At 54.7% G+C, this 134,444-nt stretch overlaps 10 protein-coding genes, 1 long non-coding RNA gene and 1 pseudogene across 23 annotated transcripts in view; 6 read left to right on the forward strand and 6 right to left on the reverse strand.

Annotated features, from left to right (window-relative positions):
- ZNF132 (zinc finger protein 132) overlaps positions 1-7,983 on the reverse strand; it is an 8,521-nt gene extending 538 nt beyond the window's left edge. The window contains exons 1-4 of the mRNA XM_005693035.2: positions 7,594-7,983; positions 5,071-5,151; positions 4,746-4,914; positions 1-2,277 (exon numbers count right to left, since the gene is read on the reverse strand). The exon at positions 1-2,277 is cut by the window's left edge and continues 538 nt beyond it. Of these exons, the coding sequence (XP_005693092.1) occupies positions 353-2,277; positions 4,746-4,914; positions 5,071-5,151; positions 7,594-7,608 (2,190 nt within the window). The 5' untranslated portion in view covers positions 7,609-7,983 and the 3' untranslated portion in view covers positions 1-352. The remainder of the gene's footprint in view (positions 2,278-4,745; positions 4,915-5,070; positions 5,152-7,593) is intronic.
- On the forward strand, positions 8,456-18,141 carry LOC106503175. Its single transcript, XR_001296818.2, has 2 exons — positions 8,456-8,769; positions 15,856-18,141. It is a non-coding gene; the product is annotated as an uncharacterized LOC106503175 (long non-coding RNA).
- On the forward strand, positions 18,770-26,039 carry LOC102172294 (zinc finger protein 324A). 2 transcript variants are annotated; one of them, XR_001919606.1, is made up of 5 exons: positions 18,770-19,447; positions 20,955-21,081; positions 21,377-21,493; positions 22,094-23,682; positions 25,893-26,039. XR_001919606.1 is itself a non-coding variant. In XM_018063540.1 (4 exons), the coding sequence occupies exons 1-4, from the start codon at positions 19,415-19,417 to the stop codon at positions 23,467-23,469; spliced, it is 1,653 nt and encodes a 550-aa protein (XP_017919029.1). In that variant the 5' UTR covers positions 18,770-19,414; the 3' UTR covers positions 23,470-24,802. The 2 variants fall into 2 exon arrangements, 1 of the variants encoding a protein (XP_017919029.1); XM_018063540.1 differs by lacking the exon at positions 25,893-26,039 and having other exon boundaries at positions 22,094-24,802.
- ZNF446 (zinc finger protein 446) lies at positions 27,527-37,110 on the forward strand. Of its 6 annotated transcripts, none has more exons than XM_018063549.1 (7): positions 27,527-28,639; positions 29,877-30,244; positions 30,320-30,521; positions 30,794-30,924; positions 32,000-32,081; positions 32,203-32,298; positions 32,453-37,110. In XM_018063549.1, exons 2-7 carry the CDS (start codon positions 29,903-29,905, stop codon positions 32,830-32,832), a joined length of 1,233 nt encoding a protein of 410 aa, XP_017919038.1. In that variant the 5' UTR covers positions 27,527-28,639; positions 29,877-29,902; the 3' UTR covers positions 32,833-37,110. The 6 variants fall into 6 exon arrangements, 4 of the variants coding, with proteins under 4 accessions (XP_017919038.1, XP_017919037.1, XP_017919036.1 ...); XR_001919607.1 differs by lacking the exon at positions 27,527-28,639 and having other exon boundaries at positions 29,013-30,244; positions 32,453-32,909; positions 33,138-37,110; XR_001919608.1 differs by lacking the exon at positions 27,527-28,639 and having other exon boundaries at positions 29,013-30,244; positions 32,453-32,909; positions 33,251-37,110.
- Positions 38,426-47,273, reverse strand: SLC27A5 (solute carrier family 27 member 5). 2 transcript variants are annotated; one of them, XM_018063528.1, is made up of 10 exons: positions 45,650-47,250; positions 45,097-45,306; positions 44,615-44,773; positions 41,808-41,932; positions 40,589-40,783; positions 40,418-40,508; positions 39,645-39,843; positions 39,092-39,189; positions 38,858-38,988; positions 38,426-38,777 (listed from the first exon to the last, which is right to left on the reverse strand). In XM_018063528.1, the coding sequence occupies exons 1-10, from the start codon at positions 46,335-46,337 to the stop codon at positions 38,601-38,603; spliced, it is 2,073 nt and encodes a 690-aa protein (XP_017919017.1). In that variant the 5' UTR covers positions 46,338-47,250; the 3' UTR covers positions 38,426-38,600. The 2 variants fall into 2 exon arrangements, with proteins under 2 accessions (XP_017919017.1, XP_017919018.1); XM_018063529.1 differs by lacking the exons at positions 38,426-38,777; positions 38,858-38,988; positions 39,092-39,189 and having other exon boundaries at positions 39,750-40,257; positions 45,650-47,273.
- ZBTB45 (zinc finger and BTB domain containing 45) lies at positions 47,544-52,582 on the reverse strand. Of its 3 annotated transcripts, none has more exons than XM_018063537.1 (3): positions 52,325-52,582; positions 48,912-50,181; positions 47,544-48,307 (listed from the first exon to the last, which is right to left on the reverse strand). In XM_018063537.1, exons 2-3 carry the CDS (start codon positions 50,179-50,181, stop codon positions 48,051-48,053), a joined length of 1,527 nt encoding a protein of 508 aa, XP_017919026.1. In that variant the 5' UTR covers positions 52,325-52,582; the 3' UTR covers positions 47,544-48,050. The 3 variants fall into 3 exon arrangements, with proteins under 3 accessions (XP_017919026.1, XP_017919024.1, XP_017919025.1); XM_018063535.1 differs by lacking the exon at positions 52,325-52,582 and adding an exon at positions 51,997-52,278; XM_018063536.1 differs by lacking the exon at positions 52,325-52,582 and adding an exon at positions 51,997-52,159 and having other exon boundaries at positions 48,912-50,239.
- Positions 69,619-75,913, forward strand: TRIM28 (tripartite motif containing 28). The gene is made up of 17 exons (XM_005693071.3): positions 69,619-70,256; positions 70,588-70,700; positions 70,911-71,043; positions 72,684-72,819; positions 72,897-73,013; positions 73,098-73,212; positions 73,372-73,518; positions 73,622-73,736; positions 73,813-73,919; positions 74,008-74,044; positions 74,126-74,171; positions 74,254-74,506; positions 74,593-74,912; positions 74,990-75,113; positions 75,191-75,277; positions 75,356-75,493; positions 75,581-75,913. The coding sequence occupies exons 1-17, from the start codon at positions 69,908-69,910 to the stop codon at positions 75,755-75,757; spliced, it is 2,514 nt and encodes an 837-aa protein (XP_005693128.3). The 5' UTR covers positions 69,619-69,907; the 3' UTR covers positions 75,758-75,913.
- CHMP2A (charged multivesicular body protein 2A) lies at positions 76,440-79,447 on the reverse strand. The gene is made up of 6 exons (XM_018063554.1): positions 79,044-79,447; positions 78,138-78,351; positions 77,133-77,312; positions 76,902-77,032; positions 76,759-76,820; positions 76,440-76,645 (listed from the first exon to the last, which is right to left on the reverse strand). The coding sequence occupies exons 2-6, from the start codon at positions 78,303-78,305 to the stop codon at positions 76,518-76,520; spliced, it is 669 nt and encodes a 222-aa protein (XP_017919043.1). The 5' UTR covers positions 78,306-78,351; positions 79,044-79,447; the 3' UTR covers positions 76,440-76,517.
- Positions 79,749-82,999, reverse strand: UBE2M (ubiquitin conjugating enzyme E2 M). Its single transcript, XM_018063555.1, has 6 exons — positions 82,326-82,999; positions 81,107-81,201; positions 80,951-80,989; positions 80,735-80,838; positions 80,365-80,428; positions 79,749-80,270 (listed from the first exon to the last, which is right to left on the reverse strand). The coding sequence occupies exons 1-6, from the start codon at positions 82,432-82,434 to the stop codon at positions 80,130-80,132; spliced, it is 552 nt and encodes a 183-aa protein (XP_017919044.1). The 5' UTR covers positions 82,435-82,999; the 3' UTR covers positions 79,749-80,129.
- Positions 83,560-113,848, forward strand: LOC102173964. Of its 4 annotated transcripts, none has more exons than XM_018063521.1 (4): positions 83,560-83,658; positions 103,281-104,784; positions 111,467-111,546; positions 111,918-113,847. In XM_018063521.1, the coding sequence occupies exons 2-4, from the start codon at positions 103,287-103,289 to the stop codon at positions 113,742-113,744; spliced, it is 3,405 nt and encodes a 1,134-aa protein (XP_017919010.1). In that variant the 5' UTR covers positions 83,560-83,658; positions 103,281-103,286; the 3' UTR covers positions 113,745-113,847. The 4 variants fall into 4 exon arrangements, with proteins under 4 accessions (XP_017919010.1, XP_017919007.1, XP_017919008.1 ...); XM_018063518.1 differs by lacking the exon at positions 83,560-83,658 and adding an exon at positions 100,633-101,014 and having other exon boundaries at positions 111,918-113,848; XM_018063519.1 differs by lacking the exon at positions 83,560-83,658 and adding an exon at positions 100,634-101,014 and having other exon boundaries at positions 111,933-113,848.
- MZF1 (myeloid zinc finger 1) lies at positions 85,539-96,795 on the reverse strand. The gene is made up of 5 exons (XM_013971753.2): positions 94,789-96,795; positions 94,259-94,442; positions 93,722-93,792; positions 93,492-93,612; positions 85,539-88,731 (listed from the first exon to the last, which is right to left on the reverse strand). Exons 1-5 carry the CDS (start codon positions 95,182-95,184, stop codon positions 87,296-87,298), a joined length of 2,208 nt encoding a protein of 735 aa, XP_013827207.2. The 5' UTR covers positions 95,185-96,795; the 3' UTR covers positions 85,539-87,295.
- LOC102173684 lies at positions 97,772-98,914 on the forward strand (annotated as a pseudogene).

Below are 134,444 nucleotides of genomic sequence, written 5' to 3' on the forward strand. Positions count from 1 at the left end.
GTGAATTTGTCTATTGCTCCTTGCAGTTCTATCAGTTTTTGCTTCATGTACCCTGAAGCACTGTTAGGTACGTTAATGTGTAGGATGTCATGTGTCTTTATTAATGAATCTCTCAACCAGCATGGGGTCAGTTCATTCCCTGACCCTCTCAGAGGCAACAGGCAGCTAGAAAGAGGTTTACACTCCAGAGGGGAGACAGTGCTATGTAGGTTCCTAGGCCGCTCAGAAAGGGCCGGGTAGCTTCTGAAGGCATTTCCACATCAGTGACACATTAGGGAATTTCTCTGTAGTCTGCTGCCTGAAGCTTGATGTGACTGAAGATCTCCCAAAGACCGTCTCCATAAGGCTCCACTCAGCTGTGGATCCTTCTATGCTGTGCAAGGTTGCAGAGGCGGCTGAAGATTTTCCCACAGTGGCCACACTCGTAAGTCCTTTCTCTGGTGTGAACTATCTGGTGTCGAACAAGTGTGGACCTTTCACTAAAGGCTTTCCCACACTGGCTGCATTCGTAGGGCCTTTCCTGTGTGTGCACTCTCTGGTGACGAATGAGGTGAGAGTTACTGCTGAAGGCTCTTCCGCATGCACTGCACTCGTAAGGCCTTTCCCCAGTGTGAACTCTCCAGTGATAGATAAGGCTGGATTTACGGCTAAAGAACTTGCCACATTTAGTGCACTCATAAGGCCTTTCCCCAGTGTGAACTTTCTGATGCTTCGTAAGAATAGACTTTTGGCTAAAGAACTTCCCACATTCATTACACTCATAAGGCCTTTCTCTGGTGTGAACTCTCCAGTGCTCAATGAGACTGGAACTGTGAGCAAAGGCTTTCCCACATTCACTGCACTCGTAAGGCTTTTCCCCAGTGTGAGTTCTCCAGTGCTGAACCAGGCTGGAGTTGCGACTGAAGGCTTTTCTGCACTCACTGCACCTGTAAGGCCTTTGTCCAGTATGTACTTTCTGGTGTTGAATGAGGGTGGAGCTATTGCTGAAGGTTTTCCCACATTCACCACATGCGAAAGGCCGTTCTCCGGTGTGGACTTTCTGATGGCGAAGGAGGTGAGAACTTTGGCTAAAGTCTCTTCCACATTCATTGCATCCGAAAGGCCGTTCTCCGGTGTGAACCTTCTGGTGCTGAGCAAGGTTGGAGTTGTTGTTAAAAGCTCTCCCACACTCACTGCACTCAAATGGCCGTTCTCCAGTGTGAACTCTCCAGTGCTGCATGAGCGCAGAGCTGCGACTGAAGGCTTTGCCACACTGACTGCACTCATAAGGTTTTATGTGGGTGTGGACTTTCTGGTGCCGAAGGAAATTGGAGCTTTGGCTGAAGGCTCTTCCACATTTGCTGCACTTGAAAGGCCTTTCTCCTGTGTGAACTTTCTCATGCCGAGCGAGGTGTGACCTGTTATTGAAGGCTTTCCCACATTCACTGCATTCGTAAGGCCTTTCTCCTGTGTGGATTCTCTGGTGATGAATAAGGGTGAGTTTGTGGCTGAAAGTTTTCCCACAGTCGCTGCATGCATAATCTTTTACTCCTGTGTGGAATTTCTGATGCTTCCTCAGTTTATATGGGTGACTGAAAGCCTTGCCACACTCTTTACATACATGAGATGTTTCTCCAGTGTGAAACCATTGGTCACTAGTAAGGGCTGATTTCTCCTCTAAGGAATTTTCAACTCTTGGGCATCTAAATGGTGTCTCTTCAGAGTGAGCACTCAGCTGGCTGAGGAGGACAGAAGTCTTCTGGAAAGCTTTCCCACTGTCACTGCAGTTGAAGGGCTTCTGTGAGGACTGGACCTCTGGGAGCTGCCCAGAATTGAAAGGGTGCAGTGAGGCCTCCCTGCCCTTTGTGCTGCTATGTGGCTCCCCACTGCCATCCAAGCTTGGGGGCTGGAGCAGGTCATGGCCATCTGAGACATCCTGGCCACCTAACCCACATGTAATGGGTTTCTCTGACAGAGAGTCTGTTGAGCTCTTCACAAACAAGTCCCTGTCTCTGTTCCATTGGAAGGGCTTTTCTCCATTGTACTCTGGATGCTGGTGAAGATTTCCACCAAACCAGAACTCTCTTCCATGTGCTAAACATGTGCAGGGAGTCTCTCCAGTATGTCTTTGATGGTTGTCCAGCTGCAAAATGTCTTTCAAGAGTGGCTCACACGTGTCACAGCTGTCAGCCTTCTGCATGGAAGGAGGTACACTGGGAGTTCTGACCTGTGACACCACCTCTCCAGAAGCATTCCTCTCAGAAGGCACCTCCTCATCTTCCACCACAGGCCAACAGCCTGAAAGCCGAGAAATTTCTGGTTAACATGAGTGTTCCACTCAGTGAAAAGGGTGACTTCCTTAGAAATGTGTCACTGACACATACAGGAATGGGCCAAGGGTTTGCCGATAGGCCAGGTGGGGCAGAGTTAGAGTGAAAGGCTCACTGGTGGGACTGGGCCCTCACCAGAGGCAAGAACTCAGAGGCAAAGGACCTGAAAAGACATTTTTCAAAAAAAGATATATATACACAAATGGGCAAAAAGTGAATGAAAAGAAGCTCAACATCATTAGTCATTGTGGGTACAGTGTGTGCTCAGTCGTGTCCAACTCTGTGAATAATTTTTTATTATTCAGCCATAAAAATGAAAGAAGTATTACTGATATGTTCCATAACATGGATGAACCTCAACAACATTATGCCAAGTAAAAGCCAGTCACAGAAAACACATATGGTATAATTCCATTTGTATAAAATATCTATTAATAGAATAAGCAAATCTGTACAGTCAGAAAGTAGATTAGTGGTTGCCTAGGACTCAGGACAGGATGAGGGAGGATGAAGAGTGCCCGCTAAAGGGTACAGAGTTTCTTTTCAGGTAATGAAAATGTTCTAAAATTAGAGTATGCTGATACTAGTTTATTGAAAAAGTGAAAGTGAAGTTGCTCAGTTGTGTCGGACTCTTTGCGACCCCATGGACTGTAGCCTACCAGGCTCCTCCATCCATGGGATTTTCCAGGCAAGAATACTGGAGTGGGTTGCCATTTCCTTCTCCAGGAGATCTTCCTGACCCAGGGAATGAACCCAGGTCTCCCACGTTGTAGGCAGACACTATACCATCTGAGCCACCAGGAAAGTCCATTTGTTTATGATTATCCTTAATTTTAAAAAATTTTATTGTTTAGTTCTGCCGTAAAGCAAACTGCCTCAGTTATACATATGTTCTTTTTCATATTCTTTCCTATTATAGTTCGCTGTGCTATGCAGTAGGACCTAATGTTTATCCATTCTATATATAATAGGTTGTATTTCCTAATTCCAGTCCATCCCTCTCCCAACCCCCAGTGCTGGCAACCACAAGTCTGTGCTTTGTATCTGTGAGACTTTCTCTGCTTTACAGATCTGTTCCTTTGTGTTGTATTTTAGACTCCACATGTAAGAGATATCATGTGGTACTTGTCTTTTCTCCTTATGACTTACGTCACTTCGTATGATAATCTCTAGGTTCACCCACGTTACTGCAAGTGGCATTTTTCTTTTTGATGGCTGAGTAGCATTCCGTCGTATACTTGCCCCACCTCTTTTCCATTCATCTGTCAATAGAATTTATGTGGCTTCCATGTCCTGGCTGTTGTAAATAGTGCTACAGTGAACACTGCAGTAACCTTATCCTTTCGAATTGCTGTTTTCTCTCCAGATATATGCCCAGGAGTGAGACTGCTGGATCATATGGCAGCTCTGGTTTTCATTTTGTCAGGAACTTCCACACCGTTTTCCATAGTGGCTGCACCAATTTACATTCCCATCAACAGTGTAGGAGGGTTCCTTTTTCCACGTGCTGTCTAGCATTTGTTATTTGTAGACTTTTTAATGATGGCTATTCTGACTGGTGTGAGATGACACCTCATTTTAGTTTTCATTTGAATTTTTCTAATAATAAGCAGTGTTGAGCATCTTTTTACATGCTTTCTGGCCATCTGTATGTCTTCTTTGGAGAAATGTCTATTTAGGTCTTCTGCCCATTTTTCAATGGGGTTATTTTCTTGTTATTGAGTTGTATGAGCTGTTTGTATATTTTGGAAATTAAAACCCTTGTCAATCATACCATTTACAAATATTTTCTCCCAGTTTCTAAGTTGTATTTTCATTTTGCTTATGAAAATGAAAGTTTTATTAGGTTGCATTTGTTTGTTTTTATTTCTGTTGCTTTGGGAGACTGACTTAAGAAAACACTGTTATGATTTATGTAAAAGAATATTTTGCCTATGTTCTCTTCAAGGAATTCTATGGAGTATGGTGACATTTATACACTGAAAACATGAAAACCCACTAAACAGTACACTTTAGAAGGGTGAACGTTAAAATTGACTTTTGTAAAACAAAAATAAATAAAAGGGTGAATGTTATGATATATATCAGTAAAGCCATTAAAAAAAAAGTCTCTGGGGAAGGGGCAGAACCTTGGCATGGCCCCACACTAGATCAGCCAGTCAGGCACTGGTCAAGTTGAGCAGGACCCTTCAGGCCAGAATGCCCGACCCCCAACCTCTGCTCCCGCAAGGCCCCTGTGGGACCTAATAGCTGTTAGGGCTCCTCATGAGGCTGCCCAGGGAGAAATGGGGGTGCACACAGCCCAGGCCCAGCACTCACAGCAGCTACAGCAGGAAACCTGGGTAGGAAGCAGTGTCCCTGGTCCAGCTTGGGGATGGGGAGAAGACAAAAGGCAGATGCTGGCCCCCAGGCCAGGGCAGGGCATGAGGGCCTTACCAAGTGAGGTCACGAGCTCCAAGGTCTCCAGCATCACAGTGTGGTACAGCTGCCTCTGGGCCTCATCGAGGAGCTCCCACTCCTCCCTGGAGAAGTGCATGGCCACCTCCTCAAAGGCCACCAGGCTCCCCCATGAGGAGACAGCAAGGCCAGGTGGCCAACAGGTAGGCTGGAAAACAAACAAAACGGTCCAGCGGGCACATTCAGGCCCTTGATGTGTGACTCAGAGTTCTGCCCCGTGTCCCACCGGCATCTCCTCTCCTCATGACCCCTGTCCATCCTCCCTCCACCCGCCTGCAGCTCACCCCCTTCACCAGGCCCTCACCTCCGAGAAGACCACAGGTGCTGGCCCCACTGGTGTCCTGCTCTCCTCACAGTCCCACTGGCCACTGTTTCCAGACCAATCCTAATGAGAGAGACAAAAGGAAGGTGGGTAGATGGATGCTGTTTGAGCTCTAAGTTGTCACATGACACCCCTCTCCCTACTAACCAACTTCCCTTGTGTCCTTCAGGTCACACCTTCCAAATCTAAGAAAATCTGGGCTCTCTTTTCTTCCTTAAGCCTCTGTATAAGGCCTCATTCCCTTACCATGTACACATCAATCCTCATACCTCTACTTCCCACATCCTACAATACCACTGTCCCTCTCCCTGGCCACACCACAGGCACGTTCTGCTGTATTCATTTACCAGTATGCACTTAGCTTGCAGAGGCAAGCAGGATCCGATGCTAACCTTGGACTGTCCTTGACTGCAAAAACTTCCCACTAACAGAGAGAGCCATCACCTCTCTAGATAAAGCCTCCCTTCTTGGCTCTGTTGCTCCAACCTTGTACCCCAGAACCAAGAGTAATAATCTCAAACACCCTTTTTCTCTTCCAGCTCTAACCTTATGCATGCTGTCCCTTCACCAGTCATAGCTGTCCTTGCCTTTCCTAATACACAAATCCCTGACCTGCTGTCCCCACTCTTGGCGTGGCAACTCTTAGCTTGGGCTGAGCCTTTTTGTCCCTGATACTACAGCAGCTTAATAAACCCCCCTGGACGTAAGGAGGATGGCCACAAATCCCTGTGAGCTGTAGAAAGGTAAAACAATCTAAACTCAGGCCCCACTGTCATCCTACCTTACTTCTGTGCTTTTTCTTTTTTTTTTTATTTGGCTGTGCTGTGTCTTAGTTGCATTGTGTGGGATCTTAGTTGTGGCAGGTGGAATCTAGTTCCCTGACCAGGGACTGAACCCAGGTCCCCTGCATTGAGAGCATGGAGTCTTGGCCACTGGACCACCAAGGAAGACCCCGTGCTTCATTTTTTCATCCCAGGTCTACACTCTACTCAGAGGCTTGTTCATCATCCTGAACCCAGCTCACAGCTGCAGACAGTGTACAAGCACAAGCCTCTAGCTGGCGGACATCTCTAGTCTCGACCTGGCATGAAATACACTTGACATCTCAATTTGGCAGTCTCAATGACATTCCAAATACAATATGGCCAAAACAGTTATTTTCCCTCTGAAATCTACTCCTCGAACCATCTTCCACATCTGAAAAAATATTCAGGGTCAACCATATTTCCCTGCCACACATCAGGAAATCTCAGTTCAGTTCAGTTGCTCAGTCGTGTCCGACTCTTTGCAACCCCATGAACCACAGCACGGCAGGCCTCCTGGTCCATCACCAACTCCTGGAGTTTACCCAAATCCATGTCCATCAAGTCAGTAATGCCATCTAACCATCTCATCCTCTGTTGTCCCCTTCTCCCCATGCCCCCAATCCCTCTCAGCATCAGGGTCTTTTCAAATGAGTCAGCTCTTTGCATCAGGTGGCCAAAGTATTGGAGTTTCAGCTTCAACATCAGTCCTTCCAATGAACACCCAGGACCGATCTCCTTTAGGATGGACTGGTTGGATCTCCTTGCAGTCCAAGGGACTCTCAAGAGTCTTCTCCAACACCACAGTTCAAAAGCATCAATTCTTCAGTGCTCAGCTTTCTTTATAGTCCAACTCTCACATCCACACAGGACTACCGGAAAAATCATAGTCTTGACTAGACGGACCTTTGTTGGGAAAATAATGTCTCTGCTTTTGAATATGCTATCTAGGTTGGTCATAACTTTCCTTTCAAGGAGTAAGCGTTTTTTAATTTCATGGCTGCAATCACCATCTGCAGTAATTTTGGAGCCCAGAAAAATAAAGTCAGCGACTATTTGCACTGTTTCCCCATCTATTTGTCATGAAGTGATGAGGAAATCTAGTCCACCCTAAAAATTACATCCAGGAGCCAACCACTTCTCCTACCTCACAGGCACCTCCCTGCTCTAGCCACCAAAACCACACACAGGGACTACTTGCAGTCACCTCCTCCGTGATCTTCGGGCCTCCAACCTCACCCCATCTTCCAGTCTCTTCACCCAGCATCCACAGGCTTGTTAAGATCTGATTCAGATCACCTCCTCCTCTGCTGTAAACTTCCCGTGACTTGCACCACACTGAGAATAGAGGCCCAGCACCCCAGCCTCCCTTTCCTGGCCTGTCTCCAGTCCCCCTGCTCTCTATCTGCACCAGAAGAAACGGAGATCTGTCGTTTCCCTCAACACTGTCACCTTATGCCCACCTCCAAGCAACTGGCACATGCTGGTCTCTGCCACGGGCACCTTTCCAGATCTTATCCCATGTGATCCGCCCCACATAACTTCTGGCCTAGGTTCAGGATGCCTGGGGAAAGTGACTCTCAGGGGCCCAGATTCATGTGCAGGCCGAGTTGGGGACGCCACCATTCCCTAACAGACCCCGGGGTCACAAGGGCGGGGATCTCAGCAGGTGAGGACCTGTGTCCTCTCACCTGGCACTCACCTGCCCCGGGTCCATCAGCGACTCTGCAGGACCGGTCACAGCCTGTGGGCTGGGCGGGGCCGTGTCAGGCGGCGGCCGTGACGAGCCTGCGGGCTCACCCGAACCCCCCCACAAACACTGGGAGGGGTGACGCAGGTTGATGGTCGCACTCAGTGCTTCGACCGTCCCCAGTATGAAACGGAAGCTGCCTCCCTGGAACTTGGGACGAAGGCGGGGCGCGGAGAAACCGAGGCTTAGGAAGGAGGGGCGGTGAGCCGAGGGTAAAAGGGAGTGCCAACGTGCGAAGAGGGTCCCAGGACGTCCCCCAGGGGGCCTTCGCCTCACGTCCCAGGGTGCGTCTCCTGCAGCCCCGCCAGGCACAAAACTAAGACTGCAATGGCGACGCCGGAAGTCCCGCCCCACCCTCTGAGGCCAGGCGAAAACGCCCAAATCCTGACCCTCACTGGCTCCAGGCTCATGGACGTCCATGACGCTTTTTCCTGAGCCTATCGCGGTGCCGCTGAGTCGTTGCCTAGGTGATTAGGCAGGACGCACCGCCGAAGAATTGATGCGTTTGAACTGTGGTGTTGGAGAAGACTCTTGAGAGTCCCTTGGACTGCAAGGAGATCCAACCAGGCCATTCTGAAAGAGATCAGCCCTGGGATTTCTTTGGAAGGAATGATGCTAAAGCTGAAACTCCAGTACTTTGGCCACCTCATGCGAAGAGTTGACGCATTGGAAAAGACTCTGATGCTGGGAGGGATTGGGAGCAGGAGGAGAAGGGGACGACCGAGGATGGATGGCTGGATGGCATCACTGACTCGATGGACGTGAGTCTGAGTGAGCTCCGGGAGTTGGTGATGGACAGGGAGGCCTGGCGTGCTGCCATTCATGGGGTCGCAAAGAGTCGGACACGACTGAGCGACTGAACTGCACTGAACGGAACCGCATCACGGCTCACGCGACATGAACTACACTACCCAGAAGTACCCTCTCCGCGCGTTTACACCAGTATTGACCATTGATAGCCAGGGAGATAGGCGTTTCCGGGACGGCCACGCCTTGGAGGGCGGGACTTCCGGGTTCAGATGGTTGGTTTTCTGTCTTGCTTCTTCGTTGGCCGCGGGCGGATGGACCTGGTTGTTGGACTGTGGCTGGTGTCTAGGGGGCTCCTCCGGCCCGCGGAAACGGGAGTGGGTAGGTTCGACATCCTAGGTGGTCCCACTTGTGCCCTGTATGTCCCGTGACCTCAGCAAACGTCCCCTCTCCCAGGGCTCTTGTGTCCTCGGCTGTCGGGGGACCGCCCGGCGCGGGGTTGTCCTGCGGGTCGTCCGTCGAGGCGCGTCTGTGCCCTTGGCCGACCCGGAGTCGTCGCCCTGTGCGTCATGTCCGCTTTACGGAGAAGGGCCCCAGGCTTCAAAGCCACCCGTTCCGAGGTCATGACCCAGCATGTAGCTGGACTGCGGGCATGATAAGCGAGCCGGGTGAAGTAGGGTCTCCTGGCCTCCACCTGGGTGGACTCCGAACCCCAGTGCCGCAAGTCCCCGACTGAACCCCAGGCCTCGGTGCTCAGGACGCTGGGGCGTTCATAGGTGGAAGTCTGCATTTCAGAGTCCAGTGCAATAAAATGTGCAGGGTGCAGGCGGAGGGATGTGCATGTGCGAAGACTCGGAGGTGAGACTGGATGGGAGCATTCGGGAAAGTTCTGCAGTCTCCACGGCAGGGAACCTACAGCGTGAGCGTGGGAGTCCTACCTCTGTTGACGGGCTTTGGATTCTGGGAGCCACAGATTTTCATTAGAATATGGATGGCCATGATCTGAGTTAGGATTTTGAAACTGCGTGAACACAGCGTTGTGGTGGGGGCTGAAAGCAGGCAGCTTCAGGAAGATGCTGCTGCAAATGTTTCTCCGGTGACCTCTCGAGAATAGAAGTATGAGAGGTGGGAGAAATAATCAGATTCCCGATACGTTTTTCAGAGTGGAGTCGATGGGATTTCCATTTACAAGTGCAGAGTGAATGTAGTGGAGGATAAAGGACTATCCCAAGTGTTACAGGTAAAGAATGAGATGGAGAGCGGAGGTTGGCAGGAGTATGTTTGGCAGAGGAATAGCAGTTGGATTATGTGGGAGTAGAGTCTGAGTTGAATGGAGAGCTCTAGGTGGAGCTGACCCGCGTGCCCGTGAACAAACAAATTTCCATTTGTCTTCCTGATGTCTAGACTGTCCTGCCCTGGTGGCCTGGACCAGGGACTGTCCTGAGATGGGATTTTGGAAGCGAAATCTCAGCTTGTGGTTCCAGATGGGCCCTGAGATGAGTGTTGGATGTCCAGATGAAGGACCAGTAGCTGAGTGGAGGAGGTGGGAAAGAGAAACTGTCCAAACTCCGGTGGATGTGGGGACAGTGCACACCCAGGAGGAGGGCCCACACCCTCAGAGATGAAAGGGTGAGCAGGGGTGTCAGGGGATGGGGTTTTGGAGACGTAAGGGGAGATGTGGGCAGGACAGAGACTGGGGGCACGGGTCCAGTGCCCAGTGCTTAGATCACATTCTTGTGCCCCTTGCCTGGTGTTGCAGGACTTTTGAGGACAAGAGCATGTGCCTTTTTTGGGGGGAAGAAGTAGGTCTCCTTAGTGAGGCCAGTGAGGCCTCTGCTGGGATGTGGTGATGTCTTCACCGTCAGGCTGTCATCTTCCCCAGGAGAGGCGCTGGGCCCTCGTGCTGGCTGTGTCCGGCTGCTCCTCCTCCCAGACCACTGTGTAAACAACCGCAGCGCTGTTTGCCTTGGGACCTTGATAGCCCTGGTCCAAGATCAAAAGCATCACAGCCTGAGTAGCCGCAGATCATTCGCCTTGGTTGTTTCCTGATGGGGTGGCCCGGCCCCGGCCTGTGACGTTTCCCTCGCTCTGTCTCCTGTCCTGGCAGCACGTGGGGGTCCTGCTTCATTGTCATGTCCAGGCTTCTCGTCGAGGTGGCTTCTGTGGTTGCAGACCACGGGCTGTAGAGAGTGGGGCCTTTAGCAGTTGTGGTGCACGGGTTTAGTTGCCCCGAGAAATAGAAGATCCTCCTGGACCAGGGATCGAACCCATGCCTCCTGCATTGGCAGGCAGGCTCTCGACCACTGGACCAGCAGGGAGGCCTGGCAAGTTTATGTTTAACTCCTTGGAAGCTCCCAAACCATTTTCCAAAGAGTCTGTGCGTTTTTATATTCCCAGCAGCACTGTAGGGCTGTTCCAGTTTTTCCACCTTGCCAACACCAAGACAACTTGGTGCTGTCATCCTAGTGGGTATGAAATGGTATCTCAATGGCTTTTTAAAAAATCATGGCAAAATATACACAAAACTTACCATTTTAACCATTTTAAGTGTATGGTTCATTAAGTAAATTCAGTTGTGCCACTTTAACCCGTATACTTCTTCAGAACATTTTTATTATCTTGAACTGAAACCCTTTACCCTTGAAGTGGTCATCTCATTGGGCTTTTGATCTACATTTTTCTCATGAACAATGGTATTTTCATGTGCGTGTTAACAGTCTGTTTTCTGTGATGAAACATCTATTCAGATCTTTTCCTTATTTCTAATTGGGTTGTCTTTTTATCTTTGAGCCATAAAGTTCTTCATAGATTCTGTGTTTAGAATCCATACGTAAGTATTTTCTAAGTATTTTTTCTCAGTCTGTGGCTCATTTTTTTTTAACTTTTATTTTATTTATTTGTGTTTTTATTTAAAAAAAAACAAACTTTTAATTTTGTATTGGGGTGTAGCCAGTTAACAAACATTGTTGTGATAGTTTCAGGTGAACTGTGAAGGGACTCAGCCATGCATATACATATCTCCCTTATCACCGCCGCCAAACTCCCCTCCAATCCAGGCTGTGTGTTGATCTTTTAATTTTCTGAATGGTGTCTTTTTAGAAAAAGATTTGTTTATCTGGCTGTGCCGGGTGTTCATTGTGGCATGTGGGATCTAGTTCCCTGACCAGAGGTCAAATGCAGGCCCCCTGCATGGGGAGCGCAGAGTCTTAGCCACTGGGCCAGCAGGAAAGTCTCTTAATGATGTGTTTTGAAGAGCAAAATTTTACATTTTGATGTTAAATTTTACACTCATTGTCTAATATATTAGTTTTTCTATTTATATATTGTCTTTGTGTCATACCTAAAAAATTATTTGCCTAGCCAAAAGTCAAAACGTTCTCCTTTGTTTTCTTCTATAAATTTTATAGGCTTAGCTCTTACATTTATGATCTTTTTCATGGTAACTTTTATGTATAGTTGAGATAAGGGTTTGAATTTATTTTTTTTCATGTGAATGTCTAGTTTTCCTAGAACCATTTGCTGAAAAGGCCATCTTTCCACATTATACTTCTGTTGGAAATCAGTTAAGGGTATTTTGGTCTCTTAAATCTATTGATCTATATGTCTGTCCTTACGACAGGACCACACTGTCTTGATTACCTTGGCTTTATAGAAATTTTGAAGTTTAATAAGGAAAGTGCAACTTTGTTTCCTGGCACAGTTGTTTTCCCTGTTGTGTTCTGCATGTCTATGAATTTAGGGTCAGCCTGTTAGTTTCTGCTCAGAATGTCGGCTGTGGCTTTGATAGGGATTGCACACTCAGACCCAGTGGACCTGGATTTGTTCTGGCACCACCAGTGAAATATGGGTGTTCCATGAAGTGCACAGAGCCTGAGTGGGGAGGGTAACAGGCAGGGGAAAGGCTTCTCCCAGGCGTGGGAGGCAGTGCCATGAGGCCTCGCTGACCACAGCTGACCGCTCTGGTACAGGGAGCTGAGCCCACCCTTTGCTCAGAAGCCTGAGGCCCCAAGGCACACCTGACTGCAGCTCTGATCGCAAGCCCCCCTGTCAGCGGAAGGGAAGGTCTGAGTTCAGGGGACGCACTGACGCCTCCGAACGCTGGGGAGAGCTCAGGCAGACAGGCCCCGAGCTTGGCTCACCACAGGCCTGCAGGAGTGTCAGCTTCAGGTCGATGACAGGGAGGGAGCGGAGAGGCGTCCTGAGAGCGGCTGCAGCATGCTCTGCAGCGAACCCTGGGCCCCGTGCCTTCCTGTCTGGGGACCCCTGGGCTCCTGGTTTGCCTTTTGTCCTGAGTCACAAATGATAGCCCAGAAACCAGCTTTATATATAGCTCTCTCTCTATATATAGAAAGAGTGGAGCTCTTACATAAACCTTGAAGTTTGGGGGGGAATAGTCTTGAACCTTTATAAAATCCAAAAGCTCCATGTAAAACATGGATCTCTCACTCCTCTTGGAAAAGCAGTGAATGGGACCACCAAATGTGGACCCCACCATCCCTGCCCCTGTTCTGGGCCCCGCCTCAGTGGAAACCAGCAGATGACGAGGGCAGGTGCCCCCAGGCTCACCTGCAGTGCGCCTGGGCCCCTGAGATCCTGGCTGCAGACCTCTCAGCCCCAGGGCTCCTGCCTTGTGATGGCCTTGCCAGAAGCAAGCCCAGGGAGGCCGAGGAGGCCGCCTGCCTACAGACTGTCGTCCGGCCGTGAGCAGCATGCCGCGGCTCACACCTGTTCTCAGGTGGCCTCTGCACCCATTCTCAGGACAAGGTGAGCCTGTGCGGCACCTCCCTGCCAAGCTGAGCCCCCCTTCACCCAGGGCTCTGCCAGCAAGTGTGGCAAGCGTGACACACCACAGCCCTCCTGAGCTCAAGCCTAGTGTGTCCACACTCGTGTGGGATCTTAGTTGGCACAACCAGGGCTGGAACCTGTGTCCCCTGCATGGAAGCACGGAGTATTAACTTCTGGGGTGTGTGTGTGTGTGTGTGTGTGTGTGCGCACGTGTCACGCTATGTCATATCCAGTTCTTTGTGACCTCAAGGACTGTAGCCTGAGGCTTCTCTGTGGGTTGCCATTTCCTTCTCCAGGGGATCTTCCTGGGCTAGGGATCGAGCCCGCGTCTCCTGCATTGGAGGCGGATTCTTTACCATCTGAGCCACCGGGGAAGCATTAGCTGCTGGACCACCAGAGTAAGTGTGTGTGTATGTGTGTACACGCTGGACCACCAGAGTAAGTGTGTGTGTATGCGTGTACACACCAATCGAACCCATATCTCTTACCTCTCTTGCATTGGCAGGTGGATTCTTTACCACTGGCGCCGCCTGGGAAGCATTAACTGCTGGAACACCAGGGAAATCCCTAAACTTTATTTTTCTTAACATGGACATTCTTTATTTCTGGCCAGTGCACCCTGTTCTTTCCTCTACTATTTTCGATTTAACTCTGAATTGGCAATAAGGAATTTAAATCTGAATTTTGCAATAAGGAGTTCATGATCTGAACCACAGTCAGTTCTCAGTCTTGTTTTTGCTGACTGAATAGAACTCCATCTTCAGCTGCAAAGAATATAATCAATTAGATTTCAGTGTTGACCATCTGGTGATGTCCATGTGTAGAGGCCTCTCTCTTGTGTTGTTGTGTAATGACCAATGTGTTCTCTTGGCAAAACTCTGTTAGCCTTTGCCCTGCTTTATTCTATTCTCCAAGGCCAGACTTGCCTGCTACTCTGGGTATTTCTTGACTTCCTATTTTGACATCCGTCTGTGCTATCTTTTTTAGTTAGCATAGAAATCAAGTTAAATCATATATAAGCAAGAATGACTTCCCTAGCCCTCAGTATGTGAACGTTTCTTCCTTTAACATCTACCAGAATAAAAAATGCACGCATTCTTGATGTAACAAGTAGCCAAGTAGGCAATGCTTAACTTTTGTGTAAGTACACTTAGGGTAAGCGGGGCTTCCCAGGTGGCTCAGCGGGTCAAGAATCTGTGTGCAATGCAGGAGATGCTGGTTTGATCCCTGGGTCAGGACGATCCCCTGGAGGAGGATATGGCAGTCCACTCCAGTATTCTTGCCTGGAGAATCCCGTGGACGGAGGAGCCTGGCGGGCCACAGTCCATAGGGTCGCAAAGAGTCCGACAGGACTGAAGCGACTGAGCATGCGTGGTAAGCAGACTGAAGCGCCATTCCTGCCGACGATGTGGAGGACTTAGCACCCAGAACATGTTGTTACAGGCAAGTGGAAGTGAAGCCGCTCAGCCGTGTCCGACTCTTTGCGACCCCATGGACTGTAGCCTCCCAGGCTCCTCAGTCCATGGAATTTTCCAGGCAAGAGTACTGGAGGGGGTTGCCATTTCCTTCTCCAGGGGATCTTCCCAACCCAGGGATCGAACCCGGGTCTCCCGCGTTCCAGGCAACGCTTTACCCTCTGAGCCCCCAGGGAAGCCCTACGTTTAGATGGTAGGTGGGAATAAGGTTGATGATCAGATGACTTTGGGACATGGAGATCATTCTGGATTGTCTGGGGTTGGCAGGGTGGGAGGAAACCTCATAATAACAAGGGTCCTTATAGGGGAAGAGGGAGGCATAGAGATGGAGAGAGACCAAGTCAGAGTGATGTCATGTGAGAAAAACTCAAGTTGCCGTTGCTGGCTTTGAAGACAGAAAAAGCCAGGAACCAAGGAATGCTGGCGGACCCTGGAGTCTGGAACAGGCAAGGAAACCCCTTTCCCCCCAGAAGCCATGCAGCCCTGCTGAGGCCTTGGTTTTAGAGCAGCTGACATGAGTGTCAGACCTAGGACATTCTTAGATTTAAAATATCTTGTTGTGTTTTTCTGCTTTCAAGGGCTTATGTGGTTGTACTAGACAAATATTCCCATCTGTGGGCCACGTCAGGTAGCATGCTAACAGGTTCCAGGCAGTAGGGTGTGGGCATTCTTGGAGAGCCGCGGTTCTGCTGACCACACTGAACTCACTGGCTATTGCGCGTGCTCAGTCACTCATTCGTGTCTGACTCTTGCGACCCCACGGACTGCAGCCCTCCAGTCTCCTCTGTCCAGGGACTCTCCAGGTAAGAATACTGGGGTGGGCTGCCACCTGCTCCTCCCGGCTGTCTTCCTGATGCAGCGGTTGAGCCCACATGCACCTGCAGGCGGATTCTTTACTTTGCGCCGTTGCGGAAGCTTTCTAGGTTCTCATGGCGTTAGATGCTGTAAAATAAGCGCTGCGCCTCCCCTGGCAGTCCAGTGGTTAGAACTCTGCACTTCCCACCGCAGGGGTCTGGGTTCCATCCCTGGTTAGGGAGATAAGATTCCCTCCTGCCGTGCAAGGCAGCCAAACAATAAAACAGATGCAAAAATTACAAACGCAGAAGTTTCCACAAAGAAATCCGAAGGTCTAGCTCCTCCAGGAAGTGCACACCCAACAGAAGACCCTGAAGCTGTGTTCACCTTTCCCGCTTTCCTTTCTTCTCAGCTGTGCCTCTGTGTCCTGAGGCTGGACAGCCGTGAAGGCCGTGACTGCTGAGGCCACCAGGAACCCAGCCTGGGCAACAGGAGCCTCCCTGCTTTTGCTGGCGGGGTGACAGCTCTCAGGAATATGGCTCAGAAGACTGCAGGCTTCAGGACAACTTAGCTGCTCAGTGACCTTGAGCGTGGTGTTAACAGATAAGAGTTTGGCCCCTCTAGGTCTCACAGCCTTTGCCCTTGCATACTGGGCTCTGGCATCCCTTGTTGGCTGTTCCCTGTGCCCCACCATTCCCCATCTACGTAGAGGGGACCTGCCCTGTCTGCCTGGAGTGGTGATTACAGGGATCTGGTTTTTCTGGCCTGGCAGAGAAAGATGGCTCATCTCCAGCTGGTGGCCACGCTAAGATGCGCCTGGTTTGAGGGACCTGCTTCCTCATTCTCAGGACCGCTGTACCCCTCAAATCCAGTGATTACACCTCAGGTAAGCTCTGGGCACACAGGTGACTGAGATCCTGGCACAGTGCTTTCCCTGGAGGGCTTGAAGTCACCAGACCCTTTGGACCACAAGAGGACAGAGTGCCTCCCCTGCCCTCCCACTCTGTCCCCAGAGGCACGTGGACATTGCTGTCACCACTGAGAATCTGACCCCTCAGCACCCTGGCCATGACCCATTTCTCTTCTGGCTCCTGGGCCACAGCCCTGGCTCCAAGGTGATGTAACCCTTTCGGCTTTATTGTCACAGAGTCTGGAGGAGTTGGGAGGGAGTTGCCCCCGGGACACTCCCGTTGCCCCCAGCAGAGTGAGTCTGTTCAAGAAGCAGGGACGCTCCCCCGGCGCTGCCAGGAGACCTCCGTGGGGCCCTCGGCCAGAGAGGGTCAGTTCCCAGCTCCTGTGCACTTAGGGCCTAACAAGTTCCCACTCTTTGCCACCCCATGTCCATGGAATTTTTCAGACAATACTAGAGTGGGTTGCCATTTCCTTCTCCAGGGGATCTTCGTAACCCAGGGATCGAAACAGTGCCTCCTGCTTTGGCAGGCGGATTCTTTACCACTGAGTCACCTGGGAAGCCCCATGTCGTGTCCCATAGCTCTGTCTTTCTTTTAAAGGTTCTGTTTAAAAGAACCCCTCTGTCCAGTTTCAGAGGGATCAGCATGTGCAAAGGCTTGGAGGAGGGTATGCAGGACACCTGCAGTCCTTTACCATAAAGTCCCAAGGGAGAAAGATTCATGTTCAGCCTTTATCCTAGGGGGGATGGGGGTGGGGCACGGGTTGGGGAGACATGATTGGAGGAGTGACTCGATCTGACAAGAATCCCTTTGAGGACTTCCCCAGTGGTCCAGTGGTTAAGCGCCCACCTTGTAGTGTAGGGGATGCAAGTTTGATCCCTGGATAGGAAAATAGGATCCTTCATGCCGAGATGCAAATAAGCCCGAGTGCCCACCTGCTCTGGAGCCCGCCAGCCACAGGGAAGATCCCGTATGCCTCAAATAAGACCTGGCACAGCAAAATTAATACATTTTGAAAAAGAACATCCATTTGACATCCACGCAGAGAAGGGAGGGGGACTGGGTGAAGGTGGGGGGATGGGCCCTCGAGCCCTCACATGTGACACATTTGGGCCAGGCCCTTCGGTTCAGCTGCCCCTTCCTGGTCAGCAGAATCATGTCCCCCACCAATGATGTCTGCAGACTCCTAACCTGCCCAAGGGCCACCACGAGGCCTGGAGTGGAGGAGGGTTGCCATCTGTACCAGTGGGGTCAATCTCACAGTCCAGGACCACCACACGGACCCAGAAAGCTGGAGAGCCCACCCCAGTGACACCTGTGTACACATCTTCAAAGACATCTGGTTGTAGGTGGAAGCCATGTACCCGGAGACGTGGTGGGGAGGCTCCCGGTTCAGCCCTAGCCTCTACCAACACCAAAGGCAGCTGAAGTGGGGGTACATGTAGAGCCCCTCCCCAGCGCAGAGAAGCCCCAGGGAAGCCTCATGACACGTCCACCAGCAACTGACAGTGCTGAGGCTGATGGTAAAAGGTCAAAGAGTGGGCAGTGGCCCAGTTCCTGAGAATCTTCACCTCTTTACGCAAATAGTTGGAAAAGCCCTTCCACTCATTAAGTCTATGAAGTTACCCAGCCCATAAAAAAGTCACCCCATGTTTTGGGGCCTCCCTTTCTGAGATGGCCCACGCTGTGGAGTGTTTCTCCCATGGTCGTTCTGGCCTTTTGAGGCTGACTGCATTCTATTTAAGGAATGTGTTTCTAAATAAATCTTCTTACCTATCATTTTTGTATCTCACTGAATTCTTTCTGCGATGAGACATAAAGAACCTGAACTTCATTGAATCCGGAGACCCGGTGTGTGATCTCAATTGAATGACCATGGGTTGGGACTTACTTGGCAGTCCAGTGGTTAAGACTCCGTGCTTTCATTGCAGGGGGTGCAGGTTTGATCCCTGGTTGAAGGGATCCCTTGTGCTATGCCATGAAGCCAGGAAAATAGAAAAAGACCTTGTGATTGAGTCCCAATATATGGGTTTAGGCTGGGTTTGTAGTCCAGACGTGGGTTCAAGGTGCACCCCAAATGGGACTTAAATATTTTTTGTGTACAAGAATGGCAGGAAACAAGTCCTACCCAGATATACGTTAGATTTTCTTCAGTATCAAGGTGAGCAAAATTTAAGCCCAAATACTAATTGTATTGAGGAAATCAGTCCTGAATATTCATTGGAAGGACTGATTCTGAAGCTGAAGCTCCAATACTTTGGCCATATGATGCGAAGAACTGACTCATTGGAAAAGCCCCTGATGCTGGGAAAGACTGAAGGCAGGAGAAGGGGACGACAGAGGATGAGATGGTTGGATGGCATCACTAACTAGATGGACATGAGTTTGAGCAAGTTCCGGGAGATGGTGATAGACAGGGAAGCCTGGTGTGCTGCAGTCCATGGAGTCTTAAAGAGTCGGACACAAACTGAGCGACTGGACACAAACTGAACTGAACGCCAAAATGGATGCTATCTCTTACAATACAAGGATTTACAAACAGCATCAATAATACAGACAGCTGGACGGCCGGCTACTCCACTTCCCAGCGTCCCTCGCGGTGACGCTTTGCCGTTGCCGTGGAGACAGGAGGGCCCCGCCCGCCGTGCCTGCAGGCAGGCGGAAGCCACGCCTCCCCGAAGTCTCTGCGCGTGCGTCCGCAACGCGCCACGGGCCAATGAGAGCTCACGAGATTGGACTTCGGGCGCCTGGGACTGTCACTTGGCTACCGGTGTCGGGCCACGCCGGTGACGGCCGGAGAGCGCAGGGTCGCGGCCGGCTTGGCTGGAGGGTCTTGTGACCCGAGGCGCAGGCAGCGAGGACGCGCGGGAGGAGACCCGAGGCGCGGGCGGCGGAGCCAGGAGGCCCACGACTCGTAGCCAGTCTCAGTTTCCCCGGGTTCCGCGTGGGCTGCCGCCGAGCCGCGCGCTCTCTGGTTTCCACGCAGCCCCGACGCGGCGCCCTTGACGGACGGGGAGAGTGAGGCCCGCGTCTGGGCGCCCGCCCTTTCTGCAGGTTCCAATGGCGGCGGCGGCGCAGCCCGACCAGGAGCAGGTGAGTAGCGAGAGCCCGGGAGCCCCACCCCACTTTGCCTCTTCCAGGGACCAGAGCCCCTAGCCGGGGAGGCACTTCACGTGATGTCTTCCCCTCGCGCTTCGCCCTAGGCCCTGGTGTTCTGGCCGGTTGGGCGTGCACTCGTGGGATCCCCACCTCTTGCAGCTAAGGGGGTGAGGAGTGAGTAGAACTTCCGAGGGGACGTTGCCCCGTGTACAAAAGCTAGGAGGGAAGCCTGAGTGTAGGCGCTTCCGAAACCGAAACTGCGGGACCAGGAGAGGATATGTCCGAAAGGACAGGCCGAGGAGTTAAGACTGTCCCAGGGCACTGGGAGACTGGACATGCTTTAAGTCATGAGTTTTTCGGTTTCCCATCGTTTTCTGGATGGAGGGCAGCAGAGAGAGTGGCGCTGTGCAAGGAGCAGGCTGTGGCAGAGTCCGGGCATTGGAGAGGAGAATTCTGTGTAGATAGGCTGGTGTAGCAAATGGGATGTGCGTGAGTGCCCAATGGAAGGGCCATTCTAAGGTTTTCCGCGGAGCACCCCACAGGATGCAGGTGTGGGGCCAGGATTTGGGAGCTTGCCCTGAAATGGAAAACCCTTGATTACGTCCTTGCCTTGGGACTGTGTCAGTGACAACTGTCACTCAGTGGGACAGAGTGGGGGAGGGGGGAAGAGGGCTGTAGACAAAATTAGGCATTTGAAGGGAAAGTAGGTTTAAGGGGAAATTGGGAAGAGTCTGTGGTATCTTAGAGTGGAGGTGTCACATGGACTTGGAATTGTAGCTGTTCAACGACAGTGTCCAGGTGTCCTGAGCGAGGCCGAGCCTGGGAATCAAACGTAGGAGGAGGGGATCTCATGGAGTCAGCCAGGGACAGGCATGGATGCTTTGGGCTCTAGGGAGATGGAAATGGCTGGCAGTCCTGGGGCTCTTGGGGGAAGTCTGGCAGGTGGCTGAGGGAAAGGAGGCGGCAGCTGAGTGAGGAGGAAATAGAGGAGCTCTGACTGTGGCGGGAGGAGGGAAGTGGCTTCTGTGTGCCCGCCAGGTCCTTGGGATCTTGCCTATGGCGACTGCAGGGGATCAGCCAGTCCTCCGGTTCAAAGAGCAGCCTCGAAATGTTTCAGCAGGAGAGGGCATCCCTGCGGGGATGGGCAGGTCCTGGGGGCTCTGCTGCCGTCACTTGCAGTTACTTGTACAGGAGCAGCGGGGGCACCTTTGGGGTGGGTCAGCATTTACAAAGGCTGGAGAATGGGTGGGCACCAGGGGCTTCCCTTGGGGCTTCCTCTGGCTTCCTCATGTAGATGACCAGGCAGGGTTAAAGAGGCATCTATGGCCTGGATAAGAAAGGTGGAGGGGCTCAGCCAGGTGAGGGGTGTTCCACCTGCAGAGCCTTGTGGGGGGGGGGGTAGCAGCTGAGAGACGTGTGCAGAGGTAGCCTTCGGGGCAGAGAGCTGGGTCTTGGGTCACACAGCCATAGCTTCATTGTGTCCTCCTTCGGGCTCTGGCAGGGCCTGATTGCCTTTGAGGATGTGGCCGTGCACTTCTCCCAGGAGGAATGGGGGCTCCTGGATACAGCGCAGAGGGCTCTGTACCGCCGGGTGATGCTGGAGAACTTCGCCCTCCTGGCCTCGCTGGGTAAGCTCTGGGTCCCCACACGAACCCAGGCTGGGCTGCCAGCACTAACCTCTCTTCGCCTGGCAGCCTGGGAGCAGCCGCGTGCCCGCTGGCCGAGCCTCCCTGTTAGCTGTGGTGTCTCAGCACTCAGTCCCCTGCTATTGCTGCAAGCACGGTTTTCCTTGCTCGTGGGAGGAGGTCTGACCCTGCCCTGGGGAGTGCCCTCGGCCTCCTCATCCTCACAGAGGGTGCCGTCTGTGTCCCGCGAAGCCCTGGCCCCTCTGTCTGCCCCTCACTCGCCTGTCTTCTCCCGCAGGCCTGTCTGTGTCCCAGCCCCGCGTGGTCACGCAGCTGGAGCGCGGTGACGAGCCCTGGGTTCTCAGTGGGGCGGACGTGACCCTGGCCCAGGATGCCCAGAGGAGGCCCCGCCACAGTGAGTGGGGCTCGGGGTGTGGGCTGAAGGCTAGCCTTTGAGTTGGCTCCGTCCGCCTCCCTTCCCTGATGTGGTCCTCTCTGGCTTCCCACCCTCCTGACTGTTCCTCTTCAGCCTCTTCTAGAGGCTCCGACTTTGGCCACCCTTGAGGGTGGCTCTGGGGCTGCCCCCAGGCTGTGGGGAGACCTGCCCAGAGTCCCACCCTCGGCCAGTGTGTGTAGCCTCAGACCCTTCCAGTCTTCCCTCGCCACCTCATCTGTGAGGCCATTTACTTATGGGTGCATGGTTTCTTGAGCACTTGGGGTGGCCAGCTCCATTCCAGGCAATGGGGACACAGTCTTGCGCAGATCACTTGCGGTCTGGTCTTTGTGGGGTCCTGCACGGGAGAGGCAGTCAGTAGGTACTAGGGCTCAGGCAGTCAGTACCAGAGTTGGTGAGTGAGGAACAGAGTGGCCCGGGAGAACCCCGGGGCCAGCTCTGCCCCTGAAGGGAGTCAGGCCCCTGTCCCTCCCCCTCATCCACTCTGAGTCTGGGGTCCCCTCGCCCACCCCCGCAGCCTGCCCAGGATGACCCAGTCGTCCACCATTTCTGTGCCTGCAGGCTCCCCTCCTCTGGTGGAGGATGATGATGTTTCTGGAGAAGCCCCATTCCCAGGGACCTTCGGGGATGGTTCCCCTCTGGCGCCTGCCAGGGTCCTCCACACCGCGGGGGCCTATGAGAACGGGAAGATCCCTGAGGGTCGGCAGGGCATCTCCCCTTCCCGGGAGAGGAGACCTACTGGAGTGTCCGTGATCTACTGGGAGAGGCTCCGGCTGGGGCCGGGCAGCGGCGACACAAGCGTGAGCCTCCGGTTGACCTCTTCTCTGCGGCCGCCGCCCGGGGACAAGGCCCTTACAGAGCACCCCGCGCCCAGCCAGCCGCCCCGGGTGTCGGAGCGGCGGAAGCCCTGGGCACGCGAGGCCCCCGGGGGAGCCCTCTCAAGAGCGCCGGGGCCTCCAGGAGCGCGAGGAATGGGCCCGGCCTGGCGTGGGCCACCTGGCTGGGCCGAGCTGGGTGAGGCGCTGCAGCCCGGGCCCGGCCTCCTCTCCGGGGAGAAGCCCTTCGAGTGCAGGGCGTGCAGCAAGGTGTTCGTGAAGAGCTCCGACCTGCTCAAGCACCTGCGCACACACACCGGGGAGCGGCCGTACGAGTGCACGCAGTGTGGCAAGGCCTTCAGCCAGACGTCGCACCTGACGCAGCACCAGCGCATCCACAGCGGGGAGACGCCCTACAGCTGCCCGGCCTGCGGGCAGGCTTTCCGGCACAGCTCGTCGCTGGTGCGGCACCAGCGCATCCACACGGCCGAGAAGGCCTTCCGCTGTGCCGAGTGCGGCAAAGCCTTCAGCCACCGCTCCAACCTCAGCCAGCACCGCAAGATCCACGCGGGCGGCCGGCCCTATGCGTGCGCGCGCTGCGGCCGCAGCTTCTGCCGCAACTCGCACCTCATCCAGCACGAGCGCACGCACACGGGCGAGAAGCCGTTCGCCTGCGCGCTCTGCGGGGCCGCCTTCAGCCAGGGCTCGTCGCTCTTCAAGCACCGGCGCGTGCACACGGGCGAGAAGCCCTTCGCCTGCCCGCAGTGCGGCCGCGCCTTCAGCCACAGCTCCAACCTGCGGCAGCACCGGCTGCTGCACTCGGGCGAGCGGCCCTTCCGCTGCGCGGACTGCGGCAAGGCCTTCGCCAAGGGCGCGGTGCTGCTCAGCCACCGGCGCGTGCACACGGGCGAGAAGCCCTTCGTGTGCGCGCACTGCGGCCGCGCCTTTCGCGAGCGCCCGGCCCTCTTCCACCACCAGAGGCTCCACACCGGCGAGAAGTCTGCGCGGCGGCCCCGGGCCGGCCCCCGCCCCCCGGCCAGGCCGCCTTCAGGGGCATCGCCCGAGGGTGCGCTGGGGCGGGAAGCCGGAGCCCCGCCACCTCGGGCCCAGCTACCGTCCTGAGAACCACTGAGGCCTGAGGGCGCGGCCCGACCTTCCTCGGCCGGTGGTTGGGCCCTTCCGCGCACACAGGCCCGGTCCTCCGCAGAGGCCTCCACTCTGGAGGAGCTCGGCGCGGGCGCTGGGGTTCCTCCTGCACCTGGTGACGAGATCTGCCGCGTGTCGGCCACAGCTCACCCCTCCAGCCTCAAGCGGTCTGGCTGCAGAAAGGACGGGGTAGGCCTGCAGGGTGCTGCCGGTTCACGCGTGTCTTCACTGTGGCACCAGAACGGGAGGTGCTGGGGGGCGTGGAGGTGGTCTGGAGACATTTCCGAGGTTTCCACCCAAACTAGAGGCTTTGTAGAGAACCGTTGCACCCCCGCCGCCGGGAGATCCCCCACCCCAGGCCTCAGTTCAGCCCGGGCTTCCTGGGAGCGGGCCCGTGGACAGGAGGCCTTGTGGGAGGCGGCTATTGGCTTTAGAACCAGTGGCTGGGCTCTGAGCCTCAGCTCCCACCTCCGGGGAAGAGAAAACATTGAGGCTGCGGTCGGCAGTCTGCGATCCCCGCGGGCTCCCGCCAGCTCTGCCTCTGCCTGCGGCGGTCTCTCCTGACGGCGCTGAGGGGCTGCTGTGGCGGGGGTCCCCACTCTCCAGAGGAGGCTGAGGCGCAGAGAGCTCGCCCCTTCACCCCACCCTTAGCCTGCCAGCTTGGGGGGTGAAGCCTGCCTGGCTCCCTGCACGAGGCCGACCCTCAGGAGGAGGGGAGCCCCCAGGAAGCCGGGGGCAAGGTTCAGAGTGCCGGTTTCCTGGCTATGCCTGCTCACTCAGATTGTGGTCCCGGCTTCGCTCCTGCGTCCGGCCCTCCCTACAGTCGGCACCATCCGAGCCTCTCCAGCGCCCCTGCGCTGGCGGGAGGCGACCGCAGCGACAGGCTCGGAGGAGGCAGGGGGGCCGCTCGCTTCCGTGGGGCCCAGTGGCTGTGTGCCCGCCTGTGCCCCCCTCGTGGGGCTGGAGACTCGCCACCACCTGAAGCTGTGAGGCGCCCTTCTGAGACCCCCCCCCAGGGTGCCACAGCCCGCCTGGTAGGACGCTGAGGCAGACAAATGGGCTGGGGGCCCGGTTGGCTTCTTGTGGCTTCCACCTGGGGCATCTCCACCCGGGGTCTCACCTCCAGGGAAGTTAATAGTGCATTTATTGGAGGGGGAAAAGACTAGAAATTACGGCTTGGAGGTACATTTTAAACTGCACGGCACTGTGCAGGTCCGCAGGCTCAGCCTCGGCCTCCAGGTCGTGGTTCAGAAGGTTCTGATAAGACAGAGTCCAGAGAGACTCCCTAATAAAGGTTTCTTTTTAGAAACACGGACAAAGTTGGCCTGGAGTGGGTTTCATCTCAGCGTGGCGCACACATGTTGCCGCAGGGCTGCAGGGCCCTGGCTTCAGGCCTGGTCCCTGTGAGGGGCTGCAGGGGAGAGGTGCAGCCTGTCTGTTCCCTGAGCAGTCGGGGACCCAGATGGGGCGGGGCTGCCCCACGCTGCAGCTCTGCTGGGGGACGAGCCCTTGTGGGTCCAGACCCTGGAATCTGAGGCTGTGGCCATATGTGGTGATCCAGAAGGTTGGCCCCAGCCCAGTGAGCGCTCCAGCTCCATCAGCTCAAGACCTACAGGTGTGAGGTCAGACATGGTACCCTCAAGTCTCCACCTGCCAGCAGGCTGCCACCCCTGAAACCTCACAAGTCTTTGAAGGAAAGAGACTTGTGGGTAGGGAGAGGGGTCGCACAGGGCCAGGCTCCCCAAGACTCCTCAGCGGCAGGTCCTCTGAGCCAGTGTCCAGCCGTCTTGGGCCCAACCTCTCTGCCCTGGTCCTTGCCTGGGCTGGCTCTGTCTTGTCTCCTGCTAGGCGGGCCTCCATGAGGGAGCATTGAGCAGGTCACATCGGGGTCTGTTGGTGTGGCTGTGCGATGCAGGCAAACCCCACAGCTCACAGAGCGCTGTGGTAGGAGCCCGTGGGATTCAGAGCAAAGGTGCCTGTTGAGTATCAAACAGGTTCCCAGAGAGCCAGTCACATGCAACCTTTGTTGCATCTCAGAAGCTCCTGGAACCTGGTTTCCACCCTGAGCCCTGCTGAGCCCTGCTGACCCCTCAAGCCAGGCCTGGCGCCCTGTCCAGCCTGCTTCCTGCTTCACTGAGCTTTTCTTGCCGGGTGGTTGGCCCCTACTACCCCAGCTCCTCCACCCTCCTCGAGTCCACCCTCCCAGTACCGAGGGGTGATCAGAGGCCCCAGCACTGTTCCTATAGGAACAGCGACCATAAGTGCCCCCCTGCCCCTATGTCTGGGCCCCAGAGTTGTCCTCCAAACCTTTGTGGTCATGTTGGGCTGTGTCCTGCCAGGCTGACCCCTCTGCTTAACCCTGAATGTGTTATGACTGTAAGTTTTTGTGGGCTTTCTAGGTCAAGATGATGGACTGAACACATACATCTTACTTGGTCCAGAAACCCACTGAAACCACAGGGAGCGTTTGAAACACTAACCTTTGGGAATTCCCTGGCAGTACAGTGGTCAGGCGCCACTTGCCAGGGTCCAGCCCCGGTGGATCCAAGGTAATTCGAAGGGGAGACGGAATCGGCGTCCTAGGAGAAAACTTATTTAATTACAGATATAAAGAGAGATTAGAAATGGATAGTGTAGTAGGAAATATTAGTGGAGAAAAAGAGGCTGAATAACTTGGTTTACGTGGGATACCAATAAAACTCCAAGACAGGGAATTTGCACCATCTACGTTGGGCCACCGGCGCCACTTGAATATCAGAAGGTGCCCCTCCTTGGGCTCCTTCTCGCGTGGAACTTAAAAGCCGGGGCAAGTAAATAGACATGGTGAGCACCCACGCTCCAGATGGGAATTCAGCCAGAAAAACAGGGAGCAAGAAAGAACGACACGGGGGAACCAGTCTTTCCAGAAACTGATCCGATATCTTTATTTTTTAGGTTTGCTTATATACCTTTTGTTACACAGAGACAAATGGAAATTTTAAAGTCACGCGGGAGTCAGCAGTCCTGACCTTTATCAAAATCAGGTGGTTCACATAAATGTATAAAAAAAAGTCTTAGGGATTTTACATCATCTTCTGGCTATGAGGCCTGCTGACATTTTATGACTCTTTCTGATAACGGTCAGTTAACCAGAAAACTTATTTTTTCCAAGGGTGTTTTTTCCTAAACCAGGCGCCACCTTCTGAAGGTACCAGATAAAGTAGCATTCCTATAGGGTGAGGGTGTAGTGGGTTACAACTAAGAAAGGAATTTATTTAACCTAAGGCTAACATGATTAATCTTAACGGTTAATACTTATTTCTCCTATATGCTAGTTTTATTCATTATAAGGGCAGGGAATATGGAGATTTAGCAGCAAACATCAGCCCAACAAATGAAAACCCTTCACCAATGTTCCCCTTAAGATCTATTTAGTCTTAAGATAGTGATAAAGTTACATTTTTGCATAGCAAGGACAGATTGATTTATAACAAAGTACAGTGATCTATAACAAAAGAGAAAATTCATTAACTCGAAAAGTCTAGTATTGCTAACATCAAAAACTACTATATTTCCTTTTCTATATTCCAAATACATTAATATATTCCCAGGTGCCTAAGAATATGGAGGCCTGGTGGCAATCATTGACTCAACAATGAGAAAAGCCCTATGCTAACTAAGACTTTCAAAATACTCCAAACTCTCTGTGCTGTTTATGGTTGAGAGGTTGTCACACAAGCTAGTCTGTCAGCAGAGAGGTTTGACCTGAGACACCCTTGTCACACCCAGGGCAGGGAATTAGCAATTATTGGCACAACAAATGAAAAACCCTTCACCAATATAATTCCTAACCAACCCACTATACCAATAATTTCTAACTTCCCCAAAGAATCTGCCTTTAGTAAGTCTAAAACATCTCGTGCCTCTCATGATTGGGAGGCTGTAAACAATCACATGTGGCCGGATGAAACTGTACAGGCAGTCTAGATAACCTTCAGAGGAGTTCGTAAGTTGAAACACTCTTGTCACGCCCAGGAATTTTTATTGACTTGGAGCTGTAAGTCAACTCCTTCTCTGAGAGAGGTAGTGGGGGGTCAGCACCCCCGTAAAGTCAGAGGTGTATAGGTGAGAGTGTGAAACAGTAAAGTTGGCAGACTCTGGTTTGAGGGGTAGATGCTCGGGAACAGGGGGTTTCCTGAGGCTCGATCCCACCTTTGCGTATGCCGAAGCCTCCTTCCTCATGACCTTTGCCATGGGCGGATTTCCTCACCTGGCTCCTGGCATCAAGCTTCCATTGCTGGGGGCCCAGGGTTCGATCCCTAGTTGGGGAACTAGGATCCCACATTCTGCGTGGTGTGGCCGGTAAGTAAATAAGATACAAACCCGCAAGCAGGCTCGTGAAAGAGGCGGCAATGGCATGCGGAAGCTAGAAGTGGGTGGGAATCGAGGAGCTAGACAGACTTGGGGAAAAGCCAAATACTGAGTTGGCGCTGGCGGACGTGCAGGGTGATCCCACCAGGCTCACACTGTAGAAATCCAGAAGGCTTGAAAACCAGCAGCCCTCTGGAAGGGTAGACCCAAAACAAACACGACTGAGGGAAAGCTCCCGAATAGGCTGTTAGAGTTCCAGGTCTCCCCACATGGTAGATGGTGGAAGAGACCTTTCTTTGCAGGACTGATCTAGCTGAAGGCACGTCTGAGAGTCTGAGGATATAGATTACGGGACAGTTTCCTCATCAGCAGATGAGTGCCTGCTGTCCCCGCACACCCGCAGGGCGCTCAGTGGTAGTCGAATGACGGACCCCAGTGCCATCCTCGCTGGAGAAATTCCTGGGGAAGGCGGAGAACGCCCATGGGTTAGGCTAGCCTTCCCGGTAGGCCCCTGCTTCCTCCTGGGACCCCTCTGGGAAACTTCCGGCCTCCGGGGAGGGCAGGGCCACGCTCCGGCGGTCGCCTTGGAAACAGCGGGAGGCGGGCCGCTGTGCTCCCGCGGTAACCAGGGCGACCGCCGGCGCCCAGAAGGAAGTTGCAGGGAGAGCACCCGGGCGGAGCGCCAGCCTGATTGGCCGAGAGGTCACGCCCCGCCCCGCCTCACCTCTCGGCCAATAGGTGCCGGCCTGCTGTGCTCATGCGCAACGTCCGGAGGTCCCGTCCATCTCTGCAGTTGGTGAGTCTTCGGGAGTGGGTGCAAAGGGAGAGCGGCGGCTGGGACAGGGCGGGAGCCCCCCGAAGCCCGCGGCGCCGCAGATGCCACTCGGAGGAACGGGGCGCCCCTCAGTCTTTCGAGGCCTCCGAGAAACAGCACCTGCTCCGAGGCCGCTCCTCTGCTCGCGTGCTGAGGCTCATGGGAAACGTAGTCCGACGGGAGGGGGCGGGGCCTCGGAGCAGACGTGTGATTGGCCAGGGCGGCGTCGCCGAGGCAACGCGCGAAGGGCAGGCTGATGGGGCAGCGGGAGGGGCGGGGCCTCAGAGCAGACGCGTGATTGGCCAGGGCCGCGTCGCCGGGGCAACGCTCGAGGGGCTGGCCCATGTGGGGGGGGGTCACCTCAGTGGCTCGGGATGGCGGGGTGAGCGCCGGCGGGCTAGGCGCACGAGCCCTTCCCGCCGCCGCCCGATGCGCGCGGGCCCCTCCCGCCGCGACCCGACGCGCGCGGGGCGCCCTGCCCCCGAGCCTTCATCTGGGCCCCTCCTCCGTCTGTGGCGCTGTCCCTTCCTTGCGGAGGACCCCCGTCTCCCCTCCGTCTGTGGAAGTCTAGCTTTGGGGGTAGGGCCCGGTCCAGCCTGTCGGAGAGGCCCCCCCCGTGTGGACGCGTCTCCCTGCGGACCCTCAGGGCCGGGACGCGGCTGCCCGCGGAGCGCCCCATACAGCCCTAGGCTCTGGTTTGCCTGGCTTCCGCCTTTCACAAGTATGGTCCACACGGTGTGAGTCTCGCACAGCTGCCCGGTGTCGGTGAGCGCGGCGTCTCGGGGCCCACGTCGGCCCCTGCTTCGGCCGTGGCGCAGGTCAGCTTCTCGGGGTGCCTCTGTTGAATCAACGTGACCCGGAGATGGAGGAGACGGGTAGCCTGTTCTCACCCTGGCTCCCCCACTCTCGGCTTCTCGGCCTGACCCTGGAAGCCTGGGGTAGTTCCCCTGGCCTTGCGTTCAGCATCATCTAGCTGTTCCCTGGAAGCTCCATCCGACTCCAGGTGGTTCACAAGGCTTCCTTCTGCTCTTAGTTCCAGCTCTTGTGACCTTTCCTTCCACGAAACTTTCCTCAGTTCAGCGTCGAGCATCCCCACACTAGGGTCCTCTCTGTCTAGACATCAGCACCACCACCACCCCTGGGCTGGGGCTGTCTGCACGCAGCTGCCTCACCTTGGCTGTGGCCTTGTGGCTGGCACTCTGACCCCTCTTTCCTTCAGGTTGCTCCAAGAAGATTCCCCTCACAATGCCATCCCCACTGGGCCCCCCGAGTCTGCCTTCTCTGGACCCCGAGGCCACCCCAGAGGATCCCGAGATGGCACGCCAGCGCTTCCGGGGCTTCTGCTACCAGGAGGTGGCCGGTCCCCGGGTGGCCCTGGCCCGGCTGCAGTTTCTGTGCCGCCAGTGGCTCCAGCCCGAGGCGCACTCCAAGGAGGAGATACTGGACCTGCTGGTGCTGGAGCAGTTCCTGGGGGCGCTGCCCCCTGAGATTCAGGCCTGGGTGCGGGGCCAGCAGCCAGGCAGCCCTGAGGAGGCCGTTGTCCTGGTCGAAGACCTACAGCGTGACCCTGGGCAGCTGCTGGGCTGGGTGAGTGTGGTGGTGGTGGCTTCTCTGAGGGACAGAGTGAACCTAGCACCCCAATGACCCTCCCTCCCCCCGCAGATTACAGCGCACGTCCTGCAGCAAGCTGTGCTCCCAGCCACACAGAAGACAGAGGAGTCGCTGGGGGGTGTCCACTCCTCAGGGACAGTGGAGCCCCTCAGGGAAGCCTCTGGGGAGGCGCCAAAGGGTGCCCAGATGGAGGGCAGTGCCCACCTCAGATGCAGCGTGAAGGAGGAGCCTGATGGCTATGTGCAGGAGACAGGTGAGGTGCGGGTGCACGAGGGCTGGGGCCCCTTGAGAGTGTGAGGGGGGAGTCCAGGAGAGGTTGTGCGGAGACTGGGGGCTCCTGGAGTGGGTCTGGCATCCCCAGCTGGGAGGCGGGCCCCACAAGGACTGGGTCCCCCGGAGGCTGGAGGGAAGGGCTGGCTGGCTGCCTGCCGTGTGCCTGGCACACAAAGAGCATGCCTTCCTGCTGCCAGAGGAGGGCCCAGGCTACAGCACCAACGCCAGCTCCTTGCCTGCCCTGGCTCGCAGGGACAGCCCCTGACCCCTGCCTGCCTGGCTTCCTAGCATCCTCCAGCCCCCTACCTCCAGCCCAGTCCCACAAGGAGCATGTCAAACAACAGGAACCGACCTCCGCACCCTTCCAGCCACCCCGGCTTCAGGTGAGCAGCCCCCGGTTGGCGAGTGCAGCCCCGCTGCGGGAAGAGGGTGTCCTCAGGGGCTGCTCTCTGTCCTGCCGGCTGTCCAGGCTCCTTGGCGAGTGCTTCTTGTCCTCTCTGCTGCCGCGAAGTGGAGTTGGTATCAGGGTACCCCTGGCAGGGTTTAGGGGACAGAACAGTGCTTGGAAAGAATTCTGGTCTCAGGGAACTGGGAACCTGGTTTAGAGTGATGGGAACAGGCAGAGGTGGGCTTCGCACTTACAGACGTGAGACGGAGGTTGGCAGGAGTCCTGTGCCGGCACCCGGGGTGAACCCTCATGGGCATGTGCAGAGCGGACAGGGTCCCCAGTGTGGCAGGAAAGCCTGAGTGACACCCAGCAGTCTGGCCTCCCTGCACACCCAAGGTCAGAATAGAGACACTCTTACCAGGAAATGGCCCGGGAACTTCATCCAAGGCCAGTCAGCCCTCAGCTGCAGCCAGCTGGGCGTGGAAGCCCCTGTCGCCTGGAGGGCTTGGGTCCTGAGTGCAGGCCGCAGGGTCTTGTCCTTTCCCAGTGACACTGTTCCTAACCCTTTCCGCACTGAGAAGCTCGCGAGGACCCAGCCGCAGCCTGAAGGCCCAGTTGCATCAACCACAGCCGGCCCGGCCTTGTCTGGAGGTGCGAGGCCGTGCCTGCCCTCTGGCTCTCCAGCCTCCCTGCAAGTTTGCTGAGGCCCTGGGCACTTTCCCTGAGGATCTCTGTTACCCTTGAAACCAGAGGCAGGGGAGAGGTGGTTGGGGTCCCCACCATTCCCTGGCCTTTGGCTCCATGCAGCACACGCAGTCCCAGGGCCATCCAGGGGTTCTCAGCTTCCTGCTGTTCGGCCAGAACCTGGGGTGGGGCAGCTGAGGGTGACTGGTGAGCCAAGAGGCAGCTCCCTTCCCAGGCCTGCATCTGCGGCACTCAGTGGTTCCCATCTCAGCAGGTGAGGCTCAGGTAACCTGCCACCCCTCAGGGGACCAGCAAGGCTCTGGCCAGGATCGGCCTGGTGGGTGCGGGGTCGACAGTTCTGTGGGTGATGGGTTGTGTCCCTGCAGGAGTGGGGGCTCCTGGAGCCGTCCCAGAAGGAGCTGAACTGGGATGCGATGCTGGAGAAGTACGGCACGGTGGTGTCCCTGGGTGAGGCCCCCTCTCCTCCTCTGGGCCCTTGGGCGCACCTTGCCTCCCAGCGCTTCCCAAGGGCCCCCCCTCCCCTTATTCGTGCAAACCCCTCACCTGATGGGCCCCCTACCTCAAGCAGGGTTGACGCACCCCCTGCCTGAGTCGCGCACCGAGTTGCAGCCGGAGGCACTGAGCTCCGGATCCGGATCTGAGGGTCGGAGAAGCCTCCGCCCAGGTGAGTGACCTCTCGAGGTCCCTTGGTGGGGGTAGGGGTGCAGGTGCGGGTGGGGCAGGGGCGGGGGTGGAGGATGGGGGCGGGCGGGGCGCCCAGGCGGCCCCGGCTGGACAGTGCTGCGTCCCCAGGTGACTTGGCCTACTCTGCTCCCCAGGAGATGAGAGCGAGGGTCGGCCCGGCGGCCCTGAGGCCCCGCCGCCACCGCCACCGCCGAGGAGCAAGCCCTACACGTGCACTCAGTGTGGCGGGGCCTTCGACTGGAAGTCGGTGTTCGTCATCCACCGCCGTGCGCATGCCGGCGGCCCGTGCACAGAGAAGCCGCCGGCCGGCCCGCCCCCGCGCGCGCTCCCGGGCCCACGCGGCTACGCCTGTGAGGAGTGCGGCCACAGCTTCAGCTGGAAGTCGCAGCTGGTTATCCATCGCAAGGGCCACTCCAGCCAGCGGCGCCACCTCTGCGCCGACTGCGGCCACAGCTTCGACTGGAAGTCCCAGCTGGTTATCCACCGCAAGAGCCACCGGCCCGAGGCCCCTTGAATGCAGGAAGGGCGGCCTCCCCATCCCTGCGCCGATGCGGCCTGGAGACCTGGAGGCCGCCCAGGACCCTGGAGCAGGTCAGAGTCCCAGGGGATCCCCCGGCCCCCCTCAGTCTCCCCCCGGAGCCAATGCTCCCCGTCTCCTGCCTCCCCCACCCCAGCTTTCTGAGAGGCCTGGGCTCCAGGCCTCCGCCAGCCCAGTGCCGCCAGGGGACTTGCAAGCTCCCACCGGTGACCTAGTGCAGGCTCCCCCGACCTCTGGGACCACTTGGCTTGGTGACCAGGCCTCTCCCACTCCTCCTGCAGAAGCTGGGCCCGAGGTCTGAGTGTGGACGGGCCAGGAAGCCCAGGAGAGCATGGCCCGCTTCTGTCTGCAGCCAGCTGCAAAGCTGAAGTTTAGCCACTGTGCGTTTTAACAGATTCCAGTTTTAAACTGGAGACATTTCTGCAGAAGAATCCTGGTGTCTAGTCTCTGCTGGTTGGATCAGAGCACCTGCCCTCCCGCCCAGCCCCTAGAGCTGCCGAGCTCCTGACCCCCGAGCCGGGCCAGCGTCCAGCCCACCTACTCCTTGGCCGCACACCCCGCTGCTGGCTTTGTTGTCCCTGCCTGAGTGGACGTGAAGGGAACGTCTCTCCAAGGATTTCTGGACAAGGATGGGCTCTGAGAACAGATGTCACTTAGGCCTGTAGGCCGGCGGCTCAGGGCTGTGTCCCCACGGCCTGCGCAGTGGGTCACCCCGGCGGCCTGTTTGGGTCGTGGGCAGTCGTTCAGGTCTTGGCCAGCACCCTGTGGCACTTTGCTACTGCTGCGATGGCTTGAGACAACACGTGTGTCCTCTTGGGACTCTGGATTGCGTCTCCCTGGGCCCAGTCACGGTGTCAGCAGGACTGGTTCCTCCTGAAGTCTCTAAGGGGGAATCCACTGCAAGAGTTTTTCTAGCTTGTAGAGGCCACTGCGCCCCTGGGTTTGTGACCCTTCACTCCATCGGCAGCGCTCGCCGTGGATGGTGCGGTCCCACACTGCCTCCTTGTCAGGCCCTCGGGGCTGCGTCCAGAGTCCCCAGTAACCGTGGTGAGCCTCGTCTCAGGACCACACAGCTTCCCCGTCCACCCACCCTCCTGCTCTCATCTGCACAAGCCCTTTGCGTGTGAGGTGACATTCACGGCTCCAGGTGTTAGGACGTGGACGTCTTGGGGGCTGTTAACTCGGTGCACTTCGGGGCTCCATTCTGCTCTAAAACAAGCATTTTGTGGGAGGTGAATTCAGGGAAACAGATGCGCCCAAGGATTGAGCCCCCTGCAGACTCAGGCACATGCAGGGGTTGCAGGAGGGTGTTGAGTGCTGCAGTAACCATTGTTACTGGGCAAGGTGGAGGACACCTGGATGGGGATGGGGGGCTTACTGCAGCCTGAAACTGGGAGGGAGAAGCCTTCACCCCAGGGACCCACCTCCTCCATGCCCAGCCTTCTGGGACCTTTGAGCTGTTGACCATACTCAGGCCTGGGGAAGCACGGCCAGGCTGAAGGTGGAACTGAGCACCGGTGATCTCGTTAACCGCATCCAGGCTTATATCGTTCACTGCATGACAGGCCGATGAACTGAGAGCCTAAGTGGTTAGGGCAAGGAGTCGCGCCTGTATTCAAAAAGCCAGCAAACTGAGATGATAGGAGGCTTGTGCCCCAAAGAAACGTCTCGTCTGTGTTAAAATCCAGGCTGCTCTTACACTGAAAGGGGATAGAGTCAGGCGAAACATTTCCTGGTTCAGAGGGGATGTGTTCATTTCCTCCTCCCTGTAGACATTCACAGGTAGGTGTGCTCAGGAGGTCTCCTGTGAGCTAAATGAAGGAATTCTAGCTTAAATGCTCACTACCTGTGAGTCAGGGCTCCCAGAGTTGGGCTATTATGTATAGTTTAAGCTTAGAAACAGCATTCCTCTAGTGACTGACTCAGGTGACAGAATTCAAAGGTTCTTCCTCATTATAACAGTCTGGCTGGCAGCCAGAGGTGAGGTCTGTGCTGGGGTCACAGAGGAAGGTGCCAGGGCAGGGCCCAGTCACACACAGATGGTGAGGGGCGGGTGGGGGTGGATGGGCAGCATTCTTGGGAGATTTTCCTTATTTGAAAGTAGTTTCTGTTCACTTAGAAAAGTCTGAAATATACCAGAGGACAAAGAAGGTCACGAAAACGGTCACTGATGCCGCTGTTTTTCTCGTGTTCACACGGGGTGGGGTTTTACAGTGGGAGAGGCCCCTGCGCGGTGTTCTGAGCCGCGCCCTTCCTGCCCACCTCCCTGCGCTGCTAAAAATGGGACGTGTCATGATGCCTAGGTGGAGATTCCACTTCCTGGGGTTCCACCAGGCCCTGACGGTTCCTTGTCCGCCTCCCTCGCGGCTCCCGGTGCCATGAGGACACACCTGAGCAGACCCTCTGGGAGCAACCTGCGTGTTTCCTCAAAACAGACTCCCGCAGAGTGGGAGTGGCGAGTTTTCTCGAGCCTCGGATTTCTGTTCTTGTTATTTTCTTTTTCTTCTTGTTTTAAGAAACAAAACAGATTACAGTTCTGAGGCCAGGAGGCAGGCATAGGTCCCGCAGGCCTGCTTTCCTTCTCTGGTCTCTGGGAGAACCATCGCTACACTTTTCCACCCTAGAGGCGGCCTGTGTGTCGCGCTCACCGCCCTTCCCCAAACCTAGGCTGGCAGTGGCCACTCAGTGCTCGAGGGGGCTCGCCCGACGCTCTCTGCTCTCCTTTTCCACCTCTAAGGAACCTCGCTATCCTTAGAGGGTGGGCCCACCTGCATCATCTCGAACAGTCCCCCTATCTCAGGGTCAGTTGGTGGGGTAAGGGGTTTTTTAATTCTCCACGGACTCATCAGCGTCTTCCGGACACATGGGCCCCACCCGCCTTCCCTCCGAAAGGAAAGGCTCCCAGCGGCAGAGGCCCCAGAATGTCGTGGACTCGCTTTTCCAACCCTCCTTTTCCATCTGCGGGCAGAGCCCACGAACTCTGTGTCTCTGCGGACCGCAGGCAGGCTCCGCCCCACCCACGTGCTTGGGTGTGCGCGTCGCCCTGTTGGCGCGGCCTCGCGCACCACGGGGTCACATCCGTCACTGTCTTCCATCGGCTTTAGACCGCTTGCCCCAGCCAGCTCCGCAGCACGGTCACCCTGCCTCTTGCCGTTGTAACTGAGCCGATCCTCCTCGGCCAGCCTCCCGGGCACCCCGCACCCCAGCATCTCCTGGGCTGCCGCTGGGCCGAGACCGTGGGCGGCGGCGGCGTTTTCCCGCCCGCTCCCAGCTGCTCGCTTCCCACCCCGTCTCATCTGGTCCTCGAGGCCGCCGAGAGCCTCCATCCTCAGCTGGGCCTCCCTCCAGCCCCGTCTCCTTCCTCTGACTTTGCTCCCGAGTTAAGCCTGCTGGAGGCGACCCAGTGGTTGGCCGAGCCGCAATCGGACGCGGGTCATCTGACATCTGCACCAGCGGGTGTAGGAGGGAGGCTAAAAGTAAGGCCTGATTCTGGTGCCTCCGTAACACCAGAAACCAGGAGAGTCTCAAAGGGCAGTTAGCAAATCCTCTTCCCCTGCTCCCCATGCTGTTCTGGTAAGAGCTCCGAGTCAAACAGCTCCCCTCGAGTGACATTCCCCCCCAAAGCTGGCAGTCACCCCAATAAGCCAGTCACACCCTCAGCAGGAGTCAGAGGCCCCCCCAGCCTCTCCTGACTACAAAGCCTGCCTCCCCCTGGTCCCGGGGGCACGTGACCCTGCGTGGTGGGAGGTGCTCACCTCCACATGTTGTGTGTTCAGCCATCTTGATAGCTCTAGGGCTGGTTGAGCAGGAGATGGTTACAACGCTGGGCCCAGGAGCAGGCTGCCCGCCACGGGCACCATGGCACTTGATGAAGATGCACCAGAGGCAGGTAGGGTACTGCACCCCAAAGCTACTGAGCAAGGCTGGGGAGAGCCGGGCAGGAGAGCGGGATGCTGGCCTGGGTCACGACTTTGAGGAGACACTACAAACAGCCAGCAAGGTAGGTAAAGGCTTAATATTCTAAAAAAAACCAATGCACACGTTGTAAAACGTTGAATTGCAGTGTCGAGACGTCTCAGCTTTATGGAGACAGCCCTATGCCGTGCGGCTCACTCCTTGCAGGTATGCAGTGCAGTGGTTTTTAGTGTATTCACAGGGCTGTGCCTCAGTCATCACAGGTTTAGAACTTTTCCTCATTACCCAAAGCATGCACCGCTGTTGGCAGTCCCCCATGTCCTCCTCCCCCTGCCCCTGGCAGTCACCGGTCTCTTTTCTGTCTCTGTGGATCCATCAGAGCTGCTTTTTTTTTTTTTTTTTTTGCTGCTGCTAAATAATACGCCATTTACGCATTTAGCACATCTGGTTTGTCCATTCCTAAGTTGTCTGGGCACTGGATTGTTTGCAGGTTTGGGGACTGGGAATAATGCAGCTATGAGCATTGATGTGCACGAGTTGGTGTGGACATATGTCTTTTTCTCAGGTATAAGATGACTGTGATGACTGACCTTACGCTAACTCCGCATGTAACCTTGAGATGACTTTTCCCTGTTTTGCGCTGGGTCTTTGTTACGGTGTGTGAGTGTCTCTCCAGTCCAGGCGCCGGGGCCCAACAGTCATGGCATGCGCGTTGCCCCCGAGGCACACGGTGTGGGGTCTTAGGTCGCCAGCCAGGGACTGAACCGTGCATTGGCAGGTGCATTCCTTACCACTGAGCCACCAGGGGAGCCCTCCACCTTTTAATTTTTTTAATATCCACAAACATCTGTTGAGGTAGACACACTCCTCAGACCCATTTTACAATGAAGGAAACCAGTGCTTAAGAGGCAAGTGGTTCTAGGCATTGCCCAGGCCACCCAGCCTGGAAGTGGACAGCTGTCAATCCATGCTGCAGGCTCGGGGACCCACAGACCCAGGCTCCTGTCCAGCACACCCACCCCTGCCACGTGGCTCTCCAGGCTCCCAGCACACGCTTTTCTGTTGACGGAGTGGGTGCTAGCCTCTTCTGTCAAGAGGAAATGGAGTGAGAGCCTCATCGGCCAGGGCCCGTTGAACCGGGCCTCACTGGGGGGTGGCCACAGCTTAACCCCACTTGCAGCATGGCATGTGCCCGAGAAGTGGACGTATCAGCTGGCAGGGGTTGTTTGGCACAGGAGCCCAGGGACGCCTGGAGAGCAGAGTCCAACACGAGACATGGCAGGAGCAGCTGACCACAGCAGGGCCGTTACTAGCACAGCTGCTCTTGCTGACGTCAGCCGGCCTGCAGCTCCCGCAGTGCCCCCAAGGGCACTTCCAGCCCCAAGACACCATGGCCTCCATTCTCCAGAAGCCTTGCCTCTGGCCCTTGTCAGACCGCCCCTCACGGCGCTTCTCCCCACACTCTCCAGACCACGTCCTCGTCTGCAGCCCGGTCCAGCCCCGACAGAGGCCACAGGCAGACTCGGCGTGTTGTCTTCCCCTGGAGTGGCTGCAGCGGGCCGCTGACTCCGGCCATTCCCCTGGCCTTGTCCAGGTAGGGGTGCCCCTCGGCGGGGATCCCGCACTTCTGGCTCATTCCCCATCCACACAGACATCAGTGTACACATCTGGGTTTATTCTCGCTCTGGTGCGGGCCAGGGTCACCCCAGCCTGTGAAGCTGGGGATAAGGCCAGGCTCGTTGGGTCTGGGGAGTGGGTGAGGGGACAAGCGGAGGCGGGGGCCAGCGTTGGGTGGAGTGCCTTCGGATGTCCTGTGAGCTGCTGGGAGGTCAGAGTCTCCAGGCTCCCTCACACACTGCCCGGTATATATCTGGAGTCAAGGGCCGGAAGGCTCGGGCCTGGCTGTCCAGCACGAACAGAGGATCAGCGACGACGCTCACGTTGAAGCCCTCTCGCACCAACCGGGACTTCACCAGTTTGAACGTGCCTGTGATCTCCAAGGCGTCCTGCGGGGGGAGAGACTGTAACCTCGACTGCAACCGCCTTGCCGGGCCTCCCACCCACCCCTCCGGCCACCCAAGCTCACCTGGATACGAATGAAATGGGGAGCGGCGTAGGCCGGGAGCGAAGTGCGCACGTGCTGGTACAGCCTCTGCCCGTCGAAGGCCTGGCCGGGCACGAGCTGCACGGCGGCCATGCCCACCTTGCCCTCACACCCTGGGGAATACATGCAACCTCAGCACCACAGCTGCCCTCTCCTGGGTCCTCGCAGCTGGAACAAGCCCCTGTCCCTCCCCCAGGGCTGTGCACTCCTCCGCACCTGGGACAGGCACACCGTACACGTTCACCTCCTGCAGGAAGTCCACGACTGAGAGCACGCCCTCCACCTCCCGCGTGGACACATTCTCACCCTTCCACCTGTGGGGTTGGAGCGGGTGCCTGGGATCAGGGCGCGGGAAAGGAGGTTCCACCCCTGACCAAGCGCCACCTCCTGGCCCCTAGGCCCCGGCCTGTGGCGTCCTGAATATGAACAAGCGGCCCAGCCCTGGAAAGGATAGGCCCCGCCTCCTGGCTATAAGTCCCGCCCCCAGAAAGAGTAGGCCCCGCCTCCTCCCCAAGGCCTCGCCCCCTCTGGAATTTGTAAGCCCCGCCTCCTGGTCATTAGGCCTGCCCCCCGTAGGAGAGGCCCCGCCTCCTTCAGCAAGCCCCGCCCCTCCGGGTCCATAAGCCCCGCCCATGGGCAGGAGGGGCCCTAACCCCGCCTCCTGGCCTTTAGGGCCGCCCCCCACCCCGGGGGAGAGGCCCTGCCCCCTTCCCCAAGCCCCCGCTCCTCCCCGAGTCCGCTCGTCCAGGCCTGAGGAGCCCCGCGGTACCGGAAGGTGTCCCCAAGGCGGTCGTGGAAGTAGAGGAAGCCTTCGTGGTCCATGGCCAGCACGTCCCCGGTGTTGTAGTAAAGGTCGTTCGGGCGCCGCACGTTCTTCACCAGCTTCTTTTCTGACAGCTCCCGGGGCCCGCGGTAGCCCAGGAAAGGTTGGTGACGCAACACCTGGGTCAGCAGGAGTCCTGCCTCCCCTGGGGTAGGAGCGGGAGTCGGGCACTAGCCGTGGCCGAGCGCGTCAGGAGCGCCCCCCAGGCCGCGGCCCGGACTCTACCAGAGAAGAGAAAGACCCAGAAACGGATCCAGAGACAGAGACAGGAAATGAGGGTGGTATCAGAGAGTCCCCTCAGAAGAGGAAAAGGCCAATGAGGATGGGCAAGGGAGAGACACAGATGGTGATGGGAAGGGAGATTCCGCTGTGACCTTGCCAGGCCCCAGGAGAGAAGACCCTCGAGAAGGTTCAGGGCCGGAGCTTGATCCCTGGGAGGATGGGACTTCCATAGAAAGCGCAAGCAAACACCTCAGATGGACACCCAGAGACGCAGCAGAGCCAGAGGTTGAAGCAGAGGAGCTGGGCAGAGCCGACCAGTTGAGAGGGAGGCCCCAGACTGTGGGCAGACAGACCAGGGACACAGGGCCGGGCTGAGGACTGCAGGCGCCACCACTGGGCATCAGCCACCTTGAGGCTTCGGGTGGCATGTTCCAGCCACAGAGAAGCCCGTGGCTCTCCCCTCTTTGCACACCCGGGGAGGTTCCCCAGCCCCGTACCTGGCCTCGCAGGGATGCAGAGGCCCTGACTGTCCCTCAGAGGCTCCTCTGTCTCCAGGCTGTACTGCACCAACTCAAAGGGGGACAGCATCTGGGTAGACGGTGGGAGGCATCAGCAGGGGTCCGGTGGGCTCGGCCCCACTCAGGGCCCCGTCATTCCCAGCAACTCACTCGGAGGAAGCAGCTGGTCTTGCCCTGGGCCCCACAGCGCCCTGGGTAGTTGATGAAGCCGACGTTGCCCTCGGTGGAGCCGTACATTTCCCAGATCCGAATGGGGCCGAAGCGCCGCTGGAAGGTCTCCCACACTTCTGCCCGGAGCCCACTGCCAATCGCCAGGCGGACTTTGTGTGTCCAGTCCTCTGGCCGCTGCAGGGACACCCCGAGAAGGGTGAGGGGGGCTGCCCTTGGGTGCGCCCAGTAGCCCTTACCGAGGAGAGCTATTCCGGGAGGTGATGGGGGCCTATATCGAGAGGATCTGAGTTCTTAGCTTTAGAGTAGTTACCTGGAGCCTATACCTGGAGAGAGTTACTTGCAGGGCTTACCTGCGGAGGATACCTGGGAACCTTACCTGGAGGAATATGTAGGGGTGGCCAGAGGCCTTCTATAGGGTCTGACCTAAAAGAGACCTCTGGGGTCTTACCCAGGGGTGGTTATCTGAAGCTTCTACCTGGGGAGGTTTACTGGAGGCCTTAGCAGGAGGAGTTACTTGGGGAGCCTTTACCTGAAGGTAACCTGGGGGACTGACTTGAAGCTTCATCTTGAGGAGTTCCCCGGGGGCCTTACTTGGGTTAGTTACCAGGAACCTCTTCCTGAGTGGTTACCTGGAGATTTCATTTGGGGGGGGGGGGGGGGACGCTAGGGCTCCCCCTGGTGGCTCAGATGGTAAAGAGTCGCCTGCAATGCAGGAGACCACGGTTTGACCTCTGGGTTGGGAGAAGGAAATGGCCACCCACTCCACTATTCTTGCCTGGGAATTCCATGGACAGAGGAGCCTGGTGGGCTACAGTCCACGGGGTCGCCAAGAGGTGGAACACACACTCCTTGAGAGAATCACCTGGGGTCCGCGTGTCCTTGATCCATAGGATGAGGCCTGCTCAGGACTAGTGACTTTACCCCGAGCCGCAGCCTGCTCTGGGTACTTTACGTGTTTGACTCTCACTGCACCCCTGTGAGGTGTTATTCTGTTTCCCCAAAGAGGACACTGAGGCTGAGAGAGGTGAAGTCACCCCCCCCCCACCACCACCACAAGATAGCACAGCTGATCCTCAAAGCAGCTGTGATGGGAAACCTTGTGTGGGACCCCCTGTCCCGAGGGCCACTGTGTGAGTCCTGGCCCGAATCTCCCTGAGACCTTCACTGGGGTGACTCGGGGGCACTCTGTGCATCTCACCTGGGGTGTGTTGCACAGGTACCGCAGGATCTCGCCCACGTACTGGATCACAGTCACACCATGCTGCCGACAGTCGTCCCAGAAGCCAGAGGCAGAGAACTTGGGGGCCAGGACACAGGTCACCCCTGGAAGGGAGGAGAGGAAGGGGTTTCAGGTCAGGCCTCTGAGCTGCTGTGAGAAGCTGCTCTGACCACCTGGCTGTGGTCCATGAAGCCCAGGATGGCATCACGCACATCTCTGTGTCACTGGCCCAGCCAGGACTGTCTCCACGAGAAGAGCACAGCCCGACCTGAGTCCACATCCTGTCTTCAGAATGTGTGGGAAGCTCGGTGCCTGGTACAAAGCGAGCCCTGCTAATGAGGGCTGTGAGCAGGAGTCCTTCGTGACTGTGATAAATGTCTTAGCAATGCCTGTCTAGCTGGGCAAATGGATAGTGGGCAGAAGGATGGATGGGTGATGGGGGCTGCATTGCTGGATGGATATATGGATGTTTTGAAGGATGGACGTGTGGATCAGTACATCTTCGGGGCCACCACAGTCACTCCATGGAGAAAGGCATGGCCACCCACTCCAGTGTTCTTGCCTGGAGAATCCCGTGGACAGAGGAGCCTGGCGGGCTACAGTCCATGGGGTCGCAAAGAGTCGGACACGACTGGAGTGGCTTAGCACGCACAGTCACCCCAGGAAAGTGCTCCCTCTTTTTCTGACTCCCTCTGCAGCTGGCCCTGAGGATGGCACTCTCCCCACCTCAGCCCTAATCCTCAGAAAACCCCACAAGCTAATGGCATCAGCCCTGCGCCCAGAGGGATGCCTGCTCCTGTGCTTGGGAAGGGAGCAGGTGTGTGTCTTCTTCGAAGCTGCATCTTGATGGAGGTGAAGTATAATGTCCTCTCTGTGAAAACGGATGCTGGGTCCTTGAAAGCAACAGCTCTGTTGGCAACCCCAAGTGAAATGCCTGGATTCTGGAAAGGGCTTCAAGAGCTGCTAAGACCAGGGGGGAGGTTGATAAGGATTTTTCCAATGAAAACGTCCCAATTCTTCACCTAAGATGGGATCCCAGTTGTAAGAAGTCTCTGCTGTGACAAATTGGGAAGCATATGCACTGCACCAAAGTTCTTCCCAAGAATAATTAAACTGAATCTGAAAACATCGCGGGGATTCCCCTCGGGTGGCCCAGTGGCTAAGAGTGCACTCTGCGATGCAGCAGACACAAGTTTGATCCGTGGCTGGGGATCCCACCTGCCACAGAGCAACTGAGTCCAGGCACCACATCAAAGGCCCTGCAGGACACAACTCAGACCCACTGCAGCCAGATAAATGAATAAAGATTGTTTTAAAATAAATGAAGACACTATGACAACCTGGAGTGGGATGGGGTGGGAGGTGGGAGGGAGGTTCAGGAGGGAGGGGACACATGTAGGCCAGGGCTGATTCGCGTTGATGTATGGCCGAGACAAACACAATATGGTAAAGCAATTATCCTTCAGTTAAAATTTTTTAAAAAGTGAGTCTCTTGAAAAGAGCCAAAAAAACAAACAAACAAGAAAAGTAAAAATAAAACAGGGACTTTCCTCGTGGTCTCGTGGCTAAGACTGTATGCTCCCGATGCAGGCGCCCCGGTTTGATCCTTGGTCAGGGAACTAGGTCCTGCATGCCCCGACTAAGACCTGGTGCGGCCAAAGAAACAAAAACTGTTTTAAAAATAAGTGAAAACATCTCTAGAAAGACTGTCTAGTTTTAACAGGAATGTGGGAGGGAGAGGAACAGAGACCACGCAAGCAAGAACAAAGAACACTTGAACTGCAAAAAGATAATTGTGCTAATTTTTAAAAAATATACGTAATCACTTATTTGGCTGCCCTGGTCCTAGTTGCAGCATATGGGCTCTAGCTTCCTGCGCAGATATCGAACCTGTGGCCCCTGCAGTGGGAGCACAGTCTTCGACACTGGACCACCAGGGAGCTCCTGGGAAATTCTTAACATGAGGTGAGCGCCAGAGAGTATCCAAGAGTTACTGTTAACTTTGCAGGCAGGTGTGATAATCGCAGTGGTCACAGGTGTTTAAGTTCTTACATATTAGAGATACATACTGCAATATTTACAAAGAGAAAGATAGTATCTAGAATCTGCTCCAAAATAATCCAGAAAGAAGGGAGTTCCTATTAAATAAAATTGGCAACATGTTAACAATTGTTGAGGCTGGGTGAGGATTTCAGAGACTTCATCAAACTATCTCCTCTGCTTGCCCGTATGTTTGAAATGGCCCACGATTTTAAGATTTTTGAAGAAATAATGAGAGTAAAAAGTGAGAGTAAAGGGGAGGTGATAATCAAAATACAGAAGAGCAAAATGCTGCTAGAAACTGCAGCTGGGTGGTGAGAACCCGAGGGTTCCTGTAGAAAACTTCAGGAATTCTGATATTTCAACATATTCCATGTTAAAATTTCAGAAATGACAACAATGGCAACAAAACTGACCAGGCGGTCTGTTCACTGAATTCGTGGCCAGGTGTCTAGGGAGACAGCCGGAAGGAAGGCTTGCTGCCGGTTGCCTCACTGGCTCCACCTGGGACACTGACTGCCAGGAATGCCTGACACCCACAGCAGCACCGCTCTCTTCCTGCCCACAGCACAGCCACGAAGGACTCCCTGGGTGTCTGTCCCTCTGTCCAGGTGGCCCTGGGCTTTGCTGTCCCTTGTCAAAGATGGGAACCTGGGGTTCTGGGTAACCTATGGGGCTTGTCACCCTGACATCCAGGCTGGGAGTCCTGTGGATTGAGTGGAGACCTCAAAGAAAGAAAGGCTTACCAAGGTCCAGGCAACTGAGGACTCCAAGGACAAGCCCCATGGTGTGGTACAAAGGCAGGACCGTGTAGATCACGTCATCGGCTGTGACCCCACACAGAGTCAGCATCCCTGCTACCTGCAGCACCCGCTCGTAGGTGAGGATGGCAGGCTTGGGGAGCCCTGGGGAGAAGAGGGGAGGGGGGGTAGGGCAGGCCCGCAAGCTCAGGGGTTTGAGGCTCTGGAAAGATGGCCAGCGTGGGTGGGTTTTCATCTGCGTTCAGCGGATGAATTCCAAAGGTCATGGTTTCAGCAGCTGTTTACTGGCCAGAGGCAAGGTTCTGGCACCGACCATTCAAATAACACTGGCTGTCAACGTTGGGGCCAGGGGTCACAATCCAGGGGCAAGGAGGGTTTCAGAGGCCAAGTTTGAGGGCACAAATCAGGCTTGAGGTCAGGTCAGCAGGAGAGTTCAGAGGTTGGGCCTGGACGTCGGGCATGCTCACCAGTGGTCCCCGAGGTATAGATGAACAGGGCTGGGCTTCGCAACTTGATGTCCGCCCGCAGGTCAGCGGGCACGGGGTCTGAGGGGGCCGCAGCCAGGGCGGCGCCCAGGGCCCCCACCCCGGGCGTGGGGGAGCTTTGGCCCAGGTAGAGGCAGTGCACCTTCTCCGCCTGCAGCTTGGGCAGGACCTCCTCCAGGTTTGCCCGAAGCTCTGCGAGAGGGGTCAGAGGAGGCTTCAGGGTGGTGGTGGGGGGAAGCCCCTGCGGTGGGAGGGGCGAAATGTGCCGAGGCCCCCTCTGCGTCCGTGAAGCACACCTGCCTTACCTGTAATGGGTATTGGGGTGCGAAACGCCCGCAAATAGCCATGGTGAAAAAAAATAACAGAACTCTGGTACCTTCAGCATTTCTGTCCAGCAACTGGGTTTGGGTCCTAAGAGCCAGCAGGCTGTGGGCTAAGAGCCAGCCGCCACTGGGACCCCCTGGACAGCAGTCCTCTGCCGCCCTCTCCCGCCTGCTGCCCAGCCCCTCCAACTCCCTTGTCCAGGGGTTCTCACCTGGGTCCACCACCAGCACGCGGGCCCCGGAGCTCAGCACCGCATGCACCAGGGGTGGCCCGCGGCCGTGAGGGTTGATCCAGACCACCGGGCAGCCCAGCTTGGCTAGCCCCAGCCACAGGCTCAGGGCGGGGAGCGTCTGCGAGGGCAGCACCAGCAGGGCGGTGGGCTCCCGGGTGCACAGGCCCGCGGTGCCGGCCAGCTCGGCCTTCAGGGCCCAGGCCGCCTGGCAGGCACTGGCGTCCAGCTCCCGGAAAGTGACCGCGCGGCCCCCCGGTCCGGTGCACACCAGGATTGTGCGGTCCGGCTGCGCCCGTGCGTGCCGCTCAAAGGTGTCCACGAAGGTGTCCGGCGGCCGGCGCCGCAAGCGTACCCAGGTGCGGAGGCCCAGGCGGAGCATCAGGAAGGTGTAGGCCAGGTCGGCCGGCAGCCAGAGGAGCTCGGGCGGCGGCCGTGCGGGTAGCAGGGTTAGTAGCAGGGCCGCAGCCGCCAGGCTCAGCCAGTGCGGTGTCCAGGGGCCCAGCCAGGGCCCTGCCAGCACGGCCAGGCTCAGCAGTGCGCCGCAGGCGGGGTCGCCCAGGAGCCAGCGCACGGCCAGGGCTGCTGCCGCCGCCCATGGCGACTGCCCCAGGCCCCGCAGCAACAGCAGCAGCAACAACGAGAAGGCCAGTCGCCTCCAGAGCCCCATGGCACTTGCTCCTAACTCCGGGAATGTCCAGGAGTGCCCACCTCCACCCGCGACCCGCCCCTGTGTGGTGACTCATGGACTGTTGGCCGCGGTGTGGGCCCCAGGACTCTGCCCTCCCGCCTTCCCAACCCCAGGTGTTTGTTTGGCTCTGCCTTCTCTTCTGCGTGTCACCGGCCCCTCTGCCCCCGTTCCTGCCACTGGGTGCCAGTCTCTTGGGAAACAGTCCTCTGAACTTCCAGCCAGGCAGGATAGCAAGGCAGCTCCGGCACTAGCAGGCCTGTGCCTCCGCTGGAGCTGGGTGGGGGCCAGGGACACAGCAGGTGCGCAGTGAGCTCTGAACGTCGCAGCGCCTGAGTTCAAACCCGGTCCTGACCCCCCTATCCAGGTGCCCTGCTCCGACTCTGCTGTACCCCTGGCATCAATGGGGACCAGGCTCAGGGGTCAGGAGGCTGAACGTTGCCTGGAATGTGGGTTTGGCGCGAAAGCCTCAGCAGGGGAGCGTGGAAACGAGCCTCGGGCCTAGGATCTCAACGCGGGCCTGCAGGCCACACCCCACGCACACACCCCTGCCCCCGGCTCCGGATACTTTGCAGGTGGTGTCCAGGCCTTGCGCCAGCGTTGTGAAGGAGGCCTGCAAAGAGGAGCCTCGAGCTGACCCTGGCTTGTATCTTCAGCAACGCCGGTAGGCAGCCCGAGACGCTGGCCGCTGGTGTCTGTGCTGCCCCCAGCCCAGCCCGGCTAGGGACCCTGCAGGCCAGGACAGTAATTCTGGAGCTCAGGCCCCTGCCTAGTAGTAGCCTGGCCCCCAAAATCCCCTGCCCCCCAGAGTGAGTAGTTCAACCATCAAGGCCATCAGGAAGCGGGAGGGGAAGCCTGAAGGCCAGAGAATCTGCCCGGAAGATCTCAGAGGAGGGGCCTCGAAATCTGCATCTTGGGCGGGGGAGGGGTGGAGGGGTGGGGGTGAGGAGGGGTGGGGTGGGTTGTGGCTTCCAGGCCCTTGTCAGAGAGGGCTGCCCCCTCCCACAAGAGCGAGGGTTCTAGGGAGCCAGGCGTCTCCTAAAAGAGAACAGAGGCACGAGACGGCAAAGTGGCCCATCCTGCCGTGCGCAGCCCAAGGGAGCGCTGCCCAGCGGGACGCTACCCAGGCGCACTGCACCCCAACACCCACGGCGGTCACAGACGGTGAGGCACACATGGGCCGCGGCATATGCTTCTGGGTTTGGACCCCACGGCCCACAGTCCTTTATTACAGAGCAGGGCTCCCAAGGCCGGGCCTCAGTCCGTGGCGATGCCCTAGGCGCCAGATGAGGGAGGGGTGGCTCGGGTCGGGGCGCTGGGGACCTCGTAGCCTGGCACAGGGTCAGAGGAGCAGCCCCCGCCTCACTCCCGAGTCGGAGCCATGAGTCCTGGGCCCGGCGCCCTGGCCGAGCCCTAGGTCAGCCTGGAGATTATCCTGTTCTCGGAGGCGGTGGAGTCCCTGACCACCCCCAGCCGGCCGCCACCGGAGGGCCGAGTACGCAGGAGGGGAGGAACGAAGCAGGCGGGGCTGGGGAACAGGGTGGGCAGGAGCAGGGCCTGTGCTCGGGGACAGCGCGGGCCGGCGGCGGGAAAGCGGCCAAGAGGACGCGACAGGTGTGATATCGGCTGTGGACGCGGCAGCCAGCGGAGCGGCGAGGCCAACCCCACGGGGCGCGGCCAGGCCCCAGGCCCGCATCAGGGCGCAGGGTGCGCGGCCAGGTGGCGCTCCAGCAGCGCGCGGTGCGAGAAGACCTTGCCGCAGGCGGGGCAGGGCGCGCGCTCCGGCCGGTGGGTGCGCATGTGCACGTTCAACGAGCTTTTCTGCGTGAAGCGCTTGGCGCAGACGGCGCACTGGAAGGCGCGCACGCCAGTGTGCGTGACCATGTGCTTGAGCAGGTAGTCGCGCAGCGAGAAGGATCTCCAGCACACGGCGCACTGGTGGGGCTTCTCCCCTGCGGGCGACAGGGCGGGAAGCGAGCTCAGGTCAGCTGGGAATGGGCTTCGGGGCGCTGTGCCGGACCACGACTCCCCTCCGCACTCAGACGTGTCATTAAACCCGGAATCCCCCCCCCCCGCCCCCGGCAGGGACGCCCCTCTTCCAGATCCTAACGGTGACACCAGGATCATTACCTGTCAGTGACTCACGACTCCAACAGGTAGCTCCTAGCAGGGAAGCCCGTAGGTCTGGGACATCATTGCCCATCGAGGCTGACCACTCAGGTCTACCCCCACCTCCAGGGACGAGACCTCCCCGCTCAAACTTCCTGGTGTCGGGCCCAGGGCCGGGCTGCCCCTCCTCCATCCCTGCCGCGCCCAGAGAGCCTTCTGAACTCTGGTCACTGGCCGCCGTTCAGGCCCAGCGGCCTCACACTGGGAAAGACCCAGGTATACGTGCCCCTCCCTGCTGGCCTGCACAGAGCCCCCGAGGTTACAGAGCAGGCCGCCCCATCACCCGAATCCGAGAGGGGAACCAGGCTGTGATGACCCTTGGGTCATCGACAGTTCACGAAAGGCCTAGCTCCAAATCGAGGGGCCCAGAGACCCACCCCGGCTCACCCGAGTGGATGAACATGTGCTTGGTGTAGTTTTTTCGAGAGCTGAACGTCTTGTGGCAGTGGCTGCACTCGTAGGCGGGCGGCTCGGCACCCGGGGCGCGCGCGGGAGTGGTCGAGGGGGCCGCGGGGGGCGCGGCCGCTGGGGCCGGGGCCTCTCCTAGTGGCGCGCTGGGCGCTGCATCCGGCTGCAGCGCTGGGTAGAAGGCGGGCGGGGGCGCGGGGGCCGGCCCCGAGGGCGCGGGAGGGGGTTGCGCCGGCGGCCCGGGGGCCCCCAGGTGGAAGGGGAAAAGCGCCACGGGCGGCCCGGGGGTCTTCACGCCAGGTGGGCGGGGCCCCGACAGGACGCAATCGGGAGGGGCAGGGGTCTCGGCCGGACAACCTTCGGGGGCGGCCTGATCGCCCTCTTGCCAGGCGGAGACGTAGCCGTCGGGGAACACGTCCTCGGCGGCCGAGGTTCCCCGGAGGAAGTCCCTGCCGGGCCCGCTGTAATCCGAGAGGCCGGCGGGCACGGATGGCTCCTCCCGCGTGCCGTCCGCCGCGGCGGGCAGGAAGCCCGCGGCGCAGTCGGGGAAGGCGGGGGGCGCCTGGATCTCCCCGGGGCCTCCGTCCTCGCCGTCGGTCTCGTCGTCGGCCTCGTCGTCGTCGTCGTCCACGCCGTCGTCCGCGGTCAGCGCGGGCTCGGAGGCCGCGCCCTCCGCCTTGGCGGGCGCGGGGGGCGCGGGCAGCTGCAGGCGCGCCGGCTGGCGCTGCTTGCGCGGGTGCGCGGCGCCGGGGGGGCCCGGGGGCCGCGCCGCCAGCAGGTGCCGCAAGCGGTGGCGCAGCTGCGCGGGCGCCAGCGGCGGCGGCACGGGCGCGAGCGGGGGCGCGGGGGCGCCCGGCGCGGGCGCGCGGGCGCGGGCGATGATCTGCGTGCACTCGTCTATGACCGTCTGGATGCGCAGCACCGACGCGGCGGTGAGCACCTGCAGCGCCTCGCCCTGCGCCACCACCAGCGAGCCGCTGTAGAGGAACTCGACGAGCTGGCGCACCGTCTGCGCGGGCACCACCGGCGGCACGCGGATCTCCGAGTGGCCGAGCAGCAGCTTGTCCTGGAAGAAGGGCGAGCCGGCGGCCAGCACGCAGCGGTGGGCACGCAGCGAGGCCTCTCGGATGCGGACCGTCACGTCACAGAAGTGCCCGCCCAGTCGCTGCCCGTTGAGGGTCTCGAGCAGGGACCGCGAGAAGTTCTGCAGGTGGATGTGGTGCACCGCCTCCGCCGCTGCCGCCGCCATCTGCGCGGGACGGGCGGTGTGAGCTGGGGGACCTCCCCTGGATCTGCACCGGACAGGGCTGTGTGGAGGGGGTCAGCCATCCCTTCAGCGGGCCGGGGGCCGCACACCCCCAGGCATCAGGAGTTCCAGCCCTCTCCAGTGCCCCGGCCCCTCCAACTCCTGGCTCCCGACCCAGCAGGACACCGCCCCACCCCCCCCCCCAACCCCAGCCTCCAGCGCACCACTGGGAGAGGGCTGGGGACACCAAAGCTTTTCGGTCCTCCCGGGCGTGCTTACTGCCAGAGTGGGAAGACCCAGGGCCCACCTGCCCTATTTTGCCCTTCTGACTCCCTCTTCCACTAACTCCCATCCATGGCCTCCCCCACCTTCTCCTCCAATAGGGTGGAGAAGAGGGCAGGAGCCCCTATATAGAACACCCTTCCCCACCCTGCCAGCTAAGACTCCCACCACTAGGGACTTCTTTTCCATCTCCTCTTGGCAGGCCCTCAACCTTGGAGCATCCGAGATGCTTGCAGACCCACACCCAGAGGTCTGCTGCCTCAGAACCTGGTTATATCGAGTGTATGTGCAGGTCTTCGATGGGGTGGGGCTGGCATGAATGGCCTCTGGGTCTAAGGGTGCTCATAGTCACAAAGAGTTGAGAGGAGGTTGGGCATTAGCTTGGCAGGTGTCCTGAGTGTGCACTAAGTGGATTCAGTCGTGTCTGACTCTGCGACCCCATGGACTGCAGCCCACCAGGCTCCTCTATCCATGGGAAGATTCTCCAGGCAAGAATACTGGAGTGGGTTGCCATGTCCTCCTCCAGGGGATCTTCCCAGCCCAGGGATGAAACCCGGGTCTCTTATGTCTCCTGCATTGGCAGGCAGGTTCTTTACCACTGGCGCCACCTGGGAAGCCTGGCAGGTGCTGCCGGAAGGGAGGAAAATACATGGCCTCTGGCTGAGGCAAGCACGTCTAGTGGGAGACATGTCTTGCAGCCTGTGCTTCCTGGAATCTTGATGTGACCTTTGGGGCACCCATGAGACCCAGGGTGTGGGTGTGGCACCGAGAGGGGCCTGTGGACTGCCCAGAGCTGTGTGATTGGTTGGATGCAGGTGGAGTAGCAGAGACATCGGGTTCAGCATGGCTGAGCAATATGCATACTTCTTGTCCAACGATAGCCTGGAAATCCCAGCACTGCCCACCCTCAGGCACCGAAAAGGGGAAGGGATTCTCAGGGATCTCTGGGAATCTGAGAAGCTCAGCTACTTCACCGTCAAACAGGCAGCATGCTTGCTGGGCCTCAGTTTTCCCTTCATCAAACGTATGAGAAACCCTGAGACGGGCCCACTCTGCACCAGAAATCCTCGAAATCCTCGAAATCCTCGGAGCCTGCTGGGGTCTCAGACTCATCCCCTCTAGCTCCTTACGTCCAAATCGACTTTCCTTTGCTGGGGGCCGTTCATGCCCGTATCTGACCCCTCAGACCACTTTGCACACCTCCACCAGGTTCCCCCACCTCCCGGTCTATTCCCCACCCGACAGCCAGAGGGAGCCTGTTGAGATCTATTAAGAACAGATCGGGACCCTCCTTAGCTCTGGGATCTCCGTGGCAATTCCTTACGCAGGCCAAGTCTACACGTGCCGTTACCTCTGCCGCAAGCACCCTGCACTGGGTTTATTCGTCCGCACCTAAAGGACTTCCAGCCTGTGCCCGGGCGACGCGGGCAAAAGCCCGCGCCCCAGTCCGTTGGGGCTGGCCCTTCCTTTTCCGCCCCGCGCCCCGGCAGGCTCCGATCTCTGCAGGTGCAGCGGAGCCTCGGAACAAAGGCCCACCTTGAGCCGCGGCTCCCAGGCATCCTCGCCGTCGCCCCTTGACCCATGCCGTGCCCTCTGCTCCGAGCACCCTCTTGAGTTTCCTGCGCCATGCTTCGCGCCCCCCCGACCCCAGCAACCCGGTCTCCGATCGGCTCCGGCTGCGCCCGCCCCGGCCCTGGCCGACCCAGGTTCCCGCCTCCGCGCCCCGGCCCGCGACATGCCCCCGTCCTGCAGCGCCCCCTCACGTCTGCGACGAGCGCGCCAAGCCCAGCGCGGGCGCCCCTCCCCTGGCACGCCCCGGCCTCCCCGCCGGCCCTGCGGCAGGGGGATGCTCGCCTGACCCCACCTCCGGCTCCTCCTCAGGCACCAGGCCGGGCGGTGGCCGCCTCCAGCTCACCACCTCCGAGGCCGCACTTCCGGGCCACGACGCCGGCGGAACCGAAGTCCGCAGCTGCCGCGACGCGGCGAACCACTCGGTCAGAGCACGTTTCCGGCGTTTCCATGGAGACTAGTCGCCGCCGCCAGGTCGCACTTCCGGCCAAAGTCGCAGGGGGCCCGGGTAACTGCGCAGTTTCGCCCCAGCTACGGGGCGGGGGCGGGGCCTGCGTTGTCAATCTATAGGCCACGCCCCTCGCATGTGCTGTCGGGCGGGAGAAGGTGAGGTGGGGTGAGGCGGGGTGAGGCGGGTTGAGAGCGGGAGGGCGGTGGACTCCCAAGCCCGGGGCGGGTCCCGGCAGGTCAAAACCCCTCATGTAGATGAGGACACCCCAGGCCTCCACCTATGTGGGTCTGGGGGATGCGAGTGGAATGTGGGAACAGACGGGCACCACCTTGTCCTGGCCCAGGGAGACGGTGAGGCACCCGGACTCGATACCCCTACAGGAGGCGCACCTGCCCCAGGGAGGGGTGTGAGGAGGGAATGTTCAGAGTGCTTTCAGCAGGCCGCACTCCGCGCCAACGCTCAGAGAATGCAGGCGGTAGAGGCGATGAGACGGGTTTTGCGTCTAGCTGGGAGGTGGTGAGCAGTCAGAATCCAAAGAGGCACTTTAGAGCCCAGAATCTGTGGGAAGAACTTTCCGGGCAGAGAAACATCCTGGACCCTCTAGGACCTGACAGCCAGGCCCACTGGATGTTGACCGGCCGGGCCTTAGGCTCTACTTATGTGGGCTGAAGGAAGAGGGAGGGGATGCCTAGACCACAGTGGACCCCATGCTTTGTGCAGCAGGTTCGGAGTCCAGAGTGGAAGGGGCTGACTTCTCAGCTCCAGTTTGAGAATAAGGTCAGAGGCCCTGCCTCCTGCCTTAGGCAGCTACTGAGCGGCTGTGTTCAAAGGAGGGAAGGGAGCATTCCGTGGCCCAGGCCCCAAGGAAGCTGATTAAAATCCCAGTCTCATGGCCTCATTGTCCTTGTTAAGAATCTGAGTCCTTCAACAGTGGCCTGCCCAACTCCCTGGATCTCTTCTGTCCAACCTCTCGCCCCTGGTTTTTATCACTGATCATGCTTCACTGGCTTCACAGGCCCCTTGCTGTGCCCACCTCGACCTGTGAGGCCAGGGGCTCACCTATGTCCTGTGTCTTGACAGCTGTTGCCACTGCAACCTAAACAGGAGTGGAACTGCCAAAGCTGCCCTGGACTGGCCTCATTCGACAGGATTTGGGGGCATTAACTGAGAATTCTAATAGTTCATAGTACATAGCAGCTATAATTAAGGTTACTAATCAGCTGACTAGATAAGGAGATAGTCCTGGATTGTTTGGATGGGCCCTAGGGAATCATAAGTGTTCTTTGTTGTTGTTCAGTGGCTAAGTTGTGACTCTTTATGACCCCATGGACTGTAGCATGCCAGGCTTCCCTGTCCTTCACTGTCTCCTAGAGCTTGTGCAAACTCATGTCCATCCAGTCGGTGATGTCATTCAACCATCTCATCCTCTGTCATCCCCTTCTCCTCCTGCCTTCAATCTTTCCGGGCATCTGAGTCCTTTCCAGTGAGTTCGCTCTTTGCATCAGGTGGCCAAAGTATTGGAGCTTCAACTTCAGCATCAGTCCTTTCAGTAAATATTCAGGGTTGATTTCCTTTGGGACTGTCAGCGAGTGTATGTTCCTCGATTCCTTGTCTTGTCTCGTCACAACAAAGATTTGGAGTGATGGACGTTAAAGCCCCCTCTGCGTGTCACAGCTCCCAGGTCTTGGATAGACCGTGTTATAGCTCTCAGGTCTTGAATGGACCATGTTATAGCTCTTAGACAAACCAGCGTTGCAGCTCAGTGTTACAGCTCTATTTTATTTAGAAGATAACAGGAAAATCCATCTTCGAGGCATGAGGGCACGTCGATCTAAAGACACGACGAGAAGAGCGCCCCAGTGCACGGGAGAGAGAGAGAGCTGGCTTTGGCTCTTTTATTTATATGTTTTTCGCTCCCTGGGCCTGTCCTATGTAAATTGGGCCAGCCAGGAGTGTTGTTTGTTTTACTTGAGGTCCTCACTCTGGTCCTGGGACCTTCTTTTGTTTAATTTTCGCGGGCTTTTCCCTTCCTTGTCTTGTAGCCACCGCCATTTTGGACTCCTTTTCCCTGTTCTACCTACCCACTCCAGTGTTCTTGCCTGGAGAATCCCAGGGACGGGGGAGCCTGGTGGGCTGCCGTCTGTGGGGTCGCACAGAGTCAGACCGAGTCAGACACGACTGAAGCGACCTAGCAGCAGCAGCAGCAGGATTGACTGGTTGGATCTCCTTGCAGTCCAAGAGACTCTCAAGAGTCTTCTCCAGCACCACCATTCAAAATCATCAATTCTTTGGCACTCAGCCTTGTTTACGGAGAAAATTTCACATCCATACATGAATACCGGAAAAACGAAAGCTTCGACTGTACAGACCTTTGTGAGCAAAGTGAGTTATCTGCTTTTTAACACGCTGTCTCGGTTTGTCATAGTTTGTCGTAAGGGTCCTTAAAGGTAGAAGAATGCTTGAAGTAGAAGGGCTCCAAGGGTTTGAAGGCAGAGGGATGCGTGGTGGGGAACGCGTGGGTGGCGGCAGTGGACTCTGGAAGCTCGGAAGAGCCCTGGGAGACAGCCAGCAAGAGAAGAGCTTCTTGGAGCTGGCTTTTCCAGCCGCGTGACTGAGCTGGGAAGCAGGCTCTTCCCCCACCCCACACACTTACACAGTGTTTGTTTTCAGTTCAGTTCAGTCACTCAGTCGTGTCCGACTCTTTGCGACCCCATGAATCGCAGCACGCCAGGCCTCCCTGTCCATCACCAACTCCTGGAGTTTACTCAGACTCGCGTCCATCGAGTCCGTGATGCCATCCAGCCATCTCATCCTTGGTCGTTTTTGTTTTACTTGATGTTAACTATTTTTTGACTGTGCCACATGCCTTGTGGGATCCTAGCTCCCCGGCGAGGGATGAAACCAATGTCCCCCACCGTGAGAGCACAGAGCCCTAACCACTTGGCATCCAGGGACGTTGGCACAGTTTGTGGTAGGAGTCAGAAGCCTCAGCCCCTCCTCCCAGCTCACTCAGGGTCCCCAATCTCCCTCCATCTTCTTGCTATGGCAGCCACCATCCAAGGGGAAGCCCAGTGTTCAGGTCTCCAAGCCCAGCCCTATCCTGGTGGACATGGGCTGTGCCAGGTGTGGGATTTCACACGCTTACAAAGTAATGCTCAAAATTCTCCAAGCAAGGCTTCAACGATACGTGAACCATGAACTTCCAGATGTTCAAGCTGGGTTTAGAAATGGCAAAGGAACCAGAGGTCAAATTGCCAACATCCACTGGAGCATCAGGAAAGCAGGAGAGTTCCAGAAAAACATCTGCTTTATGGACTATGTCAAAGCCTTTGACTATATGGATCACAACAAACTGGAAAATTCTGAAAGAGATGGGAATACCAGACCACCTGACCTGCCTCTTGGGAAACCTATATGCAGGTCAGAAAGCAATAGTTAGAACTGAACATGGAACAACAGACTGGTTCCATATTGGGAAAGGAGTACATCAAGGCTGTATATTGTCACCCTGCTTATTTAACTTATATGCAGAGTACATCATGTAACATGCCAGGCTGGATGAAGCACAAGCTGGAATCAAGATTGCCAGGAGAAATATCAACAACCTCGGATATGCAGATGACACCACCCTTATGGCAGAAAGCGAAGAAGAACTCAAGAGCCTCTTGATGAAAGTGAAAGAGGAGAGTGAAAAAGTTGGCTTAAAACTCAACATTCAGAAAACTAAGATCATGGCATCCGGTCCCATCACTTCATGGGAAATAGATGGGGAAACAATGGAAACAGTGAGAGACTTTATTTTCTTGGACTCCAAAGTCACTGCAGATGGTGACTGCAGCCATGAAATGAAAAGATGGTTGCTTTTTGGAAGAAAAGCTATGACCAACCTAGACAGCATATTAAAAAACAAAAACATTACTTTGCCAACAAAGGTCCATCTAGTCAAAGCTATGGTTTTCCCAGTAGTCATGTACAGATGTGAGAGTTGGACTATAAAGAAAGCTGAGCACCGAAGATTGGGACTTGAACCCATGATCTTTTAATTAGAATCACTTACCAGGTGTCTGGACTTTCTGAGGCTCAGGTTCTTTGTGTCTCATGACAGGAAAAATTCAGTGGGAGACAAGGAGGTAGGTAAGAAGTGGATTTATTCAGAGAAAAACACGCTCCATAGAGTGTGGGCCATGGCAGAGGGTGAGTGCAGCCTTGAAATGTACGTGGTTAGCTTTTATGGGCTGGGTAATTTTATAGGCTAATGAGTAGGAGGATTATTCCAACTATTTTGGGGAAGGGCAGAGATTTCCAGGAATTGTCAGTTCAGTTGCTCAGTTGTGTCCAATTCTTTGTGACCCCATGGACTGCAGCACACCAGGCCTCCCTGTCCATCACCAACACCTGGAGTTTACTCAAACTCGTGTCCAGGGAGTTGGTGGTATCATCCAAACATCTCGTCCTCTGCCTTCTCCTCCTGCCTTCAATCTTTCCCAGCATCAGGATCTTTTCCAATGAGTCAGTTCTTCTCATCAGGTGGCCAAACTTTTGGAGTTTCACTTCAGCATCAGTCCTTCCAATGAATATTCAGGACTGATTTCCTTTAGGATAGACTGGTTGGATCTCCTTGCAGTCCAAGGGACTCTTAGGAGTCTTCTCCAACACCACAGTTCAAAAGCATCGATTCTTAAGCACTCAGCTTTCTTTATAGTCCAACTCTCACATCCGGGTGGTCTTTGACCGATCATTCTAGTTCAGAGTCTTTCCTGGTGGTGCACGCATTGCTCAGCCAAGATGGATGCTAGCGAGAGGGATTCTGGGAAGTGGACGGACACGCAGTGTCTCCTTTAGCCCTTTCCCAAACTCTTCCAGTTGGTGGCGGCTTATTAATTCCGTATTCCTTATCAGGATCTCCTGTCATAAAACAGCTCATGCAGATAGTTACTACGGTGCCTGGCCAGGGTGGGCGGCTTCAGTCGGTGTGCTTCCCCTGACCCTAACCCTTGGCAACCACAGGTCTGTCCTCTGTGTCTGTGTATCTGTTTGTATTCATAGATAGGTTCATTGTGTCCTGTTTTAGCTTCCACATATAAATGATATCATATGGTATTTGTCTTTCTTTGGTTTACTTCACTCATTATGATAAGTCCTAGGGCCACCCATGTTGCTGCAAATGGTATTATTCCATTCCTTTTTTATGGTCAAGTAACATTCCATTGTATGTATGTATCACATCTTCTTTAGCCATTTATCTGTCAATAGCCACTTAGATTGTTTCCATGTCTCAGCTATTGTAAATAGTGCTTCTGTGGCCTCTAGAGTGCTTGTATCTGTTTTTTTTTGTTGTTTGTTTTTTGGCTGTGTGGCATGTGGGATCAAACCTTGCCCCCTGCAGTGGAAGCGTGGAATCTTAACCACTGGACAACCAGAAGTACCTGCGTATGTCTTTTTGATTTATGGTTTTGTTCAGATATATTCCCAGGAGTGAGACTGCTGGATCATATGGCAACTCTGTTTTTAGTTTTTTATGGGACCTCCATACTGTTCTCCATAGTGGCTGCACCAACTTGCATTTCCACCGACAGTGTAGGAGGGTTTCTTTTTCTCCTTGCCCTCTCCAGCGTTTATTATTTGCAGACTTTCTCATGATGGCCATTCTGCCGCTGTGAGGTGATGCCTCACTGGTTTTCATTTGCGGTTCTCTATAATTAGCCATGTTGGGCATCTTCCTGTGCCTGCTGGCCATCTGTATGTCTTTTGTTAATTGTTTTAACTTTAGGATTCCTCTTTTAAAAACGAGGATGATTTCCTTGCTGCCTGACTTCGGAAGCTTCCTTACTCCTTAGTGTGTCTCCTCCACATCCCCACGTCACTGTTTGTCCACAAACAGCCCTGAAGGCTGGCTTGTCCCTGCCTGGGACCCACTCAGGATTGCTTAGGTCCTTTGTTCCCTACTGACCTGGAAGCCTCACCTCTTCTTTTGAAATAAAGGTGATTCACATAACACAAAAATTAACCATTTTAGAGTGAACAATTCAGTGGATTTTTAATATAGTTTCAGTGTTGCATAATCACACCTCCATTTAATTCCAGAATATTTTCCTCCAATAGCTCTCTGTTTTCCCCTCTCTCCAGCCCCTGGCAATGAATAATCTCTGCTGTATGTTTCTGTAATTTGCATATTCTGGATATTTCACGTAAATGACATTATATTATATGTTATCTTTTGTATCTGATTTTTTTCACTTAGCATAATGTTTTCAAGGTTCATGTTTGCTGGAGCACATACTAGTGCCTTATTGTTCCTTTTTATGGTTACGACTCCATTGTATGAAAATACCACGTTTATCTATCCATTCATCAGTCGGTGGACTTTTGGGTTGTTTCCACCTTTGACCATTGTGAACCATGCTGCTGTGAACAGTGCTCTACTGGGATTTGTTTGAACACTGTTTTCAGTTCCTTTGGATGCATACGTATTTAAATGCTGGATCAAAGTGGTAAGTCGAACTTTAGCCATTTGAAGAAATGCCAAATTTTTTTCCAGGATGACTATACTACTTTACATTCCCACCAGCAAGGTAGGAGGGTTCCAATTTCTCCATATCCCTGCCAGTATGGTTATTTTCATAGAAAGAAATGTTTGTTTTATTCATTATTTATTTGGCAGCACTGGGTGTTAGTTGGGGCATGTGGGATCTAATTCCCTGACCAGATGTTGAACCCAGGCTCCGTGCATTGGGAATTCGGAGTGTTAGCCACTGGCCTACCAGGGAAGTCCTTATTTTAATTGTTTTTTTAAACCCTCCCAAGTGGGTGTGAATCAGTATCTCGCCACGGTCTGACTCGTGTTTCTCTAATGACTAATGATGTTGAATGTCTTTTTATGTGCTTATTCTCCCAGCCCATTTGTATATCTTCTTTGGACCTTCTCTCCTTTTTCAACAGTTGTACTGAAGTATAATTTATATGCCAGAAAGTACACCCATAGCAGATATACTTCATATAGTGCAGCCATTGCCACAATGCAGTTTTGTAACGTTTCTCTCTACCTAGAAGGTTCTTGCGTGGGAATTCCCTGGCAGGCCAGTGATTAAGACACCCTACTTCCACTGCAGGGTCATGGGTTCAGTCCCTGGTCAGGGAACTAAGATCAGCATGCCTCACTGTGCAGCTAAAAAAAAGTAGAAAACAGGAGAAACTTCCTTTGTGCAGTCTGTGTCCATTTCTGCTCCAGCCCCAGCTAGTCGCTGCTCTGGCATCTGGCTGGAGGTTTACAGCCCCCTCAATGAGGACGGGTGGGGGACAGTGGGTCCTAGCTTCTGGCAGGACCTGCCCCATCCAGATGGCCTCTCTCACTGCCTCCAACATCCCCTTCAGCTCCCATGGATGGAAAATGTGATCTAAAGACTTGCTGGGCTTCGGGCCAAATGTTGCTGGCTGGAACCAGCTGGCGGAGATGAGCGCCATCACGTCCCGTGCAGGTTCTGCTGCTGCTGCTCCTAAGGGGGCGCAGTGGCGGCCGGCTCCTCTCAGTCAAGTCCCCACCGCCGTTCACCTTGCAGTGTATATGGCATGTGTTCGGGCCTGCTCCAGACTCATTACCGCCTGGGAAATGATGTTTTCTGAATTTCAGCATTTAATTATCTCATCAAGGACTGGGACCATGTGTTGCCCTGAAACACAGTTTCCTTTAGGAAGACAGCATCAGTCTGCATTCTCAGTGAGGAGATGCTGTAGAAGGAGCACCATATGGTGGCAGATGGCCCTATTTTTCTGACTCTTTAAAAAAAATTTTAAGCTGTAACATTTTCAGAAAGACTTTTATTCGCTTTACACAACAGTAAAAATTATATATTACACACATTGTTGTTATAGTTGCTAAGTCGTGTCCGATTCTTTGTGACCCCCATGGACTGTAGCTGACCAGGCTCCTCTGTCCATGGGATTCTTCAGGCAAGAATAATGGACTGGGTTGCCATTTTCTTCTCCAGGTGACTCTTCTTTTTGAGAACACTTGGGCTTCTCTGGTAGCTCAGCTGGTAAAGAATCTGCTTGCAATGCAGGAGACCCTGGTTCGATTCCTGGGTTCTGGAAGATCTGCTGAAGAAGGGATGGGCTACCCACTCCAGTGTTCTTGGGCTTCCCTTGTGGCTCAGTTGGTAAAGAATCCACCTGCAATGTGGGAGACTTGGGCTCGATCCCTGTGTTTGGAAGATCCCCTGGAGAAGGGAACGGCTGCCCACTCCAGTATTCTGGCCTGTGGAATTCCATGGACCGTCTAGTCCATGGGGTCGAAAAGAGACGTGACTGAGTGACTTTCACTTAACTGTGGATAGGCTGGATTCATTTTGTGTCAGCAGTGACAGTGGTTGGTTTTTTTGATGCAGGAGCCCTATCATTAGGCTTGGCTTCTGTGTCGTCTTAACAGGTTCCAGTCATCCTCTGGGCACTGACTGGTGTAACAGGGTGCTCCACGCATGCTCTTCCACTGCAGGGGCACAGATTCCATCCTTGGTTGGGGAACTAAGTTACCTCATGTCCCGTGGCACGGCCAAATAATAGAGAAAAATAAACAAATACACATAACCAAGTGCTCCAAGCTCACCTGGAGCTTTCCCTGAAATCCTTTGTCCCAGGACCCCTGGTTCCTAACTGCAGAGAAAGAGCTAAAGCTCTGGGCTCTGGATATCTCCTATCCTTTCCCTCCCTGCCCTCCCCGGGGGCCAGAGATTCCCCAGGACTGTGGGAGCTTGGACGACATGGTCTGCGTGTTGGGATCGGTTTTCCCATCTGTGAAATGGGGGCTGCAGTAGGCAGAAGGGTGGCCCCAAAGATCTATATGACGTAATCCTCGGAAACCTCATCAGGAAAGACGATCTTGGCAATTGTGATTAGGGACCTGGGATTGGGGAAATTATTTTCAGTTATTTGGGTGGACTCTGAATGTTAATTCACATACACTTTTACGAGAATGAGGCAGAGGGAAGTTTGTCATCTGTCTTAGTCGGTTCTAGGTACAAAAACAAAATAGTGATACTATAGACCAAGGCCAGAAATTTGTTTCTCACAATTCTGGAGACTGAGAAATTGAAGAACAAGATGCCCACAAGGTAGATTTCATTCTGAGGCCCCTTCTCTTGGCTTGGAGAAGGCTGCTGTATGGCTTTATGGTCACATGACCTCTTCACTGTGATCACAGCAAGCTGTCTGGTCTTTCCCCCCACTTAAAAAAAAAAAATTATTTTTGGCCACTCCTTGTGGCTTGCAAGATCTCAGTGCCCTGACCAAGAAATGAACTGGGACCACGGCAGTGGAAGCCCAGAATTCTAACCACCAGGACACCAGGGAACTCCCTGGTGTGTCTTCTTAACTGGACACTTAATAGGATGGTGGTCCATAACATTGTACAGAAGGCAGTGACCAAAACCATCCCTAAAAAATATATGCAAGAAGTTAAAGTTGTTGTCTGAAGAGGCTTTACAAATAGCTGAGAAAAGAAGGGAAGCGAAAAGCAAGGGAGACAGGGAAAGATATACCCAAATGAATGCAGAGTTCCAGAGAATAGCAAGGGAGATAAGAAAGCCTTCTTAAGTGAATAACAATACAAAGAAATAGAGGAAAACAATAGAATGGTAAAGACTAAAGATCTCTTCAGGAAAACTGGAGATAATCAAGGGAACATTTCATGCAAGGATGGGCACGATAAAGGGCAGAAATGGTATGGACCTAACAAGCAGAAGAGAAAAAGGAGAGGTGGCAAGATAACAGAACTATCTGAAAAAGATGTCAATGACACAGAAAACCATGATGGTGTGGTCACTCGCTTAGAGCCAGACATCCTGGAGTGTGAAGTCAAGTGGGCCTTAGGAAGAAGTACTACAAACAAAGCTAATGGAGGTGATGGAATTCCAGCTGAGCTATTTCAAATCCTAAAAGATGATGCTGTTGAAGTGCTTCGTTCAACATGTCAGCAAATTTGGGAAACTCAGCAGTGGCTATAGAGCTAGAAAAGGTCAGTTTTCATTCCATTCCCAAAGAAGAGCAATGCCAAAGAATGTTCAAACTACTGCATAACTGCGCTTATTTCAAATGCTCACAAGGTAATGCTCAAAATCCTTCAAGCTAGGTTTCAGCAGTACGTGAATCTAGAACTTCCCGATGTACAAACTGGGTTTGGAAAAGGTAGAGGAACCAGAGATCAAATTGCCAACATTCGTTGGATCATTGAGAAAGAGAGTTCCAGAAAAATACCTGCTTCATTGACTATGCTAAAGCCTTTGACTGTGTGGATCACAACAAACTGTGGAAAATTCTTAAAACGATGGGACTATCAGACCACTTTACCTGTATCCTGAGAAACGTGTGCAGGTCAAGTAGTAACAGTAAGAGCCAGACATGGAACAATAGGCTTTCCATATTGGGAAAGGAGTATGACAAGGCTATATATTGTCACCCTGCTTATTTAACTTATATGCAGAGTATATCATGCGAAATACCAGGCTGGATGAATTACAAGCTGGAATCAAGATTGCTGGGACAAATATCAACAACTTCAGGTATGGAGATGATATTTGGAATGACAGACTAGAGCTCAAGCAGACAGATCCTTTATTAAACAGGCAGCAGGTAGTACCCTTCTGAGACATGGGAGCTGACTGACGATGAAGGGCTGACCATGATCCTTTTGTTGTTCAGTTGCTAAGTCAGGTCTAACTCTTTGCGATCCCATGAACTGTAGCACGCCAGGCTTCCCTGTCCTTCACCATCTCTGGGAGTTTGCTCAAACTCATGTCCCTTGAGTCAGTGATGTTATGTAACCAGCTCATCTTCTGTTGTGCCCTTCTGCCCTCAGTCTTTCCCAGCATCAAGGTCTTTTCCAGCATGGCTCTTTGCATGAGGTGGCCAAAGTATTGGAGCTTCAGTTTCAGCCTCAAGTCCTTCCAATGAATATTCAGGATTGATTTCCTTTAGAATTGCCTGGTTTGATCTTGCAGTCCAAGGGATTCTCAAGAGTCTTCTCCAGCACCATAATTCAAAACATTAGTTCTTCATAGCTCAGCCTTCTTTATGGTCCAACACCTGTACATGACTACTGGGAAAACCGGGAAAACCACAGCTTTGCCAATATGGACCTTTGTCAGCAAAGTGTTGTCTCTGCTTTTAATAAGCTGTCTAGGTTTGTCATGAGCTTCCCTGGACTTCAGTTGGAAAAGGATTCATCTGTAATGCAGGAGACCCCGGTTGGATTCCCGGGTCGGGAAGATCCCCTGGAGAAGAGGTAGACTACCCACTTCAGTATTCTTGGGCTTCCCTGGTGGCTTAGACCGGAAAGAATCTGCCTGCAGTACGGGAGACCTGGGTTCAATCCCTGGGTTGGGAGGATCCCCTGGAAGAGGGCATGGCAACCCACTCCAGTGCTCTTGCCTGAAGAATCCCCGTGGACAGAGGAGACTGGAGGGCCACGTGCTGTCTCAGAGTTGGACATGACTGAGCGGCTAATACTTTTACACTTCATTTTCAGGTTTGTCATAGCTTTTCTTCCAAGAAGCAATTGTCTTTTAATTTCATGGCTGCAGTCACCATCCACAATGATTTGGGGGCCCAAGAGAAAAAAAACTTGATTCTGCCTTTCTCCTTTTTATATCCCTCGTCTCCTCTTCTTGGTTCTGCCCTGTGCGAAAATGCAAAGAGGCCTATGCTCAACGCCAATCAGGGAAGGGGGTGTGTCTGGGCTCATGCAAAATAGAGCTTTTTACATATTCATATAGGTGGGAGTGGACTGAGCATTTGCAGGCTCTATTGCACGTCTTTCCCATAATTCAGTCTGTTATAATCCTATGTATGTATGTGTAGAATATTTATGAGCCCTTAATAGCTGCCTAAGGTTACTTGAGGACACAGCTGTGCATCAAGGGTGCTTTTGCCAGAGTGGGAGAAACCTCTGTGGTTAGTTTGTATCCACTCACTGTGTGCTGATGGTGCCTGTGCAGGAGCTGGAAAAGCCTGTGTTTTGTTTGTTTTTTCTTGTTATTTATTTTTATTTAATCTTTTTGGTTAAAGTTTCTTTAAAAAATTAAAAAAAAATTTACTTTATAATATTGTATTGGTTTTGCCATACATGTGGTTATTTTTGTAACATATCTGTGAGATCTCCTGGGTGTGTTTGGGATGGGGTTTAGAGATCAGCTTGCATGGTTTTTGGCTAGGCCACTCCTGGTTGCTGATGCCTAACTCAGACTTTATTTTTTTTGGGCTCCAAAATCACTGCAGATGGTGACTGCAGCCATGAAATTAAAAGACGCTTACTCCTTGGAAGAAAAGTTATGACCAACCTAGACAGCATATTGAAAAGCAGAGACATTACTTTGCCAACAAAGGTCCCTCTAGTCAAGGCTGTGGTTTTTCCTGTGGTCATGTATGGATGTGCGAGTTGGACTGTGAAGAAGGCTGAGCACCAAAGAATTGATGCTTTTGAACTGTGGTGTTGGAGAAGACTCTTGAGAGTCCCTTGGACTGCAAGGAGATCCAACCAGTCCATTCTGAAGGAGATCAACCCTGGGATTTCTTTGGAAGGAATGATGCTGAAGCTGAAACTCTAGTACTTTGGCCACCTCATGCGAAGAGTTGACTCATTGGAAAAGACTCTGATGCTGGGAGGGATTGGGGGCAGGAGAAGGGGACGACAGAGGATGAGATGGCTGGATGGCATCACGGACTCGATGGATGTGAGTCTGAGTGAACTCCGGGAGTTGGTGATGGACAGGGAGGCCTGGCGTGCTGCAATTCATGGGGTCGCAAAGAGTCGGACACGACTGAGCGACTGAACTGAACTGAACTGAACTTCCTACATAACAATACAGTGATACAGCTCTTAATGGCATAAAGTGAAGAGGAACTTAAAAGCCTCTTGATGAGGGTGAAAGAGGAGAATGACAAGCAGGCTTGAAACTCAACATTCAAAAAACTAAGATCATGGCATCCAGTCCCATCACTTCATGACAAATAGAAGGGGAAAAACTGGAAACAGTGACTTTATTTTCTTGGGCTCCAAAATCACTGCAGATGAAATGAAAAAACCCTTGCTCCTTGGGGGAAAAGCTATGACAAAGCTAGACAACGAGAGATTTGGACCATAAAGAAGGCTGAATGCCAAAGAATTGGTGCTTTGAAATTCTAGGGTGGGGGAAGACTTGAGAATCCCTTGGACTGCCAGGAGATCAAACCAGCCAATTCTCAAGGAAATCAACCCTGAATATTCACTGGAAGGACCAATGCTGAAACTGAAGCTCCCATACTTTGGCCACCTGATTGTAAGAGCCAACTCACTGGAAAAGACCCTTCTGTATTTTGCTATTAGTCCTGGTTACCAAGGATGCTCACTGTACATGTGATGTGTATGCTTTTCTCTACATATCATAAGGCTCCATGAAAAGGTTTAAAAGTTCACAGAAACAGAAAACAGATCAGTTGTTGCCACTGGCTAGTTGAAGCAGAAATGGAAAGTGAGTGCCGAGGGATTCAGAGTTTCCTTTTGGGGTGATGAAACTGTTCTGGAATTAGATGAATTGGTGATTGTACAGCATTGTGAATGTATGAAATGGCATTGATTTCCCACTTCAAAACAGATAAATTGATGGGTGTGATATGTGAATTTTAACACAGTTTTTTTTTTTTTTTTTTTTTAAAAAAAAAAGGTTTAAAAAGTAATAGAAGGAGCTTCCCTGGTGGCTCTGTGGTAAAGAATCCGCCTGCCAATGCAGAAGACACTGGTTCGATCCCTGGTCCTGGATGATCCCACATTCTATGAAGCAACTAAGCCTGTGTGCCACAGTTATTGAGACGGTGCTCCGCAATAAAAGTCACAGCAATGAGAAGCCGAGCGCCGCAACGGGAGAGTAGTCCCTGCTTGCTGCAACTAGAAAAACTCCCACACAGCAATGAAGACTCAGTACAGCCAAAAATAAATAGATAATTTTTAGAGTAATAGACCTCAAATCTCAGTACAGCCAAAAATAAATAGATAATTTTTAGAGTAATAGACCTCAAATCTCATCTTGTAGCCTACAGAACTGGCAACATCTTCAAGCATTTGTCCTTTTACTCACTGAGTGCCCTCTGTGTAGCAGGCCCCAGGTGAGATGCAGCAGACAGGGCAGTGACGTAAACAGTTTGGGGCTCATGTCTTTGTGATTCTCTCATGTTGAAACGTGAAAGAAGAGGAGTCAGAGAGGTGGGAGAACGTTTTGGGTAGAAGGAAAAGCAAGTGCAATGGCTATGAGGTGGGAGCAAATGGGTCAGCCTGTGTGGTTGGAGCTGAGTGTTGAGATCAGAGGTCGGAAGGGACAGACTCATCAAAGTCTGATTGTTATATGCGTGGTAAAATACATAAAATTGCCATTTCGACTCTTTATGTATATGATTCAGTGGCATAAAGTATACTGATGATGTGCAACTATCACAACTGTCTTGTTCCCAAATGAAACCTGTGAAGATGGAGAAAGAGATCGGAGTGATCCTGCTACAAGACTTCCCCAGGAAGTGGCTTTGGGGGTAATACCCGAAGGTTGGAGGTTGAGTCCTGTGCAAGCATGGAGTTTGGGAAGTGAAGAGGCAGTAAAGGATGGCTGTCTGCAGGCAGGTATGCTGTCTGCAAAGCCAGAATCTAGACAATTTCTAGTGGTCCAGGATTGGAAAGGGTGAGATGCTGTAGAGGGTGGCAAGGAACACAGGGGTTAAGGGTATAAGGTGACACCAGCTTACTGGGGAGTAAGATCATGCCCTGCCATACTCCTCTGGACAGGCTGGCTCCTTAGGGAGGACTCAGAGGCAGGTTCTGGCCTGGCCTTGCCCTCCTGCAAGCCCACTTGTCTCCACCATCACGCTTCCCCGAGTTTGTCTGAGCCTGATTTCCATTCGAACCTGCCTCCACCGATGCTATTCTGAAAGAACTGCGGGAGTCTAGTGAAGGGACAGTAACGGGGGGAACCGGAGGACCCAACCTGTCCAGCAACTTCTAGGCACTTCCCACCTCTCCAGTCACTGCTCCCTCAGTGCATGCCTGCCTGCCTCAGGGCCTGTGCACTTGCTTCTGCCTGAACTGTTCTGAGCTGTTGGAGAAGACTCTTGAGAGTCCCTTGGACTGCAAGGAGATCCAACCAGTCCATCCTAAAGATCAGTCCTGGGTGTTCATTGGAAGGACTGATGTTGAAGCTGAGACTCCAATACTTTGGCCACCTGATGCGAAGAGCTGACTCATTTGAGAAGACCCTGATGCTGGGAAAGATTGAGGGCAGGAGAAGGGGATGACAGAGGATGAGATGGTTGGATGGCATCACCAGCTCAGTGGACGTGAGTTTGGGTGAACTGCGGGAGTTGGTGATGGACAGGGAGGCCTGGTGTGCTGCGTTTCATGGGGCCGAACAGGAGTCAGAAACGACTGAGTCTGAACTGTTCTTCCCCCAGCTGTTAGGGCCAGGCCTGAGTCCCACACTCTTGACCATCACCTACTTATTTGGACTGTTGGGCTAGGATAGGTATGGCTCATCCCTACCCCACGCAACCGGGTGATTTTGGGGCCCAGCACACAGTGCTGGATTGGGGTCATGGAAAGTGCTTAGCAAATAATTACTAAAAGATTCCGCGCCTCAGGCAGCTCACGCGAGCCACCAACTTTCCTTCTCCCTCTTCCTAGGAGGGAAGCGGGGTCTGGGGCCCAGGCCGCGGGGGGAGGGCAAGGCCCGCGACGGGGGAGGGGCGGGCGCTGCAGCGGGCGGGCGGGGCGGGGCGGGGCGGGGCCGGGCCGGGATTGGGGGCCGCGCCCGAGCTGAAACAAAGGCCGGCGCCTAGACAAAGCCCCGCGGCCCCCAGCCCCTGCGGGGGCCAAAGATCCCGGTGGCCGGGCCGCGCGGGAGGCACCTCTGGCGCCGCCTCCGCGTGCGGGCTCCTGGGGGTCCGGGTCGGGGAGGCCGCGCCCCGCTCCGCTGGAGCTTTTGCGGAGTCGGGTCGGGGGACTGGACGTGACGGCCCTTCAGGCTCTCTGCGTCCTCACAGAGGAGCCGCCGAGCCTCCTCCCGGACTGGAGGCCGCAGGGCCGGGAGCCCCGCGCAGGGACGGAGGCCCACCCCAGGCACAGCTCCAGGGCGCCCGTGCCTCCGGTTTTCTCTGCCCGGTGACTCCAGACAGATCACCTGCCGGCGACCTTGCTTTCCTCTCAGGACCCCTCCTCCCTCAGCTCCAGCCGCAGTCCCTGCTCCCTTGCCTGCGCGGCCCGACAGGGGACCCCAACAGATTCCGCCCCACCCCCAGGATTCCCCGCCCAGACTCCGCTTCTGACAGGATTCTCACAGAAAGACCGTGTTTGTCTCCACTAAGATTCCTCCTCCAGGCCTAGCTTCCCCCACCTGACAGAACTCTCCCAGACACTGCTTCCTCAGACAGGCATACCCGCCTCCCACGCAGATCCTGCTCCCGGCTGAGGCAGGCCTACCCGCCCTACAGATCCTGTCTCCATCCTCGGATGGACCTCCCCACAGACTCCGCTCCCCTCTTCAGCCCGCCCACCCGGAGAGTGTTAAAGCCAGCGCAGTGGCTGGCTAAAAGGTGGCCAGGGGAGCTTGGGGGCCAGGCGGAATTTCAGTTTCGCTGCTCTGAGCCCCTTGGGAGCTAGCTGACTTAGGTTTCAGTGTTTCTCACGTTAAACAATAAAAAGGCTAGAAGGCCAGTAAGCAGCCCGGCCACGGGGTGGGGACGCTTGGCCTCTCCGCCCGGGTCAGCATCTCCCCTAGGTCTCGACCCCGCCCCCTCCCGAGAGCGCCCGGTGACGTAGCTGCGGGCCATCTCTCCGGACGGCCGAGAGGCGGCCCAGGCGGGGGCCGACCACGTGCGCGCCTGCGCAGCAAGCGGCCTGGAGCGGGCACTATAGTAGCGGGCACGCGCCCGGCCGGCGGGTCAGGCTGCGGCGGCTGAGAGGCGGATGCCCAGCCCCTTCCTCAGGAGAGGCGCTGCGATGGGTGGCGGCGGCCCGGGGCCGCGCGTGCGTACTCGCGGCCTCGCGCGCTCCGACCCCGCCTCCGGGCCTGAGGCACCCAACGCGCGTGCGCGACGGCGTCGGCGCCAGTTATTTCTGTCCCGCCCCCCGACAGTGGCTCTTTCTGCGAGCGGGCGCGCGGGCGAGCGGTTGTGAGCGTGCCGTGTGGTGCTGATCTGAGCAGCCGCTGAGGCGGCGGCGCAGGCGGCGGCGGCGGCGGGAGAGCGGGCAGCGGCCGGGTGAGCCTCGGTAGCGCCCCGCGCGCAGCGGGCGGCGCCCCAGGCTTTGCCTGGCGGCGCTAGGCCTCGCGGCTGCAGCGGCCCAGCCGTTGGCTGCAAGCGCGTTTGCGCCTGCGTGGCGGGCCCCGCGCCCCTCCTCCCTCCTTGGGCGCCCCCGGCGGCGTGTGAATGGCGGCTTCGGCTGCGGCGGCCTCGGCGGCGGCGGCGGCCGCCTCCGGCAGCCCGGGCCCGAGTGAGGGCTCGGCGGGCGCCGAGAAGCGCGCCGCCGCCTCCTCGGCCGCGGGCTCCGCGTCGGCCTCGGCGGCGGCATCCGCCTCGGCGTCGTCACCCGCGGGGGGCGGCGGCGAGGCGCTGGAACTGTTGGAGCACTGCGGCGTGTGTCGGGAGCGCCTGCGGCCGGAGAGGGAACCGCGCCTGCTACCTTGCCTGCACTCGGCCTGCAGCGCCTGCCTCGGGCCCCCGGCGCCGGCATCCGCCAACAGCTCGGGGGATGGAAGTGCAGCGGGCGACGGTTCTGGTGAGTGCGGTCGGACCGGGGGCGGCCCCTCCCCCATCCTGCAGCCAAGGTTCGGAGGAAGCTCGGCTATTGGGGGTCTGTCCCCAACGTCACAATGGCAGGGGTCATCTGGGTGAGAGGGTCGGGACCGGACAGTGGCCAAAACGGGTGCGGGCTGTGGGTCTCTTATTCGGATGGGGCGACTGTTTCAAGTTAGGCCAAAGAAGGGTTTGATTGCTTCTCCCGGAGCGGAGGGTTGGCCTAGCATGGGGTGGAAGTTGGTCCCTGTGGAGGATGGGATCGCAGTCTGGATGTGAATATGCGTGGTCTTGTTTTCCCCTGTTCTTCGCAGTGGTGGACTGTCCAGTGTGTAAGCAGCAATGTTTCTCCAAAGATATCGTGGAGAATTATTTCATGCGAGACTGTGGCGGTAAGGCCGCCACGGATTCCCAGGATGCGAATCAGGTATGTGTTGCCCAAGCAATCCTTGGAAGGCCTCTGGACGTGGGTAGGAGTCTGCAGCGCAGAGCACAGTACCAGCTCCAGGCTTCACTACGGCTTTAGCAGATTGTTTAGGCTAAGTAAAGGCATCATCTTACCAGGTTGTATTTTCTGGGTCTGAATGCAGATGTGTCTGGTGGTGCTGTCTCTTCTGACTCTGCCTTTGCTCAGCAGTGCTGCACTAGCTGTGAGGATAATGCCCCAGCCACCAGTTACTGTGTGGAGTGCTCTGAGCCGCTCTGTGAGACGTGTGTGGAGGCGCACCAGCGGGTGAAGTACACCAAGGACCACACCGTGCGCTCCACTGGTACGCAACACGGAGGGGTTGCCTTGATTCTTCCCTGCATGTTTTTCCAGCTGCTTTTGATGCTGGTTGCAGATGGCGGTGGAGTGGCAGGGAATTTTTGATGGAGTACCAATTGAAAGGCCTGAGAGCAGAATTCAAAAAGGGGGGAGGCTGGTCCTCTGGTGGGTTGCCTCTGCCCGTCCGGATAGAAGGGGAAAAGCCACAGGCCGGAAATGTGTGGAGTGCACAGGGGAATCTCATGCTGCAGTAGAGGGTGTATCGAGGCTTTGAGGGAGCACTTGAGGGAATATGCCTCCAGAGGTGGAACGATCGCATGTACAGATAAGGAAATGCAGGCTGTTGGGGAATGGTGTGAGGGATCTCCTAGGCCTGAGATTCCCTGGAATGTGGTTGAAGGCTCCGTAGGAAAAGTGAGGTCTTTGGGCCCTGTGTCGTCATAAGCCATGAATGTCCTCAGACTGGCACTGACCAGTGAGTGCTGTAAGTGTTCTTATTGTTAGATCACAGATGTTTCACAGTCTTCACTAGTTATCTTCAGACTTTTCTGTGACCGTGATGGCAGTTCTTCGGAGAGGGGCTTGGGCTTGGTTTTTCGGCCAGAACTCCCCATGAATGGTGTTTTGGTAGTCATGCCGTGGCTCCTGCAGCCCAGAGGACAGTTTTGATGGGGAAATCCAGATGGAGGTCATTGCTGTGAGTCATGAGAAGCCTGGAGGGAAGGGCAGGGGTCTCCAAGGGGGTCCTGGGTTCTAAGCAAAGATCAGCGTGCAGGAGGGGGCTGTATTGGGGGCACTGAGATTTGCCTTATTTGTATCTTTGGTGTTTTTATGTCTCAGGCTGGGTCAGTGTAGCATTGAGACGTGATTGGGGAGGAAGGGGCTGGCTGTTCCCAAGCAGTTATCTAATGGCAGCAGATTCTGGGAAGTGGTGGGGGTCACTGTGGTGTATTAGTCTTTGGGGGAGGGTTTTGGCTTTGAGCACTTTCAGATGCTTTTCCCTGTGTTGGGGGCCTGGCCCCTCTCCGAGGGTCCTCCTCTGACATCAAGTTTGTCCAGCCTGAGATGGCTTTGCGAGGCTCCTCGTGGGTTGTTAAGATGGTGTGGCCTCTTTTTACCAGAGAAGAGAGACGAGGTCTCCAGGCGTGGCTCAGGAGGCAAGGGTACCTGGCATGTCTTTAGGTCCTCGTTTGCTTTCTGTCTGAGCCAGAGAGCGCTTGCGTGTGTCTGGATGCCATGGTTGCCAGAGTCCCCTCCCCTGCGGCACAGAGTCTTTCGAGTGGAGGAGAAAGGGAGCCCAGCAGTGGGGGCTGCAGAGGCGGAGGAGCTCTCCAGTGTCTGCTTGGAGGAGTTTTCAGTAGAGGGAGCAGTGGGGTGGTCGTCAGAGGCCATCGTCCTTTCACTTTCAAGTTGTCAGTCCCAGAAGCTGAAAGAAGGGGAGTGCGGATCTCTTGGTCAAGATAAGGGCAGAGGGTGTTCAGAGCAAGGGTTTGGGCCCTTCCCTTTCCACTGCTGTAGGCCCTCTGCGTTTTTTAGCAGCTAAGCCAGGGCTGCAGGACAGACAGGATGTGAGGCCCCGGTCTGTCTGCTCCTTGAGTTGAGGTGGTGAGGCCCAGCTCCTGCTTCATAGACCCCATTCCTCAGGGCCGGCCAAGTCGAGGGACGGTGAGCGCACTGTGTATTGCAATGTGCACAAGCACGAGCCCCTTGTGCTGTTCTGCGAGAGCTGCGACACCCTCACCTGCCGGGATTGCCAGCTCAACGCCCACAAAGACCACCAGTGAGTCCTGAGGCATGGCGGGTGGGTGCTGCCCATTCCCATGCTGGGCGCCCGGGCCCACCTCTGTCCGCCCTCAGGTACCAGTTCCTGGAGGATGCAGTGAGAAACCAGCGCAAGCTCCTGGCCTCATTGGTGAAACGCCTCGGGGACAAGCATGCAACACTGCAGAAGAACACCAAGGAGGTTCGCAGCTCGTAAGTGTGGAGGCCAGTGTGACGGGGCAGGTCTTAGGGTGAGCACCTGCCTGACTGGCCCTGATCTCACCCTCTGCCCCCCAGGATCCGCCAGGTGTCCGATGTACAGAAGCGCGTGCAGGTGGACGTTAAGATGGCCATCCTGCAGATAATGAAGGAACTGAACAAGCGGGGCCGCGTGCTGGTCAACGATGCCCAGGTACTTCCTGTGTGGTGCTTGTCTGCTGACAGCTTGCCCTAGCTCTGGTAGCGTCCTGGGGGTTTGGCTCCCTCTGCTGGCCGCTGATGCCATCCTTGGGTGGGGAGAGGCTCTTCTAGTGCCATTTCCTCCCTGACCTCTCCTGCTCTCCACCTGCAGAAGGTAACCGAGGGGCAGCAGGAGCGCCTGGAACGGCAGCACTGGACCATGACCAAGATCCAGAAGCACCAGGAACACATCTTGCGTTTTGCCTCGTGGGCTCTGGAGAGTGATAACAACACGGCTCTGCTGCTCTCCAAGAAGCTGGTGTGTGCTGGTGGGCACCCAGTCAGTGGGTTCTGGGTCGGCACCTCCCAAGGCCCTGGAGTGCTGTCCTCTGCCTCTGTGCTCATGTACCGCCCTCCCCCAGATCTACTTCCAGCTGCACCGGGCCCTTAAGATGATTGTGGACCCTGTGGAGCCCCACGGCGAGATGAAATTTCAGTGGGACCTCAACGCCTGGACCAAGAGTGCAGAGGCCTTTGGTGGGTGTTTGTCTTGCTCTCTGAAGCTTGCTCTCCTAGGCAATGTGCCGTAAGCTGTTTTACCTCCTTGCTGCAGGCAAGATTGTTGCAGAGCGTCCTGGAACCAACTCCACAGGCCCGGCACCCATGGCCCCTCCTCGGGCTCCGGGGCCTTTGGGCAAGCAGGGCTCTGGCAGCAGCCAGGTGAGTAAGGGAGGGGGCCGCGGGGGAGGAGAGGGGCCCAAGGCCTGTTGGGGGCCGGCCTACTGAGGTTCACTTGATCTCCCTACAGCCGATGGATGTGCAGGAAGGCTACGGCTTCGGATCAGGTGAGTGGTTTCTGCCCGGTAGGTGGGAGAAATGCAATGTTCTAGGTTCCTCCAACCTGTCTTTTTCTGTGTCCTGAGCAGATGACCCTTACTCGAGTGCTGAGCCCCATGTGTCGGGGGTGAAGCGGTGAGTTTGATTGTCCTTTGGTGCATGTAGGGACAGGGTGGTCATGGGGACAGGGGTGCTCAACGCCAGGCCACACCTACAGGCCCCGCTCAGGTGATGGTGAGGTGAGTGGCCTCATGCGCAAGGTGCCACGGGTGAGCCTCGAACGCCTGGACTTGGATCTCACGGCTGACAGCCAGCCACCAGTCTTCAAGGTCTTCCCAGGCAGCACCACTGAGGATTACAACCTCATCGTCATCGAGCGAGGTGCTGCTGCAGCAGCTGCTGGCCAGCCTGGGACTGCGCCCTCGGGGGTCCCTGGGGCCCCTCCCCTGCCTGGAATGGCCATTGTCAAGGTGAGCCTGCTCTAGGCTACTGTGGCTGGGGAGTGGAGGTCTGTCCCAGCCAGCATTCCACTAAACCAGCCCTCGCCTCCTCGCAGGAGGAAGAAACAGAGGCTGCCATTGGAGCTCCACCTGCTGCCACCGAGGGCCCGGAGACCAAGCCTGTGTTGATGGCCCTGGGGGAGGGCTCTGGTGCAGAGGGTCCCCGCCTGGCTTCACCCAGTGGCAGCACCAGCTCAGGTCTGGAGGTGGTGGCTCCAGAGGGCACCTCAGTCCCAGCTGGTGGCCCAGGTTCCCTGGATGACAGTGCCACCATCTGCCGTGTCTGCCAGAAGCCAGGTGACCTGGTCATGTGCAACCAGTGCGAATTCTGCTTCCACCTGGACTGCCACCTGCCTGCCCTGCAGGATGTGCCAGGGTGCGAGGCTGTGGAGTCTGCAGGGTGGAGGGCTGGGCTGGGTCCTGTGCAGCCCCTCACCTCTCTGTTTCCTCTAGGGAGGAGTGGAGCTGCTCTCTCTGCCACGTGCTGCCTGACCTGAAGGAGGAGGATGGCAGCCTGAACCTGGATGGGGGAGATAGTACGGGAGTGGTGGCCAAGCTCTCACCAGCCAACCAGCAGGTGAGGGGGGACCCATACGCTGGGTTTTCCTGCAGCCCCCAGCTCCCCGCTGACCCTGACATCTGTGTCGTCTACAGAAGTGTGAGCGCGTCCTGCTGGCCCTCTTTTGCCATGAGCCCTGCAGGCCTCTGCACCAGCTGGCTACTGACTCCACCTTCTCCCTGGTGAGTTCTGGGACTTGGGAGGGTGAGAGGTGCAGGGGCTCTTTGGCCTCACCTTCAGCCTGTGGCCCCTGCCTGCAGGATCAGCCTGGTGGCACCCTGGACTTGACCCTTATCCGAGCCCGCCTCCAGGAGAAGCTGTCACCCCCCTACAGCTCCCCCCAGGAGTTTGCCCAGGATGTGGGCCGCATGTTTAAGCAGTTCAACAAGCTGACTGAGGTGAGCCTGTGGGGGGATGGGGGTGAGTTGGAGGAGGGGAGGCTGTGGGGCAGAGGTAGGACCCATCCATTGTAATCTGCCTGGCAGGACAAGGCCGACGTGCAGTCCATCATTGGCCTGCAGCGCTTCTTTGAGACCCGCATGAATGAGGCCTTCGGGGACACCAAGTTCTCCGCTGTGCTGGTGGAGCCCCCGCCGCTGAGCCTGCCTGGTGCTGGCCTGAGTGCCCAGGACCTGTCCAGTGGCCCTGGTGAGGGCCCCTGAGCCAGCCCAGCTTGGCTCTGTTCTATGTCCTGTCACTCCTCCCCTCTCCTTTCTCCTCGCTCCGGTGGCCTGGCTCCCACTCCTTGGTGGCCCGTACCCCAGTCCCTCACGATATGGTTTTTACTTCTGTGGATTTAATAAAAACTTCACCAATTACTCAGGCCTTGGTTGGTGGGGACAGTGGTCCTGGGCCTGCCATCAGTCCCTCACCGAAGCCCTCTTGCTGAATGGGGTGGGGCACGTCTTTAGCCATCTGGTGTCTGGGGAGGGTTACATTGTGGGCAGGCAGGGGGAATCCCCAGGTGCGTGCTGCATCCTGGACTGGGGCAGAACATTTCTTATAACCAGACAGGGTATCACAGTGAGCTGGGTGGGCTGAGACTTCCACTGGGCTAATAAAAGTAGGACACTGTCTCCCTGGGGTATAGGCCTGGCCTCCTGGAATTATACCAAGAGATCTGGGGGAACCTACCATCTTTGGGGGTGCTACCCTTGAGGCTGAGGCAGGAGGGGTGCTGTGCCAGTGTTTGCAGCTCACCGTCACCTCCTGAGGACCTGGTAGGCTTGCCCAGATGAAACCATTCCAGCCCTCCATCCCACACCCTGACTGACGGGCACATTACCAAGCCTCCTGAGTGACTTCCTAACCTCATGTCAGGCCAGTCGCACAGGCCCAGAACTAGTGTCCAACTTCTTTTATTACAGAAGGTACAATGAAAATGCCATGCCATCCACTGGCTCCCTGGGGAAGCACAGGCAGTCAGTCCCTTCGAAGGTTCTTGAGCCTCTCCTCCAGGTCTGCGTCTGCGTCCACCAGGGCAGAGGCTGCAGCCTCTGCTTTCTTTCCACTGGCAGCCACACTGAGGGAGCCTCCAGTGGAAGGGAGGTCTGCAGAGAGGGGGGGTTAGGAAGAGCGCCCATGCAGAAGGGAGTAATGCAGGGAGAGGGAGATGGTGGCTGGGTCACAGGGTTAACATAGGCCCCAAGGTGTAAACACTCACTTGACAGCTCATCTGTCAGGCTCAACCCCAGTTCGTCCAGGACCTGGGCTACAACAGCATCACTAGATAACCAGGAAAAGCTTATGAGGATCAGGGGCAGAGCCAGGCATCCCTCCCCACCCTCCCGCTAGCCGTCTCCGAACCTCTCCTCTTCATCGTCCTCGTCCCCCATGGCGTCATCGATGGCGTCATTCATCATCTCCTCCTTCATGTCCATGATCTCTGCCTGCCGCTCAAACTCCATCATGATCTTCTGGATCTGGGGTAACTTCAGCTGAAAGGGGGAGGAGGGTGAGTCTGGGCCTGAGGTCTGTGGCTGCGGGGGGGGGGGGGGGGTGGGGGGACGGGGGGATGGGTGATGGAGAGAGGCGAACCTGTCTGTTCATGGTGCCCATGGCTTTGGTGACACCCTTCATGGCTTGTGCCATTGAGTTGTTAGACTTGAGTGTTTGGATCTTGAGGGACACAGCCTGGATGTTGGCCCGCATCAATACAAACTTCCGGACGTACCGCCTGGTGCGCACCAGGTCTTTCGCCATGATCCGAACCGCGTCCTGAGGAGGGGACAGAGGACAGGGAGCGAGCCTTGGGGGTGTGCTCACTGAGGCCTTCAGGGGCTCCTAGGGACCTGCCCCAGTGCTCACTGCTACCCCCTACCCACATGTGTCTTGGGTCACCACTACACAGATCCCTCTGTAGGCTTTTCACCTCTGGTCCAGGAATCCAGAAGAAAAGCAGGGCCCACCCTTGAGGAATCTTTTTTTCTTCCATGTCCAGTCAACACTCATTCCTGAATTTCAATCCTGGCCAAAGAAAGAGGATCTCCCCCTCCACCTCACAGGCCGTGCTCACCTCAAGAACCAAATACTGATTTACATACAAGCTCAGCTATGACTTCCTCCCCAAAGCTCCTCCTTGCTTTGCTCATCCCAGGAAATGGCACCTCCTCAAACAAGCTGCTCAGGCCAAAACTCAGCCATCTCTTGCTAGTTTGCCCTCAGGGAAAATGGATCCCATGCCACATCTATTGAAGTAACTACTTCAACTCGGCCCTCAGCTCCCACTGTTGCCCGTGATTCTAAGTGGTCTGGCATGGACTACTCCTGAGTTTCCCTATCACTCCCTCACCAAACATGTGCTGTTCTGACACACTTGGCACTTGGCTCTTCGCAGGGTCGCTCTCGATTTCTCAAGGCTCTAATATCAACTCCACAGAGGCAGCAGTTTTGGACTCTGAAACTAAGGAAAGCCTCACTTGAACCCTTCACTCCATTTCCCTAGAACACACATCCTGTTTTGTCCTGTTTGCTGCAGCCCCAGGTTCTGACCAAGCGACAGCACCTGGCCTGGAGTCCCAGCTTGTTCCCAATCAAGCTTACCATCTGGCCCTGCTTGGCCATTTTCTTGATGTCCGCGATGATTTTCTTCTCCTGGGTCTCGAGCTTCTGTCGCTCACGGTCCAGCTCTCGCATGGCCCGGTTCAGGGCGCGCTGGTTCTGCCGCAGCAGCTCCTCTGGCGTCTTGCGCCGCCCAAACAACAGGTCCATGGCAGCAGGAGCCTACCAGTAAGCCTGGGGCTAGCGTGAAACCTGGCTGTAGGGTGGTGTGAGGCACAGCTGGGGTCACATTGTGTATGGGCGGGGACAGACGAGGACTCACAAAAAGGAAAAGGGTGAGCAGGGAGAAAACAAAGGAGAAAGAGTGGAGCCTGGAACTTGGGGAACCCCAGCAACCCCAGCTCCTCTTACTCCACAGTGCCCCTACAGAGGTCCTGGGCTTCAATCTCCTCCTGACTCTGGGATGAGACCCTAGAATGTCCAATGGACCTAAGCTGGAGGTGACCATGTGTGGATACAGCAGGGGGACGGGCGCGGGGAGAGGGGGCTCGAAACCCGGAGCGCCAGGGAAAGGCCAGTTGACAGGGTCCCTAACATGAGGAGCTGGAGGCCGCAAGTGCTACAGACAGGGTCGATGTGGGGGCTCCGAAGCTGACAGCCAGTGGATGGCATTCAGTTTAGGGCGGGGGTCTTAAATGCTGAGGGAATCTGGATGCGGAGAATAAGGCTGGGGGATGTTGGGGACTCCTGTACAGAGGGCGGGATTTTAGGTGATGGCGTGCCTTGTTCACCCAGGAAACTCTTGGGGGCTTTCGGGGTCTTGAGCACCGAAAGCAAAACAGCATGGGGACCCAGGAGATAAGGGAGGGCCCCAGGAAGGGGCGAGGCCCTCGAACACCGCCGCCCACGCGCCCACCCAGGGCCCGCGCCCCAGTAGGGGCGACTCACCGGAGTTGGGATGGGGACTCGCTTCCGTTTCCGGGTCACGCTCCTCTCATCCAGAGCCCTGGAGCGCCCACCAACGACAGCCCCTCTGTTCTGTCGCCTCGGCCGTCACCGCCGTTTCCGGATTAAACCACCTGACGTCACACGCCCCTCTGGCGCCCGGAATGCTGGGCGGAGCCAACAGCGCGCGTGCGCACGCGCCGAGGACCGTGCCGGCCACAAGCGCATGCGCAGCATTTTCCGTCTCGCTGCCGCAAGCTTGGTGTTCCGTAGGTTCAAGTCCAGCCTAAGGGAGCTGAGCCCCGTGGGCTTGATGCCCTTTCGGGCGCCTTCCTTCCAGCCACCCGGCGGTCCTTCACCCCACCACGTCACCCACTGTAGAGCTCTGCTCATCTGAGGGACCCAGAACTCGCGCTGATGTTTCCGAACCTCAGGTACCCAGTGGCACCAGGCAGTTTTCCTCCTCCGGTAGGACGGCAGAGCAGCAGACGGTGCGGACTTAGCCCCTGTGCCGGCTCACTGGCCGGGAAGCCAGTGGTCACTGGATCCTGCCCCTCCCTTGTCCCAGAATGGGATTCATCTCATCCAGCCTGAGGGGGAGTCCCCTCATACCACCTGTGAGCACACAACTCCCACCACTCTTGCTGCAGGAGCTCTGGCGGCCATCACCTGCCCCTCCCACCCCACAAAAGGAAGAGGCGGAGGCCATGCAGTAACATTCCCCTTTAATAGCCTGGTGGGACCTCCAGTGGTGGAGGGGTGGGGTGCCGGGTCCCCAGCCACCCAGTCCCCAAGGCCACCCACCCCAGAGCCCAGAGTAGGGGGTGGGGCTGGACAGCACCCAGCGGGGGGCTAGACAAGCCAATTCATTTCCCATCGCTGAGCGGGTCGGGGGAGGCAGCGCCGACCTTAATCACATGGTGGTTTAAAAAAAAAAAAACTAGGAGCGGGTAGCAGGGAGGGGTGGCCGGCCAGGGCATGGGATTCCCCCACCGGCCGCCCCATTGTCCCCCCACCTGTGGCCCCCAATAAATATCTGCAGGGGACGCCGGGGCTGGTGGCCCTGGCAGGGGTGGGTATGCGCCAGCCCTATTTCAGGCAGCGCTCGAAGTAGGTGGAGCCGATATAACCACCCCGCATGGAGCGCTGCACATTCTGCTCAAACAGCCTCCGGTTGTTCTGCAGGACCTCGGCGGCTTCCTTGTTCAGTGGGTCTTCAGGGTTGGGCTCCTGTGGCCGGTATGGGAGGGGCAGGAGGTCAACAAGCCCAGAAGTCAGAGGGCCAACCTCCCCCAGACGCCCTCCCACCCCCACCCCTACTCACCAAGAAGAGATACTGCAAGCCATAAATTATGGAGTTTATCGTAAGGACTGGCTTCCAGTCCTCTCTGTGGGCAGAGAGCATCATGATAGGGGCTGGTGAGCGGGCAGCCACCACAGGCCCTGCTGGGACCAGACAGGTCAGGCCCAGGGCATGGGACAGCACGGTCGGGAAATGCTAGCGGGAGGGTGCAGAGAAGCACAGGCCAGAAAGCCAAGGTCAAGCCATGAGGAAGAAAACGCAGAGCTGAAGAGACAGAGGGACACACAGACCACAAGGGGGAGGGAAGGGAAAGAGACTGGTATAGTGCAAGGTCACGAAGGGAGCCTGGCAGGCAGGGCTGGGCAGCGTAGTGGAGGGCCAGTGCCCTCACCTGAGGATGTTGAGGCAGACGTTGCCCTCGAGGTCAATGTTGGGGTGATAAACCATCGTCTCACACTTCACCTTGGGGGGGTCATGCGGGTAACCCTGGCCCACCTGGCTCCAGGAGAAGAGAGGGCAAGTGGATAGGTGCACAGCAGTGCCTGGCTGGGGCCTCAGCTGTTGCTTCCTCAGCCCAGGGAGCCACCCCTGCACACCTGAGACTCACCTTAAAACTGAACACAAACTTCCCGCTCTTGTAGAAGCCCTGTGAAGGAAGAGGAGAGGAGTCAGAACCCCACTCTGCAAGGCCCGGCAGGTGAACCAGCCAACTTGAGGTGGTGTCACCTGCCGTGCCTGAGAATCCAGTTAAGCGTGCCCTCACCTCATCAGGACAGATAACCAGCTTGAAGTTGAGGAGGTCGTCTGGATCTGAGAAACTGATGTCACACGTCTTGGGCAGATTCAGCTCGTTTATGTCTGGGTTTTCACAGCAGAGAAGGGAAATAGGCCAGGAAAGGGGGAGATAGGGGGTGCTCAGAGCAGGTGCCAGCAAAGCCTCCATAACCTCTACCCAGGACCCCAGTTCTGTCCTGGGCAGTGGGCCACCCCCCCCCCGCCCCTGCTCCTTCTGCTCCTCGTCTCCAGGCAGACTCTTCCGTATCTACGGAACACTGCAGATATGCTGGAACTCCTGGGGGGCAAGCTCTAACTCTTCTGAATCCAGTTGTAAGTCCCCCAGCCCAGCTCCTACATGTTCCCACTCCTGTGTGTCCCACCCCAAATCCAGCATCCTGACCGCGACCTCCGCTTTCTAGAGGAGTCTCTACTTGTCTGCGCAGATGCAAGGATCTTATTCCCCTTCCTCACCCTAAATCACCACCACCCCCAGTCCCTGGCCCCCACTGTCCATACACTCCTCTCTGCTTGTCGTCCTAAACTCAGGATCCCATCTGACCTCCAGATCTGTGAGTTCCCAAGCCTCCTACCCTATACTATTCTGAGCATAAGAGTTCCAGCATCTCTAGCAGGATGGTCTAAACCCAATCCTACTCCTATCTCTATAATCTCTGGTACCCAGCATCCCTCCCTCCTCCTGTCACCCCAAACTGACATGTGACTCACCCAGACCCACGACACCCAGGCCCCAGAACCCACTTCACCAGGTCTGACTCTGATTCCCAGTGACTCTAGCGTTAATACATTAAATCTCCCACCCCGATCCTCAATCCTCGGCCCCACTGTCCCTATCTCCTCTTCCTGTCTCCCAGGTTCCCGTTTGACCCCCAGACTCTCGAGTTCCCGGTCTCCCTCTTCCGCTGCCACCCTCAGATTCTCGGTCCCTAGTATCAGACTCCTAGCTTTCCGAACACGCTCAGTGCCCCCTGCTCGGTCCCCCTACCTCCGACCACTTTGGTGATTATATTACCCCATCCCCGGCCCCTCGGCCCCCAGGCCCTGCTCTCCGATCCCCACATCCGCGGCCTCCCCGTTTCTGACACCTTTGACCCCTGGCAGCCGCATTACTCCACACCTGACTCCCGTATCACCCGGAGCCAGGCTCTGACCTCCGACCTCCACTCCCATCCCCCGACTCCCCTTACCCTTCTGGATCCGCAGCTGCGCCGCCGACGCCTTCTTGCTGCTGCCCTTGGTGCCGCCCGCCGACTCCTCCTCCTTCTTCTGCTGCTTCAGCGAGAACAGCTTGATCATCCTGCCGCCGCCGCCGCTGCCGCCGCTGCGGGGCCCGGGACCCCGGCCACCCGGCCCCCCGCCGCCGCCCGCGCCGCCTCCGCCACTCGGACCCGCCGCCGCGGCCTCTCCGGCTGCTGCCGCCGCCCGCCGGGCCTGCCGCGCTGCTCCGCGCCCACCGCGCGGCCCGCGTCGGCTCCCGTAGTCGGCTCTGGCCTGGCCCGGCGCCTCGGGCCCGCTCGGCGGCGTTCGGGCCCGCTCGGCTGTTCTCGGGCTTACTCGGCCCCGCCCCCACCCGCCGCTCCCTCCTCCCGGCCGTCCGCTCCGGCGTCCTCAGGCTCGGCTGCGGACGCGGGGTCCTCAAGCCGTGTCCCTGGGCCTGGTCACTCGCTCTCTTCGCGAGGGCTCTGCGGCTCGAGGCGGAAGGGGGAGGCGGGGGCTGCGATGGCCGTGCACTAGACAGGAGGGCCGGCTTCCGTGGCAGCAGCGGCTTCGGCGCGGAGGTCCGCAACGGCCTCGGGCGCCCCACCGCTTCGGCTATTTCCGTCGCCTGCCCGCTTCGGCTCTTCCCGCCCGGCCTGCGCTGTGCGCTTGCGCAGCCGCTGCCACCGCCCCACGTTGCTCCGCGCTGGGACTTGGGGATCGGGCTCCTTCGGCTTGGTTCGGGTATTTCCGTTCGTGCAGGCCGGGCCGGTCACTTCCGGGGACGCCCGCGAGTCCAGGGAGGAGGGGGATGGCGGTGTCGCCGCCATATTTAAGTGGGGCAGATGCAGGCCGCCTCACTTGCGGGCCGCCATGCCCACTCGCAGTCGTGCGGACGGCGGCATAGGCGGGCCAAACAAGGGGCTTGACCCCAGGGGCCACAGACGGAGGCAGGGTTAGGGTCAGAGCCTGAGCAAGGCCAGGAGCGTGGCCTAGAGTGCACGACTCAGAACCTTCGGGGTCCCATCTCAGGCTCAGAGAACCCGCTTGCAGAGTTTGGCTGAGGTAAACTAGCAAATAAAACGTGTCAGAGGGTAGTATAACACTGTGGAGGTTTACACGGGCTCACACGCTTGGGGGCAGCCCTCCGCACAGGTCTAGAGTTTGCCCGCAGGCGACCCCCGGCCTTCCGCCGTTTGCGTCCGCGAGGTGGGCGGAGCCAGCCTCCCCTCCAATCACAGCTCAGCGTGCGTTGGAAGGCGCGAGCAGGCGGCGCGGAGCGGCTCTGCGACTTCAGGCTGTCACCAAGGACACCGTCAGGCGGTGAGCGGCGCCACGAGGGCTGGTCGGGGCGGGGGGCCGGGCCCGGGGGGCGGCCGGGGCTCTGCCCCTGAGCCTTCCCGCGACCGAATGAGGCTCCTGCCGCACGACCCATCCCGTCGCTGCGGCGGAGTGCCGCCGTCTTCTGGAGCATAGTGGGAGTAGTCCGGCGGCCCAGTTGGGCCCGCGCTAGTGGTGGGCCATGGCCTCCTCTTGGCTACCCCGGCCCGATCCTCACCCCAGAAAGTAACCTCCACCTTTTCGGGCCGTGATTTGGCGTCCCTGCCGACCCCAGCCTCCTCTCGGGTACCCTCGGCGTCCTTGGGCTCCGTGGTCTCATATCCTAGTCGTGGCTGTTGCAGCCGTTCCCTTTTTCTCCCGCTTGCATTCTCTTTCCGCCATTCCAGAAGCCCCCCTTCAACCCTCTGGTCGTCCTCGCCCCAAACTGCCGGCTTCGTTGATTTCCTTGAGAGCTGTGTGCTGGAGAGGTGCTGGGGTGAGGCTGAGCGATTGGAAGCTGCAGAAAACCTCAGGTTTGGGGCGGATGAGATCGCAACCATCCTAGTGTTCTCAGGCTTCAGGCATGACTGTTCTGGGACGCGGAGGCCTCTTCCAAACTCAGTTTTCCTTTTTGTTGTTCTCATCCGCTCTACTCTTGGTGATTATTTTTGTACGGCACGTGAGGGTTGATGACCATCCTGCAGTTTCCAACCAAAGTCTCAGGGTTGGTTTTTATTGGCCAGCCTGGTTCATGTGTCCATCCTCAGGCCAGTTGCTGAGACCCTTCAGCTAAGGTCCCATCTCGGGATGGAGTATTGATTCCCTGGAGAGGTAACAGTCCACAGCTAGACTTGTGTGATCTTTGATCTTGTGGCTTCCCCACCGTGCAGTGGGTAAGACTTGATCATGAAACAAAATGCTAAGCAAAGGGGGCCATAGTTTCTGGACCGAGGAGGAGGGGATGGCCTAAGTGAGGCAGGCGGCTGGGTTGGAGGTGGTGCAGCCAAGCTTGTCACCTTCGTGCTCACTCACGTGGCAGAGAGGCACAGGTGGTTTGGGTGGTACAGGTGCTTGTGGCCCTTGGTCCTGCCGCCTGTTAGTAAGCAGCACAGGGCTTAATACATGCAAAGGCCCTGAGGGAAGCTGGGGCCAGTGCTGTGGAGGGACCGGGCAGAGGAGTGGGCAGAACCTGGTGTGTGGGCTGTGAGGGTGAAAGTGCACCTACGATTGTTACCCTAGCCTCTGGGTCCTGACACTGGGAAGAAGGGGTCTGTCCAGGGAATGAGGGAGCAGGAGTGGGCAGGGCAGGGAGGCTGAGTGCTGTGGGCCTCCAGGCTGGAGGTGGATGGCTGGAATCAGAGCAGTGCTGATTGGTGGAGACAAGTGGATAGATTTGGGAGGCTGGGGTGCTGATGAGAATAACTGGATGGATGTGGCCTGGGGCAGCCGGCTGGGCTTGGGAGTGGACAGTATGAACTCGGATACAGACAGTCTGGGGACAGGCTGACTGGGCACTGTTGCAGCTTTCCTAGATGACCAGTGCTTGGGTAGTCCTCTCCTGGGTTCTTCTATGGCTCTGGCCAAATGGTCATTCTGTCCAAGCCCTCTGTCTTGATTGCATGGTAACACTTGGGTCTTGACCTGTAGCCAATGTGACTGGATTGCAAAGGTGTCCCTGGTCAGCTGCCCTCACATAGCTGTTCACGTTGGCTTCTTCTCAGAGGGCTGTTTTGGGAGGTGGGTCCCTGGACTTCTCAAGGATTTGGGTGTGGGGTCCCATCCAGATGTCTCCATGCTTTTCATGTTTGTTGTAATTTTTCCTGTGTGGAATTTCATGTTTTTATGTAGTTGTATCTGCACAGATTTCATGATGAACACAAAGATGACCAAAGATGAGTTTTCTTTGTTTCAGATTATAAGTCACACAAGTCATTAAAAAAAACCCCACATTACAGGATTTTATAAAGTTCCGGCAACATTCCTCCAACCTGAGACCACTAGCTACTGGCTACCTGTGTTCATTCGTGTGCCTTCTCTGAGCTGATTCCTCAGCCCCTCTCTGTCTTCCTCTTCCCTCTGATTCTACATATCTCACACCAGGTTTCTCAGAACCGTTTGTGACCAGAGAACTGAGTGCTGTCAAAGGGCCCAGGGGACCCCCACCCCCACCCTGCCCCGCCTCAGTCCTGATCATGCGGCACAGTAGTGCCCCTGCCTTGGGGAGTGGCAGACCTTGCTGGATGTAGTTCAGTTCAGTTCAGTCCAGTTGCTCAGTCGTGTCCGACTCTTTGCGACCCCATGAATCGCAGGACGCCAGGCCTCCCTGTCCAGTAGATGCCAAGAATGGCCCTGGTTGTGGCTGGGGCTAGACTAGCGGGGAGGGGGAAGGAGAAGGGTCGAGTTGGGGAGGAGGGGCCCTGAGGCTTGGAGCAGGCCTTCTCTCGCATGTTGGTAGGGAGCCCCTGGCCCAGGCTGCTTGTCTTTTCCTGATACCAGGGCCCAAGTCTTGTAGGGACTGGGGTGACTCAAAGTGGCAGGTGAGGTAGCAGCTGTGCTTCTGGAAGGGCTGTTCCTAGAACCCTCTAGACCTCTAGACCAAGATCAGGCTGACTCCAGTCTAGGGTGAGGTTCAAGTCCCAAGCCAGACCCTGCTGCATGAATATCCCCTTTTTGGAACTGCTTTTCACCCATGGTCTCTGGTCCTTCCGCCATCCATTGGGGGAAAGGGGGGCCGTGTCAAGGCCCCAGCGGTAGGATGGAAGGGGAGGACAGGGCAAAAGCAGCAGTGGCGCAGGAAAAGGCGGGAGGGGTCCGGAGGTCCCGCCCTCGAGTCTGCAGAAGTCTGACCTGGAGCTGCCAGTGTCTGTCCACCTGTATGTCAGCGGCTGGTGTGTCCTGTGACTAGTTACTGAACACACATGATAGAGACCTTCCAGTTGGGGGGTACTTAGGGGTTGTGCCTGGGGCCAGGGAGGGAAGAGAACAGCCCGCGACAGCACCTGGAGGGCTGGGGAACTGGCCTAGCCTTGCTGCCAGCTTTGGTTCTCAGACCGGCTGGAGTCTGTGGGAACAGAGGAAAGTCTCCTAAGACTAGATTCCCACTTAAAACCTTACAGCTTTTACAGCTAAGATATGGCCTCCTCGGTTTCATAAACACATAAACTCAGGCTGGCAGTGGACTAATGGCACCCATTTGATGCTTCAACACCCAATGGTCTTGGCTGGCTGGCAGGGCTGTGCCCTCCTGGTCCTCTGCTGGAGGTTGACTTGGCCGGCAGAGAGGTGGGTTGAAGGCAAATAGTACAGAAGCCCTGCTGTAAGGGGACGTCCTGCAGACGTGGGCAGGCCCTGCTAGAGGCCACATCTGCCGGGAGCCCTGGGTCTTGCAGGAGCCACGTGGTTACAGAGAAGGTGGTAGACCTGTAGTGAGGGCTGAGAGGGGTCCAGGCAGGTGGGCAGACAGTGGGTGCAGACCCAGACAGAGGTTCTGTGCGTTGTTTATTGAGCACCTACTGGGAGCCAGGCCCTAAGAGAGCTGGGTTGTACCCACGCGATCACGGGTCTCAGCAACCCCATGAGGTAGGTGTTCCACACACAGCCCGCCCCCAACGGTGGACGATGGTGGGGCCGCCTGCCCCGGCTACTCTGCACTGTGCACGCGCTGGTGCTGAATGAGCTTGGTGCTCTGGTGGAAGCGGCGGCCGCAGTCCTGGCAGGCGAAGGGCTTCTCGCGCCGGTGGGTGCGCAGGTGCTGCGTGAGCGTGGGCCGCTGGCGGAAGGCCTTGCCGCATTCGGGGCAGGCGTACGGCCGCTCGCCCGTGTGGATGCGCCGGTGCTGCGTGAGGTTGGCGTGCTGCCGGAAGCGCTGGCCGCACTCGGGGCAGGCGAAGGGCCGCTCGCCCGTGTGGATGCGCTGGTGCTCGGTGAGCCGGGAGACCTGCGTGAAGCCCAGGCCGCACTCGCGGCAGCGGTAGGGCTTCTCGCCCGTGTGCGTCCGCTGGTGGCGCGTGAGCTTCAGGCGCTGGCTGAAGCGCTGGCCGCACTCGGGGCAGGCGAAGGGCTTCTCGCCCGTGTGCACGCGCAGGTGCTGCGTGAGCGTGGGCCGCTGGCGGAAGGCCTTGCCGCACTCGGCGCAGGCGAAGGGCCGCTCGCCGGTGTGGATGCGCCGGTGCTGCGTGAGGTTGGAGCGCTGGCGGAAGCTCTGGCCGCACTCGGCGCACCGGAAGGGCCGCTCGCCGCTATGCACGCGCCGGTGCTGCAGCAGCACCGCGCGGCGGCCGAAGCGCTCGCCGCACTCAGCGCAGCCGAAGCACTTGTCGCCCGTGTGCACCGCCTGGTGCTCCAGCAGCACGGCGCGCCGCGCGAAGCTCTGGCGGCACTCGCTGCACGGGAAGGGGCCGGGGGGCTCAGGCGCGCCGGGAGGGGCCGGGGGCGCGGCGCTGGGGCCCGGCGGGTCGCCGTGGATGCGCTGGTGCTGCAGCAGGTTGGAGCGCTGGCGGAAGCTCTGGCCGCACTCGGCGCAGCGGAAGGGCTGCTCGCCTGTGTGCACGCGCCGGTGCTCCTCCAGGCGCCCGCTGCGGACGAAGCCCTGGCCGCAGTCGGCGCACACGAAGGGCCGCTCCTCTGTGTGCGTGAGCTGGTGGCGCAGCAGGTGCGAGCTGCGGCTGAAGCTGCGGCCGCACTCGCCGCACACGAAGGGCCGCTCCCCGGTGTGGATCTTCTGGTGCCGCAGCAGGTTGCTGCGCTGGCTGAACACCTTCCCGCACATGTCGCAGCGGCCCCCTCGCTCAGCTCCGGCCCCTGTGCCGGGGCGCCCCCGAGCCCGGCTGCGACCCTTGGGGACACGCCAGCTCGCCACGGCCAGCCCGCGGCCCAGGCCCTGGCGGGCATCCTCCGTGGGGTCCAGCTCACCTCCCAGGTTGCTGGAGAGCGCTAGCGCGTGTGAATAGCCACCTTCGTGGGAGGCTGACCCTTGTCGGCCTGTGAGGCTGGCCACACCGAGGTCCCAGGGCAGGTGGACGTGGGGGCTCACGATGTCCGGGTCCACAGAGACGTTGTCCATCTGGGGTGTAAACCCTGCATGGCACAGGGGGATCCACTCATGCATGACAGAGAACCCGCTGGTGCCCAGAGACACGCCAGCCCTGGGGAAAGGGTGTGAAATGGAGCGACCTAAAACTGCCCAAGGAGGCAGACAGAAGTCACCTGGGCAGGGGCAGGGGTTCTGTCTGAGCAGGCTTCCGAAGGCGGTAAGGATGGGACAGACAGGCGGAAGACTAAAAACTGGCGACGGGCTTTTCACGTGTGGCCTAAGTTTGCAAAACCGCCTTTCTGGAAGGGCTGTAGTGCAAAAGTGGCCCTTGCACTGGGCAGGTGGGTGATGTTGGTTCCCACAGATGCAGAGAAGTGGGTGGGTTTGAGGGAGGCTGGAAGTGGAGTGAACAGGTGGGAAATGCAGGCACCAGGACTTCTGTCTGCTGTGCCCTGCCTGTGATGACAGCGCGGCTCCTGAGGCGCTGCTGAGACCTTGTGCAGCCACTGAGGAGTCTGGCCCTGTCTGTAGGGAAGTGTGGACGTGGTGCCGTGGCATTTACAGGGCACAGGAGGCCCTGGGCCTGCCTGCGATTGGACAGGGCTAGGCGTCTGGCTCAAAGGAGCAGGTTCCAGCCAGGCTGTGAGCACTCCATCCTTAGATGCTGGAGGAGGGAGGAGATGCAAGCCTGGCACGGAGGAGGAGGGAATTACATCAGGGACACAGAGAGAGAAGCAGGGGCTTCAGGGATGACAGAAAATCTATAAGCTGCCATGGAAAACGTAGATAAATTATACTGCATCAAAGGAAATCACTTGTGTTCAGCAAAACCCCTCAAGAGTCACATGATGAATGACAAACTGAGAAACCCTCCAGAGTCAAGGGTCTAATTAGCCAAAGTAACAGCAGCAATCAGTCGACAGGAAAGGATGTGGGCAGAAGACTAGAAAAGAAAGGGAAATGCCACTGAGGCTTAAATTCCCTAAAGCATGCTTAGTTCCCCCATAAGAAAACTGCACATTAGGGCCATACTTGTCTGCTGCTCCACATCCTTACTCCAGAACCCAAGTGTCTGTGTGCATTGCTGGTGAGCACAGACAAGCTGGTGTCACCAAGTACGTCAAATGATAAATTTCCCATAGGCTAATCCAACAATTCCACTTCTAGGTACTTCTCCACCAGTGTGTTCCTCCCTGTGTGAAATGACTGGTATAGGAGGTTCTCAGTTTTCAATAAAAAGTAACTCAAAAGAGTGTCAGTGGGAGCCTGGATGGGTAAACAGGTGTGTCCTGGGGAGCTGTCCAAAGAGGAGGGCGCTTGCTGCTGTGTGTTCAAGTGGGAAGATGCACGAAAAATGTCAGGTGGGGAACAGGGTGAAGATTCAGCCTCCATGTGTGTTTTAAAGACGGCAGATGAGCATGCATCCACAGTTGTGTTTGCTTTCCTGCACACAGAATCTGTAAGTCCACACAAATGACCAGTGCTGCTGGCTGTTGGGCTGCAAGACCGTGTGACTCAGGCAGGGGAGGGGTGCTCCGCTGTATATGCCCTCGGGCCTTCTGAATTTTCTAACATGAATGCTACCTGTTCAGAATGTTCTCCTGATGAAAACACTGGCTGCACAGACGTTCTGTGGAGGGCAAGGGGAGCAGCCAGGACACCCAGTGGTGTGGAGCCCACGGTGGCTGAGGGAACCGGTATTTGAAGAGGGAGCTGTGGTTGTCTGTGGGCAAGTGCAGCCCAAGGAAAGACCGGGGCAGCAGAGAAAGGGCCCGCTGAGGAGCCGTAGCCGGGGCCGCCAGTGTGGCTGGAGAGAGCAGAGACTGTGCTGTGCTGGGAGAGGCAGGGCACTAGCTGCCCAGCAGGGCCCCCAGCTGAGAGTTGAGGCAGTGGAAGGGGTGCCTGACAGAGCAAAAGAGAAGACCCTTCAAAATGCCTGGGGCAGCTCCAAAGCAAGAAAGGGCTGTCCAGAGCTTGGGCACTGCGCTCGCAAGTTTTAAGGCTGCAGAGACCAGGGAGCTGAGGCCAGGTTCCGCTGTGAAGCAGGGGGTTGAGGACTCGGCCTGGGTTAGTGCAGCCCACCCACAGACCTTTGGTGTGTGAGCCTGCAGAGGGATCTCCACTGAACGGCTGGGGGCCCAGGTGAGCCTTCCAGTTCAGAGTCACGATGGACTCCGTGGCAGCCTGTCACCCAGGATGGTGCTTAGTGCAGGGACAGACAAGGAGCTCCCTGAGCCGTGAAGGGCAGGCTGTTCGCAGTGCAGCCAGCGGGAGCACTCGCACCTCAGGAAACCAAGCTAGCTAACAAGTCCAGAAATAACGTCAGGTATGTCCAGGTTCTCAAAGGATGGGTCAGCATCCATGAAGAAAGAATGAGTTTGGGCCCTTTATTGATAAAAACAGCAAATGGGGACTTCTGGGTAATAATAGTTATCTCTTTAAATTGGTTTCATTGTGAAACAGCATTAAAAACCACCATAAAGGTTTTGTTTTCCTCAAGGTATAAAGTCCACAAAGATGAAGAGGAAGGGAAACAAAGCAACCCCTGATATTTCTACTCTGGATGGCGGACCGAGCAAACAGTAACTGCAGCAGTGGGGAAAATGGAAAGAAATCAACCTGTTTGATCTCAAAGGCTCAAAAAGTTCAGGGTTTGGAAGGACCAGGTCCCTCTGGCCAGGCAGGTAAAGGGGCAGGGACGCCAGGCGGGTGGGGGAAGCTGACCCAAGCTGAAGCTGGGCTACCTCAGGGAACAGCACTGGGCCCTCTCTGCACACAGTTCTGAGGAAATGGAGGATGTGGGCACTGCAGTAGCTCTTTCTGGATCTCTTCTCCCATCCTGGCAAAAGGCTGGTGGAGGGTGTGCACCAACACTGAGGAAGTCGAGGGGTAAGCAAAGCCACCCAGGGGACTGAGATGCCAACCTGTCTCCCAGCCAGGATGCAGGCAAGAGGCTAGACGTGCCTTCTTAGGACACTCAGAGGCAAGAACTGAAGATCCTCACAGCAAGGGCGCCCGCCTCCATACAGCCCAGCCAGGGTGCATGTGGCCCCTTCAGTGGCATCCACGGTTGTTCCACCCACCCACTCATGTCACACAAGAAGTGGGTCTCTATGGGGAGCAAACTCTTCATCTCTCCCAGCTGCCCTGTCTCACCTGCCAAAGAGATCAGAGAGCACCCTGGGAGAAAGCTTGAAGACAAGTCATCATTTGTTGGGCTCCAAAATCACCATGGATGGACGCAGCTATGAAATTAACAGACACTTGCTCCTTGGAAGGAAAGTTATGACCAACCTAGACAGCGTATTAAAAAGCAGAGATACTACTTCGCTGACAAAGGTCCATATAGTCAAAGCTATGGTTTTTCCGGTAGTCATTTATGGATTTGAGAGTTGGAACATAAAGAAGGCTGAGCACTGAACAATTGATGCTTTGGAACTGTACTGTTGGAGAAGACTCTTGGCGAGTCCCTGGGACTGTAAGGAGATCAAACCAGTCCATCCTAAAGGAAATCGGTCCTGAATATTCACTGGAAGGACTGATGCTGAAACTGAAGTTCCAATACTTTGGCCACCTGATGTGAAGAACTGACTCACTGGAAAAGACCCTGACACTGGGAAAGACTGAAGGTGGGAGGAGAAGGGGAGGACAGAGATGAGATGGTTGGATGGCATCACTGACTGAATGGACATGAATTTGTGCAAACTCCAGGAGATAGTGAAGGACAGGAAAGCCTCACGTGCTGCAGTCCATGGGGTTGAGAAGAGTCAGACACAACTTAGCGACTGAACAACAACAAATTATTATCCTCAGAGAAATAAGGAAAGATGTTACCACTGTAAGAACAGAAAGTGGCTTAAATAAGTATTCAGGGAAAGAAGACACTGGTGGGAACTGAAACTCTACTACCAGATGTGAAAATCTCAAAAGAAGAATCTGGAGGATACATGAAGAAATTTTCTGGAAGATAGAGCAGAAAAAAAGGGATGGGAAATTGCAGAGAACAGAACACTGGAGCATTTGTCCTCGAGTCTAGTAACCGAGTAACGGGCATTCTCGAAACAAGAGAACAGAACAGTGCAGGGGAAGGAACTCAAAGAAACAATTCAGGGCAGCTTCCCACAGTTGAGAAATTGAATTTAAAGTTAGGCTCACCAACAGTGGTGATAAAAAATGTTTTGACCCAGTTTTACAGCAGTTAAGAAAAAAATGTTTGGAGACTGAGTCAATAAAAAGAGCTCTTCACCCAGCCAGAATTCAGTGTGATGTGGAGTGCTAGACGAATGTGTTTTAGATATGTAACACCTCTCAGAACTTTACCTCCTGCTCCAGAGATCACAGGAAGGTCCACCAGAACATGGGAGTAAACCCAGAAGTGCAGGGGCCCAGGGAGTGGGGATGAAGATGAGATGGGGCATGGACGATGGTGGGCCATGGCAGGCATGTGACCGAGGTGGACTGAGCAAGGCGTTTGGCCTGAGAACCTGGGTGGTTGGGTGGGACACTGTGCTGTCCCGCCCAGTCCCCACCTGTGTGAAGGTCCCTCCTGTCTGTCCACCCTGCTGACCTGCTGTCCAGTTGGTGGGACGCAGGCCTGGAACCTGGGGGCCATCCAGGATGCCAGGGCTGGGAGAGGAGGTGGGGAACATGAGTCCTGCTCTCAGGAGGGTTTACGGGGCTGGGAGGTTAATGGAGGGCTTGGCTTTGGAGGGCAGGTGCTGAAGCAGGCTGAATACTGCAGGGGCCGCCCAGGCAATGCGGGTGCGTAGGTGATGCTGGAGGAAGGGGGCCCTGTGTTACTCACCTGGGGAGAAGATGCCCCCGGCTTCCTCCTGCCACAGGGCCCGGCAGTGCTGCCTCCAGGAGGAACCCTCAGGCCCAGACTCACTATGGGGGGAGGCCTGGTCCAGCACCACGCCATAGTCCTGAAACCACAGCGGTCACTGCTGGTCTGTGTGGCCAGGCCCACCCAGGAGGGACCCACCCGGCCCACACCCAGCCCCACCTGCTGAGGCTCCCAGAGCAGGGACTCACCTGGGCCTGGTCAGGGAGCAGAGTGAAAGGGGTCCCCTGCGGGCTGCTTAGAGGCCGAGGACACAGTGGCTCTGGAGAAGGAGGGTGTGGTCAGGAAGCTCCAGGGTGCCCCACCCTGCTGCCCTCCTCAGTGCTGTGCCAGGTGCTGGGATCCGGTGGGGTGGGACCTGGGGCTGGCGTGGCAGGGGGCTCTCGGGGTCACATGGGAACGTGGTGTGGGGGCGTGTCTGGCACCTGCCTGGGAGGGGGAGGAGAGAAGGACCTCCCCCCAACCCCCGCCTCCAACGCTCGTCTGCTGTCTGGTCTGCAGCAGTTCGCTAATGCCCCCCCAGCCCCCACCCCCACCCGCCGCAGATCTTCTCGGGGAGAGGACTCCTGTCTCCCATACACGGAAACCCCAGGAGCTAGCGCCATGCTGACTGAGGACATGGAAGGAACCACAGCTGTGGCAGGCTTGGCCCACAGGGGAGAATGGCCACCACTGGCTGGGCGGGATGCGGGGGCCGCCGAAGCAGAGGGCACACCGCCTGCCCTTACCTGGCTCCTCGGTAACCTCGGACTCCTCTTTCACCAGCAGGCCCAGCGTTGATTGCTCCGTGGCCCCAGGGGGCATCTCCAGCCCCGGTTCTGGAGTCTCAGGTGTGGGCTGAGGGAGGGCCTGGAAGTCGGGGGGCTCCGTCCTCTCCGAGAGTACCTCCTGACCTTGCACCTGGACCGTGACCTGGGTAGGTGCCCCCCATCAGGAGCTCAGGTAGGGAGCTCCCTGGCCTCCACCCTCTTGGAATCCCAGGGGTCCTGACTCGGCCTCTGAGGACCCGCGGTCCCCAGGGACTGACATAGAGGGCAGGGACGCCCTGCAGTTGCTCTCCTCTGCCGACACCACCCGCCGCCCCCCCAATGCAGCCTGAGTCCTGACTCCAGCTGATGGAGGGCTGGAATTGGAACCGCGGCTGCCCTGGCACAGGCTCTGCTGCAGGTGACCCCTTCCAGACCGCGGGGGACTAGCATCCTGCTGAAAAGGGCGCCCCCAGGATGAGGCAGAGACCCCAGGCCGCTGGCTGACTCACCCATCTCCGGGGCCCTCCTGGCTCCCGGCGGAAGCCCTCCACCAGGGCCGCGGCCTCCTCAGGGCTGCCTGGCTGTTGTCCCCGCACGCGGGCTTGGATCTCGAGGGGCAGCACGCCCAGGAACTGCTCCAGCACCAGCAGCTCCAGCATCTGCTCTTTGGAGTGCGCCTCGGGCCGCAGCCACTGGCGGCAGAGCTCCCGGAGCCGGGCCAGCGCCTCGCCAGGCCCCGCGGCCTCCTCATAGCGGAAGCGCCGGAAGCGCTGCCGTGCCGTCTCTGGGCTCAGATCCCAGGCGGCGAGTTCGCCCTCCTCCTCAGAGTCCTCCAGCTTCACCGTGACAGGCCCCTCATCTTCTAGGGATGCGCGGCCCGGGGAGCCCAAAGCCGCTGGCCTCATCGGAAAGACCAGGCTGGGGCTCTTGAGGCCAGTGTCCACCCCCAGGGAGGAGCGCGCGGAGGCTGCTGCGATGGGGACAGCTGGCGTGCCGCTCAGGCTCAGCTGCCGCGTGGGGCCGGCCAGCCCTCGTTGAACCCCTCTAGCTGGGTGTGTGCAGTCTCTGGCCTGTTCCTCAGGCCCAGAAGGCACCTCCTCTGCCTGCTAAATCCCACCCGTCTACACGCACCGCCTGAGCCCTGCCCTCAGCCCTCTCCTGGCAAGAGAGACACCTACGACCCCCGCCGCTGGGCATCCGCACCACCGCCACCTCGCCCCCGCCAGCGCCGGCCCATCACTGCCATCCACTCTCCTGCGTGTTTCTCCGACTGTTGCCCCCCAGCGTGGTTTCACAGGGCAGCCCCCCTCCAGCGGCCCCAGCCCACACCTGTGCGAGGCCCACTGTAGGGCACATCACTCTGTCGTCATCCTCCTCCCATCCAGCCCCCTTTTCTGAGCCCCATTATCTCCTCGACCTCCTGACTCAGGTGGGGCTAGCGGGTGATGGCGTTTGAGAGAGGGGTGCCAGGGGCCCGAGACCCCTGGCCTTGGAGCCTGCGAGAAGAGCCGGAGATCCCGACCCTGCCTATTTGCCACGTAATCCTGCCTTGTCGCTGTGCCACTGTGACTCTCCGCCCCCCCGTCTGCAAACGGGGGCGACCCCCGCTACACTCGCGCTGCTCCTGCAGCTGGAGGTACGGTCCGAGCTTTGGGAAGAAACCGGCGTTTATTTCGATTTCGAGGCCGCCTGATCCCGTGAGTCTGACCTTGGCTCCTCAAGGCTCCAAGTCGGCCTGAAATCCCAGGGGAAGGCTGGGCCTCCGTGACCCTGCCTGCCCTGCGGAGCTTCCCGAACGATGTCGAATAGCAGCCGGGGCGGGCGGCGCTTGCCTCAGGGAGCCGGGGCAGATCCGGGTGCCGCCATGGCAATGGGGCGGGGACTCCAGGCTCTGTCGCCGTGGCAACCCGCGCCGTGCGCGACAACCCAGGGCCAGTTCGCAGGGAGCGCCAGGCCCCTGCCCCGCGCCCCGCAGGACTGCCGTCCGGGTCCCTGTCCAAACCTTCCGGGCCGAGGGGCCCCCGCCTTCACCTCGGCGCTCAGCTGGCCGCACCGCGCTCCCGAGCATGCGCACTCCTCGGCCTCCCCTCCCGGCCAGACTATAGCTCCCAGAGTGCTCCGCGCAGCAGCGCGAGCGCCGCCCCGCGCCCCCGCCCCCCGCCTCAGTTTCCGCGCTCGCCTGTTTCCATCCTCGCCTCAGTTTCCACCGTCCTTCCGCCTGTCGCGCCACTCTCGGGGCTGTGTCTCCCCGCTCTCCGAGCCTCACTTCCAGGCGTCCCGGCACCCGTCGACGCGAGCAAGCTTCTCAGGGGGAAATGTGCCCAGCACCGCCTTCCAGCAAGCTTCCTGAATTCTCTACCGGGCTTCTGGGAGTTAGGGCTCTGCACCAATCACGGCCCTCGCTAGGACGCCCTCAGCCCCCGTCTCCATGGCGACTCCCCGCAGAGGCTGGGTCACCCCTTCCTCCGCGCTGGGGACCGCAAGCGAGCCTGCCATTTTCGCCTCCGCCCCCCGAGAGCCGGGCCCGAGCGGTGTGGTCGGTTGGCCTGCCGCGCGCCTGCGCGGCCCGCTGAGGCTCTTTTGTTGTCATTGGCGGTAGGCGGGCCCCGGGCGTCTCCACGGTAACCGGTGGGCTGAGCAGGTGGTTTCCAGGGCAACCCCGTGTACCGGCTGGTGTCTGAGAGGATGAGAGAGGTGGGGTGAGGGTAGAGATGCTGAGCGAGCGAGATAGCGAGGAGAGAGTGAAAGTAAGTGAACACATAGTGACAGAGACACACGCAGGACAGACAGCGGAGAGGGCTTTCTCCTCTCAGAGACCTAGATCAGAGAGTCAGGGCTGGTCAGACGTGTGTCAGAACAGATAACAAGAGGGAGAGAAATCAGGGCCGGGATGGAGAGGAAAGGAGAGACAAAAGGAGATTCGATTTACAGCGAGACGTGCAGATCGCGAGATTCAAGGGACAAACGAGGATCAGGAGTACAGAAGCAAGAGGAGAGACGTGGACAGAAATTGGAAATAAAGTGAAATGAGTCGAGAGTTTTCAAGGGCTCAGAGAAGGGTGACAACAAGAAGAGAGACAGATGGAGCAGGAGGGCCACTTGTTAAGGGAACTTACCCAAAACTTGCCAATAAGAGAAAAAAGATGGCTGGGAGTCCTAGCACAGTCTCTAGTAAGACTGCTTCAGATTGATTCCCTAAGCGAAGCAACTCTTGATCAGAGTTCAGATACTGTGACGTTAGATGCTAACTTGTAAAAGGTTGATAGGTTGTAAATGCTTTCTGTCCAGTAGAGAAGGGTACCCCAAGTTTTTTTTTTTTTTTAAACCACCCTGTAGGACACTAAGATGCCTGTGTGGGACACCAACAATCTGACTTTGCGCTATTATTTCAGTGTGTGTTTGTTGTTTCACCCTCTCTGTTGTTTCTTCTCTCTCACCTTCCCAGAACCACATGTGTCATCCTGCTAGTTCCCACCGGAGGTAAATACCTCTTTGACACATGCTCACTGCGTTTGTTTTTAGCTGTTTCAAAAATTAAAATTTTGACAGTCTGAAAGCAACCATTTCTCCCCGAATGTGGAACAGATAGGAAGAAAGAGAAAACAGTGAAAGAGACCCAGGGAAGGAAGGTGGTACAAAGGATGATGGAAAGAAAGAGACCGGGTCCCGGCTCAGAGGCTCCAGTGGGCCTCTTGGTGAGCTGGGCCCCAGCTCATCCTGTGTAGGGAATGTGAGCCTCACCCAGGCCTGGGGATGACCCGCAGAGTGGCTGGTCCAGTCCATGGAAGACTACTGGGAGTTACAACCAAAGCAATTCTGTGAGTACTGCAGGTGTTGGATAGTGGACAATAGGCCTAGTGTTTACTTTTCTGAAAGAGGAAAGAATCATAAAGAAAATGTGTCAAAGAGGGTATGTGAGATTAAACAGGAAAGCCTGGAGAAGGGAAAGGAAGAAGAAAAAGCATCTAAGGAGTTTGCTGCAGTGGAGGTAGCTGCCCTGAAAGGATACTAACAGGATTTGAAAAGGTTTGGCTTAGAGTCAGAAATTTCAGAGCCAAGCATATCGTTAGTGACCAGTGCTGTTCCATTCATCTCCGCATCAAAATCGGCAGGAAGACAAAAAAGGACCCTTAAAAGGGCAGATGGACAGAATGAGTTATCTCTGAGGGTTACCATTTCTATTATGATCTTATCACAAGAGGACCTCAGTGGGAAAAACCTGAAGGATTTCAAGGAGACTTAAAAAAGAAGTAGTGAAGACTGGGTAGAAGGATTAAGTGAAGATGGTTATACATATTATAACCATCAGGGGAATCCAGATGGGAAAATCCTGATGATTTCATTCCACACTCTGGTGATCTCTTATCTAGTAAAGTCAATTAAAAGTTACCTCCTACCCTGGAAGAGTCCAAATTATCAGATTCACATAGTTACTGATGGTGGAACAGGAAGCAAAAAAGGGAGGGGGGAAGGAAAGCTCTCTACAGCAATGTAAAAGCTAAAAATAAAGTTTAAGGAAGAAACTAAAAACAGTGATAAAAGTACTGAAACAGAAACAGGAAAAAAATACCTAAAGGAAGAGTTCATCAGGTCCAAATGAAGACAAATCCAAAACTCATTAGGAAAAAAAAAAAATATATATATATATATATCAGTGGATCAGTGGTAAATAATCTACCTGCCAGTGCAGAGGACTGGGTTCGATTCCTGGTCTGGGAAGATCCCGTATGCTACAGAGCAGCTAAGCCAATGCACTGCAACTATAGAGCCTGTGCTCCAGAGCCCGGGAACTCTACTGAAGCCCACAGCCCTGGAGTCCATGCTCCACAACAGAAGTCACTTCAGTGAGAAGCCCACGAACTGCAACTATAAAGTAGGCGCCGCTCTCTGCAACTAGAGAAAAGCCTGCGCAGTGCTGAAGGCCCAGCACAACCCAAATAAATACAAAAAAAAAAAAATCAAATCCATATAGAGAATGGGAAGAAATTAAACAAGATGTTGAGTCCCATGAGGAGGTAGATTTGGAACTTCAAAGCGCTGAAAATGATATGTATCAACTTCAGAAGTTGATGTTGGTGGGGAACCCAAAGTGGTGTCCTGAAGTTTGTGCAAACTCATGTCCACTGAGTCAGTGATGCCATCTAACCATCTCATCCTCTGTCGCCCCTTTCTCCTGCTCTCATTCTTACCCAGCCTCAGGGTCTTTTCCAGTGAGTCGGCTTTTTGCATCCGGTGGTCAAAGTATTGGCGCTTTGGCTTCTGCATGAATCCTTTAGGGTTGATTTCCTTTAGAATTGACTGGTTTGATCTCCTTGCAGTCCTAGGGACTCTCAAAAATCTGTTACTGAAAGAATGTGTGGTGGGTCCATCTCCTTGCCGCTCAAAAGCCAATAAACAGGCCAGCTTGGTAGAAGGGAACATTTGCTTCATATCAGATGCTGGCAACTGGGGGTGGAAGGTGTCAGACATCTGTCCAAAGGTGGACTCCCACCCCTACCCTCACCCCCAACAAGCAGGAGGCAAGAGCTTTTATAGACAGAAGAGGGGGTGGCTACATGCAGAAATCAAACAGTCATCTCTAACCGTCATCTTCAAGTTGGTCATCAGTGGTCTGACCAACATGATCTTGGTTGTTTTAGGTATAGTTAATCTTCAGTTCTAGGGTCCATTTGTTCCCATTTCTTTACAGCCAGTTCTTGGAACTGTGGCAGCTCATGTCATGGGTGTCATCTGGTCATCATGTAGTTCTCCCACCTGGTGTTTTGGTATCTATAAGACAGCTCACAGGATATGGCTCCGAATATTATCTATAGCCCTTGAGAAGGAACTAAAAGTCCTTGACTATGCTTAATGACAACATTATTATTATTTAATCTCCTTTGTTTTGTTTCAGCATTTCTCTCTTCTCTGATTAAACTTATTCTTTGACTAAAGTTTTCCACAGAAAAAAAAGCAAGCACAGGACTTGGTGGTGGTGGGCCAAGGACCATATAATCCTGCTCCGTTTCAAGTCTTCTCCCACACCAGAATTCGAAAGTATCAATTCTTTGGCACTCAGCCTTCTTTATAGTCCTACTTTCACATCCATACATGAATACTGGAAAAACCATAGCTTTGACTATATGGATCTTTGTCAAATTTTAAACAGGCTTTTCACTCTCCTCTTTCACTTTCATCAAGAGGCTCTTTAGTTCTTCTTTGCTTTCTGCCATTACAGTAGTATCATTGGCATATCTGAGGTTATTGATATTTCTCCAGGCAATCTTGATTCCAACTTGTGATTTATCCAGCCTGGCATTTCACAGGTCACTAGCATACATATAAGAAAATTACAGCTTATTAAAAATTTCGTGAAAGAGGAATAAAAAAAAAGAAAGTGACGGAAAGCAGACAGCAGAAAAGACAGGAGAAGGAAATTAATAGGCAAGAAAGCCACCCTTGGACAGACATGGCTTTGAACTTCCCAGCTCGGACTCAGCGCTGGGCGGGCTCCTCATAGAACTACATTTCCCGGCAGGCCCTGGGCGACCGGGTACAGCAGCCGGCGCGCCCCGCGCGCGGGAACCACGAGGCCCTCTCCAATCCTGGTCGTCGCCCGGCAACCTCCGCCTCCGCCGCTAAAGATGAAGGCTGGGCTCGGCCGCCGCTGGAAAGCGGTGAATGAGGCCGGAGATGAGGAGTCTCTGCAGCCCCGCCGGCCCAGCTGAGGCAGCCGGCCCATGTCGCCGTCCGGAGGTGAGGGCGGTCGGCCGCGCGGAAGCCGGGGCTCCGTGAGAAGGGGCCGAGGCGCCCATACACTCGGTTCTCGTGGGGGAAAGGAACGGACGCGCGGGAAAGGGGCCAATGGGAGTCTTCGCCGGCCCCGCCGCTTTCTGGGAAATGTAGTCTCGCGCCTCCCTCCACGGCGGGCTTGGGGGCTTTGTAGAGGGCGAGGGAGAGAATGTGTGAATATACGGGGGAGTTTAAAATTGTGGGTGAGCAGGCGAAGGCATCGATATGGAGAGAGAGGGACGGGCGCGTGACTTGTTCGGAATTCGGGGCCTTTTTCTGGAAGCCTTCCCCATGCCTACGCTTCTGTACCGCAGGTGCAGCCCATGGGTCCCTGGAGGTACTCTTCGTGGGTGCCACAGACACTCCCCAAAACACATAGACCTGTCAGGCGCCTGTCCTTGTTTTTCACACGTTTTCCTTCAAAAAACTTTTACTGTTTTGACCAGGTGCTACTTTCACATGGTTTGAAATGCAAAAGGGTCAAAGTGAGAAGTCGGCCTCCCTTCAGGGTGCTTCATTTGATAAGTTAGCACAAGACCAGAGAATGCCTCCGGAGTGCCAGGCTCTTCCGCTGGGGACTCGGCGGAGTACTCTGTAGGTACAGCTCCTGCCCTGAGGCAGTGTGTGATGGATGCACGGTAAAGGTGGGGAGGGCTTCTCTGATCAGGTTACATTTGACCTACAGAAGAGGGAATAAGCCATGCCTATTAGAGGGAAGGGCGCCCTGCTGTGCGCCAAAGAGCCACATTAGCAAAGGCCCTGGGCTGGGGGTGCCCTTAGCCTGCCCTAAGGATGTGGTCAGGAGTAAGCAAAGGAGAGAAGGAGGCTTAGAGGCCCTTGACAAAGCTGGTGATGACTGTGGCTTTGACTCCGGGTGGGAGGCCTGGGAGGACCCTGAGCACATGGGCCATCGGTTTTTTGGTGGGGAGGGCAGCACTTCGCAACTTGTGGGGATCCTAGTTCTCCAGCCAGGGATCAAACCTGTGCCCCCTGAAGTGGAAGCGTGGAGTTTTAGCCACTGGACCGCCAGGGAATTCCCCCCGACTTGCGTGGAGAAGTTGGCTGCTGTGTGGAGAACCAGCTTCTCTGTCCCCAGGTGCTCCACAGTGGTGGCCTGATTTAAGGAAGTCCCCTCCTGTGTTAGCTTCCCGTCATGGCTGTACCGTATTACTACAGACTTAGTGGTTTCAAACGACACAAGTTTATTATCTTAAGACTTTGGAGCTCTGAAATCTGCAGTGGGACTCCTGGGCTAACATCAGGGTATTGGCAGGGCTGGTTCCTTCTGAAGCTTTAAGTTTCAGTGGTCACATTGCCTTTTCTTTTTTTTCTCACATTGTCTTCTGAGTGAGTGAAATTTTTTGTGTCCTCTTACACGGATTCTGATTACGTGTAGGGCCCATTTGGATGACCCAGGATAATCTCTGCCTCTCAAGATTATTATCTTAATCACACCTGTCCCTTTTGCCGTGAAAGGTCATTTACTCATTGTTTCCTGAGATTAGAATGTGGATGTGTTTAGGAGGCATTATTCAGTCTCTCACACCGAGTGAGAAGCATGGAGATGCTCCTGCCCATCAGTGTCTGGGTGGTGGATCAGGATTTCTAGACTCCCTTTGCATTCCCTTATGGTTTCAAGAGTTTTGCTGGGGGAAGAGCAAAGTCTCCTGACAGATTTTTTTTTTTTTTTGATGTGTTCAGCCTCTTCATTTATTTTTTAATTACAGGATAAATACAATATTGTGATGGCTTTTGCTAAACAGCAACATGAATTGGCCATAGGTATACATATGTTCCCTCCTTCTTGAGTGCCCTCCCCATCACATCCCTCCACTGGCTTTGGGTTCCGTGTGTCTACATCAAACTCCCACTGGCTATCCATTTTAGATATGGTAATGTATATACTTTAGTGCTATTCTCTTAAATCATCGCACTCTCTCCTTCCTCCACTGTGTCCAAAAGTCTGTTCTTTATGTCTGTGTCGCCTTTGCTGCCCTCCAGCAGACCTTTTTGATCTCATAAACAAAAACTAAGTGAAATGCTCCTCTGGTTGCAAAGAATGCTCAGAAGTGTGTATGCAGTTTGCTTAGCATTAGGGAGAGAAGGGACTGGACCTGCCTCTGAGGCAGTAGTCCGCAGGGCTGCGGGCTCTAGGTCATAGCACGGGAGGGCCAGGCGGTGGTCTAGGCTCTCGGACTCAGAGTTAACTCCCCTGTATTCCCCTCTTCAGGCAGAGATGGCGTGGCAGGAGAGGCCCAGGGGCCACTGTGGCACGGCCCTGGGTACCACCGACGGGCAGAGGGAAGAGAGTGTGTTGAGATGCATGGCTCGGGGCGGCAGCCTGAAGCCCCCCCAGGCGCCCCTCGGGATTGGCCTCCGCCATAGTGCCAAGCGGGACCGAAAGTCCATCACCCTGCACATGAAGCTGGAGGTACTTCGGCGCTTTGAGGAGGGAGAGAAGCTGACGCAGATTGCCCGGGCCCTGGGGCTGGCCACCTCCACGGTCGCCTCCATCCGTGTCAACAAGGACAGGATCCGGGCCAGCTCTCAGGCAGCCACGCCCGTCTGCGCCACGCAGCTCACGCGTTGCCGGGGTGCACTGATGGGCCGCATGGAGCGCCTGCTGAGTCTGTGGATCGAGGAGCAGAAGCGGCAGAACCTGCCGCTCAGCACGCTGCTCATCCAGGACCAGGCACGCCGGCTCTTCACCCAGCTGCAGCACGAGCAGGGTGGCGGCGGGCGGGCCGAGACCTTTGGGGCCAGCAACGGCTGGTTTGCCCGGTTCAAGGTGCGCCACAACGTGCTGCTGACGGATGAGCCCGCTGTGGCCGATGCCCAGGCTGCCGCGCGCTACCCGGCAGTGCTGCGCGCCATCCTGGAGGAGGGCTGCTACTCGCCTCGGCAGGTCTTCAACGTGGACGAGACGGGCCTGTTCTGGAAGCGGCTGCCTGAGCGCATGCTTCTGGCGTTGGAGGGGACGGCTGGGCCCGGGCCCAAGGCCTCTAAGGGCCACCTGACCCTGCTGCTCGGTGGCAATGCGGCTGGTGACTTCAAGCTGAAGCCCCTGCTGGTGTACCCCTCGGAGAGCCCGCGTGCCCTCAGGGGCTGCTCCAAGGCCAGCTTGCCTGTGGTCTGGCGCTCCAACCGCAACGACTGGTTGACGCCTGTCATCTTCCAGGAGTGGTTTACTAGCTGCTTCTGCCCTGCTGTGGAAAACTACTGTGCCAGCCACGGCCTCCCGCACCGTGCCCTGCTGCTGCTGGACAGCGCGCCCTGCCACCCTGCCCACTTGGGTGGCCTCTCGGCCCATGTGCGGGTTGAGTTCCTGCCCAAGAACACGTCCACCCTGATCCAGCCCATGAATCAGGGTGTCATCACCGCCTTCAAGGCCCAGTATCTGCACCGCACACTCAGCCAGCTGGCCCAGGAGACGGGTGGTGCAGACCGGCCCTCTGTGTGGGAGTTCTGGCGCAGCTACACTGTCATGACTGCTGTAGACAACATCGCTGAGGCCTGGGCGGAGCTGCAGCCCGCCGCCATGAACAGTGCCTGGAGGAAGCTCTGGCCCGAGTGTGTGCTGGCTGGTGCTCCCGAGCCCAGTGCCATGCCCCAGCTCCCCTGCAGCATCGAGGCACTAGCCAGCCACGCCGGTATGGGCGACGTGGCGAAGGCCGATGTTAGCCATCTGCTGCAGGCCTGCGGGGAGCCCACGCCCACCTCCCCGGGCATGGACGGTGGGTACGTCTGTGGCCCTGGGCTGCCCTGCCAGGGTGGGAAGGGCCTGGCCTCTAGAAGACCGGAATTCGAGGCCACAGAGGGTGCGGAGGCTGAGGACGCAGTTGTGGTTGCACTGTGCCCCGAGCACCTGGCCCGGGCCCTTTCCCACTTTGCTGCTGGCCTGCAAGTCCTCTCAGAGAACGATCCCAACCGGGAGCGCAGCCTGCGGGTGGCCCGGGCTGTCCATTGTGCCCTTGCCCGCCTCCGGGAGCTGCTCCGGGAAAGGAGGCGACAGGCTCGGGCTGCTGCGGGGCCTCCAGAGGCCCCATGACGGTGGCAACAAAAACGATGTCAGGAAGCCTGCACTCAGTCCAGGTGGGGCCCACAGAGGGTGGGCGAGTGGCCACGGCACAGACTCTGAAGGACAGACCTCTTTAAATGACCTGTGTGATTTGAGGCTTGGGCCTGAGTGCAGATGCGCTTTGTCTGATGAGTTTTGTTTCTGGAGGGTAGACCCTGCCACGTCTCACTGATGGTTTTCATACCTCATGCACAGCCAATTTTGTACAGTGGCACACAGAGCGCCAGGCTTGAGGGCAGTGTTTTCTGATTGGCAGATGAGCTGCGGGACCCAGGAGTGCCCATCCATGTAAGAGACACACCCTATAGAACAGCAGTTGCCAAGCACAGCCCACCAGAGCAAGCTTCCTTGTGGTGAGGGGCCATGGTTGAGACGAGCCTCTCCTGTTTGCCAGCCCTGACTGTCCGTGCCCCATTGTGACTTCCCACCGGTTCGGGATGGGGGTTTCCTACTCTCCTGGCCCTCCTTCCATGCCATCGTCGCCCTTTGGGCTTCCATGACGTGTGTTGTCTGAGCCTCCACTGTGCCAGAGCCTGTGAGCATGTGTGGCTTTTGACACCAGGCACCATTCGTTGCCTTGGAGATGTTTTCTTCCCTCGGTTTCTGTGCCGTGGTCATCTTGGCTTCCCTCTAGCCTCTGAGGCTGAAACTTTTGTCACTCTGATGGTCTCCCAGATCTACAGCTCTTCGAAAAATCTCAGTCATTCCTGAGGGTTCAGTGGCCTCAACATTCAGCTTGTTCTTCTGTCCCCTTGTTGTTTTCAGTCTCTGTTGTGTCTGACTCTTTGCAACCCCATGGGCTGCAGCATGCCAGGCTTCTGTGTCCGTCATCTCCTGGTGCTGTGCATGCTAAGTCACTTCAGTCATGTCTGACTCTTTGCCACCCTATGGATTATAGCCCACTGGCCTCCTCTGTCCATGGGATTCTCCAGGCAAGAATACTGGAGTGGGTTGCCATGCCTTTATCTCCCAGAGTCTGCTCAAAGTCATGTCCGTTGAGTCGGTGATGCCATCCAACCATCTCATCCTCTGTCACCCCTCTTTTTCTCCTTCTGCCTTCAGTCTTTCCCAGTATCAGTCTTTTTCAAGTGAGTTGGCTCTTTGCATCAGATGGCCAAAGTATTGGAGCTTTGGCTTCAGCATCGGTCCTTCCAATGAATGTTCAGGGTTAATTTCCTTTAGGATTGACTGGTTTGATCTCTTTGCAGTCCCAGGGACTCTCAAGAGTCTGCTCCAGCACCACAATTTGAAAGCATCAATTCTTGGGCGCTCAGCCTTCTTTATGGTCCAACTCTCACATCTACATGACTACTACTGAAAAGATGATAGCTTTGACTAGATGGACATACGGACCTTTACCAGCAAAGTGATGTCTGATGCACACTGGGGTATCCGCCTGAATATGCAGACATACCGTGTGGCTTGTCAACAAAGTCTGCAAGGAAGGCATTCTTGTACCCCAGCTAGATGAGCCCCAGGTGGTGGGACAGGGCTGTCTGGCATCCTTTCAACACAGGTATCTGCGTGTGCCTGTGTGGGTGCACATGCATGCTCACACACACCTACACGTACACACATGCCCACATGCACACGCTGATACACCAAGAGTGAAGTTGGGAGAGAGCATTCGTGTCACTCAGCTAGCACTTGGAGTGGTGGGCATGCTGTCAACACAAAAGCAGTCTGAGCCATGGCAGGGGTCCAGACTTCCAGGGAGAAAGGTCAGATGTGGCCCCTGGCCTGCTTTCCTGGCAAGAGCAGCAAAAGGGATGGCTAGAAGAGAAGGCGCTTTGCTGAGGAGCCTGGTGACTGACTATATTAATAAATTACACAAATTATGGGCATTTGTAACATGCTGGGTGTGGGGAGACCAGGATGGGAGAGATTGGTTTCAGAGCTGCCAGTCCAGAGGCGGTTACGTTCTGTGTGACAATGGCTATGACGGGCGACCTGTGAGGGACCCAAATCCACCGGGGGCCAGAGGAGAGGACTGATAGGGAAGGCTTTCTGGGAGGTGGTGCCCAGCTTTTGGAAGCCGGTCATTTCAAAATGCCGGGCATCAGACAGGGACCTGTTGAGGCGGCCCAGCGTGGTGTGGCTGGTAAACGCCTGTGGACGGGCAGGCAGGAACAGCCCCGGTGGAGCGAGTGTGGCCCAGCAGCTGGAAGAGACAGGTGACCCAGTGGGAGGAGATGCCGCATCCTAACGGAGAGGGGTAGACACGCAGGTGAGGTCGTGAGGCAGGCCATGGTGGAGAGGCCGCGCGCGCGTGGACCCATCGGCTCCTTTCCTCAGAACCAGGGACAGGACCGGACCTCAGCCAAAGCGCAGTGGAGCACCGGTCTCAGGGCCCTGAAGAACTCCATTCCTCAGCTGCCCCCTGAGAAACGTAGTATCCGCAGCAGGGCTGGGCGGGTCTTGTGACAAGCCAAGGACTACATTTCCCAGCGGGCCTCAGAGGCGGAGCAGGGCTCGCGCCAATTCCACTTCCCGGCGCGGGAGGTTGTCACAGAGCAGCAGAAGCGTCGGGTTACCCCCACTCACCTCCGCTGGCTCGCGTGCGGGGTCGTGGGGAGGTGGCTGGGGGCTCGGGAGTGGGGGCGAGGGGCGGGGTGGGAACAAGGTTCCGGAAATAGTCCGTGGGGCAGCCAGGAATCTCCTGGTCCTGGGACCCCAGGGTGTTTGGTCGTCGTTTCTGCCCGGCGGCGTTGTTCCACGCCAGCCGGCGTAGCTCCCGAGGGCAGTGAGTCCGCGGGAGACAGCAGGCGGGTGGGGAAAAGCCCGGGGCAGGGTGTGCAGCTGGCCAGAGGGCGCGGGACAAGAGGGCGGGGGAGCATCACCTGCTCCCTGAGTTCCTCAGCGATTTCCTCGGATCGGCGGCGCGGGCGCTGCTGGGAAATGGAGTCTGGTGGGACTGGGCCTGTCCCGGAAGCGACTCGCGGCCCGGAAGTGATCCGCGAGGAGCTGGGCTCTCGCCGCACCTCACGGTCAGTTCTTGTGCAGCTGCGGTGGTCGCTTCCTTGGCGGAGTTTCTTTGCCTCCGGCAGGCGCCTCCCAGTTCTATGGACACACTCGGTCAGCTTTTTCGGTCAGCTTTTCCGCCCAGCTCTTCCGCCCAGCTCGCCCTAAACGCGCCTCTCCTGAGAAGTCTTCCTGGATTTCTGCAGCTCAGGTCACCTCCCTGCTCCCGCTGCACCTGCGCGCGTGCCCCCCTGAGGTGATAGTGCAGGCGGATCGGGGCAGGGTACTCGGGGGTCAGAACCCGGGAGTTTGGGCGCTGCTGGGCTGAGCGGCCTGGTTCGGGGGAGACCTGACAAACCCTGTTAGAGCCATGCATTGGCGCGGAAAGTGATCTGTGTTCTTAAGTTACAGTGGTAGCAAATGACCGGTGGAAAGAAGGAAATTCAGATGCTTTGCACACGCTACAAAAGGAAAAGCAGATGTCTTCTTCCAATTCCTTTTCCCAGAGTTGCCAGCTGAGGAGTTGCTGGTTTTCAGGATCTTTTGGTGAACACATAGCAGTAGCTCCTGTTTGCTGTTTGGAAATTTTACGCTTAAACAGGACCGGGCCCCAGAGGAGCCTGAGGTGCAGGAAGGAAGGCCCTCAGGGTGGGCGCCTGCCCTTACTCTGCCTGTGTGGCTGCTCTCCCTGGCCCCGGCTGCCGTCGTGGACTTCTCCCTTAGGTCACTGCAGGCTGCGTCCTGCACTTGCGCACTGGGTCCCTGGGCTGGGACCCTCCCTGGTCACTGGGCCTCCACTAGTTCCCACTGACACCTCTGCCTGGCTGCTGACTGGGTTTCTGTCACTGAGACACTGGACATGTCCACACTCCCCACCCCCCCGCCCCCGCCCCAGGAGCGGCCCTCCTCCTTGGCTCAGTCTGGCCCGAACTCCTGAAGGCTTCCCTCCAGGACCCTCTCCCTCACTGTCCTAACCAGGTTCCCAGTGCAAGGTGTCCTCCACCAGCTTCCTAGGTGGCGGGGTTTGGGGACGCTCTCCCTCATGGGAAGTGGCCTTGCAGGGTGCAAGTGGGTGGAGGGGTGTGGGTGGTCCACAGCCCTGATTGAGGGGGTGTGTGTGTCCCAGGAAGACAGAGCGTGTGGCTGAGTGAAGACGGGGAGGCCAGCTTCCCCACACCTCACCATGGCAGCTGACCCAGCACCCTTCGGTCAGGAAGAGCTCGTGATCATCAAGGTGGAGGAGGATGAGGACATCCCGTGGGATCCGGAACCGTTCTCCAAGCCTCAGCCCCACACCCCGCTGCCTGCTCTCGGTTGGGACCCCCGGCTGTGCTTCCGCAGCTTCCGCTATGAGGAGGCCCCCGGGCCCCGCGAGGCGCTGGCCCAGCTCCGGGAGCTCTGCCGCCAGTGGTTGCGGCCCGAGGTGCACTCCAAGGAGCAGATGCTGGAGCTGCTGGTGCTGGAGCAGTTCCTGGGAGTGCTGCCCCCCGACACCCGGGTCTGGGTGGAGTCCCACTGCCCCGAGAGCGGTGAGGAGGCTGTGGCGCTCGTGGAGGACCTTGCTCAGATGTTTCAGGAGACTGGTGAGCCCCAGGGACCGGGCTTAGGGCAGGGGAATGTGCAGGGGGACCCAGCCCATGACCATTGGTCCTGAGTGCCTGCTCACTGTGCCCCGGCCCTCTGTGTCCTCATTGCTGGGAAGAAGACTCAGAAGCCATGACCTGTTTGAAGACTTTCCTAGCCTGTGAGCCTCCCAGAGGTGCGAGCCTGCAGTTGGCATGGCATTTCCCCTTCTGAGGGTACTCTGGGCCTTCTTTCTCTTTTTCTTCCTGGCAGATTCACTGAGTGCATGGCATGTGCCAGCCCTGTGGGTCCAGTGGGGAAGGGAGAGAGCAGGGTCCTTGGCCTGGTGGAGCCCAGTCTGGTTTGAGAGTTGGATGATGAGACCCTCCAGTCACAAGTAGGGTGTCTTCCTTTCTCTGAGGGGAGTGGAGAAAGCCTGGCCAAGGGTGGCTTTGCGGTTCGTGCTGTATGATGTCTTCACCTTGGTCTGGGTGTGCACTTACACACCTGAGGAGGTGGCAGCCACGCAGCAGGCAGGAGAGATGGCTGGTGACAGCCGTCGGTCCCCCGTGGCCTCTGTGTACTCGTTCACTCACAGAGTCTGTGCAGCTCCTTTGCCTGCTTGGCCCCTTGTATCAAGGGGTGGAAACCGTAGCACTTCAACAAACAAACAAAAACCCATCTTTAGTAAGCTGTAACACATGTCAAAAAATCGTCCAGGTCATGGGTTTTAGTATATTCACGAGGTTGTACAGTCACCACCCGTGTCTAACACCATGGTGTCATCACCTTCAAATGAGCTCTGTGCCCAGCAGCAGTCACTCCCCGTCCTGCCCTCTCCCAGTGCCTTGGCAGCAGCTAGCCTGCTCGGTGTCTCTGTGTACTTTCTTACTCTGGCTGTCTTAGTAAATGGAGTCATACAGTGTGTGGCTTAGAGGATGGGCTTCTTTCATGAGTGTGATGTTTTCAGTGTTCATGGTTTTTCATGTCAGTATCCCACTCGTTTTTATGCCTTGTCATATCCAATTGTATGGTTATAGCACATTCTGTTTATTTAACTGTTAATGGATGTTTGGGTTGTTGGTACCTTTTGGCTGTTATGATTAATGCTCATATGAACTTATGTATACTTTGTTTGTGCAGACAGATGTTTTCATTCAGGGTCCCTAAGACCACCCTTTAGGCTTAGTGATTTGCTAGGAGCTGCAGGAATCGACAAGACTGTTATAGTCTTGGTCGTTGTTTATTACAGTGAAAGGATGCAGATTAAAGTCAGCAATGGGAACAGGTGCCCAGTCTGTGAGACATCAGGCATGACATTCCAGAGTCCTGTCCTGTGGGAGCTGTGTGAGTCGTGCTCAGTTCCCCTGGCAATGATGTGCAGCAGCATGCCTGGGGTGCTGTCCCCCGTGGGGCTTGCCTGATGTTACCAGGCAGAATCTTCCAAGGGCTTTGAGGTCCCCTACTGGGAGCAGATCAAGGGCCAAACTTTTGCTGGGAGTGTGCATGTCTTGGACAGCTCAGGCCTGCTGACACAGCTTTCTACCGACTACCCAGCTGCAGCCGAAGGAAGCATCTGATGACTGTTTCCTTGGTGTTTCAGTGACTTGGCTTTTAAAGGCCTTGGGTGAGCTCCTGAGGTCGCACGTGTGTGGGTCAGAAGGGGCTGCCACCCTCTGTGAGTCCGAGGGCAGCGAGGTCTCATCCAACTCTGAGTCCCCGGCCAGTGTCCAGCTGCACGTTGACCTCTGGGTGTCCGACCCCTGTGCCCGCGGGGCGGGGCTGCAAACACTAATGCTCCGCTTCCCCCTCAGCCCTGGTCCAGGCCCCTCCTGAGGACCAACAGTCTGGAGACCTCGCAGAGCCAGCCAAGCCCTTCTCGGATGGAGCTCAGGTGAGCTGTGAGTCCTCCACAGTCAGAGATGCCATATCCTGCTGAACTCTTCCCCCCCACCCTTCTTCACCCCAGCCCTGGAAAGGTCACCGTAAGCAGCTGTGCCCAGCACCCCCTCACCCCTCTGCCCCCAGTCCCTCACCCTTGGGCTGGGCCCTGCCTGGCACCCTGGTCCAGGCTCACATCATCATATACAGAGTTCAGTAAGTCCCTTATATATGAATTTGCCGGTTGCAAACTTTTAAAGATGTGAGCGTGTGTTTGTATGTCCAGTCACGTAAGTTAGTTCATGTGTCTAAGGTACATTGTCACATGTGTGCAGTCTCTACATGGGGTTGTGTGTTTGTGTACTTCACAGTACAGTAGTACAGTATCTTTATTTCAAGCCCAGGATGTCTGGAAGCAAGCGTAAGAGCAGCGGTGATGTAGCTGGTACTGCTAAGAAGCGCCACGCGATAACGATGGAAACAAAAGTGAAGATAATCGAGAGAGTGGAGCGAGGTGAAAAAATGACAGACGTTGCTCGTTCGTTTAACTTGAACCGTTCAACCATCGGCACGATCATCAAGAACAAGGACAAGATCCTGGAACACGTGAAGTCTGCTGTGTCGATGATGTCGACGATCATATCCAAGCGGCGTGGGAAAGCGATGGAGGAGATGGAGAAACTTCTCAGCATGTGGTTGCAGGACCAGCATCAGCGTCGAGCCCCGCTCAACATAATGCTGATTCAAGAGAAAGCTAAAAGCCTGTATGAAGACCTGAAGAAGAAATACGGCGAAGAATCAGATGGTCCGTCTTTTAATGCCAGCTGTGGCTGGTTTTATCGGTTCAAGGCCAGAGCCAATCTTCACAACGTAAAAGTAAGTGATGAGACAACGAGTGCAGATATGGCTGCTGCCCGGGAATTTCCTGACATCCTTCGAGAAATTATTGATGAAGGGGCATATTTACCGGAGCAGGTTTTTAATGTGGATGAGACAGGACTGTACTGGAAGAGGATGCCAGACCGAAGTTACATCAGTAAGGAGGAAAAGTTGATGCCAGGTTATAAAGCAGCAAAGGACAGGCTCACTCTACTGTTTGGTGGCAATGCTTCTGGTGATATGAAGCTGAAGCCTCTCTTAGTTTACCATTCAGAGAGCCCAAAAGCCCTTAGAAATATAGCCAAGGGCTCTCTTCCTGTTGTGTGGAAGAGTAACCCCAAAGCCTGGGTTACACAGGCCATTTTCCAGGACTGGTTTTTCCACCACTTTATCCCGGAGGTAGAGATATACTGCTTGGAGAAGGACGTCCCGTTCAACATTCTTCTGTTGCTTGACAGTGCTCCAGGCCACCCCCCGTTCATGGACGATTTTCATCCCAACGTCAAAGTAGTGCGTCTCCCACCGGCTACTACGCCCTTTATCCAACCCATGGACCAGGGAGTTATATCAACTTTCAAGAAATATTATTTACGTCACACTTTTCGTCAGGCAGTAAAGGCGAGTGATGAGTCAGGAACAACCTTGCGACAATTTTGGAAGGACTATAACATCTACAAGGCCATAAAAAACATTGATTTTGCTTGGCGTGAGGTTACAGCCGGCACCATGAATGGTGTATGGAAGAACCTTTGCCCGCAGTTTGTTCATGATTTTCGAGAATTCGAGAAGGTGGATGAGGAGTCCAGAGAGGTCGTCAGCAACTTAGTGACCCTCAGTGAGAAGCTGGAGCTGGATCTGCAGGAGGGTGACTTCATTGAACTCCTTGCCGTGCAACACGAGGAGCTCACAAACGAAGACCTGATGGAGCTTGAGGCCCAGAGAAAGGACGAAGAGAGACAGGAGGAGGAAGAACGAAGTGAAGAGCTGAAGAGATTCACGATGCAGGACATGGCCAGGGGGTTCTCTCTGTTTGAGGAGGCACTGTTTGTTTTCGAGGCCCAGGACCCGAATGTAGAGCGGTACACGAAGGTTGAGACAGCCGTTCAGAACGCAATCCAGTGCTACCGTGTCGTCTACGATGAGAAGAAAAGAGCCGCTGCCCAGACATCCCTGGATCAGCTTTTAAAGAGGGAGATGGAATTGAATCCAGCAAGGAGCCAGAACCTGTGCCTCGCCGTCAGGCCTAGTGACGTCACAGTCCACCTGCCGTCTCCTGTTGCTGACGGCCCTTCTCTCTGCCAGCTCCCCCTCTTCGCCCAGCTCCACCAGTAACTTCTTGCCTGTTCACTCCATGCCAGTCCCTCTAATCAGGTGTTGTGCTATGCTCCTATACTTTCTAAGGTATTATACTATAAGATTAAAGATGCTTTCTTTATTTTGTGTGTTTATTTCTTATGTATTATTTATGTGAAAAGTATTATAAACCTATTATAGTACTCTGTAGCCAATACTACATACAGTACTATTATAGTATTATGTAACCAGTACTGTATACAGTGCTTGCAGTACTGTGTAGCCAGTATTATATACAGTACCATCATAGTACTATGTAGGCAGTACTATATACAGTACTATCACAGTACTGTGTAGCCAGTACTATATATAGTACTATGTATCCAGTACTATATACAGTACTGTGGCAGTACTATGTAGCCAGTACTATATACAGTACTATTGCAGTACTGGGTAGCCAGTACTATATACAGTACTATGTATCCAGTACTATATACAGTACTATGGCAGTACTATGTAGCCAGTACTATATACAGTACTATTGCAGTACCATATACAGTACTGTCATAGTACTGTGTTCAGTTCAGCTCAGTCACTCAGTTGTGTCCGACTCTTTGCGACCCCATGAATTGCAGCACGCCAGGCCTCGCTGTCCATCACCAACTCCCGGAGTTCACTCAGACTCATGTCCATCGAGTCAGTGATGCCATCCAGCCTTCTCATCCTCTGTCGTCCCCTTCTCCTCCTGACCCCAATCCCTCCCAGCATCAGAGTCTTTTCCAATGAGTCAACTCTTCGTATGAGGTGTCCGAAGTACTGGAGCTTCAGCTTCAGCAGCATTCCTTCCAAAGGAATCCCAGGGCTGATCTCCTTCAGAATGGACTGGTTGGATCTCCTTGCCATCCAAGGGACTCTCAAGAGTCTTCTCCAACACCACAGTTCAAAAGCATCAATTCTTTGGCGCTCAGCCTTCTTCACAGTCCAACTCTCACATCCATACATGACCACAGGAAAAGCCATAGGCTTGGCTAGACGGACCTTAGTCGGCAAAGTAATGTCTCTGCTTTTGAATATACTGTCTAGGTTGGTCATAACTTTTCTTCCAAGCAGTGAGCGTCTTTTAATTTCATGGCTGCAGTCACCATCTGCAGTGATTTTGAAGCCCAAAAAAATAAAGTCTGACACTGTTTCTACTGTTTCCCCATCTGTTTCCTATTAAGTGATGGGACCGGATGCCATGATCTTCGTTTTCTGAATGTTGAGCTTTAAGCCAACTTTTCACTCTCCTCTTTCACTTTCATCAAGAGGCTTTTTAGTTCCTCTTCACTCTCTGCCATAAGGGTGGTGTCATCTGCATATCTGAGGTTATTGATATTTCTCCCGGCAGTCTTGATTCCAGCTTGTGTTTCTTCCAGTCCAGCGTTTCTCTTGATGTACTCTGCATAGAAGTTAAATAAGCCGGGTGACAATATACAGCCTTGACGTACTCCTTTTCCTATTTGGAACCAGTCTGTTGTTCCATGTCCAGTTCTAACTGTTGCTTCCTGACCTGCATACAGATTTCTCAAGAGACAGGTTAGGTGGTCTGGTATTCCCATCTCTTGAAGAATTTTCCACAGTTTGTGGTGATCCACACAGTCAAAGGCTTTGGCATAGTCAATAAAGCAGAAATAGATGTTTTTCTGGAACTCTTTTGCTTTTTCCATGATCCAGCGGATGTTGGCAATTTGATCTCTGGTTCCTCTGCCTTTTCTAAAACCAGCTTGAACATCAGGGAGTTCACGGTTCACATATTGCTGAAGTCTGGCTTGGAGAATTTTGAGCATTACTTTACTAGCATGTGAGATGAGTGCAATTGTGCGGTAGTTTGAGCATTCTTTGGCATTGCCTTTCTTTGGGATTGGAATGAAAACTGACCTTTTCCAGTCCTGTGGCCACTGCTGACTGTATAGCCAGTACTATATACAATACTATTATAGTACTATGTAGCCAATACTATATACAGTACTATTGCAGTACTGTGTAGCTAGTACTATATACAGTATGATGGCAGTACTGTGTATCCAGTACTGTATACAGTACTATTATAGTACTATGTGGCCAGTACTATATACAGTGCTATTATAGTACTACATAGCTGTACTAAATACAGTACTGTTTCAGCACTGTGTAGCCAGTTGTGTTGGGTCCCTAGGCTAATTTTGTTGGACCTACAGATGTGCTCTTGGAATAGAACTTGTTCTTATGTAGGGGACTTACTGCAGTTTAGCAGTTTCTATTGGACAAAGATAGAAATACGGTGGTCATTATTTATGTCTTCCGATTTTAAAGAAAAATGTAAAATGTAGGTGCATTCTATAGTAATTCAGACCTCAGCAGAAGTGTATAAAGTTTATGCCTCACACCCAGTCTGCCTCCGTGGAGACGGTCACTGTCGCCCACTGTGTGTCCTTCGTCCCTCATGTACACACGGGCAGTGCACACATGGATGTGTGCGTGAATGTGGGCCACATAGATGTTTCAAAAGAAAGCCCCATCCACACTCTGCAGCCCACTGCTGTCACTTCATTCGTGCCGGGCTCCCCTCCAGTGGTGCCTCTTCACCCCTGCAGTGAAGCCCCGGCCCCGCTGACCGGCCCGGGGAGGGAGGAGGGACGTGGCCGTGGGTGAGCTGGGGAGCACGGCAAGTGGGGCGGGTGGCCCCGGGCACCCTGGCTTGTCCTCTGCCGTGAGCTCCTGCTCCAGCCCGGGGCTCCGGTCCCCTTGCCTTTGGACGCCTGGCCTGAAAATAGACCTGTCTGTGGGGCTTGTGAGCCTACAGGTAGTGTGGACGTGGGAGATGGGGCCTAAGCAGAGAGGGAGCCCCACAGGCCCATCCTGTCTTCAGCCAGGCCTGGAGGCAAGATCGGGGCCCCCAGCCCTGCTCAGCTGCCCACAGTCAGCAAGCTTGCCCCTGGACCCTTGTCCTAAACCCTCTTCTGGGTTCAGCTCCTCTCCCACCCCACCCCATGGTCCACCTCTTCCTGCCCAAGTCCCAGGGCACTGCAGTTTGTGATCACAAACTTCCCTGAGCTCCCCTTCTGTCCTGTTTCTTTCGCCATTGGCTCCAAGTGGAGCTGAGGTGGGTCTGGCTGTGCTGGGACGCTGCTCCCCCATCAGCCCTCTGGGGCCAGTGGTTTTCTCCTCCGTGGATGCCTGAAAGGTGCCCACCAAGTGTCAGGTTCAGAAAGGGGCTGTCTGGGGGCAGGGGACACTGGTGGTGACTGCAGCTATTAAAAGACACTTGCTCCTTGGAAGAAAAGCTATGACAAACTTAGACAATGTATTAAAAAGCAGAAACATCACTTGCTGACAAAGGTTCATATAGTAAAAGCTATGGTTTTTCCAGTAGTCATGTACGGATGTGAGAGTCGGACCATAAAGAAGGCTGAATGCTGAAGAATTGATTCTTTCAAACTGTGGTGTTAGAGAAGACTCTTGAGAGTCCCTTGAACTTCAAGGAGATCAAAGCAGTTAACCCTAAAGGAAATCAATCCTGACTAGTCATTGGAAAGACTATTGCTGAAGCTCCAATACTTTGGCCACCTGACTAACTTGACTCATTGAAAAAGACCCTGCTGGGAAAGATTGAGGGTAGGAGGAGAAGGGGGCAACAGAGGATGAAATAGTTGGATGGCATCACTGACTCAATGGACATGAGTTTGAGCAAGCTCCGGGAGATGGTGAAGGACAGGAAAGCATGGCATGCTGTAGTCCATGGGGTCGCAGAGTCAGACGTGACTTAATGACTGAACAATATCGTTGATGAAAACAGATTCAGCTGGTGTTCAAGGAGGATGCTCTGAACATTCCTAAATCAAGGACTTTGTGGTCAAATCTGTCTGCAGTGAATCTCTAGGTTTGATAAGGTGACTTTGTACATTTACAGGATCTATCAGGTGTCCAATAAACAGTCAGCAGTGGAGGTCCCGGAAGCCAACCTATCCCGACTTCTAACTTGCTGTGTGCACACTTGCCTGCCTGAGTTTTTGTGTTGATTTCCTTATTATCTCCCTCCTCCCTGTGGTTGGATGTGTCCCTCACATCTTCAATCTGAGTTACACTGCAGCATTTTCAGGAAATCATGTCCTTCCCTGCATCATTTCCAAAAATATTTCTTAAAGGTACAATTTTCAGAAAATGAGGCAACAGGGACGGTCTTCCGTCACTGTTTACGGTCCCACCTGTCTTGTCACTGCCTCTGGGTCACAGAGGAGCTTGGTGGGGTGCGTGGACCTTGGCGGGCACACAGACCTGGTGCTTCCCTTGCGACAGCGCCATGAGAGCCTCCGCTTGGCGCTCAGGCAGCGGAGATGCTGCCTCCTCTGTCCAGGGAGCGCCTGGAGCCTGGGCTTCCAGTGGGGGGATTCAGACTCAGGTCACCCCGCCCTTATCTGCTGAGGTTAGACGTCCTGAAGTCCCATGGCTTCCAATGCCCTGGAAGAAGTAGTCCCAAACGAGGCGCGTTTCCCCCTTCCTCCACAGTTCCCACAAACCACTCTCTCGCCCAGAAACAGGGACTGGGGTCTGTCCTCACCTACCTCTTGGTTTTGGAAATCATGTGGGACAAAAGAATATTGTCAGATTCCATCGCTTTTCTGCTTATCTGGAAGCAAAGTATGTTTTAATGGCCACCCTCATACAGTGAGTAGGAGGTGAATAAAAGTACCTTACATAAAATTTGAGGCTTTGCAAAAACTTTATTCATTTATTTTTCTGGCTGTGCTGTGTCTTTGTTGCTGCACATGGGCTTTCTCTAGTTGCAACGAGCAGGGGCCACTCTTCAGTTGCGCGTGCGGGTTTCTCGGTGAGGCAGCTTCTGTTCCTGCAGAGCGCAGGCCCCAGGCTCCCAGGTTTCCGTGGCTGCAGCACGCGGGCCCTAGAGGACGGTAGTTGTGGCTCATGGCAAATCTTAGAATTTGAGCCAGGAAACTTACCAGCATTTGCCAGCTCAATCTTTCAAGAAAGACCTAGGTCAGGAGAGGGTTAGGGGTTCTGGTTCTGGTTCTGGTTCTGGTTTAGGGTTCGGGTTGGGTTTAGGGTTCGGGTTGGGGTTGGGGTTCGGGTTCGGGGTTGGGGTTAGGGTTCGGGGAATTGGAGGGTAGAGGAGGGGGTCTGGGATGTAGAGAAGGGGGTTTGCGGTGTGGAGGAGGGGTGGGAGGGTGGAAGGGCTGGTGTCTGCACGTAAGTCCCCACCCCCGACCATCTTCAGAATTGCTCATTGGTGTAGCAAGCATTCTAATTGGGTTTTCACCTGTGTAACTGGTGGGTTCTTAATGAGCAAAGTGAACAGTGACATTAAATGTCCTCAGTTAGGACTAGATACTTACTAATCCACATACAGGGGTAAGGACCTGGGGAGGCATGTGCAGCCAGTACCCCTAGGGACAGGGTTCAGACTTGACCTCTCAACATTTTGGGGTCCAGCCACTTCTTTAGCATTTCTGAGGGCCCAGTTCTGACTCCAAGGGTTCTGTAATCCAGTCTCCAGCCTCCTTTAGTGAGACCCACACTTCTAGGACCCTACAGAGCAGGGCCTGTGTGAGTTCTCTGTGGCTTCTATAACAGACGACCACATGTTGGGAGATTTAAAGCAACAGGAGTTCATCCTCCCCCGGTCCTGGAGACCAGACACCTGAGACCAAGGTGGCGCAGGGCTGAGGTCCCTCCAGAGGCTCCAGGATGGGGTCCTTCCTGCCTTCTCCAGCCTTGGGGCTCCAGGGTCCCGGGGCTTGGGACCCCTCCCTCCCACCTCTGCCTCCATCTCCACGAGGCTTCTCGTCCGTGTCCCCTTCCATCTCCTATAAGGAATCTGTCAGCTGGACTGAAGGTCACCCCCACCCCAGATGCCCTGACCTTGAGATCCTAACTCCATCTGCAAAGACCCTTTTCCCAGATACGGCCCTGTTCCCGTGTTCTGGGGGGGCACATCTTCTGGGGGCTGCCATTCACCCCATTATCTGTATATAAAATAACCCTCATTTTAGGAGTTCACCACAGGCCTGTATAGACGGGCACAGACAGCGGCCACACACGTGGAGTCTGGAGAATGAGGATCCTGGAGTCACCTGGAATGGATCAGGCCTGGCTTCATCAGGTGAGGGGAATCACAGGGAGGAGCGGGGCATGGTCTTGTTCAGGCTTCAAAAAGACCGTGTTGTGTGGGATGTGAGATGCACCGTGAGGGCAGGGAGCTTTGTGGGGCCCGATGGAGGGATTAGGCTTGGGCCGGGGCCGTGGGTGTAGAGGGGAATGAGTGTGGGGGTTGGCCATATGCCCTGGAGAAGGAGCGGACAGTCCCTGGGGCACAAGGAACTGGGAACCTGGGAGGCTTCTGTGTTACTGAACCAAACGAGTCCACACACCTGAGTGCAGTAAAGCCAGTCGCCTGACACCGGGTGCAGTAAAGGAAAGGGCAGCATTAATTGTAAAGGCACCAGTACGTGGAGACAGGGAGCTCGTGCTCTACACCCTGAGATCCCTGAAGGGCTTCAGGAAAGCAGTTTTACGGGCCATATGAGGGAGGGAGGGTCACAGACTATGTGATTCGCTGGTGCACGGTTCTCTGGTTGGTGAGGTAACAGGTGGCTAACCTCACAAATCCTCAGGCACTGGGCACTCTGAGGGTGACGTGTTCATGCTCATCAAGTAGTTAACTTCTTCCACTCAGTGGGGCTTTCAGCAGCGGCAAAACACCTCCCTGAGTGTGCCTCAGCTACTGTCATCTCCATACTTCAGAGAGGGGCTACGGCAGAGGATACGGGATGGGGTCTGTCCTGGGAGGGCCCCTAAGCTCCTGCTCGGTTTCACCAGGTGTCTGGGCTCAGCAGCTGGAGAAGTTGGGGATGCCTCCTGGGCGTGGGGAGCAGCAGGATCGCAGTCCTCGAGGGGCCTGTTATTCCCCAGTATGAGATGGGGAGGCCGTGGATGGACAGATGCACCTGCCTTGGGAGAGGGGTGCAGGCTGGAAATGTCACTGGAATCATCGCAGGGAGGAAGGGGAAAGGCCAGGAGGGGGCAGGTGGGTTATAGCACCTACGTGCAGGTGATGGTGGTCCTGTTGGACACAACTCAGAGCCGTAAGGAGTCGTGGTCAGGGGCCCAGCTCTGTCCTCTTGTTCTCTGCTTATCTGTGACTCCCCACTCCTGCAGCGAGGAGCCTGGCCCCCACCATCTGCATCTGTCAGCTCTTTTCACCCGCGTGCAGGTGATGGTGGTCCTGTTGGACACAACTCAGAGCCATAAGGAGTAGTGGTCAGGGGCTCAGCTCTGTCCTCTTGTTCTCTACTTATCTGTAACTTCCCACTCCTGCAGCGAGGAGCCTGGTCCCCACCGTCTGCATCTGTCAGCTCTTTTCTCCTCTTCAGATTACGTGTACAGCGGTCTCAGAATTGCTAGCTACTGCACTCTGGAAAGATCTCTGTAAAATGAAGCCCAGTGTTTATGTGCAGGCCATTTGCCTTTTGTGTATCTATTCATTCATTTCCAAAGTCAACACATTTTGCCCCATCTCCTACAGTGAGGTATCCTTTCAGTGCATTTCTAATGTGGCTAGGTTTTGTTGCATTGTGTATTCCGTCCTGCGAGTCTCCTACACTCTAAATAACTATACTTGAATAGATTGTTTGATCCCTTGGGCTGTACAAATTGAGCATAGACAAATACATAGTGACAGGTGTCCATCCTAAAGCATCACAGGGAATACTTCAACCCCCTTCAGCAGATGACCTGCTTATCATCAATATAGTGACAAGTGTCCGTCCTAAAGCATCACAGGGAACGCTTCAGCCCCCTTCAGCAGATGATCTGCTTATCACCTAGGTAGCTTTGCTTTTCCTAGAATGTCATAGATGAGGTCATACTCCAGACTGTATTCTTTCACTGAGTGATATGCATGTGAGAGTTAACCACGCTTTTCAAGGTTTGGTGGTTCATTCCTTATTACTGATGAGTAAAACTCCATTGCATGTGTATGGGAGGAAAAACAATTTTCACGCTGCCCTTCCATAATAAGAGACAAATCACCAGAAGTAAAAACAGAAGCATACCTCCCCTATGCTTCCCTGGTGGCTTTGTGGTAAAGAATCTGCCTGTAATACAGGAGACTTGGGTTTGACCCCTGGGTTGTGAAGATCCCCTGGAGAAGGAAATGGCAACCCACTCCAGTATTCATGCCTGGGGAATCCCATGGACAGAGGAGCCTGGCGGGCTACAGTCCGTGGGGTCGCAAAGAGGCGAACACGACTTAGTGACTAAAACAACAAATAGCTTCTGTATACAGGGGAGCTACCAAAGAAACCTGAGTCACTCCCTGAAATGTCCAAAGTCATCACCTTAAATGCCATCTTCAGCTAAAAACAAGACCCTGAAGAATGGGAGAAGCCCATTATGGAAGGTAATTACACAAAACACAGTAAAGAAGGGTATGATTGTTTATAGATTTAAGCCGGGACCTCTCCATTGATAAGCTACTTGAGTTTTAATTACCCTTTCATTTCTGGTGCAAACAGGGACAACCCTTAAATGCAGAGGTCTCTCTGCTGTAAATGTCCATCACAGAACGGCCACTGCTGCTTAGTTTGCTGAGAGTCCTCTTTTTTTTTTTTTTCATGGAAGTGGACTTCAGCAATCCTCACAGCAGAGAGGCATATTTTGGGGTGGCATGTTCTACTTGGTTTGACATGGATATATCCCGATTTGATTATGCATTCATCTATTGAAGGATACCCTGATTACTTCAAGCTTTTAACTATTATGGATAGTGCTGCTGTGCCTAAGTTCATCTTTGTTTGCGTTTGGGCATGGGTTTTTCAAAGCAGTTTTCTAAATACTGGAAGTACGATTGTTGGATCCCAAGGTGAGGTGTGTTTAGCTTTGGAGAAAACTGCCCAGCTGTGTTACAACGTGGCTGTGCGTGCGTCCCACCAGCAGTGAGGGAGCATTCCTACTATTCCTCAGCCTCCAGCAGTTGGTATTGTCATATATTTAGAGTTTAGCAGCCTAATATGTGTAGTGTGATAGCTTGTGACTTTAATGTGTAATTCCCTAATGGTGTATGATGTTGAGTGTGTTTCTGTTTTGTACTATCTGTGTAACTTTTTTTGGCTGGGTATCTGTTCAGATCTTTACTTATTGTTTATAGGGTTGTTCAAGAGGTCTTTGTCTATTTTGTGTCCAAATCCTGTATCAAATATGAATTTTGCAAATATTTTCTCCAAGTTTGTGGTTTGTATTTTGATTTTTGGAATGAGGTCTTTCAGAATAGACATCTTTATTTCTATAAAGTCCACAGTATTTTTCTTTTGTGGACTGACAGCTTGTGTGTTGACACTCAAAGCTCATGATCTACAGGCCAAACCCAGGGTCATGTAGATTTTCTATGTTTACGTCCACAATTTTGATAGTTTCAAAATTTAAATGTCTGTTAATAAATTTGAGCGAATTTGGTGACTACATTTCATTCTATACAGTTTCAAGTTAATTATTCCTTAACTATTTTGGAGAAGTTTTGGATTTTGGCGATATTTCAGTTTGAATTTCCATAGTTTAATGGACCTAGCAGAACTGCCCTGAGGGGCGGAGTCTCCACTGAGCTGTGCCTGCGCCGGTGAGGGAGGCTTGAGCTGCAGTTCCCATTGGCTGGCAGGGAGCGAGAGCCCGCCTCCCCGACCCACCCCGACCCCAAGCGGAATTCCCGCTCCGCCGGAGCACCTGGCTGCCTGCGGCTGCTGCCGGGAGCCTGGTCTCCTCTGGACGCGTTGGGGTTTCAGCTTTGGGACGTTGTGGGACTCAGTTCAGGAAGACAGGGAGTCTGGTCTCCTCAGGACCTGCTCAGGTTTTGGCCTTGGGACCTTGTGGGGTTCACTTCAGGCTGACAGGAGATGGACCTCCTCAGGACCCATTGGGTTTTCGGCTTTGGGACATTGTGGGGTTACTTCAGGCTGAATGGGTGTCCTTCTAAAGCACCCGGAATAAACATGATGCCCCAGGAAGCTGTATCACAGACACTCTGTTTTGCGTCCCCCGTGCCTGGAACTGGGGCCATGCAGGCTCCAGTTAGAGATGCATGTAGGCATGTGGTCCTTGGAGTTAATCAGAGCAACTAAACGGAAAAACGATCTAAGTGACTCCCGACATTGACAGTGCGGGTAAAGGCTTGAGCCGCATTGCAGGACCGGAATACGGAAAGTGTGTGCTAGCTTCCTGCACTCAAGCTCCAGAACACTTCCAGAAGGACCGAGGGGATCTCAGAGGCCCTTACTAGGAGACCAGAGTCCGTGAACCCGGCCGCCCGGCGGCGTGGGCGTGGCCGTCCCCGCGCAGCTGTCTCCTGACCGTCGCGCAGGGGGCCTTTCCGCGGCGAGTTCCCCTGTTTACAACGGGCGGTGGAGCAGCCCCTCTGAGAGGCTGGACCACAGTGGGAGCTGCTGAGCAGCTCAGGTCCTGGGGAGGCTCCTGTGAGCCACACGTCTCAGGGGGAGGAGTCAGGAGGAGACACAGCAGCCCAGAAGGGCGAGGGCCAAGGAAAGGGCCCTTAAAAACCTAAGTTCCAGATTCCCAGGAACCAGGTGTTTCCTCTTTAGGTGGTGAGTCTGTCTGTCAGATGTCTGTCCCGGCGCTTGCACACGGGCTCCTGGAAGCCCTGGGCAGCTGCATGTGGCCCAGGGGCCCCGTGTGCCCGGCTGTCACCACGCAGTGACGCTGCCCATGGGTCCACACCGGACCAGTCGGAAAGGACCCTCCTCCGGGCCCAGAGAGCGGGCTGGGAAGCAAGAGGACTGGAGCGGGGTGGGGGCCCTGCTGTACCCCTTTATCTTCCCAGTTCTGGCTTTCTTTGCGCTTAGATCCTCAGGACCTGCTGATGCTTCAGCTCTCGTCAGCCTATGCCGTCCCTGCCACCAACAAAGAGTGAGTTTTTTTCAATGCATTTCTAAGTCATTTAGACTCTGCTGCATTCTGTGTTTCATTCTGTAACACTGTCATATCCTAAATAACTAAATTTGAATAGATTATGATTTACTAAGTGAGGTCTAAAGATCTGTGGGTTTATTCAAATACACAGTGGTAGATACTCATCTGTAATGTCAGTTCAGTCGCTCAGTTGTGTCTGACTCTGTGTGACCCCATGGACTGCAGCCCACCAAGCTTCCCTGTCCATCACCAACTCCCGGAGCTTATTCAAACTCACATCCATCCAGTCGGTGATGCCATCCAACCATTTCATCTGTGATGTATCAGATGCAATATTGAACCTCCTACCTCATAATCTTTTTCTAAGCCTGTTTTGCCTTTTTCAGAATGTTGTATAAATGGGGTCACTAGTGTGTAGACTGGATTCTTTCACTTAGCAATATACATGTAAGATTCATCCACGGTTTTTGCTTGGTTTGATGGTTCATTCCGTTATATTTCCGAATACTATTCCATTGCATGTGTATTGGAGGAAAAATAATGTTCCCTTTATATTTCTCTTTTCCTCATTGAGACTTTCCCCCACAATGAAAGGCAGATGAACTGGAGGAAAACAGAAGCTTATTACCATGCATACCCCCTATATGCTTGTAAGGTACCTAGGAAAACCTGAAATGGCCCAAGCCTATAACTTATGTGCTATGTTTAGCTAAGAACAAAATAAAGATATTTGGGGGGGGGCACAGTGGAATGATTTGGGAGGTTTGGAGGCAAAGCACAGTAAACAAGGGTCTGGATATTATGCAGAATTACATCCAGGCCATCTCCATGGACTAGCTCCTCTGAAGACTTAGTTATCCTTCCATTTCTGGTACACAGGTGGAGACAGCCTTACAAGTGGAGAGTTCCCTAATAAATGTAAATTTAATTCCTAAAAGGGCACTTTCAAACATTCTCCTGGATCTGCTGTTTTTTAAATGTCAGTCCAGAATTATTCTGATGTCAAAAAGACACAACTTGGGGTGGCATATTCTGCTCCCCTTGATGTATATGTGCCCTAACTTGCTTATTAATTCATTTTACAGAAGAACATTCTGATGTCTTTCAGTTTTTAACCAATTTTTAACCCAGAATACAGCTACTGTGCATTATTTTATGCTAGTTTTTGTTTGAACACAGTTTTTCAAAGCTGTTGTCTAAATACAAGAGGTGTAGTATTGCATCCTAGATGATGAGTCTATTTAGCTTTCGAAAAAACTGTCAGACTGTCTTCCAAAGGTGGCTGTGCATGCATCCCACCAGGATCCTGAGTATGTCCCTTGTGGTTGTTTCCTCTCAGTGTACCCTCTGGGGCCTGGTGTTTTTCATGGTTTTATACTCTCAGTGTACCCTCTGGGGCCAGGTGTTTCCCGTGGTTGTTTACTCTCAGTGTACCCTCTGGGGCCTGGTGTTTTTCATGGTTTTATACTCTCAGTGTACCCTCTGGGGCCAGGTGTCTGTTTCAGTCTTTACTAACTATTAACGGGTTTGTTTGCTCTAGCGTTCTTGGTATAATTTGAGTATAAATTCTTTATCAGATATGCGTTGTTTTAGAAAAATTATTAATGTTGGCTGTGCTGGGTCTTCGTTGTGTGGGGTTTTGTCTAGTTGTGTTGAGCAGGGGCTGCGCTAGTTGTGGTGTGGGCTTCTCACTGGTGGCTCCTGTTGTTGTGGGACACGGGCTCTGGGGCTCATGGGCTCAGTAGTTTTAGCTTCCAGGGTCTAGAACACAGGCTCAGTGGTTGCGGTGCGTGGGCTTAGCTACTCCACAGCATGGACAGGGATCAACCTGCGTCCCCTGCCTTGGCAGGAAGAGTCTTTAATATTCAGCCACCAGGGAAGCCCTCAGCTGTGCTTTAGATTCTAGTTTGCCACACCCATATCTGGTGAGAGAGGCCAGGACCGAGAGGCCTGGGAGCTGGGGGTGCTCAGCCACAGTTCTGGCTGTGCCATCGAAAGCTTTGGGGCCTTTGGTGAGCGCCTCAACTTTCCTGGGACTGTTTCCTCTCTTCAAAAATGCCCTGCTGTTGGACTGTAGCCTGCCAGGCTCCTCTGTGCATGGGATTTCCCAGACAAGAATACTGGAGTGGGTGCCATTTCCTTCCACACAGATACATTTGGAAGATATTTTCTCCTGGTTTGTGGTTTTGATGCAGGAATGGGAGATCCCTTCCATGGCCTGAGGGTGGGCTCTTGTCTGACACTTGGAAATGAATTGTCCGAGGAGACGTGTGCTGTGAAAGCAAGAGATTTTATTGGGAAGGGCTGCCTGGGTGGAGGGCAGGAGGGTGAAGGAAGCTGAGAGAACTGCTCTGCCACGTGGCTCACAGTCTCAGGTTTTATGGGCATTGGGTTAGTTTCTGGTTTGTCTCTGGCCAGTCTTTCTGAATTGGGGTCCTTCCTGGTGGCATATGCATCACTCTTCCAAGGTGGATTCTGGCAAGGAGGATCCTGGCAAGGAGGATCCTGGGAGGTTGGTAAGACCTACGGATTGGAGTCCCCTGTCTCCTTTGACCTTTCCTGAATTCTTCTGGTTGGTGGTAGCTTGTTAGTTCTTTGTTCTTAACCAGGACCTCCTGTTGTAAGATGACTCCTGCAAGTGGTTTCTCTGGTGCCTGGCAAGGACAAGCAGGAGGTTTTGGTTAGTGGTTCCCCTAACACTTTGTCCTTTGGTTTTCTTGAGTAAGGGAGTGAATGTATACATTTTTAAAAGTCAGTGTTTTAATTAATTTATTTAAAACATTTTATATATTGGCTTTTTTGTTGTGTTTTAGAACTCATCACCAGACTCAAGGCCGTGTAGATCTTTAGTTGTTTTCTAAAATGTTTATAGTTTTTAATTGAAATGTGGTGTCAGTTGCAAACTTTGTGTTTATGTTCCTTTCATTCCGCATGGTTTTTAATTAGTTGTTCCCTGGCCGTGTGTTGAGCAGGGTCATGGAGATTTTTGGCTCCGTTTCAGTTTGGGCTTCCAGTCTGAGGGCTCACAGCAGAGCTGCTTCTGGGTGAGCCCTCTGGGGTCTGTGAGCGCAGGGCTGCCGGCTCTTTTCTGGTGGCCCACAGGGGGCGCCAACCCCTCTCTGACCCATGGGCACAGGTCGTTTTGTCTTCAGCTGGCGGGAGCTTTGTCTCCTCAGGGCCATCAGGGCTCGGGTTCCTGGATAACGGGGCTGCGTCCAGGCTGAGAGGAGGTGCTGCAAGAGGGAAAAATGAGGATGGAGTAGACGTTTCTTGTGTCCAGCTGAGGGCTGACCGGAGATCCATCTCAGAGGACTCGGGGGGAAAGAGCTCCGTGTGCAAAGCGGTGGGTTTTTAGTTAGATTTCTGTGTGATCTAGAGGATGGCCAGTGGTGTTCTTTGGTGTAGGTGTCCAGTTTTCCTGCCACTGTTTCTTGAAAGGACTGTCCTTTCCTCTTCACACGTTCGTGGCTTGATTTTCATGAACTGTCCGCATACACGTGGCTTTATTTCTGGCCTCTCTGTTCTTTCCTTGAGCCCCTGTGCCTGCGTTTGTGCCAGGTCCTCACTGCTGTGGTTACTACAGTTCCGAGACGTAGTCTGAAGTCAGAGAGGAAGATGCCTCCAGGTTCATTCTTCTTTCTCAGAGTCTTTCTGGCTGTTCAGGGCCGTTAGTTGTTGCAGAATATTATTAGGAATATTCTATGAATATTTCTATGAAAAATGCCTTTGGATATTATATTTTGATTGCAGTGCATTTGCTGGTGACTTTTGTTGGAATGGACATTTTAATAACTCATTCTTCCAGTGCATGAGCATGGAATATTTGTGTTTTCTTTGGTTTCTTTATCAGTGTTTTCTAGTTTTCTGACTACTGGTCTTTTATGTCCTTAGTTAATTTTTTTCTTAATTTTTGTTTCTGATTGTTATTAGTGTATAGGAACACAACTGATTTTCGTATATTGATTCAGGTTGTAAATTGTAGTATTTTATATGATTGTAAATTGATCCAAATTATTCAACTTTACTGAATGTATTCTAACAACTTTTTGTGAAGTTATGTGGGAAATTTTATTTGTAAATTCCATGTGGACTCTTTCAAGGGCAATGAGCATCACAACTTCCCTTGAACTTCGTCTGGGTAAGTCTTGGCCTCTATAAGAAAGTTTCAAGCCTGTGTGATCTGATTTTCTTTTGTGGTATTGACATGGTTGTTTTGAAAAATAATTTACTTTTCAGTAACTTAAAATGTGCGGGAAACTCTCAATAATGTTAAAAAAATACATTTGCCACATCACCTAAAATGCTCCACGCGTTTCATCCAAAATGGGTGCATTCTCCTGTGGAACCAGCACATAATCTCCCAAATCAGGAACTCATATGGTTTCTACATTATAATGTAATCCATAGCTCCACTTCCACTCTCAGCAACTGTCCAATTGTATGAATATATCTTTTTTTCCATCCTCATCCAATTTTTTTTTAGACTGTTACTGAGATTTTTAGACATTTGGGCAAACTTGGTGGATATAAAGCAGACATATGGTGAATATGGGATCTAGGTGGCCTTTTCTATATGGATTTTTTTCACTAAAGATGTTTTTAATGTTTATTCATTTTGTAACATGTATCAATGCTACATTCTTTTACCTTTACTGGTTTTGCAGACCAGTTTAATAATGTGCACCTTGTGTGTGCTTTGGAGAAACTCGGGAAACTGAGCCAGTGACTGAAATGGCCCAAGATATCACCTTAGATACCGTCTTCATCTAAAAACAAAACAGGGGCCTCCTGGTGGTCCAGTGGCTAAGACTGGACACTCCTTAAGAAGGAGGCCCAGGTTCCATGCCTGATCCGAGAACTAGATCTCCCACGCCGCAACAAAGAGTTTGCATGCTGTAGCTAAATATCTTGCTTGCCTCAATGAAGGTCGACCTGGCGCAGCCAAATTAAAAAAAATAAATATTAAAAAATAAAACTAAAGGAAAGGAAGGGTATGGTTGTTGTACAGATTTATATCTTAGCTTTCCCGATTGATAAAAAAAGAGTTTCACAAGACTGTCATCCTTCTATCTGATACATACAGAGAATCCCTTTGAAATGAGATTTCTCTTGTAAATGTGACTCAGAAGAGCCATCTTGAACTTGGGTTTCAGAGATGATCATATGTCCTCTTAAAAAAGAAGTTAATTAAGTCCAACTAATTCTCATGCTGAAGGGGTATATTTTAGGGTAGCATTTGCTCCCCTTCACTTTGGATGTATCCCAATTTGCTTACACAGCCATCTACCGAAGACATCCTGATATTTGAAAGTTTTTAGCTATTACAGGTAGAGCTCCTGTGTATAACTGTGTGACAATTTTTGTCTGGACATTTTTCAAAGCTGTTTACTAAGTACTAGACATGTAGTGTTCAGGTCACAGGTGAGCCTTGTTTAGTTGAGGAAAAATCCAGGTAGGTTTCTCTGTGGCATGTGGGATCTTCCTGGGTAAGGGATGGAACTTGAGTGTCTTGCATGGTCAGGCAGATCCTTCACTGCTGAGCCACAGAGAAGCCCCGCCCCCGTGCCCTTTCTGAGTTTACTGGATCTGACAGGTGTGCAGTGCTGCTTCACTGATGCTTTAGTTTGTAATTTCCTTATGATATGTGATTTTGAGTATTTTTGATATGTTGATTTACTATCTTTATATTTTCTTTGGCCAGGTGTTCAGATTTATACATTTTTTATGAGGTTGTTAAGTAGATGTTTTTTTGGAACACCTTTGCTTTCTCCATGATTCAGTGAATGTTGTCAACTTGATCTCTACACTTACAGTAATAAAAGAACCATTGCTATTTAGAATGTGGGGGCTTTAGGGAAGTCATTAGGTCATGAAGGCTTTGCTTTGCCCTCATGAACTGAATTAGTGCCTGCTCATGCTTAGTCATGTTCGACTCTGTGACCCCATGGACTGTAACCCGCCAGGCTCCTCTGTCCATGTGGTTCTCCAGGCAAGAATACTGGAGTGGGTTGCCATTTCTTGATCCAGGGAACATTCCCTACACAAGGATCAAACTCAGGACTCCTGCATTGCAGGAATATTCTTTACTTTCTGAGCTACTAGGGAAGCCCATGAACTGGATTAGTGCCGTCATAATAGAGCCCAGGGCACTCCCTTGCCCTCTGTGATGTGTGGGCACAGCAAAACGACAGCCATCTACAAACCAGGAAGAATGCTTTCATCAGAACCCAATCCAATCTTAGACTTCCAGCTTTCAGAACAGTGATAAATAAATGCTTATGTTATAATTACTATAGCAGTCCAAACAAGCTAAACCAATCATCAACATAATGTTCAGATGTCAACAGAGTTTTCACCAAAGACTATACATGAAAGAATGTGTTCTGTTTGATTCCACTTGTGTAAAATTCAGAAAAAGACACAAACTATGTAGAGTGCTAAAAATGAAGATTCATCTAACTTGAGGAGCACGGACTCAGAAAGAAGATGAGAAGTTTGTCTGATGTATTGTTGTTCTTCTACTTGGTTTAGAAGTTTGGTCATAAAGGCATTTTTACTTAGAAAAAATTCAATAAATTTTAAACTTATGTTTTGTGCACATTTTGAATGTGTACTCTAAATGTTTGAAATATATTAAAAATGATACTACTCTTCAAAGAAGCAAAACTTCCCTTGAATATGAAAGCAGTCTCTTTGTCTACTGAAGGCAGAACATATTAGTTTGCAAGGGCTGCTACAACTAAGTACCACAGACTGGGGTGGCTTAAACAAAAGAGACTGCTTTCCTTCCAGTTCGGAGGATAGTGATTCAAGATCAAAATGTTAGTAGGGTTGGTTTCGTTCTGAAGCTTCTGTCTGGCGTATAGACAGCCATCACCTCCTGTGTCTCTCACAGTCTTTCCTCTGTATTTTTGTGTTCTAATCTCCTTTCTTAAAAAAGATACCAGTCATCTTGGATTAGGATGCACTATTTGAACCGATTACAATTTAATTTCCTCTTTGAAAACTGTATCTACAAATTCAGTCATATTCAGAAGTACTGGGATATTGATATCCATATTGATATATGGATATTAAATAAACTTTTCAACCCATAACCCAAAGTGAGATGGTAATAGGTTGTGGCACAAAGTTGTGATAATTGTGTGGAAGAAATTGTGTTAAATTGGATTAAACAATATTACGGGTAACAGAATATGGCATGAGTGTCGATGGCAGATGTCCATATTATGATGTAGACTTCCCAATGTATGAAGGAAGATATTGACACTGAATCTAAAAAAGAAAAGCACTAGAAACCAGTTGGGCCCCATGGCAAATCTGCATTGTACCCAATTGTTACTTCTCCAGAGAACTCATTTAGTGCAAAATACTGTCTAACAAAGCAATTACTTAATACTCACCTATATGTACAATCTCTTATGGAAATGGCATCAGTCTACAAATAATATAAATCCTGCCTGCGTTATTCAGCAGAAGAGCCGTGACACTGATGCTCTTTCTAAAATGGCTTTTCCTTCAAAGGTATGTAGACTTCTGTATTATACATTTATTTACAACCATCAAAACTCTACTTCCTTATTTGGGCAATCGTGCCCAAACTAGACTTATGATTCATAAATGACGAGAAAGAAGAAGGAGATACCAGCCACCAGAAAAGTGTGGATGTTGCTATTTTAGGCACTATTACATATATAATCCATTGAGTCATTTAGGTGGATGATAAGAAATATACTGAGTGCCATTCTCTATGATTCTTTACTTAGTGACTAATAGCTACCATTTATTGATGACTACCCAGTCCATGGATGTACAAAGTGTCAGAAATGACTGAGCATGCACACAAACACGCACAGACATGTATGGAGAACAGTATGTTCCATAGTGCATACTTTCTGTTGCATAATCCTCAAAATAAACCTACCCATATAAGGAATCCATTTTGACAAAAAAAAAAAAAAGATGAAGCCCAGAAATATTAAGAAACATTGTCCAGAGTGCATGGATCAAAATTGTTAAAGCCAGAATGGGAATTCAACAAGTTAACTCCATAGCCCATGTTTTTACCAGTAAATTCTACTCAGTTCAGCTCAGTCACTCAGTCGTGGCCGACACTTTGCAACCCATGGACTGCAGCACGTCAGGCCTCTGTGTTCATCACCAACTCCTGGAGTATACTCAAACTCATGTCCACTGAGTTGGTGATGCCATCCAACCATTTCATCCTCTGTGTCCCCTTCTCCTCCCACCTTCAATCTTTCCCAGCATCAGGGTCTTTTCAAATGAGTCAGTTCTTCGCATTAGGATGGCCAAAGTATTGGAGTTTCAGCTTCAACCTTAGCCCTTCCAATGAATATTCAGGATTGATTTCCTTTAGGATGGACTGGTTGGATCGCCTTTCTGTCTAAGGGACTCAAGAGTCTTCTCCAACACCACAGTTAAAAAGCAACAATTCTTCAGCGCTCAGCTTTCTTTATAGTCCAACTCTCACATCCATACATAACTACTGGAAAAATGATAGCCTTGACTAGATGGACCTTTGCTGGAAAAGTAATGTCTCTGCTTTTTAATATGCTGTCTAGGCTCGTAATAACTTTCCTTCCAAAGGTTAAGTGTCTTTTAATTTCATGGCTGCAGTCACCATCTGCAGTGATTCTGGAGCCCTCAAAATAAAGTCAATCACTGTTTTCACTGTTTGCTCATCTTTTTGGTATGAAGTGATGGGACCAGATGACATGACCTTAGTTTTCTGAATGTTGAGCTTTAAGCCAACCTTCTCACTCTTCTCTTTTACTTTCATCAAGAGGCTCTTTTGTTCTTCTTCACTTTCTGCTGTTAGGGTGGTATCATTTGCATATCTGAGGATGTTGATATTCCTCCCAGCCAACTTGATTCCAGCTTGTGCTTCATCCAGCCGAGTGTTTCTCATGATGTACTCTGCATATACTTTAAATAAGCAGGGTGACAAGATGCAGCCTTGACAGACTCCTTTCCCGATTTGGAACCAGACTGTTGTTGTAACTGTTGCTTTCTGACCTACATATAGATTTCTCAAGAGGCAGGCCAAGTGGTCTGGTATTCCAATCTCTCTCAGAATTTTCCACAGTTTCTTGTGATCGACACAGTCAAAGGCTTTGGCATAGTCATTAAAGCAGAAATAGATTTTTTTTTTTTCTGGAACTCTCTTGTTTTTTCAATGTTTTTCCGACAGATGCTGGAAATTTGATCTCTGGTTCCTCTGCCTTTTCTAAAACCAACTTGAACATCTGGAAGTTCATGGTTCATCTATTGCTGAAGGCTGGCTTGGAGAATTTAGAGCATTACTTATCTCACGTATGAGATGAGTGCAATTGTGCAGTAGTTTGAACATTCTTAGGCATTGCCTTTCTTTGTGATTGCAATGAAAACTGACATTTTCCAGTCCTGTGGCCACTGCTGAGTTTTCCAAATTTGCTTGCATACTGAGTGCAACACTTTCACAGCATCATCTTTTAAGATTTGAAATAGCTCAACTGGAATTCCATCACCTCCACTAGCTTTGTTCGCAGCGATGCTTCCTAAGGCCCACTTGACTTCGCCTTCCAGGATGCCTGGTTCTAGGTGAGTGATCACACCATTGTGGTTATCTGGGTCATGAAGATCTTTTTTGTACAGCTCTTCTGTGTATTCTTGCCACCTCTTCTCAATATCTTCTGCTTCTGTTAGGTCCAGACCACTTCTGTCCTTTATCGTGTTCCTCTTTGCATGAAATATTTTCTTGGCATCTCTAATTTTCTTGAAGTGATCTCT

The sequence above is a fragment of the Capra hircus genome, chromosome 18 (assembly GCF_001704415.2).
Source record: "Capra hircus breed San Clemente chromosome 18, ASM170441v1, whole genome shotgun sequence".
Taxonomy (NCBI): domain Eukaryota; kingdom Metazoa; phylum Chordata; class Mammalia; order Artiodactyla; family Bovidae; genus Capra; species Capra hircus.

Coding starts and splice junctions, on each gene's coding strand:
- LOC102172294 (XM_018063540.1), top strand. CDS start 19,415: ATGGCGGCGGCGGCGCAGCCCGACCAGGAGCAG. Junction 21,082..21,376: donor CGCCCTCCTGGCCTCGCTGG/GTAAGCTCTGGG, acceptor CTTCTCCCGCAG/GCCTGTCTGTGTCCCAGCCC. Junction 21,494..22,093: donor CCAGAGGAGGCCCCGCCACA/GTGAGTGGGGCT, acceptor CTGTGCCTGCAG/GCTCCCCTCCTCTGGTGGAG.
- ZNF446 (XM_018063549.1), top strand. CDS start 29,903: ATGCCATCCCCACTGGGCCCCCCGAGTCTGCCTTCTCTGGACCCCGAG. Junction 30,522..30,793: donor TGGCTATGTGCAGGAGACAG/GTGAGGTGCGGG, acceptor CCTGGCTCGCAG/GGACAGCCCCTGACCCCTGC. Junction 32,299..32,452: donor TCGGAGAAGCCTCCGCCCAG/GTGAGTGACCTC, acceptor TCTGCTCCCCAG/GAGATGAGAGCGAGGGTCGG.
- SLC27A5 (XM_018063528.1), bottom strand. CDS start 46,337: ATGGGGCTCTGGAGGCGACTGGCCTTCTCGTTGTTGCTGCTGCTGTTG. Junction 40,784..41,807: donor ACCTGTGCAACACACCCCAG/GTGAGATGCACA, acceptor GTGTCCCTGCAG/CGGCCAGAGGACTGGACACA. Junction 38,778..38,857: donor CCCATTTCATTCGTATCCAG/GTGAGCTTGGGT, acceptor CTCCCCCCGCAG/GACGCCTTGGAGATCACAGG.
- ZBTB45 (XM_018063535.1), bottom strand. CDS start 52,197: ATGTCGCGGGCCGGGGCGCGGAGGCGGGAACCTGGGTCGGCCAGGGCC. Junction 50,182..51,996: donor CCTGGGAGCCGCGGCTCAAG/GTGGGCCTTTGT, acceptor CGTCCCGCGCAG/ATGGCGGCGGCAGCGGCGGA. Junction 48,308..48,911: donor GCACATGTTCATCCACTCGG/GTGAGCCGGGGT, acceptor TGTCGCCCGCAG/GGGAGAAGCCCCACCAGTGC.
- TRIM28 (XM_005693071.3), top strand. CDS start 69,908: ATGGCGGCTTCGGCTGCGGCGGCCTCGGCGGCGGCGGCGGCCGCCTCC. Junction 71,044..72,683: donor CCACACCGTGCGCTCCACTG/GTACGCAACACG, acceptor CCCATTCCTCAG/GGCCGGCCAAGTCGAGGGAC. Junction 73,014..73,097: donor ACCAAGGAGGTTCGCAGCTC/GTAAGTGTGGAG, acceptor TCTGCCCCCCAG/GATCCGCCAGGTGTCCGATG.
- CHMP2A (XM_018063554.1), bottom strand. CDS start 78,305: ATGGACCTGTTGTTTGGGCGGCGCAAGACGCCAGAGGAGCTGCTGCGG. Junction 77,313..78,137: donor TGGCCAAGCAGGGCCAGATG/GTAAGCTTGATT, acceptor TCCCCTCCTCAG/GACGCGGTTCGGATCATGGC. Junction 76,821..76,901: donor GAGGACGATGAAGAGGAGAG/GTTCGGAGACGG, acceptor CTGGTTATCTAG/TGATGCTGTTGTAGCCCAGG.
- UBE2M (XM_018063555.1), bottom strand. CDS start 82,434: ATGATCAAGCTGTTCTCGCTGAAGCAGCAGAAGAAGGAGGAGGAGTCG. Junction 80,990..81,106: donor TGGTTATCTGTCCTGATGAG/GTGAGGGCACGC, acceptor CTTCCTTCACAG/GGCTTCTACAAGAGCGGGAA. Junction 80,839..80,950: donor AGTTTGTGTTCAGTTTTAAG/GTGAGTCTCAGG, acceptor TCCTGGAGCCAG/GTGGGCCAGGGTTACCCGCA.
- MZF1 (XM_013971753.2), bottom strand. CDS start 95,184: ATGAGGCCAGCGGCTTTGGGCTCCCCGGGCCGCGCATCCCTAGAAGAT. Junction 94,443..94,788: donor CAGGAGGGCCCCGGAGATGG/GTGAGTCAGCCA, acceptor GCACCTACCCAG/GTCACGGTCCAGGTGCAAGG. Junction 93,613..93,721: donor TGCTCCCTGACCAGGCCCAG/GTGAGTCCCTGC, acceptor CTGTGGTTTCAG/GACTATGGCGTGGTGCTGGA.
- LOC102173964 (XM_018063518.1), top strand. CDS start 100,940: ATGAGGCCGGAGATGAGGAGTCTCTGCAGCCCCGCCGGCCCAGCTGAG. Junction 101,015..103,280: donor GCCCATGTCGCCGTCCGGAG/GTGAGGGCGGTC, acceptor TCCCCTCTTCAG/GCAGAGATGGCGTGGCAGGA. Junction 111,547..111,917: donor CCTTCTCGGATGGAGCTCAG/GTGAGCTGTGAG, acceptor ACAGTAGTACAG/TATCTTTATTTCAAGCCCAG.